Source organism: Schistocerca gregaria, chromosome 1, assembly GCF_023897955.1.
Source record: "Schistocerca gregaria isolate iqSchGreg1 chromosome 1, iqSchGreg1.2, whole genome shotgun sequence".
NCBI lineage: Eukaryota > Metazoa > Arthropoda > Insecta > Orthoptera > Acrididae > Schistocerca > Schistocerca gregaria.
In genome coordinates this window covers 948,303,586-948,447,764 of record NC_064920.1, presented here as the reverse complement: position 1 = coordinate 948,447,764, position 144,179 = coordinate 948,303,586, and the positions used below count along the sequence as shown (strand labels likewise).

Here is a 144,179-nt window from a genome sequence, read left to right as displayed (position 1 = left end):
CATGATGAAGAAATAAAAATGTTGAGGTTCGCCGATGACATTGTAATTCTGTCAGAGACAGCAAAGGACTTGGAAGAGCAGTTGAATGGAATGGACAGTGTCTTGAAAGGAGGATATAAGATGAACATCAACAAAAGCAAAATGAGGATAATGGAATGTAGTCGAATTAAGTCGGGTGATGCTGAGGGAATTAGATTAGGAAATGAGACACTTAAAGTAGTAAAGGAGTTTTGCTATTTGGAGAGCAAAATAACTGATGATGGTTGAAGTAGAGAGGATATAAAACGTAGACTGGCAATGGCAAGGGAAGCATTTCTGAAGAAGAGAAATTTGTTAACATCGAGTATTGATTTAAGTGTCAGGAAATCGTTTCTGAAAGTATTTGTATGGAGTGTAGCCATGAATGGAAGTGAAACATGGATGATAAATAGTTTGGACAAGAAGAGAATAGAAGCTTTTGAAATGTGGTGCTACATAAGAATGCTGAAGATTAGATGGGTAGATCATATAACTAATGAGGTGGTTTTGAATAGAATTGGGGAGAAGAGGAGTTTGTGATACAACTTGACAAGAAGAAGGGACTGGTTTGGTAGGACATGTTCTGAGGCATCAAGGGATCACAAATATAGCATTGGAGGGCAGTGTGGAGGGTAAAAATAGTAGAGGGAGACCAAGAGATGAATACACTAAGCAGATTCAGAAGGATGTAGGTTGCAGTAAGTACTGGGAGGTGAAGAAGCTTGCACGGGATAGAGGAGCATGGAGAGCTGCATCAAACTAGTCTCAGGACTGAAGACAACAACAACATTGATGGGCAGACTATTGGAAGTGAACCAATCTAGAGCTTCTTTAAATATAGTGGTTACAGAGTTCTCTACACTGCAGTCTGATAATTTCTCGATCATAATGGTTGTGTCATCTGCAAATAGGTGAAGTGTGGTTTTTGTGCCATACACCAGGGCAGATCATTGTCAAAGATTAGGAAAAATGAGGGACTAAGCACTGACCCCCGTGGTACTCAAATGTTAAAATGTGTGTGAAATCTTATGGGACTTAACTGCTAAGGTCATCAGTCCGTAAGTTTGCACACCAAGTAACCTAAATTATCCTAAGGACAAACACTCACACATCCATGCCCAAGTGAGGACTTGAATCTCCGCCAGGACCAGCCGCATAGTCCATGACTGCAGCGCCTAGACCACTCGGCTAATCCCACGCAGCCCTGTGGTACTCCATATTTCACTGTGCCCCAGTCAGAGCAGGTAGGTGCCGTTGCACAATTATTCAATGCTACCTCCTGCCTTCTACCATCTAGATATGGTCTGAGCCACATCCCAACTTTACCATATAAGCCATAGTCCTCAGCCTCTGTAAGCAGAATTTTGTGATCTACACAGTCAAATGTTTTAGACAAAAAATTCCAAAAAAATTACTTCTACCATTTAAAATTTTTATTACTCAAGAATCCAGTCTCTTTACCAGGTTCTTCAACATAAAATTTAATGGTTTCTGATCATTTCTTACCTCTAGATTTCTAACAAATACATAGTGCTTTCATCTTATTATACAGGGTGGTCTATTGATAAATATCTCATGAAATAAGCATCAAACAAAAAAACTACAAAGAACGAAACTCGTCTAGCTTGAAGGGGAAAACCAGATGGCGCTATGGTTGGCCCGCTAGATGGCATTGCCATAGGTCAAACAGATATCAACTGCATTTTTTTAAACAGGAACCCCCATTTTTTATTACTTATTCATGTAGTACGTAAAGAAATTTGAATGTTTTAGTTGGACCACTTTTTTCACTTTGTGATAGACGGTGCTGCAATAGTCACAAACGTATAAGTACGTGGTATCACGTAACATTCTGCCAGAGCAGATGGTATTTGCTTCGTGATACATTACCCGTGTTAAAATGGACCGTTTAGCAATTGCGGAAAAGGTCAATATCGTGTTGATGTGTGGCTATTGTTATCAAAATGCCCAGTGGGTGTGTCCTATGTATGCTGCTACGGTATCCTGGATGGCATCATCCAAGGGTCCGCACCGTTCACTGGATATTTAGGTTATTTAAGGAAACAGGAAGTGTTCAGCCACATGTGAAATGTCAACCATGACCTGCAACAAATGATGATGCCATAGTAGGTGTTTTAGCTGCTGTCACAACCAATCCGTACATCAGTAGCAGACAAATTGTGTGAGAATCGGAATCTCAGAAACGTCGGTGTTTGCTATATCAACATTGATTGTACCCGTACCATATTTCTATGCACCACGAATTGCATGGTGATGACTTTGAACATCATATGCAGTTCTGCTACTGGGCACAAGAGAAAATACAGGACGATGACAATTTTTTGCACATCTTCTATTTAGCAACGAAGCGTCATTCACCAACAGCAGTAACGTAAACCAGAAAATCCTCCTTGTATTTTATGCATACTTCTATCTGTTTCTATCACATCCCCTTTTTACCTGTAATCACTGTACCTCTTCAGTGTTAGCTAGTTATCTATTGCTTTATAAGAAAAGAATATTATGGTACTGCATCCCGCCATCCAAAAAACATATCAGGCTAATATATTTCCTGATATCCTTTGATCCTCCTGGTTACCAATGTGTGTGTGTGTGTGTGTGTGTGTGTGTGTGTGTGTGTGTGTGTGTGTGTGTGTGTGTGAGAGAGAGAGAGAGAGAGAGAGAGAGAGAGAGAGAGAGAGAGAGAGAGAGAGAGAGAGAGATCATTAATCTTAGGGTCCTTTATGCCATGTCATCTATTGTCTTTTGTTTACCACAAAGAAAACTTCTTGGTGATTATTTTTATTTTCATTGATTTATATGTACTTATTCTAAACAGATAACATTTAACATTAGTTATAATGATACCATATTAATGTAGATCAGGTAGTTACACTCTGGGCTGAAATCATTTCACCATTTCTACATTATATAATTCCTTTTCTTTACCATTTTCTGGATGTAGTAAGAAATATGCTTTAGAATGATGTTTTAGGATGTGGTATATAGGATGTGGTATACCATTTAATCAATATGGTTCCATGTATTTAGGAAAGAAATTTACTTGTCTCTCTTTACACATTAGAACTTAAATGATGATCACATATTAAAAACAAATCACCAATTTTGAATTCTGGTACCTGGGCAGTATTGTTCTGTTGCCGCATGTGTTGCTGCATATTATATTGTAGGTTATCTTCTACTTGTCTCTATAGTTCATCTACAGTTAATTCTTCCCTTTTGGACCAATTAAATATGTTTAACAATGGTTCTCCTATGAAAGGTTTATTCATTACTTTTGCATGTGATAATCCTTGTCATGTGTAGTAATTCATTTGTCCGTACATGAAATTCAGAAATTAATTGTGCCCAAGATGTATGTATAGTACATGAAATTCAGAAATTAATTGTGCCCAAGATGAATGTATACTAGAACAATATGCCCGCAAAGATGCAAAATCTCCTTCATTATTCAATCACAGATATTACTTGCAGGTGACATTTGGAAACAGCTATATGTTTTATTTGTTGCCAGGCTGAAAATTCTTTAAATGCCTGACTGATAAATTGTGGACTATTGTCATTCAACAATCTGCATGGTTTTCCCACATCTATGAAATACTCCTTCACACAGCGAATTACTGTTTCAGCACTTGCACATTTGATACAACAGAGCTTAAGATATTTGGACCAGCACTCTACTAGCACAAATATTTATGTTACTCCATCCACTTCTGCTGGAAGTTGACCGAAAAAAATCCACTGCAGAAGGTCATGAAGTCCCTTTAGGCGTTGTAGGATATTGTCTTACTTCACCTTTAGGCATACTTCACAGGTTCTTATTACTGGTAATACTTTTCTACTTAAATTCTTAAAACAATACAATTTGACCATATGCTTTATGCACTTCCATTCTCCAAAGTGTCCATATGCTTTGTGAATAAATATAATGAGGTCTAATTCTAGTTTGACAGGTATACATAGTTTCATTTGAACTTTACTCTCTTCATTTTCCATAATAACACATCTTTATGAATCATCAACTCTGACATTATACCATCTGAGGTTAAATCTTGTTTAGCTACAGACCACTTATCATTAAAATATGGTGTGTCGGCTACATTCTTCTTTATGCATATTGCTAAATTCCATACTTCACTTTAGTGTAACTTAATTTAAAAAAAAAAAAAAAAAAAACTGTACTTTAAGTTACTCCAGAAACTTCCATCCTTACCATACCATTCATTCCCAATGGAAGATGTGATAGGGCATCAGGAACCACATTTTGTGAACAATTTATGTAATTAATTTCAATCTGGTACTCTTGTAAGGATAACACCCACCATATCATGAGAAATGCTAGAGCTTGATAATCAGTATACACAACTACTTTGGTACCCCGTATCAAAGTCTGAAACTTTTGTGTGCTTCAGGTGATGGCTAATAACTTTCTCTGTTGCTGTATAATTCAACCCATGTTTGGTCAAAGCTCCACTGGCAAATGCTACTGTCACCTGTAGTATGATCCCATTCATCTTGAAACAGTTCACAAGCCTCTCCATATTCCAAAGGATCGGTACTAAACTTAAATGGTTAATTGGTACATGGATGTTTCAAAACAGATGCATTCACTAATGCTAATTTAATGTTGCTAAAAGCTTCTGACTCTGCATATCTTCAAACCCATTTTTACCTTTGCTTAAGAATCCTTAACAAACATGGGTCATTCATAGACTGCCCACGAATATAATGGTGGGAAAAACCCTACTAATCCAAGGAATGATTTTAATTGTATTACATTCTGGGGTTCTGAACAATCTTAGATTGCATGAATCCACTCTGGATAAGCTTGTATTCCATTTACCCCTACCAGATGTAAAAATTTTAACTCTCCTCTGCTGAAATGTGATTTATAAAACTTAATTGTAATGCCTTTTGTGTAAAATCTGTCCAAAATTGTTGTAAATAGAGTGCAATGCTCCTCCCAAGTTCTGGATACCAACCGTATTTATTCCACATATATGTTTAGAGCCTGTAAGAGTTCCTCTCCTACCACCATGTCTGAAGTTCTAATGAATACTGTTACTGGAATGTTCAGACCAAATGGCATAACCTTAAACTGATAGGACTTACCTTCATACAAAAAGGCTATAAACTGCATAGAAGCTTCATCAAGTTTTACCTGCAAGTACACCACAGTCAGGTCCACTGAACTAAAATATCTCTATTGTTTCGATTTTGTTAAAATTTCGTCAGTACTAACCATTCAGTGTCTTTCCGTTTCGTATGTTTCTTTAGTGTTCGAGTATTGAGCACTGAATGAACTCCTCCTGTAGCTTTACATACCACCACCAATAGATTATTTTAAACACTAAGGCTATGTTCCAAAATATTATTTTCAATCATTTTATCTCTCTCTTCTTGTACTGCTGGTCGTGTACTCAAGGGCACTGGATATGTTTTGCAAAAGAAGGATGCCTTGTTCTTTATCTTTTAACTACTGTGTAATCTCTCAGTATTCGTGGTTTATCTGAAAATACTTTTTCATATTGTATCAGTATCTTAAACAACTCTTCTTTCTGAGAATTAGTTAACAAATCTATTCATAAGCTTCCATTTGAATATGTCTGCAATACATCTTGGGAACTAGTCTGATTCTCTGAATTTATTGTTTTCAATGTGGCGATTAAACGTATCATAATTCTTCCTGCCCACCAAGTTCTGGTTCTTAAATGGTATTATATAGTTACCATTATCATATTTACATCTTAACTCTTTTGTGGGAAAGTCTAGTATTACTCTATATGCTAGAAGCAGTTAATATCAAGTAGCAATTGTATGTACAATTTGGTACGACTCAGAAGGTAAACTTTTGTTCCAGTAATGCCAACAACAACAACATTCTAGTCACTGCTAGTGTGGAATACATCGCTCTTTGTTTTGAAATCTCTAGCAAAGATCCAGATACAAGTGAAATTTCGCTGCCTGAATCTATGTAGACATTGGTCCTTAGTATGGATAGGGACTGCGATTGTTGTGTGCGGTTGTGAGCCGAGTTTGTGACACTTAACTCTCAGTTCCAGGCTCTGATGGCTTTAGTTACACAGCTTGAAGCTGCAGTGGATGGGCACCACTGTTGTCGGCCAGCTGTGGCGATCCAACAGACGTCCAGCAAATCCGAGTCCTCCGATCGGTCCTCACCGGTGGCCAGCCCAGTTACTTCTCACACCCATTCCCTGTGGTTAAGTGGGAGGTGGCATGGAAGGTGGTGAAAGACTTCCCAGAGGGCTGCACATAAGGCCTCCCCAGTTAATCAAACAGGCTCCAGGTTCTGACTGTGGCTAACACTGTCACACCAGATGCAGTCACCTGTCCTGTTTCAGAGGAAACCTCTCAACCTGTAAGGTCCAGGCAATCACAGAGTGTGGGATTATTGATAATTGGGAGCTCCAATGTTAGGTATCGTATGGGGCCACTTAGGTACATGGCCACCAAGAAGGGGAAGAAAGCCAATGTGCACTCCATGTGCATACCAGGTGGAGTCATTCCAGACATGGAACGGGTCCTTCCGGGTGTCATGAAGAGCACAGAGTGCAGCCAACTGGAGGTGGTAACTCACATCGGTACCAATAACATGTGTCACTTTGGATTAGAAGAGATTCTCTGTGGTTTCAAGCAGCTAACAGAAGAGGTAAAGGCTGCCAGTCGTGCTTGCAAGAGGAAAGCAGAGCTGACCATTAGCAGCATAGTTGACAAGACCAATTGTGGACCTCTGGTACAGAGCCAAGTGGAGGGTCCGAATCAGAGGCTCAGACAGTTCTGCGATCATGTAGGCTACAGATTCCTTGACTTACGCTATAGGGTGGTTGGGTTTCAGGTTCCGCTGAAAAGGTCAGGAGCCCACGACACACAGGAGGTGGCAAAGCAGGTAGCAGGGGCTGTGTGGCTTGGACTGGGTGGCTTTTGAGGTTAGAGGGTCATAGGAAAACACAAACAGGGCTTCAGCCACAGAGGGTGCAGGCCAAACTCAGGAATAATGTAGATAGAGGAATGATCGGCATAACAGTCGTAAACTGTCATAGATGTGTTGGGGAAGTACCAGAGCTCCAAGTGCTAATACAAAGCACTGATGCTCAAATTATTATATGCACTGAAAGCTGGCTAATGCTGGAGATAAGTTCAGACAAATTTTTTGTGAAGAACATAAAGGTGTTCCAAAAGGATAGGCTAAACACAGTTGATGGTGGTGTGTTTGTTGCTCTTAGAAGTAGTTTATCTTGTCGTGAAATTGAAGTACATAGTTCCTGTGAATTAGTACGAGCAGAAGTCATTCTTGGCAACCAGAATAAAACAATAATTGGATCCTTTTACTGACCTCCCAATTCGAATGATACAATTGCTGAAAGATTCAAAGAAAACTTGAGTTTCATTTCAAACACATACCCAACTCATAAAATTATAGTTGGTGGGAGTTTAATTTACGCTCAATATGTTGACAAAAATACATGTTTAAATCTAGAGGTATGCATAAAACATCATCCAAAATTGTTATAAATACATTCTCTGAAAATTATTACGAGCAGTTACTTCATGAGCCCACACAAATAGTAAACAATTGTGGAAACTCACTTGACCTCTTAACAACAAATAATCCTGAGTTAATAATGAGCATCAAAATGGGTACAGGGATTAGTGAACACAGGGTTGTCATAGCAAGTTTGAGTATTGTAACCCCCAAATCCTCCAAAAATGAACAAAAAATATACCTATTTTAAAAAGCAGATAGAAATTCACTTGACACCTTCCTGAGAGACAATCTCCATTCCTCCCAAATTAACAATGTAAATGTAGACCACATGTGGCTTGAATTCAAAGAAATAGTATTGACAGCAATTGAGAGATTTATACCAAATAAATTTAACACCCCATGGTAAACAAAACTGGTCAGAATACTGTTGCAGAAACAACAGAAAAAAACATGCCAAATTTAAAGTCACAAAATCTCCAAGATTGGCAATTTTTTACAGAAGCTTAAAATTTAGAGCAGACTTCAATGCAAGATGCTGATAATAGTTTCCACAATGAAACTTTGTCTCAAAAACTGGCAATAAATCTAAAGAGATTCTGGTTGTATGTGAAGTATAACAGCAAGACACAATCAATGCCGCCTCGCGTGATAGCAATGGAGACAGTATCAGAGAAAGTGCTGCCAAAGCAAAGTTACTAAACACAGCCTTCCAAAATTCCTTCACCAAAGATGACGAAGTAAATATTCCAGAATCAAGAACAGCTACAAACATGAGTAACATAGAACTAGATAGCTTTGGAGTACTGAAGTAACTTAATAAAACCTTCTCTTCTAGTCCAGACTGTATATCAATTAGGTTCCTTTCAGAGTATGCTGATGCAATAGCTCCATACTTAAAAATCATATACAACTGCGTGCTCAATGAAAGATCCACACCCAAAGACTGAAAAGTTGCACAGGTCACACCATTAAAGAAAGGTAGTAGAAGTAATCCACTAAATTACAGTCCCATATCATTAACGTTGATATGCATTAGGACTCTGGAGCAAATATTGTGTTTGAACATTACAAACTACCTAGAAGAGTTGGGTGTAAAGTCTGGCTGATATGCAAAACACCGTTTTTTCTACTTTCCACACATGTTTTAGCTGTGCCATCATCAGTAGGCTTCAGCTTTATTTAGTCTGTAATGTGAACATTTTTACTACTTGATTACAAAAATATGTGGATATTTAGTTCAAACAAATAATTCATTTCTTCCTGTTAATACCTTTACACTTGGTTTGCATGGTTTTTCAGGACCACTTGTCTATTACTTATTACAGTTTGCTTGTCATCTGCAACCAAACAATGTTGATGCAATATTTTGTTAGGTGTTAACCTGAATGTAATTTAGTTTTTCACAACATTTCGCACCTATATTCAATTTTACTTACTTTTATGTGTGTTCAGCCATTTTATTTTGTCTGTACTCATGTAGAATACTGCTGTGCAGTGTGGGATCCTTGCTAGATAGGACTGATGGAGTAAATTGAAAAAGTTCAAAGAAGGACAGCACTTTTTGTATTATTGCGAAATAAGGGAGAGAGTGTCACTGGAATGATACAGGATTTTGGATGGGCATCATTTTAAAAAAGGCATTTTTCATTGTGGAGGAATGTTCTCACGAAATTCCAATCACCAACTTTCTCCTTTGAATGCAAAAATATTTTGTTGGCGTCAACCTACATAGGGAGAAATGATCATGATAAAATAAGGGAAATCAGAGCTTGCACGAAAAGACACAGACGTTTGTTCTTTCTGCACTCTATACAAGAGTGGAATAATAGAGAATTGTGAAGATTGTTCAATGGACCCCGTGCCAGGCATTTAAATGTGATTTGCTGAGTATCCATGTAGATGTAGATGAATTTTATGATTATTTATGTCTTCTATTAATATGGGTTTACTATTCTCATTAGTCTCATTCTGCTCTTCTTCCTTTAATAACCATTCCTTCACAGGTTGTGTATGTGTAAATGCTATGAGCTTGCCAACATATGGGCTTGATCTTACATTGACACACTCCAAATCCCGGCCCCCTCTCCAGGACGTTCTCCACTTCCCACCTCTTCTGTTTATTCCTTTGTTAACAAATTTCTTGGGTTTATCATTTCTTGACCTACTGTTATGTCGTTTATTCTTGCCATTGACAGACCTTGTGATTTGACAAAAGTGTGCCTCTCTCCTTTTCTGGAATTTACTTACTAGCTAGTTATTCTAGTGTCCTTTTACCACATCACAAAGAAATAATGCTTTAAATTGTAATAACATCAGCTCACCCGCTGATGAAACAGCATGCTTGGGATGAACTGTGATAGCTTTGGGGCTGTGTTGTGTTGAACAACTGCGCCATGCTGCTGCTGGGCTGCCAATGATTACACAATGTCACATGACTGTCCAGCACTGTAAACAATGTGTGTTGTGGATCAGCAATGTGATGTGCATTGGCTCCTACAAAATTGCCAAAATTCTTCCACGCCCTTCAAATTTGTATTTTCTCCCACATGCAGAATATTGTAGCAGTGGTCCCAGTTATTGTAGTCAACCACACTATGTATTGTTCGCTTTTGCTTCCCCTCTGTAATGCAAGTGCCTTGTACTTATATTTTCTCACACATGCACAACATTGTAGCGGCGGAACATTTGCTTTTGTAAGTTTTCTTCCTTTTCTTACACAAACCTTGGCAGATATCTTCTTTTTCATATTTTAACAATTTCTTCAGTGGCACTGAATAACGAGTGTTCTTCTATAAGCCTTATTGTTCCATAACCATTTGCTGTTGTTTCCCCTGGCAACACATACTTCTTCAATATTTGTCTCTTTTTCTTGGCTTCACTCAGTCCTGGCTTTAATGGTTGTGTGCCTAGTGTTCACAGGGAGACATCAAACCTACCAGTTACATATGTCCTCCTGGAATAGCATAGGACTTTTGTAAATTCAAGTTGATTGCTACAAGAGTTGTTTGAAAAGTTCTCGGAATATCCGCGAGAGATCAGTACCAGCGCAACGAATTATTCGCTGTTGCCCGTAAACACATGCCACGTCTGTGCTCTCGGAAGAGAGCTGTGGTGGTGACGTGGCTCTGTTGTTGTTCCCACGTAGTGATTTGCGAAGATGGATGAAATCGAGATTCGAGCAGTGATTAAGTAATTTCTTAGACTTTCCTGGTGATTTTGTGACGTCGCCTTGAATCATATGGACTGCCGGTGGTCTGCATTTTTCTAACACAATATTTCGATGTCATACCTCCTTGTCTTCATCAGGTGCTTCACAGAAAGCACCTGATGAAGATGCCGAGGTACAATGTCGAAATATTGTGTTAGAAAAATGCAGACCACCGGCAGTTCAACGAGATGTCAGTTATTAAGTACTTAGTAAAGAAAGGTACGAAAGCAAAGGACATTCATGCCAATTTCCAGAATACACTGGGGGACTCTGCTCCTTCATATTCAACTGTTCCCAAGTGGACAGATGAATTTAAATTTGGTAAGGAGAGCTTAGATGATGATCTGTGGAATGGTCGGCCAAGATGTGTCACTAACCCAGAAATCATTGCAAAAGTGCACAAAATGGTTATGGAGGATCACCAATTTAAAGTGCATGAAATTGCACACGCTTGCCAGGTGTCATTTGAAAGGGTATATCACATTTTAACTGAAGAATTAGAAATGAAAAATTATATGCAATATGGGTGCCACGACTCTTGACACGTGTTCTCACACATCCGTCGCCATGGCAAAATTACACGAATTAAGGTACGGATTGTTGCCACACCCAACTTATTCGCCTGATATGGCTCTGTGAGACTTCCATCTCTTCCAAAAACTGAAAATTTTTCTTGGTGGACAAAGATTCACTTCAAACAAAGAATTGAGAGCTGGAGTTGACAACTATTTTGCAGACCTGGAGGAAACTCATGTTTGAGATGGGATCAAAGTACTGGAACATCATTGGACCAAGTGCATTAATCTACAAGGAGACTACATTGAAAAATAAAAAAGTTTCCGTGATGTAAGTAATTTTTTCTATTCTGTTCCAAGAACTTCCCAAATAGCCCTCGTAATATCTTATGGATACTATGGTTGTCTATAACTTTATCTTGTACAGCTGGTCTTGCTACTCAGTCCCAGCCAATAATCTTCTTCACCATGCTCAGATCATCTTCCCCACAGATTTCAGGAATTAGCAGGAAAAAAGAGCTCATTTCTCTCCTCAGATAATGTAAAGCATTCACAACCAGAGTTCCATCATTTCAACTACATACTGTCAAATTAACCATTAATACAAAGTACTTTACAATGAGCACCAGGCTCCCCCTGTCTGTATATAATAGAGTAAGTGAATTACATTTTACATAATGTTCATTGCTAATGCAGGCTCTTTGGTTATTCCTTGGCAGTCTATCATAACACCTTCCCTCAGCAGCTGCAAGAAATAACAGGTCCACCACAGCAATTGACGACTTCTGTTCATAACTAATGCCCATGGGAGGTGCAACTCCTGCATATATTCTTGGCTCTGCATAAACAGAAGTCTGGTGACTGTGTTTCGCTCCAGTCTAGTTCAGTTATATTAAAAGAATAGTTTTTCTCTCTACATTCATGTGAAGAGCGCACCATGGCATTTCATAACAAAATGTCATGTTCCACTACAATATTCTTGTGAACAAATTCTGCTTACCTATTGTATGAGCAAACACTGGAGACAGAACTCAACAAAGTTGTTAATTCAACAGGGACTTGGTGCAGACTGCCAAGTTTGAATGACATCTGACTAGTTACAGATGAGCATATGAACAAATTGTTATGTCAGAAACTGCACAATCATCTGAAAAATGACTATATTAGATTTTGTTATTTGGGGTGGGCTATACATATTGATAAAAATTTCTGTAAAATTTGGTGGTTTAGGAATTTAAAAAAGCTTACTGAATCATTTTATGCATCCATATAAGGAAACCCAACTTATGAGTACAAATGCCATATTGAAAAATGTGCAGAAATATTAATTAATGACTTAATCAATTAATGAAATATGTAATCATGTGCATAAAATTAAGGTTTACAAAAATATAATGGCAAAGGTTGGAATTTAAAAATCATATAGGCAAAATCTATAACAGAAACTGTAGCTACTTCTGAAACTGAATATTAATTATCTCATTAATTAGTTTCACAGAATCTGAAGTACATCATTTGAAAATTGAACTGCCAGTGTTTATAACTGGTGGTGTAACTACGCCCAGATATACTAATTAGCTCACAATTTTTTTTATTAATACATAATAAGCTAGGATTTTCAATTAAGCATAGCTTTTAGTTAAACTATTTCTCAGTAAAAATATGTGCAGCAGTAGAACCAGCACATCAAAATTATTACCCTGAATAATGAATCTACATGGGAAATAGTATAGTTAATGTTTTGAAATATTGAAATAACTCCCATATGTGTGCTACTTAGAAAATGTACAAGATTTGAGAAATAAGCAAAGGGATAAAGAAAAACAATAGGTATTAACAGGAGTTGAAGTAGTAAGAGATGGAATAGTTTCAACTTACTATGTCACAAATCTATGGCGTTAAAATGACAACTTCATAATTATATCAAATGGAGAATTCATTTGAGAAAACCATAGGATTATATGGAGACTAAATGGCTGGCCTTCAAGAGATAAAATGGTAACCACTTCTGACAGAACTAATAGTTCTGCGACATCGATAGTTCGTATACTTCATTCTGTATGGACTCAGTGTCAAGTATATATACGAGCTACGACATATATGGGAAAAGTTTTCTATATCCCGATTACCGATCCTGTTCCCCTAGTTCCAAGAGATGGGATAATTTCTGTTGTTTTATATGTGCTTATCAAAAGTACTTACTATTTTGTCTGCTGAAGGTAAGGACAAGCCAAGCAATCTAAAAGTTTAATAATCAAAAAACTGTAAACAGGGATGATACCCATTGAAAATCGCAGTGTGCTACATTGCCGTTTCACAATTTTCAATATCTTGCCTCAATAAATAACCCCAAATTTCTATGGGATTGGAGAAGAAAGTGTGTGTCCACAGACTGTAGGCTGGTAAAGTGATAAAAAACAAACTGTACACAACACTAATATGGCTTTGCTTCAAATGAAAATCAATCACACTGAATGTACTTAAGTAGAACTATTAGCATGTCATTGTGACACCAAAATTTGTTACAGGTTTTTCTCATCTTTCAAAAAAATATATCACCAAACATATCTTGCAAACAGTATTAAATCTTAATAATGATTGCTTGTAAATCAAAGTGTGGATCATAAAGGGCCATGAACCTCATTTGGTTTGGACATCCATTGATGTGGTATATATGTAACATTGAAGCATGCAAATACACAGCAGTTTTGCAGCACGAAAGCTAACTTCATAATTTTACGCAGCATACATGTTAAAGAAAAGTAAAACTGTCATTAACCAAAAGGTTGGTTTCACCCAAAGGTTGGTTTGATTCTTAGATAAAACACAATGAGGTATCTCAATGAGAATGAGCTCCTATATGCCACCGAGTATGTATTCCAAAAGCTTCAGTCATGCAAGACCCAACTCGATATTTTCACACATGTCAACCTGAAAGCCAAAAAACACCATCATAAAAATGCAATACTTACAGATTTCCAAAAATCGTTTGACTGTGTATCAAAAGAACATTATTAACAGAAGTATTATCATATGAAGTATGAAACAAACTTTGTGACTGGATTGAGGATTCCTTGATAAGGAGGAAAGAGTATGTTAACTTGGATGTATAGTCATCAAAAGATGAGGAAGTAGCAACAAGCATACCCTCAGAGAGATGTATAGAGACTCTTGCTGTTCATGTCGTATATTAATAATCCAGCAGGCAATATTAACAGTAACTTCAGATTTTCTACAGAAAATGCAGTTTTCTATAATCTTATACTATCTTAAACGCTCTATCTGAAACACTCTGCACTAATATTCATTCAGATTTGATAAGGTTTCAAAGTGATCCAAAGATTGGTAACTCGATTAATAGTGAGATTCTGGGTTTTCTGTTGAGTTATTGTTTCCAGTTTATATATTGATGACCGAGTCAGCCAACTTCTTCAGGTGCTGCAACATTTGCTGCTCTGTCTGCTTGCTGCCTGGACTCAAGTAGGCCATGAACTATTGTTGGTCTCACACTGTGTGAAACTTACAGCACCCAAAGAAGATGGTTGGGTTGGTTATTGAAATATTGTGCATAAAATGGAAATAACAAATCTACAGGATGCCAAGAAAAAAAATTACTCAGAAAGTTTCTAGAGCCAGTATTAAGTGTAGAATCTAGAAATACACTTGAGTCCCCCTATGGATAACACCTGTAGTGACTGAAAAGACAAGATTAGACTAACACTAGAGTGCGCAGAGGCATTTAAACAATCTTTACTTCCACTTTCCAGTAAAACAGGACCAGAAGAAAACTTAATATTTGTTAACAATGCCAAGTACTCTTTGACATGTTTTTAACAGTGGGTTTTAGATTATGTATATAGATATACATAGTGATTATAATTAAAGTTAAACTTTCAAAACACGGTGGAAATAACAACACTGGTCAGAATGACATCAAATTGCAACGGAGTATTATGGGAGAAGGGGGAAAACATATGGCAGAAGAAAAAAAATAGTGTGACAACTGATCAATAGAAGGTGCTCTATGGGTCATAATACATAAATGAAAATGCCTGGCAAGCACATGACCCATTGAAGCTGGTATAAACATGCCGGGTACATGGCTTTTCCTCCTTTCACGTCTGTGATGTTCGCCATGACTGTCTTAATGCATGATCATGCTCTGCTTGTAAAGCTGTATTATAAGAATGATGACTGTGCACATGTCACTCTGCAGGCATTCCGGACAGTGAAGGGTTTGAAAAATGTTTTGGTCTGATAACTGCCGTGGGTCTGGAGAAAATTTATTTGGAAATTCAAAAAGACAGGTTCTTTTGGTGTGCAACCTGACAAAGAGAGGAAATGAATTGATTGAACATCAATGGAAGCAGAGGCGGCAGGCAATGCAGGAGGAGACGAGTGGTGGTGTGCAAACGTGTAGCGCATGGAGAATTGCCCGAAAATTGGACATACCTGTGAGCATGGTGCATAAAATCTTATGAATCATCATCCTTTGCTATCCATTCAAAAGTACCCATGTGCATGAGTTGGTTCCTGTTGACCTGCCAGCACGAGAGACCTTTGCTTTAGAATTTCTTACTCACATGGAAGTGGACAATGATTGGCCATGGACGATTTTGTGGACAGAAGAAGCCCACTGCCATCTGACAGGATACATCAATACACAGAATTGTCAAATATGGGCAACAGAAATTCCACACACAAATCAACCAGTACCACTTCATCCTGAAAACATCTCTGTGTGGTGTGAGTTTACGGCATCATTTATCATAGGGTCATATTTTATCTAAAAGACAGGTGCTTCTGGTCCTGTTACCTGTACCATCACTGGTAAGAGCTATGAGTGTCTTTTGCACTACCACACCATTACAGCTCTCCAACAGTGTGGATGGATCATTTTTATGCAAGATGGTGCACCTCCGCACATTGCAAATCCAGTTAAGCAACTGCTGTAGCACTATTTCAGAAATGCTAGAATTATCAGCCACCATTTCCCAAAAGCCGATCACCTGATCTTAATCTGTATGACTTCTGGCTGGGGGGTTAACTGAAACATGTTGTGTTCAGTGTTCCGAATGCAAACTTAGCTGCAGTGAAGGCACACATCGTGCAACACCCTCTGAACGTGACCCCCGAAACATTTCAATCAGTTGTGGAACATATTCAAAAAATATCCAACTGTGTGTGAATTCCTAAGGGACCAAACTGCTGAGGTCATCAGTCCCTGGACTTACACACTACTTAAACTAACTTAATGCTAAGGACAATGCTGTGAGCCCAAAGGAGGACTTGAATCTTCAGCACGAGGGTTCGCACGATTAGTGACATGGCGCCCATAACTGTGCGACCACCCCGCGTGGCATGTGGAACATGGTGTTTCCCAGTTTCAACTTGTTGCAGAAAATTGTGGACAGCATACTGAACATGTTTTGCACCAGTCACATGAAAATTAATATCCGATTTGATTTTGATTGATGCTTGTTATGCAGTTTTTGGCCTGAGGACAGTTAAAAACCGATGTGATTGATTGAGATTTTCACTCTGCAGTGGAGTGTGCGCTGATATGAAACTTCCTGGCAGATTAAAACTGTGTGCCGGACCAAGACTTGAACTTGGGACCATTGCCTTTCGTGGGCAAACTCTACCAACTGAGCTACCCAGCTGAGCTGTGAGGACGGGATGTGAGTCGTGCTTGGGTAGCTCAGTTGGTAGAGCACTTGCCAGCGAAAGGCAAAGGTCCCGAGTTCGAGTCTCGGTCTGACACATAGTTTTAATCTGCCAGGAAGTTTCATATAAGCACACACTTCACTGCAGAGTGAACATCTCATTCTGGAAACATCCCCCAGGCTGTGGCTAAGCCATGTATCCGCAATATCCTTTCTTTCAGGAGTGCTAGTTCTGCAAGGTTCGCAGGAGAGCTTCTGTAAAGTTTGGAAGGTAGGAGACGAGGTACTGGCAGAAGTAAAGCTGTGAGGACAGGGCGTGAGTCGTGCTTGGGTAGCTCAGTTGGTAGAGCACTTGCCCGCGAAAGGCAAAGGTCCCAAGTTCGAGTCTCAGTCCGGCACACAGTTTTAATCTGCCAGGAAGTTTCGATGTGGTTGATACTTTTTATGTGGTTTTTGGCCTCAGGACAATTAAAAACTGATTTTTCCCATCCAATGTAATATGACTTTGCCATGGTAGATGGGCTTGTGCAACTAACAGTATCTTACCTGTATACCTATGCAGACTGAGTATTACAGTTTGTTTAATGTCAAACGTTCACTTTAGGCATTGTTGTATGATCCATTTGTCATTTGTAGTTGACCACTGTTAAATTGTGATGCTTACAGCACCATCTATTCCTATATTTTGTAAATATTTATTTTTCTTCTGCCATACATTTTCCCCCTTCTCCAATAATATGCTGTTGCAATTTGACATCATTCTGACCATAGGTGTTATTTGTACAGCAGTTTGAAACATTTAACTTCAATTATAATCACCCTGTAGATGGAGAACACTGCAGTGCTTTACTATAAGTCACATGCCCATGCCCTCATTATCCTGTGTACTGTCTTAGCTACTCAGGTACAGTTTCACAGTTTCCACTGTAACAAATCATTGCCAGCGGTGAAAGAAGTGCTAAGTGACAGAAAAGAGTCCCATACCTACATATTTGTCACACATTTCTCTTGACAGGACATCCCACAACTGTTATTCGTTATCAGAGTTAAAATCTGCTACAGTTGTAAAAATTATTTATTTCTAAAAGGGAAAGCACAAACTAGTTTCAGGACATATGTGCTATCTTCAGGTGCATCTTATAAAATAGAGTCCACAAAGGTTCCATAACTCAAGTTAAAATAGGATAAAATATGTTTAACTTATGTTGCATGCCATATACTACAGATGCATTATTTTAACATATTTTAATCACAGTTATGCATGCTTTGTGGACTCACATTTTAATATACATCTCAATATGGGACATATGTTCCAGAACTGGGTTGTGCTTTTCCTTTTTAAAAATAAATATTTTTTACAACTGTAACGGCTTTTAATATTAATGCAATTTTGTAATATGATGACATGGTTGGAGACCATGGCTGTTATTTGAAGACAAATGTTGACGGTGTTGGTACAGTAACCAGCCACAAATTTATTTTCAGTTCCTTTACTCAAAGGGTACTGTTATCGGTTTCGAATCATCTTCAGATGGTTTTCATGCTTCCATTAAATGTGGTGCATTTTTTGCAGATTAATTGCCCTAAAATATAAATAATACATAATTATAAGCATGCCACACAGATGGTTGTGTTACAGATTTTAATTGGATGTGACTTATGTGAATATTGACTATACAGGGTGTTACAAAAGGTACGGCCAAACTTTCAGGAAACATTCCTCACACACAGAGAAAGAAAATATGTTATGTGGACATGTGTCTGAAATGTTAGAGCTCATTTTATTACTTCTCTTCAAATCACATTAATCATGGAATGGAAACACACAGCAACAGAACATACCAACATGACTTCAAACACTTTGTTACAGGAAATGTTCAAAATGTCTTCTGTTAGTGAGGATACATGCATCCACCCTCCATCGCATGGAATCCCTGATGCGCTGATGCAGCCCTGGAGAATGGTGTATTGTATCACAGCCGTCCACAATATGAGCATGAAGCGTCTCTACATTTGGTACTGCCGTTGCGTAGACAAGAGCTTTCAAATGCCCCCATAAATGAAAGTCAAGAGGGCTGAGGTCAGGAGAGCGTGGAGGCCATGGAATTGGTCCACCTCTACCAATCCATCGGTCACCGAATCTGTTGTTGAGAAGCATACGAACACTTCGACTGAAATGTGCAGGAGCTCCATCGTGCATGAACCACATGTTGTGTCGTACTTGTAAAGGCACATGTTCTAGCAGCACAGGTAGAGTATCCCATATGAAATCATGAAAACGTGCTCTATTGAGAGTAGGTGGAAGAACATGGGGCCCAGTCAAGACATCACCAACAATGCCTGCCCAAACGTTCACAGAAAATCTGTGTTGATGATGTGATTGCACAATTGCGTGCAGATTCTCTTCAGCCCACAAATGTTGACTGTGAAAATTTACAATTTGATCATGTTGGAAATGAAGCCTCATCCATAAAGAGAACATTTGCACTGAAATTAGGATTGACACATTGTTGGATGAACCATTCAAAGAAGTGTACCCGTGGAGGCCAATCAGCTGCTGATAGTGCCTGCACACACTGTACATGGTACGTAAACAACTGGTTCTCCCGTAGCACTCTACAAACAGTGACATGGTCAACATTACCTTGTACAGCATCAAGTTCTCTGACACTGACATTAGGGTTATTGTCAACTGAATGAAGAATTGCCTCGTCCATTTCAGGTGTCCTCGTCGTTCTAGGTCTTCCCCAGTCGCGAGCCATAGGCTGGAATGTTCCATGCTCCCTAAGACGCCGATCAATTGCTTCGAACGTCTTCCTGTCAGGACAACTTCATTTTGGAATCTGTCTCGATACAAATGTACCGCGCCACGGCTATTGCCCCATGCTAATCCATACATCAAATGGGCATCTGCCAACTCTGCATTTGTAAACATTGCACTGACTGCAAAACCATGTTCGTGATGCACACTAACCTGTTGATGCTACGTACCAATGTGCTTGATGCTAGTACTGTAGAGCAATGAGTCGCATGTCAACACAAGCACCAAAGTCAACATTACCTTCCTTCAATTGGGCCAAATGGCGGTGAATTGAGGAAGTACAATACATACTGACGAAACTAAAATGAGCTCTAACATGGAAATTAAGCATTTCCGGACACATGTCCACATAACATCTTTTCTTCATATTTGTGTGAGGAATGTTTTCTGAAAGTTTGGGCGTACTTTTTTGTAACACCCTGTATATTTATAGTCTGACATAACAAATTATAGCATTTTACATCATTACATCACACACTGAGCCTTAGAGACACATAACTGGAAGTTAACCCATTAAGTGCCATGATCCCCATTTGGGGATTTGTTTTTGTAGTAGAAATTTTGTAGTTATAATAATGCTGGCAGTGATGCTACTATTTCCCATTGTTATCCAGACCTTTGTCAAGTGCCTGCATTGAAGTTTCATCAGTTGCTAAATGAGTGAGTTGTACACTTTTATTTCTGTGAAGAAGCTATGTGTTTCAGCATTAAAAGAGCTGCACATTTTCAAAACCATGTACGTCACATTATTATATAAATAACTTCCAATATCTATGTACGAGCATGTTCTGTAATGATCTGAGATGTTTATCAATCATTTATTTCAATGCCCTATTTCATTTCTGCATGACACCTGCCTAACCTTCAATCTCCGTTTGGGGCTTATGGCACTTTTCACGTAAAACTTTATTTAGCTTTTATTTGCTCCTCAAGTACAATGAGTCACTATGAAGCACTGTCTATGATGTGAAACTGAAGAAATTGTAAATGACCTGAACTTCATGGCTTCTTTTAGTGATGATGGTGATGTGAATGAGACCATTAACATTGTCGAGCTCCCTCCAGATAGCGTAGGTGAGATGTCAAACTGCGAATATATTGATGAAAATATATTTGAAAATACTGTCCATCTGATACGCCACGTTCCTTGGAAATTCATGCCAATGGAAAAAAGAAAAGGAACTTGCAAGCCAATGAAAGAATATGGTGAAAGCTATTATCACTTCTAACTGGATAACAGATGTTACTTGCTTTAAAACCTATCCTGAAACAGCAGAAATTGGACAGCGAAAATCCAATTTGGTAGCAGCATTAAAAGGAAAATCTTCTCTTGAGTGCTTCGAAGAATTTTTTGATGAACAGGTAGTGAACTTGATTGTCAGTGAAAGTTTCCGATATGCTACACAGAATAATAATCACAGCTATGAGTTATCCTATGGATACTTAAAATAAGTTCATAGGCATACTACTCTTCACTGGATACCACGCTCTTCCACAGGAAAAGCTATACTGGAATGAAGATGAGGACTCTGATATAAGGTGTGTACGACAGTGTATGAGATGCAACAGGTATCTGGAAATAAAGTGTCACCTTCATTTCAATGATAACACATATCTGAACAGAATCCCACCTGGTGAAAGGGATAAACTTTTTAAGAGTCATCCGTTGATGGATTTACTGAATATTAATTTCATGACATTTCAAGTTTTTTCTGACAGCCTGAGCATTGATGAGTAAATGGTATGATATTATGGACACCATTAACTAAAACAGTTTATTTGTGGGAAACAAGTGAGATTTGGATTCAAACAGTGGACCATGTGCTGTTCTCAAAGCAGTTTCTGTTACCACAAGTCGGTCTATGAAGGAAAATCGAAGGATACAAGTGATGTTTCAGTTCCGGGACTTGATGGATCAGTAGTGCTGAATATGATTTCTTTTCTGCAGACTCCTGAACTTCAAAAAATATGTTTTGATAACTTTTGCATGAGCTTCCGTTTGATAAAATGGTTCTCAGAAATGAGAGTATGGGCAACTGGAACTGCCTGTATGAAGTGAATAAATAACTGTCCAGTAGGATCTGAGAATAACATGATGAAGAAATGAAGAGGAGAATATGACTATAGATTTGACAAGAATATGGAGGTCATGGCAGTAATGTGGAAGGATAACAACTGTGTAAAGCTCTTGTCAAACCATGAGATAGTGTATCCAGTAAGTCAAGTAAAGAGATGGAGCAAAGCTGAGAACAAAAAAGTGCAAGTTCCACAGCCAAGAATGATTTCAGAATATAACAATCATATGGGAGGTGTCGACAAACTGTTCTGGAATGTGGAGAAATATCATGTGATAATTCGAAGTAAGAAATGGAACTTCCCATTGTTCACCAATGCATTAGATATAGCGTTAGTCAACACGCACATTATCTTCTGCCTCTCAAATGAAAGTATTCCACTGCTTCAATTCTGGAGGATGGTGGCAAGGGCCTATCTTGTTCAGTCATCAGCTGCTTCTGCTTCGAAAAGGGCAGGACGTCCATCATACCCAAAATCATCCCTTTCATGTGTTCCAATTGAACTCAAGACTTCTGGAAACAGACATAGGATTTAACATACAACACTGGGGAAGCAATGAAAATTGTAATGTGCAAGAAAAATGTGAGGAAACATTGTATGCAATGTGGGACTTCACATTGATTGTTTTGTTGTCTGGCACAAAAAATAAAAGAAAATGTCAAAAGAGAGTGGCATGTGCCATGATAACCATTTGAGGATCAATTAAAATAAATTATTTATTTCAAGGTTATTGTTTTTATATATATCATACCTATGTCAATTAGGCAACACAAAAATAAATGCAAATTGAAGAAAGAAAAAGGTACTTAATGAGTTAGTTAATCTCCCACAACACACTCACTTCTCAAATGAGTTATTTGCGCAACTCTAAGACCTTTTTGAAAATAATTCTTATCTTCATCAAATAGTTTCCCGCAGAAATTATTTGTTAAATTTCTATCCACTGAGAGGTATCTTGTCTGGTATATACAAGGGTGGTTTGATAACTCTGGTAAATTTCCATGAAAGAATGGAACATTTTTGTTGTGCCTTTGCAGTTGGTAAGTTTGATTATTCCAAGAATCGTATATGTACAGTGCACAGTTCATTGTTGGCAGCAATCTAAATTGGTCAGTGTGTCAGCTGGAACTGAAAATGGAAAAAACTGAGCTTTGAGCTGTTACCAAACAGTTTCATTTGAAGGTTTGGATTGTCGCACAAATCAAAATAGAACTGGATGAACTTCACACCGTTTACTTTTGCTTTCAAGACACAATACACAGCTATTGCAGATTTGGACTATAACTCGGTTTTAATATAAACTGTTTTACCATCTCTGATTTTAAATTGTTTGATTGTCCTTCACATTATAACAAGCTTTTTAACTGTAGTTACCCAACCTATTTGGTTATTTGTAGTCATTTACTTTTTAATTAATGAAGTTAAACATGGTTTGTCAAGCACCAACGATGAAGCACACTCCAGCTGTCCAACTGAGGTCACTACAATGGTGACCACTGACAAAATGTATGATATGGTAAGGAAAGACAACCGAATAAGAATTCGTAAGAGTGGTAAAACTGTAGACACCTCAACTGAGCGAGTGCATAATATCCTGCATGGAGAATTGCCTATGAAGAAACTGTGTATAAGGTGGATGGCATGCTTGTTCACAGTCAACCAAAAGTGCATCCCATATAACTTTTGAACACACTGTCTGGCAATGTTTAATCACAATCCGCAAGACTTTTTGCACCCATTTGTGACTATTGATGAAACCTCCATTCATTATTAGATGCCAGAGTCAAAATAATGAACAAAGGCTGGTGAAAGTGCACCAACGAAGGCAAAGACCATTCTTTTGGATGGTAAGGTGATGGTCACAGTTTTTTAGGGATTCCCAAGAAATAATCCTCACAGATTATTTGAAAAAAAGGCAAAACCATAACTGTACCATATTCTGCTTTGTTGTTGGACTGTTTGAAACTTGGGTTGATTGAAAAAAAGACTACGGCTGTCATGCAAAAGAAGTGCTCTTTCACAAGGATAATGCACCATCCCTAGCATCAGCAATAACTATGGTGAAAGTGCATGAACAAGGCTTTCAATCTGTTCCTCATCCACCCTTTTACCAGACATAGCACAAGGGACTACTTCTTGTTCCCTAACTTGAAACTTTGGCTTGCTGGGAAGAAATTTTTGTCAAATACGGAAGTGATAGTTGCAGTCAACAAGTATTTTGATGAGTTCAATAGAACCTATTTTTCCAATGGGATGAAACAGCTGGAGGATCACTGGACCAAGTGTGTATTCCTCAGATGAGATTGTCTTGAACTTACAAAACCAACCTTACATATTTAGTGAATATACACGGGGTATATGAAACCCAAATTCTTAGGCAGCTTTCTAATTTGCTTGAAAATAATGTGTTTCAAGTGTCAAAGATTTCACCTTGTGCCTGTTAGTTAGCAGACATTAATGTACTCAATATGATATATACTGAGCTTGGGGCATACTGAAAAGCAATGGGACTGTCCCTGGCACTCTTGCCTACAGAGTGCACTACAAACACACTTCTGCACCTATGCACCAGCTACTCAATCTTTCCTGGACCACTCATTGTAAAGTACTACAAAATTCTTTCTACTGCACCCAAGTTGCTTCCTACATACCGGTATGTGTTGCCAAAATTTATATGTCTTCTCCTTTTAATCCTACATTACTCTCTCTACAGCGTTTGTTTTCCCAAGATTCGTGATTTGTTTTTCAAACACGACCTTTCTGAAACTAGTAATCCACGGCTACTAGCCTATTCCAATGGAAACCAGGAACACCTGACTACACCTCTTGAGGCACAATGGTTAAGGCATTGATCATTAATGGGGCAACTGGGTCAAATTTTTATCTAGATTTAAGTTTTCGGTGGCTTCGTTATATCTTTTCGAGCGAGTATCAAGACTGTTTAGACAAGATATACTTTTTGCTTCATAAATCCGCAAGGTTACATACGCTTGCCTTGTACGTCTTTATCCATTGAAGAATGTGCAGTCTCAGGCAACATTCGTGTCGGCGAAATGTAATTTCTTTTCCTCCTTTCTATTCAGTAGATAATACATCACATCTTACTGTATCCAGAAAAAAAATTAATAAACTCTACAAGCCGCGAATGTGGCTGGATCAAACTCATTGCCTATGGAATAACTATACGTCTCTCCTACTGCTGATTTCCGAAAGAAAACGTCTAACAATAAGACAAGTACAGTTTCCCCCTTGATATCAAAATTTAAGAAATCGTGATAAGTGTGAAACGCGCAGTCACGTCAATCCTTCAATTTCTGAAAGTAATGGCGAACACTAACCCAATATCTCGTGACTTACAGGTCTGCTCGAGTCAGAAAAACTGTTCGAAACCTCAATCTTTTATTACAGATATTGTTGGTTCGGATCATTAAGCAAGTTTTTTTTGTTTTTTTTTTCCTGCGCAAGTAAAGAGCATTCCACATGTAATGTCTGCAACTCTGCAAAAATTGATTACCCTTTGTGATGACAAGGGAACTATTGGTTCCACTGCAGCTCTGTGATCCTTGCACGGAGAAACAAGTGAAGAACGAAATCTGACATCTGCTAGGTGTTGTGTTTACATCTGATATACTTTTTTTTTTAATTGTGCCTTGAAAAATGACATCTGATAGCCGAAGGCTGAACTTTTTATTTAAAGTTACGGGAAAACACCCTTCATGAGCTCCCTCTTCGTATTGTAAAACAAGACCCAATGGAATCTTCTGCGTTAAACGTGGTCAGTATATGAATGAAACTTAATATGGACAGAAATATCTTTTTAATAAATATGATACCCGAGGTTTCAGTTGTATCCAATGCTGTTCGCCTTCTTTGTGCTGCGTGACGACATTTGTTTTGAGTTCATAAGTTGCGATTATCATCAATCTCTAGATAACAGCTGTTTCTTAATTTGTATGGCGTAGTTGCGAAGCCGATGGGTATAATATTTATCTTCACAGATAATCATTGAAATGTCGTTAATGCCATTGGTGTTTGGTAAGCTAATTACTGAGGCTGTAGATAAAAATTTACTTACAATGGGAGTATGTCTTTATATCGCGGTGGTGATATTTATTTATCCTAATCTCATTAGGACCATCAGGCTCTTATTTGCATTTGACCAGGCTCTATGCAATCTCCCATATATTTTGCCCCTTTCAAGTACACAGTGCAAAGCTATAATGCTGTTGCTTGGATTTGATGTTCAAGTTGTATGCAGAGTGGTAGTGTCAATGTTACACCAAGTTTCTTTTGTATTTATTTATTTTGCATTCATAAAAACATGTAATTGATAAGATTTGCCAGATTTAATGTGCAGAATAAAGAAGGAAAATATACTGTCACATTTTACTGTCATAAATCAACAGTGTGTTCATACAAAAAGAAAACCTTAAAATATTCGTAGGGTATGAAAGAGTTAAGATATACAAAAAGTTATGGAATAATACAATGCATTTAGTAAGTAATTATGTGCCACTGTACAAGCCATGAGACATTATCATCATGTATTTATCACACTTGTAACTTTCACATAAACTGTTGCTGGAGAGACTACTTCAGCATCTGGTCTAAGGCTTGCATCATATTTTCATGGTAGCTAGGATTGAGTCAGCATCTCACCATTGTGTTATGAGTAATGTGATGTTGAACTCAGTGAAAGTGTGTGAATATGTATGTTCTGAGTGGAAAATTAGTAAAGACATACTAGATTAGATATACTTTTTGATCCATAGAAAGACTGTAGAACATGTCATAAGACAAGAACATGCACATAAAAACTTATTTAAACAAAAATAAAATTTTAACATATTTTTAAACCAGGCTAAAAGGCATAAAATAATTTCTCCTAGCCTCACAGAGATAGTGCTGAAAATTTGTGATTCTGAAATTTTGAAAGCTATGAAAATGCATGTAAGATTTATAACAAAAAAATGTAGGGTGCATGCAGTATGTAATAGGCTAACTAGTCATGATGAATTATTTATTGTGTCTGCCCCATGTTTTTTGTTATAAATCTTTCAAATACTTTCATAGCTATTAAAAATTCACAATCACAAATTTTCAGTACATCTCTACGGAGCTAGAAATCTGTATAGGGCTAGGAGAAATTGTATTACACTTTTTAGTCCAAAAAATTTATGCTATTGAATAATTATTTTATACATTTTAATCTGTTTTAAAAATGTGGTGTATTGATTTTTTTACTTAAACAATTATTTATATACATACTAGATTTTACATGTGCCTTTGCACGTGTATACGTATATCACATACATTGCACACATTTTTCCCTCTCTCTCACCCCCTCCCCCCTCTTCCCCCTCCCCTCCTCCCCCTCCCCCTCCTCCTCCTCCTCCTCCTCCTCCTCCTCCTCCTCCTCCTAAGTCCATCTTGCCTCTCTCCTCTCACTATCCATCCCTGCTTCCACCCCCCACCCCACCCCCAGTCAGTGATGCCCATCTGCTCACACACCAGTTTGAATGTATTCCAATGCTAGCTGTGTGACACACTGCTACTGCACGGCTACCATGATACCAGGTGTCACCAATCCTTTCACACCCCCCCCCCCCCCCCCCCCTACAGGTGCTAGGTGGATCAGGCAGATGAGAAGATGCCTACTTTATTGTCATTCAGTTCTGAGTCTTGTTTAAAATTTCAAGACTTTAGCTCATCATGATTGGTTTAAAATCAATTGCAAAATTTGTTTGAACATACAGACGAGAAAGCAACCTAATAAAAAGTGTCAAAAAAAAGAGCTATGCTAATGCCCCTTCTCCACATCCCAAGTGAAATCCTCCTCATGGATGTAGAAAAAGTTAAAACAAATGTTAATCATATTTTCATTTATGGGGCAGTAGTGAACATGTCACAGAGAGAGTAAATATTCAGTAAAGTGAAGGACACTTGATAATTCTTAAGCTATTGTAGCCATACATGACCAGTTTCAACATTAATTTACATTTATTACGTTACTACATTGATGTGCAGATATAGTTTATGCAACACTGATATTTATAACACATATTCAACATCAGTTGGTTCCACTAAGAAAATTTTCTTGGGAGTAGATGGAATTTGACCACCAATAAAGTCTCTTAAATTGGACTTCATTACTAGTTAAACTTTTTATTGGTCATGGCATACATGCTAATACCATTTTGGACCTCCTTTTGCCCAGTGTAGTGACCAATTCAATGTGGCATGGACTCAACGAGCTGATGGAAGCCCCTGCAGAAATACGGAGCCAGGCTTAGTCTATAGTCATCCATAACTGGGAAATTCTTGCCATTGCAGGGTTTTGTGCACAAACTAACCTCTCAATTATGTCTCATGAATGATTGACGGGATTCATGCCGAGCGATCTGTGCGGCCAAATTGTGGCCCAATGAAATGGTACACTGTCATCCATAATAATTCCATTGTTGTTTGGGAACATGGAAGTCCACAAATGATGGCAAATGGTCTCCAAGTAGCTGAACATAACCATTTCCAGTCAATGATTGGTTCAGTTGGATCAGAGGACCTTGATCCATTCCATTACACATAGCCCACATCATTATGGAGCCACATCCAGCTTGCACAATGCCCTGTTGACAATTTGGGTTCATAGCATCATTGGGTCTGCACCACTCACGAACCCTACCATCAGCTCTTACGAAGTGAAATTTGAACTCATCTGACCAGGCCATGGTTTTCCAGTCATGTAAGATCCAACAAACACAGCCACAAGCCCCGGAGAGGCTCTGCAGGCAATATCATGTGTTAGCAAAGGCAATCACATCGGTCGTCTGCTGCCATAGCCCATTAACACCAAATTTCACTGCACTGTCATAACAAATATGTTCGTCATACACCCCATATTGATATCTGGGGTTATTTCATATAGCATTGCTTGCCTGATAGCACTGACAACCCTATGCAAGTGCTGATGCTCTCGGTTGTTAAATGAAGGTGTCAGGCACTGCGTTGTCCGTGGTGATAGGTGATGCCTTAAATTTAGTATTATCGGCACACTTTAGACACTGTGGATCTTGGGAGTATTGAATTCCTTAACAATTTCCAAAATGGAATGTCCCATGTGCCTAGCTCCAACTACCTTTCCTTTTCAAAGTCTATTAATTCCTGTAGTGCAAAAAAGGTATTATTGATGCTGTACATTTTTCTGATACAAGCCTGTGCTATGCAACTTCCTAAGAAAATCGTTCTTGTTTTTCATTTCATAATTATGAGTGTGGGTTTTCAGTATTTTGATTTCCCAAGCGACTCTAGGAAGCAGACGTTTTCACAAATGTACATCGCTGGACGTGTCAAAATTTAAAGTTCCTTGAAAAGTACTCTATAAGATATGAATGTCTTTCATGATTCTTACAGCTTTCTTCTGAATCTTAACCCTTTCAGTCACTTTTTATCTTCAATGGGGAAGAAAAATGTTTTTCTTCATCACATGATTTATCTAAAACACCTAACTCGAAAAACTGATATTTTCATTAAGTTTTCTAAATATCATGTTGTCAGTTGACATATATTTGGAAAAGAAAGAAAGAAAGAAAAGCTATTAATGTAATGAAAATATTTTCACTCAATCACAGGCATACAGCACCCATGCCTTTACAACATAACTACCTTATCTTGTGCAGATCTTCAACTGACTCAAAACCACATTTATGAAAAAAGTATTTGAAATTACTGGTTAACTTGTTTGTTATTTACTTCATAGGCTATACACATGACAAATATTTTGATATATTATAATACCATTTTTCCCCCAGGCCCATCAGCAGCACCGTAAAGCTGACACACATCTCCGATACAAACGGTTTGATGAAGCTGTGCAGTGCCACCAAAATGCTGCATCAATGTTGAAAGAAGCAATGAAGCTTACTAGTGTAACGAGAGCTCTAGAATCACTACATTTACAGCATGATTATCATGTGAGACAGCAAGAAATAATAAGGTATACTTTTTGTATCACAGTTTTTAATATATATATTAAAAACAAAGATTCCAAGACTTACCAAGTGGGAAAGCACCGGTAGACAGGCACAATAAATAAAACACACACACAGAATTTCTAGCTTTCGCAACCGACGGTTGCTTCTTCAGGAAAGAGGGAAGGAGAGGGAAACACGAAAAGATGTGGGCCCCAAGGGAGAGGGCAAGGAGTCATCACAACCCCAGGAGCGGAAAGACCCACCCCAAGGGGTGGCCTCAACTGACATCTCTGCCCGAACTCTTCGCCTTTGCAAGTGTGTGTGTGTGTGTGTGTGTGTGTGTGTGTGTGTGTGTGTGTGCGTGTGTGTGTGTGTGCGCGCGCGCGTGCGTGTGTGTGTGTGTGCGCGCGCGCGCGCCTGTCCTTTTTTCCTCCCTGGGGTGGGTCTTTCCGCTCCCGGGGTTGGGGTGACTCCTTGCCCTCTCCCTTGGGGCCCACATCTTTTTGTCTTTCCATCTCCTTCCGTCTTTCCTGAAGAAGCAACCGTCGGTTGCGAAAGCTAGAAATTCTGTGTGTGTGTTTGTGTGTTATATTTATTGTGCCTGTCTACCGGCACTTTCCCGCTTGGTAAGTCTTGGAATCTTTGTTTTTAATATATTTTTCCCACGTGGAAGTTTCTTTCAAAGAAACTTCCACATGGGAAAAATATATTAAAAACAAAGATTCCAAGACTTACCAAGTGGGAAAACGCCGGCAGACAGGCACAAGAACAAAACACACAAACACGCACACAGAATTACTAGCTTTCGCAACCGATGGTTGCTTCTTCAGGAAGGAGAGGGAAAGACGAAAGGATGTGGGTTTTAAGGGAGAGGGTAAGGAGTCATTCCAATCCCAATATTATTGTTTATGGCACTGGTTATATATAAAAACAAATGAAGAGTCATCTTTATTACAGTAAAACACTAATCTATATCGGTTTTGCTTTACTTTGTTAATATTCTGGATCTTACTAAAGGAAATGAAACAAACAAACAAAAAATGTTGAATTTGATGCAGGGCAATAAGGTTTGATTTATGGGAGATTAAAATAACACAAGATTTGGCTGATACCGAATTTAAAAGTGTGATATGCAGTCCTTTCTTATTCCTAACCTCTTATGGTTTTGTGAAGGCTTGACTCAATTCATTTTAATGCAGGTTGAAGAAGGATCAGTTTGAAACATTTAAGAGAGCTCTTGAAAATAAGAAGAAGATGTCCTTTAAGTTTGTGAAAGATGAAAATCTTTCTTCTCTGCAACAAGAGGAGGGAAAGAATAATCTTCAATTAGCCATTTACAAGTGAGTAAAGGGAGCACAAGTTGAAATCTGCATGCTTAAGAAATTTTGTTTTAATAAAATTGTATTATTTTAGGTAGCTGGAAAACATTTATGCACTAACATACACAGAAGGTCCCGATTATTATCAGCGAATCTGGTGTATTTAAAATTTTTGGTTTATGTACATTTTCTAACATGTTATTACAAAATTCTTGAATATAGTGTCATAAAAACAACACCCATTAAAATGAAAAGTTGACAGATTACATTCCTACTGCAAAAATTATTCTCCAGTTTAAATGGCTTAATTTATTTTCAAGAGTAAAGCCTGTGTTATAGACTCGTAAATGAATATGATGTACAATCTATTTTTGTACCATCTTCACACTCTGGAATCTGCCGTATTTAAAGTCCATTTATATTATTCGGTTTCCAGTAGTACAACTGTAGATGCAAATTATTGATTTGTTGTTTGTGATTATATAATAGAACCATTTTGCAGACTAGTGAACTGACTATAACCAGAAGTAAAACTGTACTGATCTAATTTCAGCTGCATGGAGTAGTTGTTGTTGTTCTGTTTTGCCTAAACTATGTTCGTAGTGGAATTCATTATACATTTTGATCTCTGCTTCCAGTATTGGACGGGCAAAGAATTTTGTGTGTAACTTATTTGGGTGTTTTGATTGTCTCTGCTACAGTCAGATTAGGAATCATCATCTTCATATAGTGAATGTTAATTCATTATAATTCTGAATGATACAGGATTAATTTTTAACTGTTTAGTAATGCTCTGCCTTTTTGAAATCAAAACAAAAACTACTGTTTATTTAGAGTACATTTGTGGAGCTAATCATGCTGAGACATTTGAAAAGACTACAGATTTAATTGTTTTATATGTAAGTTATTGGGGTATTCAACGCTGCATATTAAAGCTTTATCATTACAGAACAATGGAAGAAGCAGACTCACTCTTGCAGTTGCTTGTACGTCATGGTGATGGAGGAAGTGATGCTGATGACTCACAAGAAACATGTGCACAGCCATTAGCTGCTGTCATAGAGGGCAGCAAACGACCTAAGGATGAACAAACAGTGATTGAGGAGCTTCGAACACTTAACAATCAATTGAGGGCCCTTGTAATGCAGCTCGTCACTCAACTAGATGCCAGTGTGCGTGAAACAGAGCGCCTGCAATCTGTGGTGAGCATATTGTTCCTCTGCTGAGTTTAGTGTGTGTAGCAGAAGAATCAATTACCAGTAAATGGGGTGAAGTGCCTAACTACTGCTAACTTATTAAAGATATTTGTAATCTCTTGTTATTTAGGTAAGTAATGACTGGCATGCCATGAAACAAGGACCAATACATTCTTCCAACTTCATTAATTACCAAGCTATGGGCATTGACTTCTTTGGTGTTTTCTTCGCCAGTGTGTGAAGCAAATTTAGTGATACAACTTTGTTGTATGTCTCACGAAAAGTCAGAGAGTAAAAATGCATTGAATGTGTGAATTTTTATGCTGTTGTTTTCCTTTCAATGATGCATCACCCACAAGTTGACAACACACTCGACAGAAACCAGTGCCTCATAGAGATCCAATATGTGATCTTTATGCCACTTCCATTATTAATGTACAATAAATGAAGAAAACTTGTGCTAGTACTAATAATGGAATTTACTATCTTACAGAAGTTGTTCATAATGGTACAGTGATGAACTGATGAATGAAGTAGTGTCAGTTGGGTTTAATTATTCATGCATTTTGTAAGCTATGCTGAACATCGTAGCTTTTGAAACAAACAAAATATTATATTCGTTTCTGATTTTACACTTTCCGACAGCCAAACTCCTTTGCAGAGAAATGAGCTTTGTTAAATAATTTTTTCTCATAATCTGCAAACGTAAGTTTTACAATGATAATGTGTATGAAGAAATTGATGAAATGTATGATGAGATAAAGGAAATTATTCAGGTAGTGAAGAGGGGCGAAAATTTAATAGTCATGGGTTACTGGAATTTGAGAGTAAGAAAAGGGAGACAAGGAAACATAGTAGGTGAATATGAGTTGGGGGTAAGAAATGAAAGAGAAAGCCATTTGGTAGAATTTTGCACAGAGCACAAATTAAACATAGCTAACACTTTGTTCAAGAATCATAAAAGAAGGTTGTATACATGGAAGAATCCTGGAGATACTAAAAGGTATCAGGTAGATTATATAATGGTAAGACAGAGCTTTAGGAACCAGGTTTTAAATTGTAAGACATTTCCAGGGACAGATGTGGACTCTGAACACAATCTATTGGTTATGAACTGTAGAAACTGCAAAAAGGTGGCAATTCAAGGAGATAGGACCTGGATAAACTGAAAGAACCAGAGGTTGCACAGAGTTTCAGGGAGAGCATAAGGGAACAATTGACAGGAATGGAGGAAAGAAATGCAGTAGAAGAAGAATGGGTAGCTCTTTAAGGGTGAAGTAGTGAAGGCAGCAGAGGACCAAGTAGGTAAAAAGATGAGGGCTAGTAGAAATCCTTGGGTAACAGAAGAAATATTGAATTTAATTGACAAAAGGAGAAAATATAAAAATGCAGTAAATGAAGCAGGTAAAAAGGAATACAAATGTCTCAAAAATGAGATCGACAGGAAGTGCAAAATGGCTAAGCAGGGATGGCTAGAGAACAAATGTAAGGATGTAGAGGCTTATCTCACTAGGGGTAAGATAGATACTGCATACAGGAAAATTAAAGAGACCTTTGGAGAAAAGAGAACCACTTGAATGAATATCAAGAGCTCAGATGGAAACCCAGTTCTGGGCAAAGAAGGGAAAGCAGAAAGTTGGAAGGAGTATATAGAGGGTCTATACATAGCGATGTTCTTGAGGACAATATTATGGAAATGGAAGAGGAGGTAGATGAAGATGAAATGGGAGATATGATACTGCACGAAGAGTTTGACAGAGCACTGAAAGACCTAAGTCGAAACAAGGCCCCAGGAGTATACAACATTCCATTAGAACTACTGACAGCCTTAGGAGAGCCAGTCCTGACAAAACTCTACCATCTGGTGAGCAAGTATGAGGTAGGCGAAATTCCCTCAGACTTCAAGAAGAATATAGTAATTCCAATCCCAAAGTAAGCAGGTAATTACAGATGTGAAAATTACTGAACTATCAGTTTAATAAGTCACAGCTGCAAAATACTAACGCGAATTCTTTACAGACGAATGGAAAAACTGGTACAAGCCGACCTCGGGGAAGATCAGTTTGGATTCCCTAGAAATGTTGCAACATGTGAGGCAATACTGACCCTACGCCCTATTTTAGAAGAAAGATTAAGGAAAGGTAAACCTACGTTTCTAGCATTTGTAGACTTAGAGAAAGCTTTTGACAACGTTGACTGGAATACTCTCTTTCAAATTCTAAGGCTGCAGGGGTAAAATACAGGGAGCGAATGGCTATTTACAATTTGTACAGAAATCAGATGACAGTTATGAGAGTCGAGGGACATGAAAGGGAAGCAATGGTTGGGAAGGGAGTGAGACAGGGTTGTAGCCTCTCCCCGATACAATTCAATCTGTATATTAAGCAAGCAGTAAAGGAAACAAAAGAAAAGTTCGGAGTAGGTATTAAAACCCATGGAGATGAAATAAAAACTTTGAGGTTCGCTGATGACATTGTAATTCTGTCAGAGACAGCAAAGGACTTCGAAGAGCAGTTGAACGGAATGGACAGTGTCTTGAAAGGGGTATAAGATGAACATCAACAAAAGCAAGACGAAGATAATGGAATGTAGTTGAATTAAGTCGGTGATGCTGAGGGAATTAGATTAGGACATGAGACACTTAAAGTAGTAAAGGAGTTTTGGTAATTGGGGAGCAAAATAACTGATGATGGTCGAAGTAGAGAGGATATAAAATGTAGACTCGCAATGGCAAGGAAAGCATTTCTGAAGAAGAGAAATTTGTTAACATCGAGTATTAATTAGTGTCAGGAAGTCGTTTCTGAAAGTATATGTATGGAGTGTAGCCATGTATGGAAGTGAAACATGGACGATAAATAGTTTAGACAAGAAGAGAATAGAAGCTTTTGAAATTTGGTGCTACAGAAGAATGTTGAAGATTGGATGGTTAGATCACATAACTAATGAGGAGATATTGAATAGAATTGGGGAGAAGAGTTTGTGGCACAACTTGACAAGGAGAAAGGACTGGTTGGTAGGACATGTTCTGAGGCATCAAGGGATCACAAATTTAGCATTGGAGGGCAGCGTGGAGGGTAAAAATCGTAGAGGGAGACAAAGAGATGAATACACTAAGCAGATTCAGAAGGATGTAGGTTGCAGTAAGTACAGGGAGATGAAGCTTGCACAGGGTAAGGTAGCATGGTGAGCTGCATCAAACCAGTCTCAGGACTGAAGACCACATCAACAACAAAAAATATGTATGTGAAAGAGCAGCTCGTCAGTAGTCCAGGAGTATTTTTAAATTTTGGAGGTGCCATTGTGATTTCTCATGTGTATTTCGTGATTGTATTAACATTATGTATTAGTAAAAAAAAAAGGGGGGGCACAAGGATGTTCTTATCAGCTTCTTATTCAAAGTCACACAGTATGATGCATGAGACACGGTGCCCTGTCCAGTGTTAAAGCAAAATTTTGAAATACATGTTTCATTGCTCTTTAATTCTGTTACTTGTTTACTCCAGGTGCAGAGATTGGAAGCTGAAGCAGCTGCTCGTGAAAATGCTCCGCCTGGAACAGGTATAATCAGTGAAAATAATGGTACCTCAGACTGCCATCACACAGTGACTGCAGGATCTGCAGGTGGAAGTTCTCCTTTTGTGTTCTCTCCCTGTGGAGACCTGGAGGGTGATGCGAATTCCTCACCCCGTGAGCTGCCTGTTCTTGCACCTTTAGAAATGCCAGAATTTGACTTCTCTGTCTTCAGTAAGAGAGCTTCTTCAGATAGTACACTTTGACAACTTCAGTATATTGCTTTCATGAGCATTATATAATAGCTACAAGGTTGTGAAAAGTTTCTTAAGATATTATGAAATAAGTATGTATGCGATAAAGAGACAGATGTATAAATTCTAGAAAAGTTGTATGTAAAGGTGCCAATATTGTAAATAACAAAGTTGTGTGTATTTGCTACTACTTATATCACCATCATGTATTTGATACATGAAGACATTGTGTGACGAACTTTGACATTGTCACCTAATGTTATATCTCAGGAATTACACTGTTATTGCTGCAGTTTTGTGTGAGCTGCTTGTTGATAGTAGCACACCTTAATTATGTTTGATTTTTCAAGTGTAATTTGTAACACTTGTGAACTTGACTTGACCGGGAGGAAATTCAGTGCTTTATGTTTAGTGTTTTTCCACAAACCTGGTTCATTGAATACAATTTTGTAATATTTCTATATAATTTCAAAATCCCAGATTAAATATTTTTTGTTATTGAATACTCTAAAAAATATTTTTCTCATTTATATATTGCGTTAAGGTAAAAAAAATTCCAAATTCTTTGATGATTTTTTTCTGTTTTTATACGGGTAAGATTCTGGGCAGTTGATACCAATTAAATATTATACATTGGACATTTCCTTAACAAAGTAGTTGTATTCTACATGAGCATGCAAGTGTGTGTGTGTGGTGTGTGGAGAGAGAGAGAGAGAGAGAATATCTGTTGTGTGAGGTAATACATAGAAAAGAAATGAGTTTTAATGAATGACAAATTCAGCAGCACATCACTGATTGCTATGTTATTTGTGTCACTGTTGATAACAATATACATCAGCAGTACATATGCCATGCATCATGCAACAAGGCAAACTGAAGTATGCCCCAGTATTCAGATAAGTGAAGCAATATCATGCAGTACATGTTTGACAATACTTCTTAGACACTAGTCTGCTACTATTTAATCACACTGTGATATATGTGAATCCACTTCTTACCTAAATAAACTTCTAGCAACTTACATTCCAATACTTAATTTTTTTGAAAAATTCTAACTTATTGCACCCTTTCCACACCAATATTTTTTGTTGCTAACATACGTTCTCACACGCACACGCACATGCACATGCACATGCACATGCACATGCAAGCGCACACACACACACACACACACACACACACACACACACACACACACACACACACACACACATTTACCTACCCCCTCTCCATTGCCAAATTGACAATTCCTTGATGCCACAGGATGTCCTAGCAAAAGATTCCTTCTTTCCTTCACATGCCATAAATTACTTTTGTCCTGATATCACTTCAGTACCTCGTCATTAATTAAGCATTCCTCTTTACTAATGCGTTTCAGAAATATCTATTCTCTTCTTCTTGTCCATATTTCACATCCGTAGAGGCTACACTTAGGAAAATACTTCCTAACATTTAAATATATATTTGATATAAACTATCTTCTCTTTTTTTAGAAATTCTTCTCTTCCTGTTATCAGTCTGCATTTTATATTCTCTTAGATTCCTTCAGCTGTCATTTTGCTGTTCAAATAATGAAAATTCATTTACTTTTGTTAATGTCCATCTTTCAACCTCCTTTCAAGGCACTATCAACTCCAGTCAACAGATTAAAAGTACTTTGCGCCTTTTCCACAGTTATAATACCATCATGAAGCCTGCCTCCCTCCCCCCCCCCCCCCCCCCCCGCCCCTCCTCCTCTCTCTCTCTCTCTCTCTCTCTCTCTCTCTCTCTTATTGTTATTATTAATATCTTCTCCCTGAAATTTTAATTCCCTCACCAAATTTCTCCTTTATTTCCATTACTGATTGATCCCAGTTGGTCCCTTACCTAGCTTGCATTTACTGCAAATATCTCGCTCAGCACAAAGTCCCAAGCGACGGGAAAAAGGTGGAGGTGACTCCAGTATATAAGAAGGGTAAAAGAATGGACCCATAGAATCACAGACAAATATCCCTGACTTCTGTTTGCTGCAGAATCCTTGAACATATTGCCAATTTGAATATAATAAAATTTCTTAAGACTGAGAAGCTTAGATCCTCAAATCAGCATGGTTTTAGAAGGCATTGCTCACGTGAAACTCAGCTTGCACTTTCCTCACATGATATCCTGCAAACTACGGATGAAGGGCTACAGGCAGATTCCATATTTCTAGATTTCCAGAAAGTATCTGACAAGGTGCCCCATTTGCAGGCTGTTAATGAAGGTACAAGCCTATGGAGTAAGTTCACAGATATGTTAGTGACTCAAAGTCTTCTTAAGTAATAGAACGCAGCATGTTGCCCTCAACAGCGCGTGTTCATAGGAGACAAGAGTATCGTCAGGAGTGCCCCAGGGAAGTGTGATAGGACTGGCTGTTGTTCTCTACATACATAAATGATTTGGCGAACAGGGTGGGTAGCAATCTGCGGTTGTTTGCTGATGATGCCGTGGTGTATGGTAAGGTGTCGAAGTTGAATGACTGTAGGAAGATACAAGACCAACTTGGACAAAATTTCCAGTTGGTGTGATGAACTGCAGCTAGCCCAAAATGTGGAAAAACGTAAGTTAATGCAGATGAGGAGGAGGAATAAACCCGTAGTGTTTGGATAAGTATTATTAGTGTACGTTTGACACAGTCAAGTCATTTAAATATCTGGGCATAACTTTGCAAAGCAAAAAGAGATGGAACAAGCATGTAAGAACTGTGGTAGGGTAGGCAAATGGTCAACTTCAGTTCAGTGGGAGAATTTTAGGAGATAGTATAAAGGAGACTGCTTGTGAGGGGAGACCCAAAAGTAACAGGAATTGGGCTGTTGTGGGGAGGGAGAGTGTGCCAGGTGTCCGTTACAGTCACGCCATCTGAGTCAGTGTGGAAGTTGTGTCGCTGTGAGTGCATCGGTTTGCCCATAAGTGGTTTGTTTTGTGTTTTTTTGTGGAAATGTGACGGCAGATTGTTGAGAGCAACGCGCAACTGTGAAATTTTGTTTCCTGTTGGGCAAATCGGCCGTGGAAACTGCTGTAATGCTTAAGACTGCTTATGGGGATGCTGCCCTAAGTAAAACCAGAGTCTGTGAGTGTTTTTCACATTTTTAAAATGGAGAAATATCAGTTGAAGACCAACCCCATTCTGGACATCTTTCATGTGACAAGAACGTTGACAAAATCAATGGCCTCATTGATGAATACCGTCACAGAACCTTTCACCAACACTGAGTGATATTGTAGGGTTCAATACAGAGGATTTTTATCCAAAGATTTGCACACGAGAAGGGTTGCAGCCAAATTTGTCCCTCACCTTCTCGCAGACAAGCAATGGGAGTGTTGACTTCAAGCCTATTTTGAGCTTCCAACACTGCTCAAAGAAGACCTTGAATTTTTTTCATAGGTTATAAGTGGTGATGAACCATGGTGCTCTGGACACAACCCTGAATTAAAGCAGCAATCAATCCAGTGGAAGACAAGCGGCTCTCCTCATCCCAAAAAAGCTTGCCAAGTGAAGTCAAACATCAAAACAATAGTAATTTGTTCTCTTCAATTGCAAAGGTGTTGTGCATGCAGAGTTCATTCCGCTGGGTCAAACTGCCAATCAGGAGCTCAACTTAAAGGTTTTGAAAAGACTGACGGAGAGTGTCCAAAAGAAAAGGGCTGATCTTTGGCCCACATAAAACTGGTTCTTCTATCATGAGAATGTGCCGGCCCACACTGCCCTCTCCATAAAGCAGCTTTTGATAAAAAATAAAAAAGGCATGACACCGATCGTCCACCTGTCCCCTCCCAACTCACTGAATCTAGCCATCCCCCCCCCCCCCCCTGCTGCCAGACTCAAAAGGGACATGAAAGGATAAAAGGAAATTGTTATGCCATTGTGAAGAAGGTAAAACAAAATCACCGGAAGGCATAAGCAACAGTCCAATAAGTGAACTTAAAAACTGTTTTGAACAATGGAGGGATCATCTGAAGAAGTGTGTTGTGATCAATGAAGAATACTTTGAAGGTGATCCATTTTTTTTCCTAGATTTGTCACCAGTAGGTTCAAACAACATGTAAGTGTTACAGAGATGCTTCGGGAAGTCGAATGGGAATCCATGGAGGGAAGGCAACTTTCTTTTCAAGAAACAGTGTTGTGAAAATTTATAGAACCGGCATTTGAAGCTGAGTGCTGAACTACTCTACTGCCACCAACATACATAGCATGTAAGCAAAATGCAACTAGTCATAGTACAGTGTACCCTCTGCCACACACCATACGGTGGCTTGCAGAGTGTCTGTGTAGATGTAGATGTAGGTGTACTTACTGAAAATCAGTGGAGACTGGCTACAACTTTGCCTGTCTCCTTTCTCCGCTACTGCTTGCACTTTCATTCGCTATATTTCAGAGTATTTTCCACTCATGAACCATGGACCTTGCCGTTGGTGGGGAGGCTTGCGTGCCTCAACGATACAGATAGCCATACCATAGGTGCAACCACAACGGAGGGGTATCTGTTGAGAGGCCAGACAAACGTGTGGTTCCTGAAGAGGGGCAGCAGCGTTTTCAGTAGTTGCAGGGGCAACAGTCTGGATGATTGACTGATCTGGCCCTGTAACACTAACCAAAGCTGCCTTGCTGTTGTGGTACTGCGAACAAGCTGAAAGCAAGGGTAAACTACAGCCGTAATTTTACCCGAGGGCATGCAGTTTTACAGTATGATTAAAAGATGATGGCGTCCTCTTGGGTAAAATATTTCGAAGGTAAAAGAGTCCCCCATTCGGGTCTCAAGAGGATGTCATTATCAGGAGAAAAAAAAAACTGGTGTCCTAGGTCGGAGCATGGAATGTCAGATCCCTTAATCGGGCAGGTAGGTTAGAAACTTTAAAAAGGGAAATGGATAGGTTAAAGTTAGATATAGTGGGAATTAGTGAAGTTCAGTGGCAGGAAGAACAAGACTTTTGTCAGGTGAACACAGGGTTACAAATACAAAATCAAATAGGGGTAATTCAGAAGTAGGTTTAATACTGAATAAAAAATAGGATTGCAAGTAAGCTACTACAAATGGCATAGTAAACGCATTATTGTGGCCAAGATAGACACAAAACCCAAACCTACTAAACTAGTACAAGTTTATATGCCAACTACGGTAGCTCTGCAGATGATGATGAAATGTATGATGAGATAAAAGAAATTATTCAGGTGGTGAAGGGAGACGAAAATTTAATAGTCATGGGTGACTGGAATTCAACAGTACGAAAAGGAAGAGAAGGAAACGTAGTAGGTGAATATGGATTGGGGGTAAGAAATGGAAGAGGAAACTGCCTGCTAGAATTTTGCACAGAGCATAACTTAACAATAGCTAACACTTGGTTCAAGAATCATGAAAGTAGGTTGTATACATGGAAGAATACTGGAGATACTGAAAGGTTTCAGATAGATTATATAATAGTAAGACAGATTTAGGAACTAGATTTTAAATTAGACATTTCCAGAGGCAGATGTGGACTCTGACCACAATCTACTGGTTATGAACTGTAGATTAAAACTGAAGAAACTGCAAAAAGGTGGGAATTTAAGGAGATGGGACCTGGATAAACTGAAAGAACCAGGGGTTGTATAGAGTTTCAGGGAGAGCATAAGGGAACAATTGACACGAATGGGGGAAAGAAATACAGTAGAAGAAGAATGAGTAGCTTTGAGGTATGAAATAGTGAAGGCAGCAGAGGATCAAGTAAGTAAAAAGACGAGAGCTAGTAGAAATCATTGGGTAACAGAAGAGATCCTGAAATTAATTAATGAAAGGAGAAAATACAAAAATGCAGTTAAGTGAAGCAAGCAAAAAGGAATACAAACATCTCAAAAAAGAGATCGACAGGAAGTGCAAAATGGCTAAGCAGGGATGGCTAGAGAACAAATGTAAGGATGTAGAGGCTTACCTCACTAGGGGTAAGATAGATACTGCCTACAGGAAAATTAAAGAGACCTTTGGAGAAAAGAGAACCACTTGAATGAATATCAAGAGCTCAGATGGAAACCCAGTTCTGGGCAAAGAAGGGAAAGCAGAAAGTTGGAAGGAGTATATAGAGGGTCTATACATAGCGATGTTCTTGAGGACAATATTATGGAAATGGAAGAGGAGGTAGATGAAGATGAAATGGGAGATATGATACTGCATGAAGAGTTTGACAGAGCACTGAAAGACCTAAGTCGAAACAAGGCCCCAGGAATATACAACATTCCATTAGAACTACTGACAGCCTTAGGAGAGCCAGTCCTGACAAAACTCTAACATCTGGTGAGCAAGTATGAGACAGGCGAAATTCCCTCAGACTTCAAGAAGAATATAGTAATTCCAATCCCAAAGTAAGCAGGTAATTACAGATGTGAAAATTACTGAACCATCAGCTTAATAAGTCAAAGCTGCAAAATACTAACGTGAATTCTTTACAGACGAATGGAAAAACTGGTAGAAGCCGACCACAGGGAAGATCAGTTTGGATTCCCTAGAAATGTTGGAACACACAAGGCAATACTGACCCTACGACTTAGTTTAGAACAAAGATTAAGGAAAGGTAAACCTACGTTTCTAGCATTTGTAGACTTAGAGAAAGCTTTTGACAACGTTGACTGGAATACTCTCTTTCAAATTCTGAAGGCAGCAGGGATAAAATACAGGGAGCGAATGGCTATTTACAATTTGTACAGAAATCAGATGACAGTTATAAGAGTCGAGGGACATGAAAGGGAAGCAATGGTTGGGAAGGGAGTGAGACAGGGTTGTAGCCTCTCCCCGATGCAATACAATCTGTATATTAAGCAAGCAGTAAAGGAAACAAAAGAAAAGTTCGGAGTAGGTATTAAAACCCATGGAGAAGAAATAAAAACTTTGAGGTTCGCTGATGACATTGTAATTCTGTCAGAGACAGCAAAGGACTTCGAAGAGCAGTTGAACGGAATGGACAGTGTCTTGAAAGGGGTATAAGATGAACATCAACAAAAGCAAGACGAAGATAATGGAATTTAGTTGAATTAAGTCGGTGATGCTGAGGGAATTAGATTAGGAAATGAGACACTTAAAGTAGTAAAGGAGTTTTGGTAATTGGGGAGCAAAATAACTGATGATGATCGAAGTAGAGAGGATATAAAATGTAGACTCGCAATGGCAAGGAAAGCATTTCTGAAGAAGAGAAATTTGTTAACATCGAGTATTAATTAGTGTCAGGAAGTCGTTTCTGAAAGTATATGTATGGAGTGTAGCCATGTATGGAAGTGAAACATGGACGATAAATAGTTTAGACAAGAATAGAATAGAAGCTTTTGAAATTTGGTGCTACAGAAGAATGTTGAAGATTAGATGGGTAGATCACATAACTAATGATGAGGTATTGAATAGAATTGGGGAGAAGAGGAGTGTGTGGCACAACTTGACTAGAAAAATGGATCGGTTGGTAGGACATGTTCTGAGGCATCAAGGGATCACCAATTTAGTACTGGAGGGCAACGTGGAGGGTAAAACTCGTAGAGGGATACCAAGAGATGAATACACTTAGCAGATTCAGAAGGATGTAGGCTGCAGTAGATACTGGGAGATGAAGAAGCTTGCACAGGATAGGGTAGCATGGAGAACTGCATCAAACCAGTCTCAAGACTGAAGACAACAACAACATTTTCCACTCAGCACTGTTAAAAACTTCTTTAAATCTACAAGTAGTATAAACATAGGGTCATCTTTCTTCAAACAGTCTTCTGTAGTAGGAACTTCCGATGCTGAATGTAACAGCAACACCAAACATAGTGGGAAGAGGTAGAAGGCACCGTATTAAGACCCGTGCGACTTTCCAAGTGATTTATTGTTTCCAACTACAGTGCCGCATTCCCCTTGGTCTGTGTCACTGGGTCCCGCAATGCTGAGGACAACACTTTGCTGTCCGCAGAATGGCAGAATGGTGCAGAATGGCTGCCTCAGCGATCTGTGCACACACTGCTGTGTGTCGACCTTGTACGGCCGCGGAGTTGCATCGGTGTCAGGATGTGCTGGCAGCCGACTCAGCGGCCTATGTCCTTGTTGCCTCAGCTCCGCTTGCTGGGAAGCCACAAGGTGGCCCAGTGGCGTGCTTCCTTGCCGGCGTGGCTAAGATCACGGCGACAACAAGTGCCCGCGATCTGGCAGCTGAATCTGCAGAATGGCTGCAGATTTGATAGTTTAATGATGTTGCAAGGAGCAGGGAAAAGAATGTCATTGCACATATACCCACTCTAATACGTGGAGCGTAAACGTATCAACTTAAGCAAAGCTTCCACTATCAGCGTTAACAAAATTCCTTTCTGTTGTTACTTTAGTTGTAACTGTTTTCCATCACTAAACAGTTACTGGCTGGCTACAGACCCCGCACCAGCTTCAGAGGGTTACACCAGTGACCCACTGTGGACTGGAAAGCTGGTGCCCCATCTGCTGTTTTGTGTAGCCGGCAGTGTGACACACCCCGTTGTGCACGAGAGCTGCCACACTTGAATGCTTTGTTAGTGAACTGGCACCTATTTATATGTGGCAGTGCACCTCTGTTTTGCTAAACGCACTGCTCCACGTCACATACTCCTAATACTTAGGTTGGCCAGAGGGCCCCCTCTTCCTGTGACTTGCGCCACGCGAACTACTGCGTGCAATTTTTCCAGTGGTTCTACGCCCCTTTGGCCTCTATTTTACTTTGCAACTGCTGGTCAGCGTAATTTATTGTAAACGGTCCTGCACCAGTCTGTAACCAGAAATATTGCACCAAAACTGACTTATCCTGTCCCAAACCGTAGTGCCGCTACACTTCTTAGGTAAGTAATACGATGAGTATTGCCTCACATTTTCCCACATTTCTCCAGAACTCAAACTGACTTCCCCGACGTCAGCTTCTAACAAGTTTTTCATTCCTAAGTAAGTAATTAGTGTCAATATTTTGCAGCCATTACTTTTTTAACTGATAGTTCTGTAACATTCACATCTGTCAGTACTTGGCTTCTTTGAGATTAGAATTCTTACATTCTTCTTGAAGTTGGGGGGTATTTTGCCTGTCTCATATATCCTGCATTTCTGGCTGAATGCATCTCCCAGGGATCATAGGGGATGCCTTCTACCTCAATGTCTTTGTTTCAGCTTAAATCTTTCAATGCTGTATCGAATTGCACTGGTAATATAGCATCCACCCACTCATCTTCATCTACTTCCTCTTCCCTCCCTTTAATACTGTCTTCAAGTTTGTTTCCTTTCTATAGCTTTTCTATATATTCCTACCATCTTTCAGAGTTCTCTTCTTTAGTTAGTACTGGCTTATCACCCGAGTTCTTGACATACATACAGTTGCTTTTCTTTTTTCTCCAAAGATTTTTCAAGTCCTGGTAAATGTAACATCTTACCTTTCTCCCAATCATGTATATTTCTACAACACTGCATTTGTTGTCTATCCATTTCCACTTGTCCAACTATGTACCTCAGTGGACAGCATGCCAGGGGTTCAATTGCTGGTACTGCCAGGGAATTTTCCTGGGTGGATGACTGGAATGTGGTGTACTCAACTTCATGTGCCCAGTTGAGGAGCAGTGGATGACACAGCGATCAGTCAGTCCTGATTGGCGGCCAGAATGTGGTGCTTTCCTTGCTTTTGCATTCTTGCTTGACCATTTTGCTGTTTCTGTCAGTCCCTTTTTTTTAAATGTCTGTATTTCATTTTGTCTGCTTTGCTTTTATATTTGTTCATTTTATCATTGAAATTCTGTCATAAACCGGCTCTGCTGAAACTTATGCACACCTGAATGAATTACCACTGTCAAGCTATGGATGAAGAAAGAGGTAACGACCCAGTGGTGGAACGCATTGTGAAGCACGACATGCTCAATTTCAGTAACTGCTTCACAACCTGTGCAATCTGGATTCTTCCCTTCCAACACCAGATTCTCTGAACTACACTTGCAACACTTCCTTTGTTTCTGTAATCCTTCTGGCCTCAGTCCATGCTAAACTCCTGTTCAACACTCACCTCTATCTTAATCCCTGCAGTCTCCCCTTCCTCGATCCTGTGATCTCCTCCCATTCTATTCTTCCACATCATCCTCATTGTGCACTGCACAAACTCAGTGCCAGTGCCATGTTGCATTGCTATCCCTTGAAACAACTGCTTCACTCCACTCCACTTCACTTCACTCCACTCCACTCCACTTCACTTCATCCACCCTGCCCTAACTACATAAGTAATTCCTGTTATCTCATCATATATTGTTTCAATCTCTTCATCTGCCGACTTGGTTGGCATATAAATCTGTGCTACTGTGGCGGGTGTTGGTTATAGTTATGTATCTATCTTGGCTACGATACGGTGTTCGTAGTAGGTTACCTGCATTCCTATTTCCTTTTTCATTGTTGGAGCTATTCCTGTATTACCCCATTTGATTTTGTGTTTTTACCCCTGTGCTCACCTGGACACAAATACTATTCTTCATGGCCTCACACCTCACAAATTTCCATGGTATCTAATTCTATCCTATTCATCCATTTAAGTGAAAGTAATATTTCACTCTTGGTTTTCTTGATAACAACATCCTCCTGAGTAGGCTTCCACCTCAGATGTCTGAATGAGGGATTGTTTTACATCTGGGATAGTTTAGCTAAGAGGATGTCATCATCATTAAACCAGTACAGTTGAGCTGCATGCCCTTGTGAAATAGAAGGGGACTTCAAAAAGCAAGTTACACATTGTTATAGCAGGCCAAGTAACTTGTATAGAATGCTCCACAATGCAATTACAGGACACTGTTTTTCAGCATAGTCACCAAGTCTGTAGAAAACAACCAGAACATCCTACATGACTTATTTGTTCTCTTGAATGAGATGAAATGCATATTCCAAATAATCCAAGAAAAGTGTTTTTAACGTTTCAGTAACAGTATAAGTTTTTTCGTCCATTGTTTACAAGCATATAATTCACAAGCACGTTTACAAACATGTGCTTGTGAATGTGCCTCTTGAATGAAGTGATATGCTTGAAAACAATGAAGGAAAAAACTTATGCTGGTACTAAAATGTTAAAAACGTTTAAAACACTTTTCTTGGATTATGTGGAATATGTATTTCATCTCATAACTTGATGTGTCGATGATGTTCCATTGATGGTGTGAGTGAATGCCAGCATTTTAGCTACACAGAAGCAGCTTTTGATGCGATGGATGTGACGGTGACGTTCTGTAAAGTGTGAATAGCCCACAGAGGCTATTTCATAGTTCGTGGTAGATTGTCATAGAATGCCAAAATTTAGTTTAAAGCAGCTAGCAATGATTACTGTTGCACTTGATGAAGAACAGGAACAGCAAACAAAAACAGTCTGTGTTATAAAATAATAAAACGAGTCTGTGAAGGAGTGTTCCACACACTCTATAAGGAGCTGGAAGAGGAGTAGTCATCATTCTATAAATATTCCAGAATGTCTAAACAAGAGGTTTCTTACCTGTTAAGCAAGATACGAAGAGAAATTCAAGATTTGGGTGTCCAATATCACCATGGAGGAAGCTGATGGCCTGCTTGAGGTTTGTCTACATGCGCCGTTTTGCTGAACTAAACAAAACAAATATGAAGGTGCTACTTGTTGGCAGCAATAGGAAAATATCACATGACTCCATCAATGGCCCATTGAAACATCCAAAAAACATCCTTCCCGAGAAACCTTGATGTGACGTGATGTGTCAAAGACGTTCTGTTGACGGTGTGTGAGAATGCCACCATTTGAACTACAGGCAGAGAAGAATCTTTTGATGTGACGAAGTTCCGTCAAGTGTGAATCCACTTTCACTCTCCATGTTTTCATCGGGCTAGGAAGGTGCTGGCTGATGGCTCTGAGCACTATGGGACTTAACTTCTAAGAACTACTTAAACCTAACTAACCTAAGGACATCACACGCATCCATGCCTGAGGCAGAATTCGAACCTGCGACTGCAGCGGTCGCGCGATTCCAGACTGTAGCGCCTAGAACAGCTCAGCCATTCCGGCCGGCCTAGGAAGGTACTGTATTTTTGCTCTAGACTGTAAATAGTGCAATAATCATTGTTCAAACCACAATTCACAGAAGCATCACAGTTAATATTTTTGCAAACAAAACTGACACTTGGCCCGATGGCTGATGGGAGATGCCTTTAGGTTCGCTCCCATCAGCCACTGTGCCGAGTGTCAACATTGTCTGAGCATGTAGTACTTCCTCTTTCTTCTAATGTTTCCACATTTTCTAATGAAATGTTGACACCATTCAAACTAATGTCCAAGCAAGTAGCTAATAAGTAACACATATATAGGTCTTCAGGAGGAGTAGGTGATTTCGATTGCATGCCAACTTCTTCAGATTTTGTCTTTGCAAGGTCGAAAACATTGACTGGATACCCACACACACACACTCACACACTCACACACACACTATGTATGTCTGTGTGGATACCACATTACTGTGAAACTCTGGAACCTGCATAAAGACATGCTATTAGCAAGTATGTACAAAGAAAGTTAATTCAGTTTTCTCTACATTGTCAACACTTAGCGACACCACAAAGGCAACTGCTAATTAGTATGGATATTAAATGGGTTGCAAATTCGAGCGAATAATAACTGAACAACTGGGCCAGGGAAGCTAAAATCTTCTTTACAAATTATGATCACATTGTGCCATGTTGTGTGTTTACCAATGTACCATTAATCAAGGGTAAGTGTGTTTCATATTACACATGTGCTGTCTGCTGCAGGTACAGTAGGGGTGCACATTTCTTCAGCCACCTGGTAAACTAAGAACTTGGCAATTCACATCATTTAAAAAAAAAAATGCTTTTAGTGTGGCTTAGCAGCTAAAAAAAAGATTGTGTTTCTTTCAGTGCATTCTTCCTGTATAAAAATTTCAGGACAGGTTTCAACATTTTGGATTGAACCATTCCCCTGAAAGGCAGGACTTGAATACCAGACCAGTATTCACCTATTCAGATTTGGGACTTTTTTTGCAGAGTTAAACAAGGAAAGATTTTATGACCTTGCCAAACCCTCTGTACTGATCACAAAATTCTACTGTACAACCCAGTCTTATTTCGGTAATTTCATCCCTCTGGCGTGGAAGGAGTGTACCTTCATAACAAGATGTATGGGGCCTCAACAACAGAATGTGTCACAGGCCTGAAACAAACTGTAGACTGGGGGTTCATGATGTGGGGTTCTAGTACTGGGATCAGTACTACATATTAAGGGACAAGAGGTTCACAGTTAACAGCCTAAGTTTTAATCTCACCAACCCTCACTAAGCGATTCCAGACAAGCAAAAGTTACTGGGATAGATAGGAATCTGCTCACCAAATGGTGGTAGGATGCAAAAACACACAAGCTTTCACAGCCAGTGGCTCCTCCTCCTGGCAGAAGAGTTGAAAGAAAAGTACTGGTGAGGTTTTTGAAATTGAATGAGTTACATAGACTTATTGGCTGGGATCCTAACAGACAAGTCTCCCCTTATGTGAGATTTTCTGTAAATCGTCCAATTTACTGAACCTTGCTAGTCATTTTTCTTACATCCCTCTTCCTTTCCCTTCAGTGCTTCTGCCAGAAAGAGGAGTCACTGGCTCCCAAAGCTTGCATGTTTATTCATATTTTATGTGTTGTGTCCTGCCACTGCTTTCTGAGTGTATTTTTTATCCACTCAATTAAACTTTCAAATTTTGATGATTTTCATTGATACAAAAGTAGATATTAAAGTACATACACTACATTAAACATTCTGTGTGGCAGTCCAGTTGGAAGACAAGTTAAAATGGAGTTAACACACAGATAAACTAATCCCGAAGTGCAGTTCAGCATGTTTTGCACTTAGAAGTAACTAACTGTGTTGACTTAAAGACAAGAGTGTTGGCATATTTTTATTCCCCATTGCCCTGTGAAATTATCTTCTGGAGCTGTGTGCCTAAAGTAAATACAGTAAACTGTTTATTCAGTACAAGTGAGCAATAACAATATTGTGCAAAGCAGATAACAGTACATCTTGCAGGACCCATTTTAATAATCTTAGAATTCTTGTACTCACTTTCCAATATATTTACTCCTTGAAAACTTTTGTTCTTGATAAAAAAATTAGCCTCGGCTGAACTGTAATCTATGTACTTGCAATACAAGCTGCAAAAATAATTTTTAAGTGGACATAGCTGCTCTTTTACAGTTCATAGTGAAGCCATTTATTCTGGCACAAATATATTGAAAAGCCCCCATCCAACATAAAGAAATAAATAGAGAATCCCTATCAGATCAAAAAGAAATTTTAAACTTAACAAATAAGCCACCCCTTTCACAAATTATCTTCATATGTAGGTTCAAGGATTGAAAAGTTGTGATAACTACATGGCAAGTAGCAGTTTTTGTAAAGCTGTATGACAAGTTAAAAGTAATGTAACGAGGTTTGGTAGGTAACTGTTGTCTGTAAAAAGGTCAGTAAAATCAAGTTAATATCAAGGGGGTAAACCGGAGCATTTAGTATTAACTATGGAGAAAGGTGGAGGGGTAAAATATGGGGAGAAAAAGGCTATTTACAATTTGTACAGAAACCAAATGGCAGTCATAAGAGTCGAGGGACATGAAAGGGAAGTAGTGGTTGGGAAGGGAGTGAGACAGGGTGTATTGAGCAAGCAGTAAAGGAAACAAAAGAATAATTCAGAGTAGGTACTAAAATCCATGGAGTAGAAATAAAAACTTTGAGGTTCGCCGATGAGATCGTAATTCTGTCGCCCTAACCGCCGTCTGCTTCACATCTGCTGTGCAGCGACCTACCTTAATTTAAGTATTAACTGTATTTTTCTTACTTGTCACTTCTTCTGCTGCGTGTTTTTGCTTTTAGGAAGCTTTAATAGTCGAGTGCTATTAAGTGTTCCATAGATCTCGTGTTTGTTTTGAATACAGTCAGAGTGTCCCTTTAGTCAGCCATAGTGCTAGTAGTGCTAGTGTTTGTTTTGAATACAGTCCAGAGACAGGTAGTGCTATTTTCCTTGTTTTCTACAAGAAGTGGTTAGCAATCACAGTTTAGTCAATAATCAACCGCCTTTAGTGAATTAGCAGTCTAGTTAAAAGTTGATTAACACTCTATAGTACATTGATTTCTTAGGATGGATAGGATGTGTGGCTGCTGTGTACGGACGCAGGAGGAGCTGGCCACTCTTCGGGAACAGCTGAGCGTGTTGATGGCCGCGGTCAGCCGTCTTCAGGCTGCTGCCTCTGAGTGTAGCGGCAGTGGGGAGTCTGGTGCGTCGCAAGGTACACCCCAGGTGTTACATGCTTCACCCACTGTCCCTGCTGTCGAGACATCTTCGCGGGTACCGGGTACAGTTGGGCCACCCTCTCCCCAAGGGGAGTGGCGGGTTCAGCGGCGTTCGCGGCGCACGAGGCGGAGGGTCAATGTGGAGGCTGGCCGTGTGGCATCGCCCGCTCTGCCTGTGAGTGGACATGTGGCCGCTCCTTCAGCAAGGTCCAAGCAGGCACACGGGGGGAGGGGTTTATTAGTTATTGGGAGCTCCAACGTTAGGCGGGTGATGGAGCCCCTTAGGGAAATAGCGGAAAGGTCGGGGAAGAAGGCCAGTGTTCACTGTGTCTGCTTGCCGGGGGGTCTCATCCGAGATGTGGAGGAGGCCCTACCGGCGGCGATAGAGAGCACTGGGTGCACCCGACTGCAAATTGTTGCTCATGTCGGCACCAATGACTCCTGCCGTCTGGGTTCAGAGGTCATCCTCAGTTCGTACAGGCAGTTGGCGGAGTTGGTGAAGGCAGAAAGCCTCGCTCGCGGGGTGGAATCAGAGCTAACTATTTGTAGTATCGTTCCCAGAATCGATCGCGGTCCTCTGGTTTGGAGCCGAGTGGAAGGCTTAAACCAGAGGCTCAGACGATTCTGCGGAGAGCTGGGGTGCAAATTTCTCGACCTCCGCTATCGGGTGGAGAAATGTAGGGTCCCCCTGAATAGGTCAGGCGTGCACTACACGCCGGAAGCGGCTACGAGGGTAGCGGAGTACGTGTTGAGTGCACATGGGGTTTTTTTAGGTTAGAGAATTCCCTCCCTAGGCCCGACAAGACGCCTCTTGAGACGCGGCAAGGCAGGAGTAGGCAAAATGCAACAAGGAATAACAATATTAATGTGCTAATAGTAAACTGCAGGAGCGTCTATAGAAAGGTCCCAGAACTGCTCTCATTAATAAACTGTCACAACGCCCATATAGTACTAGGAACAGAAAGTTGGCTGAAACCAGACGTAAACAGTAATGAAATCCTAAACTTGGATTGGAATGTATACCGCAGAGATAGGCTGGACAGTGAAGGGGGAGGCGTGTTTATAGCAATAAGAAGTGCAATAGTATCGAAGGAAATTGACTTAGATTCGAATTGTGAAATGATTTGGGTGAAGGTCACGGTTAGAGCAGGCTCACACATGGTAATTGGATGTCTCTATAGGCCCCCGGGCTCAGCAGCTGTTGTGGCTCAGCACCTGAAGAATAATTTGGAAAATATTTCGAGTAGATTTCCCCACCATGTTATAGTTTTGGGTGGAGATTTTAATTTGCCGGATATAGACTGGGAGACTCAAACGTTCATAACGGGTGGCAGGGACAAAGAATCCAGTGAAATATTTTTAAGTGCTTTATCTGAAAACTACCTTGAGCAGTTAAACAGAACCGACTCGTGGCGATAACATATTAGACCTTCTGGTGACAAACAGACCCGAACTATTTGAATCAGTTAATGCAGAACAGGGAATCAGCGATCATAAAGCGGTTACTGCATTGATGATTTCAGCCGTAAATAGAAATATTAAAAAAGGTAGGAAGATTTTTCTGTTTAGCAAAAGTGACAAAAAGCAGATTTCAGAGTACCTGATTCTCAACACAAAAGTTTTGTCTCAAGTACAGATAGTGTTGAGGATCAGTGGACAAAGTTCAAAACCATGGTACAATATGCGTTAGATGAGTATGTGCCAAGCAAGATCGTAAGAGATGGGAAAGAGCCACCGTGGTACAACAACCGAGTTAGAAAACTGCTGCGGAAGCAAAGGGAACTTCACAGCAAACATAAACATAGCCAAAGCCTTGCAGACAAACAAAAAATACGTGAAGCGAAATGCAGTGTGAGGAGGGCTATGCGAGAGGCTTTCAATGAATTCGAAAGTAAAGTTCTATGTACTGACTTGGCAGAAAATCCTAAGAAATTTTGGTCCTATGTCAAAGCGGTAGGTGGATCAAAACAAAATGTCCAGACACTCTGTGACCAAAATGGTACTGGAACAGAGGATGACAGACTAAAGGCCGAATTACTAAATGTCGGCTTCCAAAGCTGTTTCACAGAGGAAGACTGCACTGTGCTTCCTTCTCTAGATTGTCGCACAGTTGACAAAATGGTAGATATCGAAGTAGACGACAGAGGAATAGAGAAACAATTAAAATTGCTCAAAAGAGGAAAGGCTGCTGGTCCTGATGGAATACTAGTTCGATTTTACACAGAGTACGCGAAGGAACTTGCTCCCCTTCTTGCAGCGTCCCCGTTTTCAAGAAGGGACGTCGAACAGATGTGCAGAACTATAGACCTATATCTGTAACGTCGATCAGTTGTAGAATTTTGGAACACGTATTATGTTCGAGTATAATGTCTTTTCTGGAGACTAGAAATCTACTCTGTAGGAATCAGCATGGGTTTCGAAAAAGACAGTCGTGTGAAACCCAGCTCGCGCTATTCGTCCACGAGACTCAGAGGGCCTTAGACACGGGTTCACAGGTAGATGCCGTGTTTCTTGACTTCCGCAAGGCGTTTGACACAGTTCCCCACAGTCGTTTAATGAACAAAGTAAGAGCATACGGACTATCAGATAAATCGTGTGATTGGATTGAGGAGTTCCTAGATAACAGAACGCAGCATGTCATTCTCAATGGAGAGAAGTCTTCCGAAGTAAGAGTGATTTCAGGTGTGCCGCAGGGGAGTGTCATAGGACCGTTGCTATTCACAATATACATAAATGACCTGGTGGATGACATCGGAAGTTCACTGAGGCTTTTTGCAGATGATGCTGTGGTGTATCGAGAGGTTGCAACAATGGAAAATTGTACTGAAATGCAGGAGGATCTGCAGCGAATTGACGCATGGTGCACGGAATGGCAATTGAATCTCAATGTCGACAAGTGTAATGTGATGCGAATACATAAAAAGATAGGTCCCTTATCATTTAGCTACAAAATAGCAGGTCAGCAACTGGAAGCAGTTAATTCCATAAATTATCTGGGAATACTCATTAGGAGTGATTTAAAATGGAATGATCATATAAAGTTGATCGTCGGTAAAGCAGATGCCAGACTGAGATTCATTGGAAGAATCCTAAGGAAATGCAATCCGACAACAAAGGAAGTAGGTTACAGTACGCTTGTTCGCCCAATGCTTGAATACTGCTCAGCAGTGTGGGATCCGCACCAGGTAGGGTTGATAGAAGAGAGAGAGAAGATCCAACGGAGAGCAGCGCGCTTCGTTACAGGATCATTTAGTAACTCCAGTGGAAGACTCTGCAGGAGAGACGCTCAGTAGCTCGGTACGGGCTTTTGTTAAAGTTTCGAGAACATACCTTCACCGAAGAGTCAAGCAGTAAATTGCTCCCTCCTACGTATATCTCGTGAAGAGACCATGAGGATAAAATCAGAGAGATTAGAGCCCACACAGAAGCATACCGACAATCCTTCTTTCCACGTACAATACGAGACTGGAATAGAAGGGAGAACCCAGGGTACCCTCCGCCACACACCGTCAGGTGGCTTGCGGAGTATGGATGTAGATGTAGATGTAGAAAGGACTTGGAAGAGCAGTTGAACGGAATCGACAATGTCTTGAGAGGAGGATATAAGATGAACACCAACAAAAGCAAAACGAGGATAATGGAATGTAATCCAGTTAACTTGGGTGATGCTGAGGGAATCAGATTAGGAAATGAGACATGTGAAGTAGTAAAGGAGGTTTGCTATTTGGGGAGCAAAATAACTGATGATGGTCGAAATAGAGAGGATATAAAATGTAGACTGGCAATGGCAAGGAAAGCGTTTCTGAAATAGAAAAATTTGTTAACATCGAGTATAGATTTAAGCATCAGGAAGATGTTTCTGAAAGTATTTGTATGGAGTGTAGCCATGTATGGAAGTGAAACGCGGACGGTAAATAGTTTGGACAAGAAGAGAATAGAAGCTTTTGAAATGTGGTGCTACAGAAGAATGCTGAAGATTAGAAGGGTAGATGACATAACTAATCAGGAGGTATTGGATAGAACTGGGGAGAAGAGGAGTTTGTGGCACAACTTGACTAGAAGAAGGGATCGATTGGTAGGACATGTCCTGAGGCATCAAGGGATCATCAGTTTAGTATTGGAGGGCAGCGTGGAGCGTAAAAATCATAGATGGAGACCAAGAGATGAATACATTAAGCAGATTCAGAAGGATGTAGGCTGCAGTACGTACTGGGAGATGAAGCAGCTTGCACAGGCTAGAGTAGCATGGAGAGCTGCATCAAACCAGTCTCAGGGCTGAAGACTACTACAACAACAACGGAGAAAGAATTTTTACTTTTCTTAAATGTGTCAGGAGAATAATGCTGTGTCCATGTTATTTTCATTAACCTTCACAATACCAATTTGGGGGGGGGGGGGGTTACTTTATCCCCAACTCTTTTTAAAATTTTGTAAAAGATATTTATAGTGTTTAATGAAGTCTTCCTCCAGATTATATGATTGTTTTACATTTTTTATTTTAGCTTAATTGGAAAATCTGAGTTTAAGGGAGGTGGTTATAATGTCTCCCCTCCTTGGTAGTAGATGCAACTTCCCACAATGGTCGTCTTACTCCATTACCTGACCTTAGAACACGTGGACATTATATTTCTCTGGGTTGACAGCAACAATGGTCTCAACGATGATTCATTTCCCTTTGGCTCTTTATTGTTTCGTGTTCAGTGGCACTTAGTCCAGTGTAGATACAATTGTAATTGAAAATGTATCGACACTCCTCACTGACAGAGAAATAGCACAGATTTTGGAAGAATCTACAGATTCTCACATTGAATTAGATGAAACTGATGCAGTGAGTGAACATGAAGAGGGACGTGTTGTGCGCGAGGATGTGGATAGAGATGGAGTACCTACAGACACTGAAGATGAACTCTGGACGCCTGAAACAAATGACGATGCAGCTTGCGAGGTTAGTGACAAGTATATTACAAGCACTGGAAAATTTACAGCTCCAAACCTCCTCACATTAGAAGATGAGTAGCATAAAACATAGTGACAGAAAGAGAAGACAAGAGACGAAGGTAAAGTAGGAACAATAAGAGAATCATTTGAAAAGTTTTTGTCTCCAGTAATTGTCAATATCATGAAGCATACCAATGAAGAAGCATTGAGGGAGAAAAGACCCAAGACAGACAGACTTGAACTCACGGCATATATAGGGCTACTTATTATTATGAGGAAAGAAAACGACGGTAAGCCAACTGTTACAGATTTATGGTCCAACACTTCAGGAAGATTTGTTTATACTGCTACCATGAGCTTAACATAATTCCAGCAGCTTACTGAAACATTAAGATTTGATGACAGAGAGTCATGAAACGATTGCAGGAAATGTGATAAGTTTGTTGCAATACGATAAGGTTTTGATAAAATGAATGAATTACTGCTAAAATATTATTCTGTTGGGATACAAACTGTTACTGATGAAATGTTGTCATTGTTCTGTGGCAGATGTCAATTCAAGGTCTTCATGAGGGATAAACCTAGTACATATGGTATACTTATATGCATGCTTGTTGTTGTTGTTGCTGTGGTTGTGGTCTTCAGTCCAGAGGCTGGTTTGTTGCAGCTCTCCATGCCACGCTATCCCGTGCAAGCCTCTTCATCTCCCGGTACCTACTGCAACCTACATCCTTCTGAATCTGCTTAGTGTATTCATCTCTTGGTCTCCCTCTACGATTTTTACCCTCCACGCCCTTCAATACTAACAGTGTCTACACATGACAAAGAAAAAAAACCTCCCAGAATCTCCCGGGTGAAAATACACTTTTTCCATGCTAAGTGACAGTATACTTACCCTCAAAACTGTAAAATTTGTTAATCATTTAAAACATTATGGTTTTATACAGCGGCTTAGAATTTCCCAGCACATTAGAAGATGGAACACAGGGGAAAAAAAACATATTTAGACTGTTCTTTGCTGTGCAGCAACATGTACGCTGCATATTTTCATATTACAAAGGTATAAATTTGGATTCCACCAAACACTGCATGTTACTTTCCGAAGCATTGAAACCGAGATTTCAGTGCGCTTTTGTAAGCCAGTCATAGTTCATGTCACGTGATCTCGCCAGCCGATAACAGCAGATATTCAGAGCATAGGACACTTGAGTAGTCAACCAATAGCAACGTCACTTAAGTAGCGCAAAAACACACGAATAGGAAAAGTTAATAAGTTAAATTAATATACATAGTGTTGTTACAAGAAAACCAAAGGTTTCATATATAACATTTGTCTCTAAGATTAATAAGCTACAAGAGAAAATAAGCTTTCACATATAATGTTGATCTATTTTGCGCGTTTTACACTTTAAGATACATGTGCCAGTAAAATGTTTAATACCGACATTAAGCTCTGATCTTCTGGGATCGAAATTCTTCTGAATGCCTTGTCATCAGAGAGTTGATTTTTTAATGAGAGTCAAACGCTCTGTGATTTAAGAAATTCATCATACATTCTCGCACATAGTTAATCTTGTGTAAAAGGAAATTTACTTCGAAAGTAATGCTTTTCAAACCATAATTCGTAATATTTTCCTGCAATCTGTTCGAAATAGGTTCCTTCCAGGAGTTGCCAGAGAGCGCCAGCTTGTGCAGCTATGATGATGGAGGAAACCCTTATGTGTAGAACACTAAAAGATCTTAAATTACATCATAAAACAAACAAGACATCAGAGGATACTCCAAGAGTGTTGTCATTCCGTGACCCCTACTAAAATGAATAATTCACCTTAAAGTGCACATTCGTATATCCACATTCCCAATGAAGTAGACCTCGACTTGATATTAAGCTTTTTAGTATGGTCTTCGGGATGTACATTTTCTTGAAGTACCAGTGCTGTATTATCTCATGTTTGGTTCTTTATTATGCCATGAAATGCAGCGAACTGCTGACACTAGCCACTAGTGTGGAATTAAACACTTCGTTTCAAATAAATTGGCTGCTTTAGCAAAAGAGATAAATAAAAGCTGAATTTCTTTAGCAAGGCGACAAAAATAACTTCATCGTTTTACAAGGCAATTATACTTGACTTTCAGAAAGTTGTAAATAAAATAAATCTGAAACTAATAACATATCTTAGCCCTCTGTCATTATGTGAATGTATTTTAATTCACTTGATATCTCCCAGCCACAGGAATAACTTCTTTTTCATTTGACGTGAGAGCAGTAAATGAAGAGGAAACAGCAAAATCACTAAATGTAGACACGGATCACATGGAGTCATGACAGATCAAATGGCGAGGAAATATTCAACTAAGAGGGTTACAAGAAGGTGGCCGATGTGTTTTCTATACTCTTGGGGACCGCAGTGGTATAATTATACACTATTTTATACATTATTTTTGTTGAAGTTTCCGGGCCGGAATTAAAAAAAAAAACATAATAAGTGATGACTTTTTCTTCAAGAATTGGGACTACAGCTCATGAAACCATGCATTGAAGAAAGGGCTACAAATATTCCAGGACTGCCAAAGCTTGTAGTTTCAAGTATGTAAGGTATTCTCTGGTGGAAAATCAAGCAGAACTTTGGTGCAAAGGAAGCTCATGGAGGTAAACATAGATGTCATTTGTTTATTAGTGAAAGCCGTTCAAAGTAGAAAAGTATAACAAAGTGATAAAACAACAATAATCTGAAATAGTTGTAAGAGATACATATGTGGTAAACACAGAAGAAAAACTTGTTGTACATTCCAACTGTGAAGTGGGTTCCGAAGAAAGTGGTGAATAAGTCTTCTCACAAAACTATGTTATGTACCTAAGCTATTTGTATATTACCTCAAGTTTTTGCAATATTTTTTAATTATAGTAAAGTGTACTTCAATAGCAATATAACAACTTTTAATACTAATTTTTCTCAAGATAATTAGACTTAGTAAATTGCATTTTTGAAAACAGTTTTAAAAGAAATATTCGGGTTCTAGAAGCTGATTATGCATCAACTGATCTTTCAAAAGTATGTTATTAATGTAATATAAGAACAATTAATGAATTTTATTAACATTTTAAATTTTTTTATGGTGGTCACAAGGGGTGGGTTGGCCGGGGGGGGGGGACGACCCCCTCAGTTTCTAGGTGTGCTGCGCGCTGATGATGACCACAGCTGTTAAGGCAGAACAGCTGCAGCTGGGCAACCTGTGGGGACCAAGTCCCACCTCAGTTGTATAAGTCAAGCTGGTAATCTCTTACAATATTTTAATTTGGTATGGCCAAGAGGATAATTTCCCAATTTGTGGAGGTAAGCACTTTCAATACTCTCCTCAAACCAGGAAAGGACTGAACGTATCCCAGTAGTTACCAGAGTGTCAGCTTAACGAACTGTGCAGGAAAAACATGGGAGTGTATGGTCAACTGTCATCTGCTTTGACTATTACAGACCAGGCAGCTCTATACACACTCTCATTTCAGAGGTGGCTGTCCAGTTATCTTGCTAGCGGTGGCTATCCAGCAGGCCTTCCTACTTAAAACAGCATTGTATGGGGATATTTTTTTACATCAGTAAGGTGTATGGCACAATAAACTGCTTGGAGGTACAATATTCTTCATCAGCTTCACCAATGGGACTTCCACAACCAGCTCCTCATATTCATTCCATCCTCCTTATCAAAACTGTGTTTCAGGTATCAAATTGGTGACTTGCTGTCAGATAGTTTTGAGCAGGAGAATGTTGTTTCCCAAGGAAGTGTTGTACGTGTCTCCCTTTAGCTGATTGGTCAGCATGTCTGACTGCCATGTAAGTGGGTCCAAGTCCGATTTCTGGCTGGGTCGGAGATTTTCTCTGCTTGGGGACTGGATCTTGTGTTGCCCTCATCATCGACACACAAGTTACTCAACTGAAAAGACTTGCAGCTCGGTGGCCGAACTCCCCTGGGTGAGGACTCCTGGTCATCATGCCATATGATTATTTCATTTTTTAATTTTTTTCTTTACCATAGCCACTGGCAGTATAACACCTACTGTAGGGAATCCTGTGCAATACTCCTTATTTATGGATGTTTTCACAGCGTGTCTGCACGTCCAGCACGAACGCTGGTCCAACTGAGGCGCCAGGTGGAAATGGCATGGCAAGCCGTTCCACAGGACTACATCCAGCATCTCTACGATCGTCTTAATGGGAGAACAGCAGCCTGCATTGCTGCGAAAGGTGGATATACACTGTACTAGTGCCGACATTGTGCATGCTCTTTTGCCTGTGTCTATGTGCCTGTGGTTCTGTCAGTGTGATCATGTGATGTATCTGACCCCAGGAATGTGTCAATAAAGTTTCCCCTTCCTGGGACAATGAATTCACGGTGTTCTTATTTTAATTTCCAGGAGGGTATATTTCAAGACTCAATGACATTTCTGGGCCTTTTTTTCCCATACTATCATGGTAACCACACCTAAGGACCTGTAGTCAAGGATCCAAAGAGCACTGAATGTCTTGAAGTGGTGTAGCCACAGACCTTGGAAAGCAGATAGGACACGACTGCTCTGTTTTTATAGGGCTTTCATTTTTTCATGGCAACAATGAATCCACAGTAAACAAATCAGAGAGACCTTCTTACTTGAATATCACTGACACTATCTGCCTTAGGGGCTCGTACTTGCCACAGGAGCTTACACAACCAACCCCACACCTAGATTCTGTGACGAGGCTGGGGAACCAGAACCACCTCTCACTACACTGTGCATCAAGCTTAAAAGATCCTCACTGCTCCCAACTCACCAACATGCCATATTGTTGCTTGTCCAACTGTGGGAACACCTTTTCCCAATTGTCCCAGGAAATCTTGTGTCATTAAAACAACACACGGTCAAGCACCACCAGTCAGCACACTAACATCGCGAAGTTCTGAGTGCATCTAAAGCTAAATTATATATTCATGGAAGAACACTGGAAAAAACAGTAAAATGGTGAGTCTAATCAGTATTTACCACAGTTAATAACAATATCAGTAATGTTATTAAAGCTTGAATATTGTTTGTAACAGGAGTTATTCATGACTATGCACTTTGACAGACAAATGACATGCCATATAAAGGAAAATGGGCATAGAAGCAGCCATGTGACATTCTGCAATATCAAAAGAGGAATTTGTTATAAGCACGGACATTGCACTGCAGTGGTTGTGTACCAAAGCAGAAAGTCTGATAAAATTACACAAAAAGATTGGCCTCTGCATAAACAGTTTATATTATTGTCCTTCATTTATAAGTATTAGTAAGAAATATTAGTAAGAAACTCTGGTAATGCAAAGTTGTGAATGAGTCATTTGACTAAGTCAGTAATGCAGGGCATGAAGATTTAAGCTGTGAACTTTATTATGTTCCAGCAGTTTTGATTCATAGTGTAAAACAGTTATCCAAAAGACATAATTTCAGTTACATAGAAAATTAATCTGTGTAATATTAGAATGCAAATGAAATGTAAAAATATATCTTCATTGTTTAATGCCATTTATGTTAAATTTTTTAGATAATTCCTAATGGTGGTTGAATAGTTAAAGCCCTAACATTACCCAAGTAGTGGTCACATGACCAAGTAGAGAAGGCAGATCAGGTTTAATCACGTATCGTCAGTGACCTTGGCTGGGGTAAGAACTGTGCAGCGTAAGAGCTGCTAGTGTTAGCTCGTGATAATGTGGTAGGCAGTTTGAACTTTTTTAGGAAAAGCAGTTTGCAACTATAGATATGCATTTTATTTTTGTGAGTTAATATTATCAACTGTATTGATATTCATATGAGACACTGTTATTCAACAGACTTTGTAAACTAGATCAACATGAGAAATTAACCCACACCATCAAGTTAAAGTACTATACCATTCCACTGTGCAAGTAACACATTGCCAGTAAAGGAACTAATTGTTTTCTTGCACCGCTATACTAAAATCATGTTTAATTAAAATTATTTTCTGTATGGCCATCAATCAAGGGAACATTTTTGTTGACTATAATAAAACTAAAGCCGAGTCAAACCTCTGTCAGGATACATCATCGTCTACATGGACCATTCCCAGTTTCTCATTTGGTGTTTCATATTTGTGCTTTAAACTGTTCATTGGCTTTTCAAAAGACTGGATTATTGTTACTGAATTTTGTGTAGCACACAATCTAATGGCACGCAATCAGCCCTTACACCAGTAGTCAAGCCACTAAATGTATTAAATGGTTGTGTGCTTGTCCACTGTTGGTCATACCAGAGGCATCACTATTGGTTGGTATAATCAAGGAGAAATTAGTTACAGGCTTGATACAGTGTGAGTGGGGGTCCATCTGGGATAGAACCATCATTTTCATTTCCTTCTATGATATATTTTCAGATCAGGTGTCCAGTAAAACTTTAGGCCTTTGAACTGTCACTGTGAGGGCTCCGAGCTATAAGCAGTGCATTAGCAACAGTAGTTTTGGCAATGCAATCATAATGCATAGGTGAACATCTGATACAGCAATAGGCTATGGTATAGTTGATTTCATACATTGGACACAGATTACATGCCACCTTGTTTTGTGCCACAGTCTTTGCTTCACAAATTCAGGCTGCTGTATGTTCACATGGTCACCATCATCACACTGCTGCCTGATCCATGCTGATGTCTGCACACACTACAGCATCTCTGATAATGCCACCTGAACCATTTTGTCCCCATGCAACCAATTCCATGTCACCACTAATACTGTAGCATTTCTACACCACAGCATCCCATGTCCCACATCTCCCTACTGCCCCCACTGAGCCACATCATTTTTGCACCGTAACTGTAGCATCTCCTCACTGTAGACCGTGATCCCTGACACCGTCTTCCACAGTGTATCTCACCACAGTAGTAAGGAATAGATTTAAGCTAAGTAACAGCATCAATTGCTTATTTCTTGCTGGAGTTTTCCAGTTGTCAGCCATGGCCAAAGAAACTGAAAAATTGGCAAGTCTTTGTGAGTCAGAAGTTGGGACTGGTACGAATAGACCTGGGATACAGACGAGAAAAATAGACTGAGTGCCAGGAAGTCAACTTACTGAATTTTCTGACACATTGAGTAAGAAATTAGAGAAGATGATTCCACGATAGAAAATGTAGATTCAGAGATGGAGAGTATAAAATCTGAGGTAGCTGGAGAGAGAGATTTTGATAGGGACTACAGAATCTGAATTGGAATGAAATATTCGTAACAGACATGAAAGTGGGATGGATTGAAATTTGGGGAATTAAAAGTAGAGCTTGGGGATAAAATAAAAACATTGACAAATCTGGTCAGTTGTAATTGAGATTTACGGGTACTGAGAATAAAATTGAAAGCAATGTTAAATTGGTAGATGGAGCAAGTAAGGAGGTTAAGGAAGTAGAGAAGAATTGACTGACAAAATTGAATCTGTGCAAAGTTATCTTGTGGGGCAGATTCAGGCACAAGAACAAAAGTGGAAATTATATGAAAATCAAACAGATGCAGATTTAAAATCAATTAAAGTAGAAATTTTTGAGGGTAACATAAGGATTAGAAATAGTACTGAGAAACTAGAAGAGGAAGTAAGTATTTTGAAGAAAAATGAAAGTAGTGTAGCAGCTGGATAAGAAGTGGAATATTAAGGTTACCTATGGGAGAAGAATTTCGTACTACATCTTTCAGTGGAATTCCTCGCTGCATGCAGAGACAATTTTGTAGCTGGCACACCTGAGATGCCAAATAAAGTAAATTTTGTAGAAAGGCAGTTGGAAGCAGCAGCAGCTGAAACCTGACCAATCAACATGCCGAGTGATTTGTAGATTTCAAGACATTTGAAACAGTGTTCCTAAATAAGTACAAGCACAGCAATTAGGTTACAAACTGAGGCTGTCTGGTTCTTTACAATGGGAACTAATTCATATCCCTACTGATTCTAAAAAGGAATTTCTTAACTTTATTGAAAATATGGATGGGCTCCATGTTACAGAGCAAAATGGTGGAAACTAGTATAGGGGAAATTACATTAATTTCAATGGAAACTAAGGCAATAGATGGACGAATGAGAAAAATGGATCTAGTAATCAAGAAAAGTATTGGAGGAATAGATGCTAAGGACAGAATAGAAATTTTGAGGGGAAGAAGGAGAAATTTGGAGGAACAGAGGGATATAATAGATAAGGGGTTAGGCAGGAGGGGCCACCAAATAGCAGTTTCCAGAACAGACAATCTGAAAACTGAGGCCTCAATCAGGGTTCACTGGGAGGCTAATGAAAATGCAATGAGGACCAAGCAGGGATATAATACAACAAGAAATGAGTATCACAGAATGCAGAAATGGGTATGTGTCACATAGGTACTATTTTAGGAAGTGCAAGATTTTGGGGTGGATGTAAGACATTCACCAATTGGAATAAAAGAGAACAATATAATCAATGGAATAAAACCAGATTTAACGATGATCACTCTAGTTTTCACATTGAAAAAACATTTGCTAGAAATGAATGGGCTCAGCTAATACACACTGTAAACAATGCAGGTTTATGCTCAACTAAAATTATTGAAGTACCTGAAGCACAACCATTAATCCATCAGACGGAAAAGCAAAAATGGATACTGCCTCAAAGGACAAAAGTTTTGTTTGATAATAAAAGTTGTGCAATTAATAAATATGAACCTATTTCAAGGGGAGCAGACAGGTGTTATAATAATATTTGTAGCAATGATGGCATAAATGATGAAATATTACTTGATGTCCAGGTGCCAATGGATAGCTTTCATATGGTGATGAATTGATTAATTGAGTTAGGTTAAGTGGGAGTTAGGGACATATTGCTGTTGGGAATTGTCCTGAGGAGCAAATTGGAACATATATTGGATTGAATTATGAGTACATGATTCTGAATGAGGATATTAATTGCAGTTGGTTTGGAAAAGAGGAGAATAAATGTAACGTTAATGAGAGGATATCTCATTCTAAGATTCATAATTTTTTGCTACTAGAGGAATGGGACAAATTGAAGTTCAAGGCTGCCTAGGATTAAGTGGGGAATGTGAATGTATTTGATAAATTATTTAAAGGAGACACTGAAATACGCAGCCCAGTGGAGTACAACAGACTCATCCTGCTGCCCTTTAAATCATGCATGTATCCTGTGAGCTGAGTGACAAGTTGCATTGTCCTGCTGGTAGGTGCCATCGTGCTGAGGAAAAACAAACTGCATGCAGGGGTGGACATGGTCCCAAAGGACATGTGCATACTTGTGTGGATCCATTGAGCCTTCCACAATGATGAGATCACTCAGGGAATACTTTCTGCCTTGGACCTTTTTGATGATTGTTGCAGAGTTTGCCTACAGATGTTTCACACAGTAACATGCCAACAGTCATCTGTCCTATGGAGGGAAGATAAATAGATGCTAGACTCAGATCAACTGAAAGAATACTAAGGAAGTGTAATTTGAACATGAATGGAGTATCTTAAAATCCTAGTTTGCTTTATTCTTGAGTACTATTAATGAGTCCAGGAGCCTTCCTGAGTTTAAAAGAAAAGATAAAAAAATTATTCAAAGTGCAGAGTCACAATCCATCATTGTTTTAGTTTGTCTGTGAGAGTACATAACAGAAATGCTCGATGATTTATAGTGGCAGAAGTTACAAGACATAGTGCATTACAATTATACTCAATCACAAAATTCTGAATGCTCATATTCAAACAATTCTTCCTCTAAAATATATCTAGTGTAAAGATTGTACTCACTTTTAGATGTCTATGGGCTCATACAGAAATATGCTGACCATCGTTTCACTGTACTTCCCATGAATTGAACAGAAGGGAGGGGAAAATGATACCAGTATACTTTGTATCCTCCACCACAGGCCTGTTCAGGAGGTGGTCAGGTGAGCAAGTGCGTTCGTGTTCGCTTGCCCCCAAATAGTGAGCACTCGCCAAAAATGTGGCTGCCAGACAGCATTAAGTAGCACAGGGGAAGTGCAAACTGTCCGTCATCTTCAGAGGAATGACAATATGTTAAGTTTGACATAGTTTTCAACACAAGCATATATATTTCATGGTGGCAAAACTGAAGTGAAATGTAGTTCCCTTAAGGGAAGGTCAGTGGCACATGCCTAGCTACAGTCAGAACTTTCAGAACTGCAGTGGGAACGGGAGTTGAGTGATAAGTTTCAGAATAAAATGTCTAGTAACCTCATGTAAAAAATTTCTTCAAGATGATTTTCCACAAATCCACAAGTCTTCAGCGAGCATTATTTAACATGCAAAAAAATGGTCACAAAACACATGTTGACTTCAATTTAAACTTCATCTGAAAAAGACATTACATAAGGCTGCAACAATCATAACAAATATCATGTCTTGTACTTAGCTGCCCCATATTCTTTGCCTCACCAATTAAAAGAAATGTAAGTTTCCTCTCATTGCCGTTGATCACCAATGCAACTGTTTCAGGAAATACATTTGCCACAAAAGACATTAATTAGCCACTGTGAGGTGATACAATACATCTCCACAGAACTATTAGCAGCCGTAGAATAGACTCATTGACAATAGTTTCTCGTGCTGAGCTGCCTTGTTCTGAATCCTCCTCCCCTCCCCTTCCCTTCCATTCCACTGCTCACTGTGAGTTGGCCATTTGTTCACTGCTAAGATGTCAGTGACAGCCATCTCGCAAGAGCAGATCAGTGAACAAGCCTGCTTCAACACACACTACACAGTAGTTTGAGTACAGAGGTAGTTGAGACCATTTAACCCAGTTGTAAGTAAACAAAATGACCAGTTTCGATAAAGGAGATTGCTTATAGAACTACAGTACATGGAATCAAAAGAGTACTAACGACTGATAACAAATAACTACTAACAAATTTTAAATGAGTGCTCCATTGCGTTTTTCAAAAATCTTAAACAACTGCATGGCTTTCTGTGTATAAAACTATGAATAATTCCCATAGAAATTATTAAGATAAGATTAGACTAATAACTCATATGTCAATTATTACTCACATTATTACCTTACTTCAGCTGCGATTGTAATGTGAGGAGAGACCTGTATAAAATGCAACAGAAATTATCCTCCATGACTTCACAGTAATTCACAGAATATAGACAGAATTGCGTAACATTTGATTTATGAGTTAAATTTTTTGCTGTTAACAAGATAACTCTTGTTTCTTCCGCATGGTATCGCTGACTCAGGATCTCTCGATTAGAATGCCCTTGCCACGATCAACAAAGCCCTCTAAATGGTTTGGTAAGCCATTTGCTTTCATAAAAAACAAAAACTGTCCAGTACAGAAAGGCAAGAAGGTGCCATTATTTGTGTGTCCAGCTATGAATGTCATTCCTAAAACCATTTATTCCTCTGGTTCATTTACAATAAGGATAATGCCACAATTTTAATCTGAAGCTAAGAGTAAAGTGCAGATGACTATTTCTGCTAACTTGACAATAGCTCCAAGTGACCTGAGCACTGATAACTAAGAACCATAGTTGTGAATGTTTATATGATCACCCTTCCCACAGTGTGGTTAAGGGTCAATGCACAAACACTTAGCTCATGAACACACAACTTTTACAAACTTGGTGCTTGGATAAAAGTAGAAAATAAACCCTAATCAATAAATGTACAGGTGTACAATACAGAGGTATAAAACTGACAACTACAAAACTGTACTACTTGCAGAAAGACATATAGTTTACAGAGAAATATTTTGCATCTCAAATACATGCAGAGACTGACTTATTACTGACTATTTACATTAAACTATAAACAAATTATTCAATACTAGTGAACCCAGAAATGCTTCACGATTTGCTTCTCTCTCTCTTTCTCATTGTGATTATTGATTACAGGATAGTGGCTTCAATGACAGTACTTCGCTCAGTTATCATCTACAAATGTATATGATTACAAATTTTCGAACAATTTACATTCTGTAGTAGTATTCTAATCAAATACGATATGCCATGAATACAACTTTCCTGTATTCTGTTAAAACCAACTTTGAGAAAGAAAACAAAACAGCACACTTTGTGTGTAGAATCTTGTTTAATGGCTTAAATGCCCTGCTACCGTAGTTGAAACTGACATTGGGAAAGAGATGGTGGTGGTGGTGGTGGTTAGTGTTTAATGTCCCGTCGACAACGAGGCCATTAGAGACGAAGCGCAAGCTCGGGTTAGGGAAGGATTGGGAAGGAAATCGGCTGTGCCCTTTCGAAGGAACCATCCCGGCATTTGCCTGAAACGATTTAGGGAAATCACGGAAAACCTAAATCAGGATGGCCGGAGACGGGACTGAGCCGTCGTCCTCCCGAATGCGAGTCCAGTGTGCTAACCACTGCGCCACCTCGCTCGGTGGGAAAAAGAGAATTACACATTTTCACAGCACATAATTTTCTTTCACACAGCTGGTTTTAACAGTAAACCTGTATACTGTGGCTTGTTTGAGTATTTTATAAAATCTGAAGTAAATCGGCCAAGAGCTTTTCAGGAGGTTTGCTAACAGTGGTTCCATTTTATATTACATTACATTTACTTTCAACAGATGGTGCCCCAGTAGCTACAGAAAGACATACACTTATTCGAATGCAACATTGAGTCAAAATTTCACGGGAATCAGTGAAGAACTTTCAAAGATATGAGAGTATGAAAAATAAAGATTTAAATTTTTATTTACATAGACATCAGCCATACAGTACTTCAAGCAACACAGCCATTTACCTAGGTATGTTGCAGCACCTGTTGTGCTGATACGACTACTTTCTCAGGTCCACTTTTATAGATCTTGTCTCCAATTATGCATAAAATAAGACCTTAAACTGAATCACGTAAGGGTCTCTCCCCTTGAAAGACATCAGACTGGTCCTCCAGTGAAGTAATGTTTGGAACTTAAGACTCCACAAATACTTATCACTCACTACTGTGCCGAAACTACTAGATGGGTGGCAAGCAACTGTTTATAATTATGATATTGCAGTGCCTCTGTTGTTCAAATGTACAATGGAAAGTTCCGTCATACATACATACATGCATGCATGGCTGAAGGAACAGGAACTGTGACGATTATGGCTGTTATAAAATCCATGAAATGTATCTGCATTTGTGAATATAGACAACCATCAGCTGTATAATGGAATGACGACAATGAAAAATCCATGCCCGATCAGGACTCGAACCCAGATTTTCCGTTTATTGTGAGTGGTCGCCTTAACATTAGGCTATCAGAGCATGACTTATGGCCACTCCCAAACCATCAACCACGTGTCTGCAACCTGCAACAGTACATTCATGATGTATGTTTCTGTACAGGAGAAACTTTGCATCATACATCTGAACACAGGTACTGCAATACTGTATCTATCTACTGACATGGGCAAGCAATTTTCAATTAAAATGTCTGCCCTGCACAGTAATAAACATAATGAATGTACGGGTGCAAGTTGTAGGCACATGGTTGATGACATGGAAGTTTGGGTCAGGCGATGAGTCATGCCCAGATAGCCTAATGGATGGACAACTGCTGGAAATAAGTGGGAAATCCAGAGTCAGTTCTTAGTCCAGAACGGATTTCCATTGTTGTCATTAGATTACACAGTTGGTGGTTGTCTATATTTGCAAACGAGAATGCATTTCATGTATTTATAATCAGGCTAGTGCCGTACAGCTTAGTCAGTTTCATAAGTAAACTGTGGTGCAAAACAGTCTCATTTCACAGAGACAATATACTTACTCACTTGTTGTGCAACTTCAGTAACATTCTCTTTTATGAGATCTTCACTTGCATGTATATTAACATCTCTCTTACTTTTATGATATATCATCCTCTAGTTTCTGAATGACAATCAACACTGTACAAGGTTGAATTTTTCTTTTTCTGCATTATAATTGTTTGCCTGTAAATGATTTATTACTAGCAAAATCAATCTCTCTCTCTGTATCATGTAGCTCTTTACATATGTGAACATTTATACTTTAGTTGGCACCCTAATGATCATTGTCACTCAATTTAACCTTTCCAATCCATTTTTTTTCTAATCAATGCATTCTTACCAACCTTTATTTATTTTATCTTGTTAAGGATGTAATACATTGCAGGTTATTACTCTAGTGTTTCAAATGAAACTAAAATGCAATACGATGTCACTTGACACCTTTATTATCTTTTACAGTAATTTTTGAAACTATGTTAGTGTTTGTCTATAAATTTCTTCTGTATGGTACTTCTTAAAACATTATCCCAGGTGAACGCTACACCTCCTCTTGCATTTCCCAGATTAGAAAATTCTCTCTCTTCTTCCTACTTTCTTCTTGTGTTTAATGCAAACCATGCAATCCTTTCACAATTTTTTCCCCCTTCATTTTGTATCACTAACAACTACATCTTCTCATGTAGTATCTCCTCCTCGTCAGATAATGGTGGTCCTCCTCTTTTCTTTGAATTTGTATTTCCAACACAGCCAACTAGAATTGTTTTGCACATTCATTTTTGTCTATTAATAAGAAAATATAACTGTTCACTACAGCAACTTCAATCAGTCAGAATAATTCTTTTTCCACCACTTTTACGGCCACCTAAAACCATAGCAACCACAGTAAAGGTCAGCCCTGTTCACTCCTCCCATAAATTATAATTCTGTGTACTCCAAAATAACAGTGAGTTTTGGAACTGTGCATGCTCTCTCTTCCTATAATAGTGATCAATTGGGTTTGAGAACCAAAAAGTGTACTCAGAATAGTCATTAGCCTACGGCCATGGAATGGCCGATAGGCACAATAGCTGTGCCAAATGAATCACTATTTGGGTTGGAAAACAAATCAAGATGAATTACACTTTCCATAGCTTTCTTTCGATAAAATGGAATGTGAGGAGGAAGAACCATTTTCTAAATCACACAGACAGAAATCTTATAAACCCCACTTCATAGGCTTATTTGGATAATAGCATTTTAACTGAATTCTTCCTTATTCTTCCATTGAATCCTACTGTGCTCTCATTTCCAGCTACACTTCATTTTGATGCAAAGTTCTTTGCATTTATTGTCAATATACTCACTAAAGTTCTTCACCTTGCTCCCTCTCATACGTTGACACCCCTGAGCTGCGACAGGTGGAATTAAATGTGACACCCAAAATACTTGCCAAAAAAAGCAAGATTAGAAGAAACATATTTGACGAACGCGGTTCATTCTAGCTAGTCTTCTGTACAATTGTCAACTAATTTAAATTCAAGGCCATGTTCAGTATTGCTCCAAGAAAACCCTTCAATTCTTCTAATGAAATGTCCCTCCACGGGTGCCAAGTTTAGTATTTTGTAATTTGAGTGATTTCCTGTATCTTTTTTTAGCGTAACAGTATTGTGAACAGGAAAGTCCCACTGTCCAGAGACAGAGGAGCATTCCCCTCACAAATCAGAATCATTCAGGGCTGGATTACATTCTCCACCATGGCCTCGGCTACCTCTTGCCGTACCCTGAAATGAGAAATGTCCTACCCACTATCCTTCCCACCCCTCCTAAAGTGGTATTCTGCCATCCACTGAACCTACACAATATGCTCATCCATACCTACCAAACCCTGCTCCCAACCCCTTACCTCATGGCTCGTTCCACTGTCATAGACCTAGATGCAAGACCTGCCCTATACATCCTCCCACCACCACCTACTCCAGTCCAGTCACAAATATCTCCTATCCCATGAAAGGGAGGGCTACCTGTGAAACCAGACATGTGATCTACAAGCTAAGCTGCAATCACTGTGCTGCATTCTATGTGGGCATGACAACCAACAAGCTGTCTGCCCCCATGAACGGCCAATGATAAACTGTGGCCATGAAAGAAGTGGACCACCCAGTTGCTGAGCACGCTGCCAAACATGACATCATTTCAATGACTGCTTCACAGCCTGTTTCATGGATCATTCCCACCAACACCAGTTTTTCTGAATTGCACAGGGTGGAACTTTCCCTGCAATATTTCCTACATTCCCATAACCCTCTTGGCCTCAACCTTCATTAGTCATTGTCCTCTCCCATCCAGCCCCTTCTATGTTCCCATTCCAGCACTACAGAGCCCTCATTCCACTATCGCACCCAGTCTTTTCACTTCTCTCCTTTTCCACTATCTTCCCCCTCGCCAGCCCCCCCTCCTGACCTCACCGCTGCCCTCCGTCTAAGCTGCCGACTGCACATAGCTGCCCTACCCTACCTGCGCACTCCCCAACCGTACTTCGCTGACCGCCAACCCTACCCTACTATCCCTCCCCCTCCTCGGCCTCCTCCTCAGCCCCACCCAGTCGCCACCTCCATCATGCACTGGAGCTGCTGCTCACAATGTGGCCCCAGTTGCCTGAGACTGCAGTCGTGTGTGTGAGTGTGTTTGTGTGAGTTTGTCATCTAATTTTGATGAAGGCCTTACTGGCCAAAAGCTATATTTGTGACAATCTTTTTGTTGTGCCTATCTATGACTCAGCATCTCTGCTATATGGTGAGTGGCAACTTTCCTTTTCACCACATTGTTACATTCCATCCTGGATTTTCCTAGATTTCATTTTTTTTTTTTTTTTTTTTTTTTTTTTTTTTGTGTACATATTTGTGGCATTCACAGTTTCACTAATAAGATTGTCAGTAAAGACAAGTTGGAAATTTTGAACTTCGGATTTTGGTTGAACACCATGAGGAATGGTGAAATCTTGTTGTGCGGCAGAAAAAGGTAACTTTTCATAAGAGTGCCATTGCCATCACGATAAACTTTCCAGGTATTTGCTACAGGTACAGGCTATCTCTTCAGCGCTGTCCACTATATCAGCAGATACTGATTCACTAGAACTTATATCACTGCACACAGTAGAAGTTTCTTCCCAGTCACTTTCATCACTAAATTCTCCTTCATCCTAAGGTCTTTGAAAAGCCAACTAGCAATATCACCACACTGTCTACTGACCATTATTGTACTATAAACACGCAAATACAACACGCTTTGAGTTGTCAGATCTTCATACTAAGTGCTGCCATGAGCCTAGCGAATTCCAGCAATGGAGTGTACAGAAAGCTCAATAATGGAAACGTGTCATATATCGAACGACAGCAGAGCCGTAGCAGAAAATCATGATGTTGGACGCAGTCCAATAGTGGTTCGTAAAGGGTTTAATAGGATTAACAAATAGTTGTACATTGTTCATCATTTATGGTGCACGTTCAAATAGCTCACAATTTCACTTTCCAGTTCTGTATTTTGAGAGTTGCATATCAGTCCACAGTTACAAAATGGCTCTGAGCACTATGGGACTTAAAATCTGAGGTCATCAGTACCCTAGAACTTAGTACTACTTAAACCTAATCAATCTAAGAACATCACACACATCTATGCCCGAGGCAGGATTCCAACCTGCGACCGTAGCAGTCGCGTGGTTCCAGACTGAAGCACCTAGAACCTCTCTGCCACCGTTGCCAGCAGTCCACAGTTACATTATAGTGCTACCTTTCGAAATGCATCCCCTTCTCTGCCCACTTCAAAATTTTGTGTAATGGGAATTTTACTTCCTTTATAGCTTTTGTTTAACTCGTCATAATGTATAATGCTAAAATCAAATTACTTACCTCACAAGTAGGCAGTTGAACTAGCCAGTACTCACACATAAAAATAGACTAAATTCCTACTATTCAGAACCACAGACTACTTCTTTTAGACAGAAAAGATAAAATACAGGAGATGTCAGAGCTGTGAGGGTAGGTTACTCAGACTCCCTGTCAATAAAGATTGATTTAGTCCCAAGATGGAAGGAAGCACAAAGATGATGCAAAAAGCATCTCAAGGAGTAAGAATTACCAAACTTCTTTTCAGAGATGACAGAAAGTGGAGAGGAGCTACATGGGTGTACAGGAAAAGAAAGATAAATAAAACAAAAAGTTAATAAACAATTATAACAAATTAAAAGTACGCCAATGGGAAAAGTTTAGTAAACTCACTTAATTTATGCCCCATAACTTAGAACAGATTCTCTGATGGTGCATTCGTGGACTGGATTCAAGGTGAAAAACTCTTATCCTTATTACCACAGGTTAATTTCTTTTCCAAACTGAAATTTATCTGGGGCTTCCCCAAAACATAAATCTCCATTTTACCTGTTGAGTTTTACCTCAAATGTATGCCTCCAACCTTTAGTCTACAACAAACAATGATACCTATTATTTTGATACCTGCCGTCTCTACCACAGTGAAAGCTCCCTCCCCTGCAGCTCTGGCATCTGTACGCACCTACACGAAATTGTTAAACACGATACCAGACTCTGACAGACCATCTTCCCCTGCAACTACTCCTACTGGCCTTGTGCAAAAACTAATCTCAGACAGTCTTCACTCTCCCACCTTCTCTCAACTCTTGAGAACGAAGTTCCTTTCCAATCACGTAAGTATCCCCACTCCCCCCAGCCCCAGCCTCACCCCCACCCAGCCTTTCGACATCCGGAACCACCCATCCCTTCGATATCTCATGAAAGTACTCCACCACTGATGCAATGTATATTATCAATGGCAATCCCATTCATGAAATTACATGTGTCATACACCAGTCAACGTGTTTTATATGCAGATTTCTTTGTAGAAATTACAGGAACCATGAATCGACACTGGGAAGCAACCTACATAGTACCCAGTTACTGAGCACATACTATAGCATTAAATAAGAGACTTTAGTGCCTGTTACACCGAACTGATAATTGAATCCTCACATCCAATGCCGTGTTCCTCTTATATTCTGCAAGTTACCCTCTCATCCCATTAACTTCCCAAACTCACTATGTTTGCCACCTCCCACTCTTTCCTTACTCTGTTGTGTTTGTGCATTTTATTTATTTAACTTTCTTCTCTTAAGTTCTTACCTTTTGTTCTACTGATTATATTTTGTTTTATTCCCACCATTTGCTGTCTGTTCTACTACATCTATCCTTACTTCTGTCTCCATCAATCATCTGTGACCTAAAACTGGCACACTACTTACTGATGCAATACTTTCTCTCTCTTTTATCTTGGCCCACTTCCTCCAAACACAAGATGAGTCAAACTGTCCCCTCTCCCTATTTCCTTGTCATGAACTGTAGCCTGTTCTGAAAGTTAAAGAGTCTGCATTTTTGTGGATATTGTGCTCTGATGACACACTGTCCAATCCATCTGTGCTTTTTCAGAAATTAATAAATTCCTTATTGGATTTTTTTATTTTTAAACAGTAATTACTGCAAGCAAGCTGGTCCTTTGTCTGCAATGCCACATGACATGTGCAGATTTCATACGTAACTCCTACATTATTGTTTGTTAGGAACATGATGTACAAACATAAGCAGTTACGTATGGAAATGGAAGGGAGTGTTATGCAACTGTACAACTGAAAGCTCACTGGATGACATGAGAGACACTTATTTACATTCCTACTGCTTAAGGAAGAAAGGAACAAGGGTATTCTGCTAAGATTAATACTAATTAAAATTTTAATGAAGTTCATTCACAAAAGAATAAAAGATGTTTATTTTTCTCCTGAAATTAACAAAAACTGTAATCAGTCATTTCTGCGTGGTCTATATTTTTGTCTTATACAATCATTGAGACCCTCACGGTTGCGAGCAAGCTCAATTGCTAAAAACTGTATCCGGGGTGCAAGGATACTGTTTTGTTCATTGTACTCTCCTGTGTGATCAAGTCGTAAGAGTGTCCCAAAACTGTAGTCTTCCACAACATTCTTGAACCGCTCACAAAAAGGACGCCATTTCTGTTAGACAGATAAATCAATGTTAGCTGCACAAAAATCATACTGTTTAGTAGTAGTAGTAGTAGTAGTAGTAGTAGGAGGAGGAGGAGGAGGAGGAGCATCATAACTATCAATTTTGTATGACTGTTGGCTTTTGAGCAAATGCATCTGAATTTCTTAACTGTGATAGTTTTTGTACAAGTTTGTGCATATCTTTGTGCACTTCTGGAACCAATTAGTGCAACTCTTTCCCACCATGTATTGTACAATATGTACAACATGATCCAAGATTGTCAAAATTGTAACTACAAGTATAGTGTAATTTGACAACACAACTAAATTAGTCTTCATAACTAAATTAATGTTCATTTAACATAAAAATTAGTATTGTAAATAAAATAGAAAGAAACTTCCACATGGGAAAAATATATTAAAAACAAAGATTCCAAGACTTACCAAGCGGGAAAGCGCCGGTAGACAGGCACAATAAAATAACACACAAATACACACACAAAATTTCTAGCTTTCGCAACCAACGGTTGATTCTTCAGGAAAGAGGGAAGGAGAGGGAAAGACGAAAGGATGTGGGTTTTAAGGGAGAGGGTAAGGAGTCATTCCAATCCCGGAAGCGGAAAGACTTACCTTAGGGGGAAAAAAGGATAGGTATATACTCGCGCACACACACATATCCATCCATACATATACAGACACAAGCAGACATCTTTAAAGGCCTTTAAATATGTCTGCTTGTGTCTGTATATGTATGAATGTGTGTGTGTGCGCGCGCGTGTGTGTGTGTGTGTGTGTGTGTGTGTGTGTGTGTGTGTGTGTGTGTGTGTGTGTGTGTGTGTGTGAGAGAGAGAGAGAGAGAGAGAGAGTATATACCTATCCTTTTTCCCCCTAAGGTAAGTCTTTCCGCTCCCGGGATTGGAATGACTCCTTACCCTCTCCCTTAAAACCCACATCCTTTCGTCTTTCCCTCTCCTTCCCTCTTTCCTGAAGAAGCAACCGTTGGTTGCGAAAGCTAGAAATTTGTGTGTGTGTGTGTGTGTGTGTGTGTGTGTGTGTGTGTGTGTTATTTTATTGTGCCTGTCTACTGGTGCTTTCCCGCTTGGTAAGTCTTGGAATCTTTGTTTTTAATATAAAAATTAGTATTCTTCATAAAGCTATTATTTTCCATATTTTCAATTTTATATGAAATTGTAATTACATTTGGAACTTTTGTTATTACTATTTTTGTAATTTATTCTGAAAATGTATAAAAAAAAGTATCACTCATACGTGTAATCCTTTGGAAGTAAACTTGATATTCTGTAAGAGTGCTGTACTGCAAGTGTTTGTATACCTTTGTCCCCCTTGGAGTTGTTCAATGCATGTGTTAAGGAGAAGTCATATCTGTTCTGTATTGTACAGGGAGTGATGTTGTATTTTGACAGACTGGTCTGAATATTGAGACTGAACTTTTAACAAGACCTCAAAAGAATAAAAATTGTTTGTTGAAGTTAAAATACCTACAAACACTCATTTCAAAGTACATATTTTTAAACTAAAACTTTACCTCCAGCACACACAGAATTTATATCACTGGACACTTACAGTAAAGACAACGTCGAAATAAAATGGATGGAAACAGTAAGTTAACTAAAAAAAACATCATCATCTTATTATTTTTTTAAGTCATTTTAAATTCAACCTGTGTCCAAACTCTGTTGCCAGTAAGGTATTAATTACGCAAGCATGTACGCAAAGTTTGTAATAATGGAATCATGTATTGTAGTTTTGAGTGTATGGGTTTGAACTATATTTACACTCATTTTATGGAAAGGAAAAATATGAAATATTTTGATGTATTTATGAGAGTAAATCAAATAGAAATGTGAAGCAGATATACAACTAACAATACTACGGAACTGGCACATAAATTTTAAAAGTCCCCATTGTCAAACTTTGGCTCACCACCAAACACACAGTCCCAACGAAATTTTTTGCTGTAGGTTACACGTGGTCTCTGTTCTCATTCCACCTTTTTAACATAGTAATCTATATTACTAAATGACTCAAACAGTTACCCAGTCACTAGGTCCCAGCTGCAGGTTGCCTATCAAAGGGTTCCACGGCCAATAAAAATTTGATTTTTGGCATTCCACAAAACTGTTTACCAAATCTAAAAATTTAAAATGCTATCATAATCTACTAATTAAGAGGTATAATCTTCCATTAAATGTTTGACACAATAACTCAAATATTAAAGACAGAAACTGTATATATGTCTTGAGGCAGCATAAATCCCAGTACACGGATTATACACACCATATTCACCAAGTATTTGAGGAGAGCACTTAGTGATTCCCAACAACCTCCACACACAATTTCAAACCTTTCTGAAACCTTTGCTATCTTCCACCAAATAATGAAAGGAAATATTTCACAGATCAACTCATCTGTACAGTAATCAGAGAGTTGAAATTGTTTTGAACATAGGAGTTTGATTTTTTAAATAATTCAATGGGGGGTGGGGGTGTTACTGGCTAGACAATATTTCTGGACCAAAGTAAATTTTTTTCAGCTTCAACAAAGACCAGTTTTAGGGCCAGTTTTATAAGGGTATACTGTGAGGTTCACATGGTGTATAACATCAAGGATTGATACAGCCATGCATTAGCCAAAAATGTATACAAATATATCAGCAGCAATTTGGAAACCAGGGCTAGTCAATACCCCAGGTTTAGTTTCACAAATAACTAGGGACATAAACTTTCAGATATCAGATTTGCTGCAGCCAGCAAATTCTGCAGTCAAGGGGCATAGATGTTCTGAGATTGAGTGGAAATTGTATCGGTCGTAACTCCATTTACATTAAGGAAAGTACAGGAGAAGTTTATGAAAGCTAATATGAATACTTTCTTTCTGATGAAAATAGATACCCCATTCTGCTTCTGAACTCTATGTTGTTAAGCATCAACTGAATTAGTGGTAGATGTTAATACTGGAGCACAACAACACTAGAAATTATTATATGAATGCATGCTGTCTGTTCTTTGAATATATCCAAAAGAACAGACACCATGTATTCATATAATCGATTCATCTTGGCGGACAATGAATCCACAGCCTTCAGTGAGGATGCACTTCTATATTTAGCCATGGAGGACATGGCCAGGGACTGCAGATAGTTGCTGTTAGGAGGAATGTGAGTCAGCTGGGGCGTGTGCCAAGACAATCCGCACATTTGTGATAAGCGCTGTGTCTGGCTTTCACAAATGTTAACACAACTGCCTAGTAAGTCCCAGCCCAGGATGCTTTTTCACTTGTCGCCACTGATTCCACAGAAAGTTCCTTCCATTTCCATTTCTTTTTTCCCCTTCACCTTCAGTTTGCATAATTAGACAATAAACTACATAAAAGAAGCAGTAAGTCATTATTAATGCTGCAGTTACAGTGTCCCATGAGATAAGATGTTAAAAATTTGACAACATATTACCTCACAAAGCCGATTTAGAAAGTAAGTACCGTTTAAATGTATCTCCCGCAAATCTGACTGCATGATGGTCAATCATCCGCAGTTACACCATTCAACTCGAGAACAAAGTAGCTTAGCTTCTTTTTCCATTTTGTCAAGATCTGAATCCATTATTTGTTAATAACCACATTTAAGAAAATTGATTGGCCCACCAGCTGTGAATTAAGGGCCATAATCAAGTTCGTGAATTCTACAAATGTTCAACCTCATGAAATTTATTGTCAGATAAGTGAAAATTAACATAGAGAAAATGATTAGTGAAAATATGTTGCAGAAGTGAGTTAGAATGTTTAAGGAAGGACAGTAAATTTTCCACGATGACAAGCACAATGGATGGCTGTTGATCACAGAAGAAATAGTGCCTTGCATCAACGAACAACTACTTCCATTAGAGAAGTAAAGATTTCTTATTAGTCAATCCATTTTCAAAATATCTCATGATTTTTATTACAAGAAACTGTGACTGAACATTTGCACTACAAAAAACTGTGTGCATGATGGTACCAAAATTACAGACATTCAAAAATGGAAACATATGGGAGCAGCCTTGGATTTATTGCAGCATTATGTGACAGAACAGAATTATTTTTTGAAATGGACTGTCACAGACAACATGATATTGATTCAGAATGAGATTTTCACTCTGCAGTGGAGTGTACGCTGATATGAAACTTCCTGGCAGATTAAAACTGTGTGCCCGACCGAGACACGAACTCGGGACCTTTGCCTTTCACGAGCAAGTGCTCTACCATCTGAGCTACCGAAGCACGACTCACGCCCGGTACTCACAGCTTTACTTCTGACTGTATCTCGTCTCCTACCTTCCAAACTTTACAGAAGCTCTCCTGCGAAACTTGCAGAACTAGCAGTCCTGAAAGAAAGGATATTGCGGCAACATGGCTTAGCCACAGCCTGGGGGATGTTTCCAGAATGAGATTTTCACTCTGCAGCGGAGTGTGCGCTGATATGAGTCGTGCTTCGGTAGAGTCTTGGACTCTTTGTTTTTAATATATTCTTCCCATGTGGAAGTTTGTTTCAAATAAAATAGAAAGAAACTTCCACATGGGAAAAATATATTAAAAACAAAGATTCCGAGACTTACCAAGTGGGAAAGCGCCGGTAGACAGGCACAATAAAATAAAATAACACACACACACACACACACACACACACACACACACACACACACACACACACACACTCTCGAAATTCTGTGTGTGTTTTATTCATTGTGCCTATCTACCGGCGCTACCCACGAGGAACAATATTTAAGTGGCAGGTCCAGGGAACCTATTCTGCATTTCTTGGCCAGTCTGCTGATCTATTCAGTAGGTAAGCACACCTAGAGGCCTGGTTATCAAAAGAGAGCCCCCATGTTATTCTGTAAGCATTTTGGAAGTGATGCAGTCCTTTTTTCCCCTTAAGGTAAGTCTTTCCGCTCCCGGGTTTGGAATGACTCCTTACCCTCTCCCTTAAACACATCCTTTCGTCTTTCCCTCTCTCTCCTTCCCTCTTTCCTGAAGAAGCAACTGTTGGATGCGAAAGCTTGAATTTTGTGTCTATGTTTCTGTTTACCCTCTCCCTTAAGACCCACATCCTTTCGTCTTTCCCTCTGCTTCCCTCTTTCCTGAAGAAGCAACCGTTGGTTGCGAAAGCTAGAAATTTTGTGTGTGTGTTTGTGTGTTATTTTATTGTGTCTGTCTACCGGCACTTTCCCACTTGGTAAAGTCTTGGAATCTTTGTTTTTAATATATTTTTCCAAGATTCCAAGACTTACCAAGCGGGAAAGCGCCGGTAGATAAGCACAATAAATAAAACACACAAACACACACACAGAATTTCTAGCTTTCGCAACTGAAGGTTGCTTCTTCAGGAAAGAGGGAAGGAGAGGGAAAGACGAAAGGATGTGGGTTTTAAGGGAGAGGGTAAGGAGTTATTCCAATCCCGGGAGTGGAAAGACTTACCTTAGGGGGGAAAAAAGGACAGGTGTACATTTGCACACACACACATATCCATCCGCACATACACAGACACAAGCAGACATTTGTAAAGGCAAAGAGTTCGGGCAGAGATGTCAGTCGAGGCGGAAGTACAGAGGCAAAGAAGTTGTTGAAAGACAGGTGACGTATGAGCGGCGGCAACTTGAAATTAGCGGAGGTTGAGGCCTGGCGGATATCTAGAAGAGAGGATATACTGAAGGGCGAGTTCTCATCTCCGGAGCTCGGATTCGTTGGTGTTGGTGGGAAGTATCCAGATAACCTGGACGGTGTAACACTGTGCCAAGATGTGCTGGCCGTGCACCAAGGCATGTTTAGCCACAGGGTGATCATCATTACCAACAAACACTGTCTGTCTGTGTCCATTCATGCGAATGGACAGTTTGTTGCTGGTCATTCCCACATAGAAAGTGTCACAGTGTAGGCAGGTCAGTTGGTAAATCACGTGGGTGCTTTCACACGTGGCTCTTCCTTTGATCGTGTACACCTTCCGGGTTACAGGACTGGAGTAGGTGGTGGTGGTGGGAGGGTGCATAGGACAGGTTTTAGACCGGGGGCGGTTACAAGGGTAGGAGCCAGAGGGTAGGGAAGGTGGTTTGGGGATTTCATAGGGATGAACCAAGAGGTTACGAAGGTTAGGTGGACGGCGGAAAGACACTCTTGGTGGAGTGGGGAGGATTTCATGAAGGATGGATCTCATTTCCGGGATTGGAATGACTCCTTACCCTCTCCCTTAAAACCCACATCCTTTCGTCTTTCCCTCTCCTTCCCTCTTTCCTGAAGAAGCAACCGTCGGTTGCGAAATCTAGAAATTCTGTGTGTGTGTGTTTTATTTATTGTGCCTATCTACCGGCACTTTCCCGCTTGGTAAGACTTGGAATCTTTGTTTTTAATATATTTTTCCCATGTGGAAGTTTCATGCAGCTACTGAATTTTGTTTAAGTGTATGACATGCAGCTGATTAATCAAAATGTTTCATTTATGGTGGTACAGTCTAAAAATATTATGGCAGGGATCTTTCATCTCTGTCTACTCTTGTTAAGGATTTTACCGCAGATAAATACTTGGGACAAGCAAGAGTGTAAAGAAGACTGCCGCTAGTTTCATTCACAGAAATTCAAGTTGTGCTCTTAGATTCCTGTAAAACCACACACTCGTAAACCATTACATATTCAGAAAAAATGATGAATTATTTGCAAAAAGAAAAAATATATAAATGCCACTGCCAGTTGTTTCATGCACAGCAGTTTATCTGCAACAATTTCATCTTTCATTTTTTAAATGTACGGAAGTAACAAAATTGAAACTGAGAAAGCACACTCTTACACTTAAATAACAAAAAATATTGTAGAAAATACTTAACTTCAAGAATAACAAAGTCTCAGAATGTGTTACAAACATGAAGAGGAAAAAAAGTTTGCTCCCAGCGGGATGCAAACTAACGACCTTTTGCATGAGGGTCTCTTGCCTTATTCACTTCGGCGTGAGAATCACTTCTCATCATGCACTCTGTTTCTGCAGTGTTTAAATAGAGGGATGCAGGCTGACTTCGTTTAAGAACAATGTGAGCGTAAGCCATTAATGCATGACATTTTGGAAGGTTTCCACTATCTGGCTTCAAAAAATTCTGTTCCATAGTTACTTAAAAGTTGTAAATGCATTTCAACAATTAATAACTAAACCACTTGCAGGAAAAAGTATGCAAAGTCACAAGTAATTTCAGCAAATACTCCTGTAATATACATAAACAGAGCTCATGTTTTAAAATTTAATGATTTTAAACTCTTAAATACATGAAAATAACAGGTATTTTGGTTTGATTTGTTTTGCTTTAGGGCACGAAAAACAACTGGGGTCACAGGGGTCCAAACAGGTACTTTGTGAGAATATTGACTTTGTGTGTTATAATCATCCACAATAACAATACAAGCCATATATCTAACAAAGGAACAAAGTCTAGAATGAGATTTTAACTCTGCAGCGGAGTGTGTGCTGATATGAAACTTCCTGGCAGATTAAAACTGTGTGCCCGACTGAGACTCGAACTCGGGACTGGCAGAAGTAAAGCTGTGAGTACCGGACGTGAGTCGTGCTTCGGTAGCTCAGTTGGTAGAGCACTTGCCCGCAAAAGGCAAAGGTCCCGAGTTCGAGTCTCGGTCGGGCACACAGTTTTAATCTGCCAGGAAGTTTCGAACAAAGTCTACTTTGAATTCACTTTCCATTGAGATGCTTCCTCGTGATTCTTCAGTAAAACAAAACAATCATTAAATCTGGAACTAAAACCACTCAATATTTTTAAAATGAGTTGTAGTTGCAAATGAATCACACTAAACCAAATGAGTGACAATACTGAAAACTAACCACCTCTTGGTACAGTTGTAAAGAAATTGGTGTGCAGCTCTATCGGTAACAGGTCACCGAAGCTTACAGAATAGGGCCCAGGTGGTGGCATACACTGCGTAGCATTAACTGAAAGGAATGTCAGAGCTTTGAAAGATAATTATGCAGCATTGGAAGCACCAATGCAGAAATTTGGACTGGAAGTGCATATAAGCAACACAATGTATATGATAATTAGAGAACATGGTGGGGATAGAGGAGAGACTTCAATCAACAAAAATGGGAAAGAATATTAAAGAGTGGAAGAGTTTAGATGTCTAGTTTTGATCCCCCAGAAGAAGATAATAGGGCAGCCGTAGAAATTCAGGAAATAACAAGTGTAAACTGTTGCTATTATTCCTTGTAGAATATATGTAAGTCCACAAATGTTAGTAGGAATATAAAAATCAAAATATGTTTAACTATATTAAGACATACAGAAATTTGTGGATTGGAAGACAAGGTAATGACTATAAAGGAAGAAGACTGGTTATTGAGATAGGGGATTTTCAGAAAAATGTTGGGGCAGTGAGAGAGGAAGAAAATTAGAAAACAAGGAAAAATGCAGAACTATGAACACTTTTTTGACATTGAATATTGTAATGAAAATCAAAAATCAAGTTAGGTAAAACAACATTGGCTGATCATCTACAGAGAATGTCAGAAACTCTGAGTATTAAGAAAATGTTTATAGCAATGCCTGAATGGAAAAGAGGAGATGCAGAAAAAAATAGCTTTAAGACATGGAAGAGGACCTCAAAGCAATGGGAGTCCGGAATTGAGAAGGATAGCAATGGCAGACAAGAATGGAGGCAGGTAATAAAAGAGGTCAAGGTTCTACAAGGACTGTAGCACTGACCAGTAAATAAACCATGATTAAGTTATAGTTTTACACTTTTAGGAAGTCATAAATACACTAGGAAACCTCTGTTATTTATCTGAAGTACCACACCATATCACATGTAGCTAATTTCACATTCACCTTGCCACCTAGCAGACTGAAGAACCACAACTGATGGAGGAAAGGTAACACGGATATAAGCTATTGGAGACATGAGGTCATTGGATAGCAACAGAATTTCATAAAAAGAACTGATACAGAAGCATAGTGGGAAAGTGTCTTACATGTCATCACAGCCCCCAAGTATGCTATTTTATGGGATTACAAATGAAAGATCATGAGGTGGATGAAAGTTTATAATACAGCCTGGTGCATCTTTCAAGACTTATTTTAAGGTTAACTGATGACTAATTTAGTTGCAGTAAAGGCAGGTGGTAAAGAGATTCATCACAGGAATTCTAATAAAGTGCAATTCACATATAAAGGAGACCTCTTATGGCGCACATGTTCAACGAGTTCTCGAAAATTCTTTGACACTCTAAATTTGAAATTACAGTTTTACAAAATGTTGCAAAATTTGGCATTTTTCCCATTCCTGTAAATCTGAGACTATCAGTTTACTAATGTTGGTAAATGATAGTTATTAAATGCTGAAATTGGATTTTAACTATCTTCTTAACTTTGAGAATTGCATGTAATCTTAAAATAACAGTTGATATATTACACAAAGAACTAGATATCTAGATGTGACATTATCACACTAGATTACAATATCAGCTTTACTCACTAACATTAACCTTCCTAACAATTTCACAAAACATATCTAAAAAAAGGGGGGGGGGGGGGCAGCACGTCTTCGGGAGATCTTCAATTCAGTGTGTTACTTAAGAGACATTTTAATAACATGCAACCACAAATATGAAAAACACCAGAAGTGGCACTGTTGCCAACACACAAATCAAGACAGCGTCTGATGCATTGCAACTCAACCTAGTCCCTGGCCTATGCCAGAGGTCAAACTGTTTCCACAAACTTCATTCATGAAATAGCAACAATAATATTCAACAGATATTAAAACAAATACTATCAGTGCTCTGTTTAGCTGCCGGAAACACATTTGCATGATATCACGTGTCCTGTGCTATGATGGCTGAGGAAAGCAAATGGAGTGGCTGGAATGCTGACTTGCATGTTAGGAAAGCTAACATCTCATATTTGATGACTTTCATATTTATACTTGTGGACAACAAAAATACACAGTTCAATTGATGCTCTACGGTCAAGATCTCTCCAATCTGTGTCATACTTGGCATAAGTTGTTGTGCAAAAATACCAGGAAATCTGAAGAAAACGAAACACTGAAACATACTGGGTTGCACCTTAAAATTAGGTTAAGAACTCTTATGAAACAGAAGCATGTATTAAGTCTGTATTCACAGCTCTATGTTCTTGTTTTCAACCAAAGAAGTGATAATGAAATCTGTTAGTGATAATGAAATCTGTTAATGTCTATATGACAAAGAATCTATTGTGTGTACTTAGAAAGGCAGGTCCAAGCTGTGTAAGATGATATGAGTGGGTACAATCCGCCCCTCATAATTTAAAGGAAAACCAACTTTCCTTGCCAGCAGGTTATGTAGACAGAGGCAGATGTCTGGTGGTATGCTGAAGGCAGTTTCTTTCATTTTCAAATTTAGATCCCAGACACCTGTTTTCACACCATAGTAAGGTATTCAGGCTCAGTGGCATAAGTAGTCTCAGAAGAGCTTTCTTTTATTTTTTATTTTTTGTGGGGGAGGCAGTGTTACAATAGTGTGCAGTTGTATTTTTTCTAACTGATTTCATTTAATGAATCAAAAAATGTTTCCTTTTCAATAATGTAAATAAGTGTGATATTTGAAGTCAGTTAACGTAACATAACCGGTAAGCATATTTTCATCTGCAACATAACACTGAAAAATATTATGAGAAGGAGAGTTGCTATTCACCACACAGTGAAGATGCTGAGTCGCACATAGGTACAACAAAAAGACTCTCACAATTAAAGCTTTTGGCCATTAAGGCCTTCGTCAACAATAAGACACACATACACGTGCGCGCGCCCACACACACACACACACACACACACACACACACACACACACACACACACACACAACTACAGTCTCAAGCAACTGAAATCACAGTTTCGGCAACTTTCCTTCTAATAATATTGTTACACCCATCCTGGATTTTCTATTGTTTGATAATACTGAAAAGCAATGAAATAAGACAAATGTAGGAACATATAGTACCCACAAATTAACTATCAGAAATGAATACCACAACTGGAAAAACATAATGGCAAAAAATAACATCAAAGTTGATGTAGCAGTGACTAGCACGTTGAAATCACAAATGGGAATTAAAAACATTGTAGAAGCCTACCTTCAAATGAACTATGGTATAAGATGCAGAAAGTCTATCTCTTAGCAAAATTAGAAATTTCCTTTGCTTGTACTACTCAACAGATGGATTATAACTCTATGCACTATGGAGAAATGTCACACAAATAACCACTGGAACATAATTTCACAGGGTGCTGGTTATCTTGAAAGATGCAGAATGAACATGTGGCATCGATAGGTCACATCGACCACGTAAAGCATGGTCTTTGAACTCTAACTGCTCTGACAAGCTGCCATGTTAATGTTGCAGTCAGCCTTTGTACCTCGTACAGTGTACAGGTGTATCTTTCTTTGTGTTGAAATATATGTACGTACAGACATTTATGGGAACAGTTTGTTGTGTATACAGTTATCCGTATTCCCGTTTCCCATATTGCTAACCCCGAAGTTTCTACGCCTTCCACTACTTCCGCACTGGCTGTGTGGAATCAACTGGTTTTATGTTCGACGCCATGGCTGCCTCACCCAACATTTTATATGAGGATTTGGAGGCTCAGCTACTACTACCAGGCTACTCCAATCCCCTGCCAATGGTTGTTTTGCCACTAATGGACAGTGATTTGCAATCTCCAATGAAATTAACCTCAAACTTTGCAGCTCTACAACAGCCGAATGTTACGCCGTTACCTCAAACAATGGACTCAGGTTTCATGTCACCGGACTGTGCACGTCAACATGTGAATGGTTAAGTTGACGATTTCCAGAATTGTGTAACGATCGATCGCTCGTGTAGTGTTCAAAGGGACACAAATTCACACGTGTGCTTTGATCCTCTACATGCCGCAATGTCGGTTGCAGTAGTGCCGTGTGCAACACCGCCATTTGTGCAAAACGCACATGTGGTCAACTGCTATCAAGCCATGCCAGTTTTGCCTTCCTCACAATTTAATAACGGACATTTTTATACATCAAGTTTGCCAGGCTCAACCGCAGATCTGTGCTACCACACTCCTTCAAGTCTATCGGATCTCACCTTCGCATTGCAGATCAACTGTATGCACTATTGCGACAAAAACAACCAGCACACCTCTCACCGCTGGTTGGCACTACGCTGCCATCTGCGGGCAGAGGCAGGGCTCGTTCCGCCTCCACACCATGTACACCACCAGGCAGTACTCCTTCGCTCTCTCCTCTTTCCGAGCACTCAAGAATCGCACATGCACCATACGTCCCGGTTTACATTTCAGAACAGATCAACGAGGACAAATCTCCTCCACAGAAACAATCACCACCACTGCCACATCCGGCTCATCCATACTGTTGGTACCACAAGAGTTTCAGGGATGAGGCCAAGAACCCTTGCCAGCACCCAAATACTGACCACAGGATCTAAATGATGCCGAGTCCTGCGGGAAACTTCACAGGCATTCTCAAACAGTGGATTCCATCCACTTGTCCTCTCGGCCGAGCGGTCATTTATCCGTAACCGACATTTCGTTGAGGCTTGTTTACCTAGTCCACACAGGGGATGACTTGCCCATCATACCTACATCATTGGCTCCTCCCGTTTCTTCACTGACAAAGTTGCTTCTACACACTGTCAACGAATCAACATTACGAACTGTCGGCTCTGCTAAAGTTATGGTGCATCTATCTGCTTCTCTACATTTCCCGTAGACTTTTTACATCGCCGACGTTGATGCACCATTTCTCGGTATGGATTTCTTGTCCCATTACAAACTCTCCCCGAACATAGTCCAAGGTTCAGTGCTACACCATCCTTCTAACACTCTGATACCATGCTCAGGCACTTATGCTCATCGATCCGTTTCCGCCGCGCCATGCGATTTGGTTCGTGAGTGCTTCACACCAGCAGACAAAATTGTGAACTGTGTCACTAATTTACAGTCAGAGTACGATGCAGCAGCAAAACTCCATCGGCAAAATGACGAGTTGAAACAATGCATTGCTCACACTTTTGACGAGCTCACTGTGGCTTGTACCTCACTTCTGCAACTGCAATCCACAGTTCCTTCACCTGTTCGACCTTCATCAGCAGGCACCAGCATGGATTCTCATCAGGTTAGTTCAAAAACATTCACTGCAAGTGACGATTCACGTTCAATGATCTCTGCACCCACCACATGCCCGTTACGTGCAGTGCCATGTGTTTCAAACAGTGCTTCTAATAACAATTGTATGCACGATCGAACATGCCCACCGCGCAATCAGCCGCCCCATGTGTTGGTAAACATTCTCCCTTTCTCATGCGCGAACCATATGATTCAGCAGCCATCGCCGTTCCCTGCAAAACTTCAACGCCTGTCTCGCCTGCACCAGTTACTCAAGGTAAAGCTAACAACAGACAGTCGCTGTGCACCCAGATCCACTACGTGCTGCACATGCAGCCAACCTCTCCAAACAAGCGCATGCTGCGCTCTTGTAATACGCATGTGACTTTCATGCTGCCTTTACCCACCCGCGCTAATGGTTACACCTCATAGCGCCCCACTCATCCCAAAACTTCACGTCCAGACATTACTCAGCCTCGTGTGCAGTTCTCAGTCTCTTCCGTCACTGACTGAATGGAATACAAGATAATTACCACTACCGGCCCTCCTATTAGGAGCACGGTTAGATGCCTCAAGCCCATTAAGTTGCGCATGGCCTGCCAGCAAGTTAACGACCTTCTGCAGGCAGGCATTCTACAGCCATCGGACAGCAATTGGTCTTCACCCATTCACCTCGTCACTGAACACAATGGTTTGTTTTGAATCTGTGGTGATTACAGATGCTTACACGCTCGTACCATCACATGCTGAACCTACCCAGTGCTGAACATAAACGATGTCACCCATATGTTGTCAGATGCCACAATCTTCAGTGTTATTGACTGTAAACGTGCATATCACCAGATTCCTGTAGCGCTGGAAGACATTCCAAAGACTGCTATCATCACTCCGCTTGGTTTGTTCCAATACAACTTCATGCCATTCGGCTTAAACAGTGCGGCACAAATGTGGAAACGTTTCATTGATACAATCTTATGACAGTTCGAGTTCTGCTTTGCATACCTGGATGACATCCTCATTTTCAGCAAGTCGACTGAGGACCACTAAGATCATTTATTCCAGGTCAACAAAGATAAATTACAAATGCACCAGTCTTCTGTGACATTTTTGGGTTACACCATCTCCACAGACGGAATAAAGCCTCCCAAATTCTATGTGCAGGCTATCATGTCATTGCCAACCCCACCTACGCACAAAGAGCTCCAACGTTTCCTGGGTACCATAAATTACTACCACCGACAACTACCTTTTGCCACCACCGTGCACGCCCCGCTGACAGACTCGACTGTCCGGCAAAGAGACTTTGGGCCTTAAACCAGTCTGTTGGACTGAACCTATGCTAGAGGCCTTCAGGGCTCTAAAGAAAGTGTTAGCTCACACCATAATACTTGCCCACCCCGATCCATCTGCCAAGTTGTTCATCACTACGGACACCAGCGACATCGCGGTTGGGGCAGTACTACAGCAATGCAAAGACGACACGGTTTCAACCCCTCACTTCTTCTCTAAATAACTGTCTACAGCACAGAAGAAATATTCCACTTATGACAGAGAACTTCTGGCAGTCTATGAAGCCGTCAAACACTTTTGCCCTGACATCTAGGGCCTTGAAAGATGCAGAATGGACATGTGGCATTGATAGTCACATCAACCATGTAAAACATGATCTTTGAACTAACTGCTCGGGCAAACCGCCATGTTTACATTCCAGTCAGCTTTTGTATCTTGTACAGTGTACACATGTATCTTTCTTTGTGCTGAAATATATGTATGTATAGACATTTATGGGAACAGTTTGTTGTGTATACAGTTATCCATATTCCTGTTTCCCATACTGGTAACCCCGAAGTTTCTACGTCTTCCGCAACTTCCACACTGTTCCCATAGACATATATAGCACAGTTGTTCCCTTTCTGTAAAGTAGGAAGTGTTGGCCATTTAACAATGTATGTTTACCATGAAGGAAACACCAAGGAAATTTCTGATGAAGTTTGAAGCTTTTTGTTGCACTACATTCAACAAAACATTAAGAGGAAGATGCGCAGTATCTAATATTGTTTAGTGACATGACCTGGACAAAATACGAATCGTACACTAGTTTGTTTTCTACTCAATATGGTTGATAACAAAAATATTTAAAACTATAACCCATTATTTGCCTATATGCAGACACTCCTTTCTACCCTATGACATGGACTTTACGGCCGTTAAATGACTCGTCAGGAGGAGTGAAAGAACATATACAATGGAAGAATATTGTGGGCTCATGAAAAAGAGCAGTGTATCTGGACATTTCTCCATCAAAGTACGATATTCTAGCTTTCAGCAAATGGTGGCCCAGGAAGTGTAAAGTGTAAAAAGATGTGTGTATCAGATGACACAGAAGGAAGTAATATTCCTAAGCAAAATAAAATTACTTTTCAATTATCCAAGTTGAAACATACCGAATATAAATCAGATATGAAATGGGAGAATGTTGCTTATAAGTATATTGACAGACTAAACAAGCCCACATATCCTCTTAAATGCTACAATATCCTACAAAGTCTACTTCATGAAAAGTTTGGAGAAAGCATACATCATTGGTAGTGTTCCAATACTGAACAAGTGAAGGAGCTGCAAAAATCTGCAAAACATATTCATGCCGGATACAGAGCAGTTTGTGTGTGACACTTCAAACTGCCCACAATATACATAGAAGAAGAGTCAATGAATGGAAAGAAAAGCTGCCTGTTATTGTTCTATTCTCATACTTTTTTGAAGATTCTTATCAGTTCCCAATTTTGTGTTATCTAAAATACTAATAAAGTTTTTCTGGCAGTTTTCTGTTCATTTCTTATTTCATTACACTTTTTAAAATTCCTATGATTGTAGAAGTCATACTTTGTGAAACGGGCATATGTACAATATATGAAATGTACAGCAATTGCCTTTTATGTCACATTATCAAACTAGTTTTCCTTTCAGTACTGTGACAAAACTTTTACTGAAAAAGCTGCAGGAAAGTTTCATGTGCAGACTTTGTATTCCAAATTCACTGTGAAGTTTTTTGTGGCTCCTAAACATTTTCACTTTCGTTAGACGTGTCCTTTCTTCACCTTGTAGTTCGAATGAAAGTAATACAAGAAGATGACCATTATATGTATAATGGCCTCAAACAATGTTGCAAAAAAAAAAAAAAAATGAAGCACATGTTTGCTTCGGAGCTCTGCAGATTTTTTTTTAGAAGAGAACAAATCAAGAAATACTGCCACTGCTGTAGCGACTCAGAAATGATTTGATTTATAGCTTGTGCTTCAATAAAGAAATCACAAATATTAAAACAAACTGTTCTGAGAATGCAAAATTTGCTATAATGGATGTAAGTACACTGCATCATAATCCATGCACCCAGCAAGGAATGCACATGAACTATGTAGGGGAGAAGTTTGTGTGTGATCGTGTCGACATAGTAATTAAAGACAGACTTGAATGGAATAAAACTATGCATGAAAATAGTGGTCTGAATAACATGATTGTAAATCATATTTTAAGGTGACAGTCAGTGACTCTATAGGTAATAAGTTTCTTGTGCTTAAGCTGGATGCTGAAAGCAACACTAAGTGTCAATAAAAAGTAAAAATAAAACTTGCTTTAATGCAAATGAACACTTGCTGTACTATGAACAATGTTTTAATTTTAAAATATTTTTGAAATGCTGAAAATGTTTACAACTGTATGTGAGTAGCCTAGATCCAAAAGCTGCTAACTGCATGATAAGTGAAACTGTGATAATCACGAAAAACCCATCCCATTCAAATTACTAAAGTTAAAGACTTCACTTCTTTTTTAAAGTAAGTAAAAAAACTAATTAATAACTCAGTATTAACAGCTGAAATCTGTGATTATGTTTTATACATTAAAACCTTAATTGAAATATTGAGTTGGTTTCTGCATCCAATTACAAAACACACATTCAGTTGCAAAACCAGCTACTCAGTGATACATTAGGAATAACAGAACAGAATTTAATCATCATGAATATAAACAGAATACATTTTATTTTGAACAGAAGTCTGAAAATTCTACAAAATTTGCATATAAAAATACGAAATTTCGACATCACAATTATTTCAGAAAATACAATGAGTTCCAAATTGCATCTTAGTAAAACGTCAACAAAATTTTTAAAAATGAAAAAAATTGGTGGAATGTTGCATCTTGGTTAAAACAGCAACAAAAAGTTCTGGAAAATGAAACTGGCTAAAAATTGCTTTTAAGTGACATCACCCTCAACAACACCATCCATCAGCTAAACATCGCTTCCAGCTACCTCCTTGTTCTGCGGGTTGGCAGCAGCAGGAGCAACTCTAGGAGTGCCTTCCTGCTCATCCAACACCTCAGTGTAGAATATGAGTTTGTTACTGGTCACCCAGTCTTCATCAAAGTGGAGCTCCAAAAGCTTTACGACGTCTCCACCAAATTTGGCTTATGGAAGTTCTACACCTGTTGTGATTGATGTTGGGCTGTTTCCTTTGCTGAACTGTATTCCCCTCTTCAGAATGCTCCTCCACTCTCCAGCTTCAAAATTGTAGAAGCACTCTCCAGAAACTGAACAAGTCATCTTGTTTTTTACTTGTTATGACCACAATTTTGTTGGTTTTTTGAATCTGGAAAGTTACCAGTAACTTTCACTGAGTTTTCTGCATATTCCTTCAAATATTGGAACAGGACATTCGTTTTGTCCTAGGCATACTACTGTTGCAAATTTCTCAATGTGCTGCATGTATAAAGACAGGTTTTCAATTATGCTCAACTTGCAAAGTTTTCGATGTTACTGAAAACTCAGTCAGGTGGTATGAATGAGTGGCTCACTACTGGGAACCACAGTTCAATTTCTTCTACACTGCTAGGAGCTTCAAGAAAAGACCAGTGGCATAGCATGCAGATCATCGTCCTATTTGCATTATTACCCCTACATCCACCAGAAACCAACTGAAGTTTTTTCGCTCCATCAACATTTAGATGAGGTAATCTGTGGTGAACCATCAATGCTTGTTGGTTTGATCCTTTGGCATAGCCATGTTCCAGCCAAATGTGTGAAAGGGCGTGTGTGTGTGTGTGTGTGTGTGTGTGTGTGTGTGTGTGTGTGTGTGTGTGTGTGTGCTTTCTTGGGGGCCTGCAAGGAGCCTTGACAGATTGTGAAGTTGTAAAAGCACGTTTGACAGAAATAATACACTGCTTGGTAAAGCACCTTTGGTGGTACTAGTTTCTTCTGACAGTCATACCCGGGAATTATTTCAGCATCATTATTTTCTTTCAGCTTCGTGTAAGGCACCTCAGCTCTCATTGTGTAGACTTTGAGATTGGTTTGCAGGATCTCCTTTTTGGAACTTCGCTTTTCCACTTCAGTAGGAATTTACAGTGATGAGCATATTAAGCAAGTATCGACAAATGGGGCACCAAAGCCTTTGCAAAAAATGCTCCTGTAGTAACCGTACTTAACAGAGTTTTTAGGGTTCTCTTCACAATACGAGGTCCACATCTTTGTTATTGTCAGTTCACTACTTAAACAGACTCTGTGGGTGTTGGTCCCTCGTGAGCATAGACATTGTAAGGGGTTCAGCTTATTAACATGATTTTTAAAACTGTAGGAAAAGACAGACTACTACTTACCATGAAGACATATCATGTTGAAGACAGGCTCAATTACAAGACACTTACATAAAACTTTTGGCCACAGCCTTCATCAGTAAAGACATACACTCACCATTCACACAAACAAGTACACACACCTCACAGACACACGACTGCCAACTCCAACATCTCAGGCCAGATGCAGGCAGCAATCTGGAGGGGGCATATTTCTGTGAATCTTTGTGTATTTTTGCGCATCTTATGCATCTTTTTGCTCATCCAGCTCCTCTCAACAACCATCAACACTTATTTTGCCCATTTCTGTGACATTCCAGTTTCCTTTACAATATTCCAGCCACAGTGGACCCTTACTTCATCTTTCTGTACCAGTTTGATAAAATATCACTCTCCCTGGCTAAAATCTAGTCCCACATCCTGTTTCTCAAATGCTGCTTAAACAATGGAATCTCTCCCCCCTCCCTCTCCTCTGGATCCCATCCATCCTTCCACAATGACCTACACCTTTTCAGATTCCACCAATCCCTGGCCTTCACAAACTTAATACTGCAAAAACACGTCACCATGTCACAGGCATCCAAGAAGCACCTCTGCTCCCTCTGTTAAGGTACTACTGTCTTCCAGTCCCTACTCCATACAACACATCACTGAAATTGAATCCTTCACTCTCCAGCACCTGCAGGAGCTTTCCAGACACCACCTCCACAAGTTATCCAATCTGCTGACATCCTACTGCCACCTTGGGGCACCACTATCCAACCCCTTCGTACCAACAATTTTCCTCTTTGTCCACCTCTCAAGGCAGCTAAAACCTGCCTAACTGATATTTTCAGCTTTCCACATACCCCACAACTCTCTACAAACTCTCCACCACATCCAGAGCCAAAACATTCCTGTCACACTGTTGTTAATCTTTCCACCAATACTCTCAGCTCCACAGAAGTTTCAGTCCTATCCAAAGGCCTCACTTTTAGCCCTATACTCAAATTTAACCACACTGGATGTATCGAAGACCTACTCTTCTTCCCCAGATCCCTGGAATGTAAGCACTCCTTTGCCACCAGTCACTCCATCCAAAATCATCCACTCATGATCCTCCCCCCCCCCCCTCCTCCTCCCACCTATCCACCCACTGGTCACCTTCCTGGAATTCTTTACCTCTTACTTAGCCTCACCATCCATCCTATTTCCCTTCCTCAGAACACCAACCTTTCAGTAGAAGAAGAAACAGTCATACATAACTTCAAAACAAATCCTGATCGTAATCATCCTATCTGCAAACAAAGGTTCCAACACTGTTACGAATCACAGTGACTACCTGGCGGAAGGCTTCTGTCAATTATCGACCCCTCCACCTATAAAGTCCGCCAGACTGATCCCAGTCCAAAAGTCCAACACAAACTCCAGTCCCTACTTAAAGACTTAGGCCCTCCCTGGGACACGCCCCTGAATCCATTTCCCCCCTTAACCCTACGACATCCCACACATCCACCTTCTACATGTTCCCCCAAATCCAGAAACCCAACAATCCTGGACATCCCATTGTGGCTGGTTAGTCCCCCCCCCCCCCCCCCCGAAAGAATTTCAGCTCTCCTTGACCAATATCTCCAACAAATTGCCCATAACCAAGTCTACCACGTCAAAGCCATCACTCACTTCCTTAACCAACTCTCCAACATCCCTACCCCTTTGCCTCCTGGATCCGTACTCGACACTGTTGACGTCACCTCCCTAAACACAAACATCCTTCATGCCCATGGTCTTACCTCTATTGAACATTACCTTTCCCCACTTCCTTCAGACTCCAAACCCACTACTCATGCCTCATACACCTTACTAACTTTATCCTAACCCACAACTACTTCTCATTTGAAGGGAAGGTATATACACAAATCTGCGGCACAGGCATGGGCATCTACTGGCTCCCTTTTATGCCAATCTCTCCAATCTCTTTATTGGCCATCTATAGGAGACATTCCTAGCCTCCCAAAACACCAAAAGTTTGGTTCGTGTTCACTGATACTATCTTGATGATCTGGACTTGGGGGCAAGACACCCCATGTTTATTCCTTCACAATCTCTTAACAACTTCAGTCCCATTTGCTTGACATGGTGCTCCTCAACACAGTGTGCCACCTTCCTAGATATTGACCTCCTCTCTGATGGTTCCAACTGCACCTCTGTCCATATTAAACCCACCAACCAAAAACAGGATGTGGATTTTGACAGCTGTCATCCCTTTCACACCGAAAAATCCCTCCCATAGAGTCTGGTCAGTCGGGGATGGTGTATCTGCAATGAAAAGAACTCCCTTGCTCAGTATACTGGGGCGCCTTACCTATGTCTTCATGGACAGGTACTATCCTCCCAGACCTAGTCCGCAAACTGATCTCCCCCATGCCATTTCCCTTCACACAGTGAATCCTCCCCCCCTCCCCTCCCCCAAGAATCAGCCACAAAGAAGTGTCCCCTTCATCACCCACTACCATTCCAGAATGGAACAACTGAACCATGTCCTTCATCCAGAGCCTTGATTTCCTATTTTCATGCCCTGAAATGAAGGGCATCCTACTGAGATACTTTCCACCCCTCCTAAAGCAGTCTCCCATTGCCCACACAACCTACAAAACATCCTAGTCCATCCCGGTGCCACTCCCAATCCCAACCCCTTGCCACAAGAATCGTATCTCCATGGAACACCCATGTGCAAAACCAATCCACTCACCCAGCTCTTCCTATTCCAGTCCTGTCACTGGTCTATCCTACCTCATCATGGGCCAGCATCCAGCTATGCCACAATCACTGCACAGCTTTTTATGACTGCCAACCAGCAGTCCACTATCAAACAGTGGCCAAAAGCAAAGTAGATGACCCCATGGCACAACATGCAGCTGAACATAACACACTATTTTAATGGCTTGTTTTGTTAATTGCAGTAGAAAATTCTAGATCCTTGTACTCTCTTCCTGTAGAGAGGAATTTTAACTCTACCATCAACTGCTCCTGTGGAGAAATTGCTTTCCTGATAGAAGTATTTTTTGGTTCAAAAAATAGTTGTGTGTTTCTCCAAATTCGCCTCAAAGTACAGTGAAATCCCGCCTTTACACTTTACAAGGAACTAACAAAATAATAATAATAATAATAATAATAATAATAATAATAATAATAATAATAATAAAAAATAAAACAGTGTAAAATGTGGGAAATAATGTTTTAAGCTGTAAAAGTTACATATAGGATACCCCTTGCATTTTCACATTTTATGTATGATATATGCACATAACAGGCATCAAAAGACTTGTCACGGACCCTGCTATTCCTCTCCCCTCCCTGCCCCACTCCAGACTGCTGCCTTCCTTCAACATAACAGCTGCCTATATGTGTATGTGCCTATCTGCAACTCAAGGTGTCATCTTCATGGTGAGAAGCAATCTGTCCTTTTCCTAATATTATAAGTATTCCAACCTGGAGTTTCCATTATGTGATAGCGGCATTGTGTTAGTTAAAGTATTCCAGAGGTAAAACAGTCCCCCATTCATAACTCCAGGTGGACACCCAATTCTATACCAAGTATGCCATGAAACAGCATCCAGCATAGAGAAATAAAAGATCTGAACAATTCAAAATGATAAGAAATAGACAATACTTTTTTTAAACTGTTTACCTCCTTTCCTTGTGCACTTTTTAATTCATCCTCTACCAGCATATCCACTTTCATATCTGGAAACTCCTCACGGAAAATTTTGTAAATCATGTCATCATGGGGTGTCAGTCTCAAAAGCTTTGGATCTACTGAACATAAAATCTGAAAAGTAAAATTGTTGAAAGATTAACATTGTGTAGCATTAATGCTTGTACGTGTAACAACTTTTATCATTCCTGTTCAAGTTAAATCAGATATTCTTAACATAATTTAGGAGAACAAATACCACAGGAGAAAGTAACATTACTCTTTGAACAGTAAGTGACTACAACTAACAAGCTACAGATGTCTTTAACACTACAAGTACGAATTATTTTATAGAAAAATTATTTCATCTGCAAATTCATTAGGTGACCTTGTTCTAGGAACATGAACTGTTAACTGTATCACCTCAGAACAATAATTAGTAAGAATATATTGTGGAGATGTCTGAGTTGAGAGGAAGAGTAAGTTGAATGAAATATTTCCTAAATCTAAACTGATTTTAAAGTTTTATTCTAATTTCAGTAAAGAGGCAAACATTCTACACATTTAGTGCTCATTTAAGACAAAGGGAATTGTAAACAATAGAAGAGAATCAGTTAATAGTAGTACTAAAAATACAAACATATTGCAATCCACTTTCATACAAGAAGGTTTTAAGAAATAATTACCTTAATCAATAACATAAATTAGCAACAACTGAAACTGGAGATACTTTTCCCAAACAAGATACTGTTGCTGTGACATTCCTCAAGATTTTTTGTGCATGCAAATGTCTGGCTGCAGAAGATTTGATAAGCATCTACACCCCCAGGTATGGTAAGGCTAAACACTGTACCTACTGCACACTTCCAAACATATGGAAGACAGAAAGCTCATTTTTCTTCTAAAAAAAGACGTGTGTAAATTGAAACTAGAAAACAAAGTTAAATATAAATTCACAAGTAGTGAATATTTTAATAAAGAAACACGAAGAAATAATACTGTTTCAAAACACTTCAAATTCCTCTAGCCTGTCATTGTGAAATTAAAATAATGATTATTTCTTTCCGAAGTATGCAAGTTCATTTTCAATTCAAAACTTTTCACACAAATCTTTAAGACTTGGTCTCACTTAAGTGCTGCACTTGGCTGTTTGAGAAATTTGTATTGGTTGTAGGTTACTTTCTGATAAAGTATACATTTGCTTGTCAAAGTTTTGCCATGGTAAACTTTCAGGTTTCCAAGAAATGAACCTGGTAAAGAATTTCACAATCTGGTGGTTTGAGGTGGTCACTTGGCCACACTAAGACAGTTTCGGAAGCACTTTTGAGTTGGTGACTGACTGAAGGTAAGCTTCCTGGAAGCTAATGAGAAAAGAAATCTACAAATTTAGTTTAAGCATGCACAGACAAGTGGCAGTAGCACCGAGAAAAATTTTCTCAGTCTTCCAGCCACATCAAGTGGTTAAAATGCCATAAGCTTTACACCAAGTATCCCTTGGCCATTGTCAAGAGGAATGACTGCTCGAACACCCTTATCTGCCAGCCGTGACATCACGGAGCCCATGGTATCACTATATATCAGCATATGTTGACGGTATTCAATGTGGCCACTTCAGTCCTGCAATCACTAGATTCTGGAATGCAGGCCACTGCTTCTATTAAGAAAGTTTTCAATGATTTTTATTTCAATGGCTTCTTTAATTCCTGAAATTTTTAGTGAGAGCCATGACAGAGAGGTCATCAAATTTCACCTGGTGACAGTTTTCTACAGGATGCTCAGCTAAAGCAGATTTTTTTGAAGTATTGTAGACAATAAAACATCCTCTTTCCTGCATTGCTCTACAGTGCACACTGTTTGACATAACACTGCCCACAAACTCAGGGTATTCTGTACATCCTGAGAACTGCCAGGCTTCTGACAAAGGTCTGAAGATAGATTTAATTTTGTGTCCTTTCTGCACACTGCTTATCTAACATGGAGCCAAAGAACACCAGTAGAAATACAAACTTATTTTACTGTTCCTCATCAGTGGTTTTACTGCAACTCTTGTTTGAGATCACTTCATTTATCAAGCGATGACTGTACCATTTGTGTCTGAATTGCCTCAACATGCAGCAAATTACTGGGGCCTGATGGTATTATTGCAAAATGTACCAATGTTTATATAACACTGTGATCCTGTTCGAGGCAATGTCTGATGGCAGGTAGGTACAGATAAGTATACACTGGTTTTCTGTATATGCTGTGGACAAAGCATCCATTGCATTTGCGATAGATGAGGACATCAAGGAAGGCCAAAGTGTAATCATCTACTCTTTCCATAATGAAATGGTTGTTCCAGGCACTATCAACATAATGAAACAAACAACTAGTCTTTAATGGGGCCACGTCTCAGGCAATATCCTCTAACTTCTCCAGGAAGAAGTTTGGGATCGTGGCCAGCAATGGGCTTCTCATTGTAACATCATTGATCTGATCATAATACTGGCCACTGTACAAAAAATAAGATCTGAAAGTGTTTTCAAATAACTCAAAACATATTGATGTCTGATAGGCACATTCATGAACACAAAACCACATCAAAACTTACATGTCACCCTCAATAAATCAAAGACAGTTTTTCAACTTGTGAACTCAGCTCAGTTCTAAAAAGACTGTGCAAAGTAACCCATATGTGAAGAGGGGTCTTGCCAAGTACTTTGCCAGTTTGTATGTTAGTAAACCAATGGTGGATAGAATGAGTCATAAGGGCATCCAGTTCTCTGGATCTTCTGTAGAACAAGAACAGTACGTGGTATTCGTGCCTGTGGGAGAATATTCTTTACCGCACTTTCTTCCACCGATGAACGCTTATCAAGCTCAGTGGTCATGTTTATTGTTCTCAGGGTTGGGTCATTAGTTTATGGTAAGCATCTTCATACAATACATCTTCATATTAATAGCATGAATACAATATATTAATGTTTCACAATAATATTTATTAGTTCATCACAAACCGGCTTTCAGCTTCTTAGGCCATCATCAGATAACATGTTGAACAGATAGTCCACACAACTTAAGAGAGCTGTCGACAAGAATTGTAACCAAGCCTAATGGAAAAATGACTGTCTTTATGCCTCTCTATGAGGCCTAATTTCTTGTGTCTTACCTATATGGTCCTTATGCGCAATGCATGTTGGCACCAGTAGAATTGTTGGGCAGTTAGCTTAAGCTGATTTTCTAAATTTTCTCAATAGTGTTCCTCGAAAACAACATCAGCTTCCCTCCAGGGACTCCTATATCAGCTCCTGAATCGCCTCTCCAACACTCACGTATTCTTCGAATCTACTGGTAAGAAATTTAACAGCCTGTCTCTGAATTGCTTTGATGTCTCCCTTTAATCTGACCTGGTACAGATAAACACTTTAGCAGTACTCAAGAAAAGATCACACATGCCACCTACAAGCGACCTCCATTCCGAAATTCACCCAATAAACTGCACTCGACCATTTGCCTTCCCTTCCAAAGTCCTCACCTGCTTGTTCCATTTCACATAACTTTGCAATGTTATGCTCAAATATTTATAAACGACGTGATTGTGTCAAGCAGGACACTACTAATTCTGTATTCGAACATTATGGGTTTGTTTTTCCTACACATCAGCATTAATTTACATTTTTATAGATTTAGAGTTAGCTGTCAATCATTGTATCAACTAAAAATTTTGTCTGGTTCTTCTTGTATTCTCCCACAATAACTCACCTTCAACAATGCACTGCGCACCACAGCATCATTAGCAAACAACTGCTGCCCACCCTGTCCACCAAATCATTTATGTATACAGAAAACAGCGGCAGTCATATCACATTCCCTGGGGCACTCCTGATGATACCCTGGTCTCTGATCAACACTCGCCATTGAGGGCAACGTATTGGATTCTAGAAGTTAATTAGTCTTCAATCCAGCCATGTATCTGTGGACCTATTCCACATGTTCATACCTTCATTAAACACCTTGCAATGGAGCACTGTGTCAAACACTGTCCTGAAATCTAGAAATAGATGGAATCTGCTTGCTGTCATTCTTCCATAGTTTGCAGTATATCACAAGAGAAAAGGGCAAGCTGAGTTTCACGTGAATGAGGCTTTCTAGAACATTGCTGATTTGCGGACATAAGCTTCTTGGTCTCGAGAAAATTTACTATATTCAAACTGAGAATACGTTTGAGGATTCTGTAGCAAACAAAAGTTGGGGATATAGATCTGTAATTTTTCATGTCCATTCTTTTACAATTCTTATATATTTCTCATAGACATCTCTTAACCTGTTGTGCTCAATGAAAACAACTTGACAGTACATTTCCTCCCTTATGAAGTTTGTTGTCAACAGTCACAGTTTAAAGACAAAAATGGTAAAATTAATTAAAAAAATATTAGTTGGGGAAATGATTTACACCACCCATCATTCAGTCTTAGTAAGGCACAGACGAAGGTACTCAGCTATAAAAACTTTGGCCACCTACTATGTAATGGAAACCTCCAAAATGAACTGAAATCATATCTCTTGACAACTCCTACTCCACAGAGGAATTTCTGAATGTGTAGTAGTATAGTGTGTGTGTGTGTGTGTGTGTGTGTGTGTGTGTGTGTGTGTGTGAGAGAGAGAGAGAGAGAGAGAGAGAGAGAGAGAGAATGAATTTTAAGAGTGATTCATGAATCACTGTATGCATGGGGGGAAACCTTAAGATATCATGCTTTCTTTTAATTAATTACGAAGTTATTTTAGGTGAACTGAAATATGACTAATATTTTGTCTAGATCTGTTCACAAAAAGAAAACCAGAATTTGTAGGATGTACATCAAGTATCAAGTTACATGAAAATACTTTCTATACATTATGAAATTACAGACTGATAAAATCCCTTTGAAGTGGCATTCACTGATGGCCCACCTGAGAACCAGAATGACGCTAATTCAGATGTCTGAAGTATAACTCTTTTACTACAATCAACAGTACTAATGAATACCTGCCAAAGATATGGAAGTCTTATTCCAGCAATACTTTTATTGTTGATTCACTGATGAATCTAGTGACTAGTTTTTCGGTGAATCCCATGAAGCTGTCATGCTAAAGTGGAAAGAGGCTGTAACTTTTTTGGCTATGGAAGTTACTATGTAGAAAGAATGCATTAAGTGAAGCATGACGCAAGAAATGGAATGAGATACAGATAAAATTTCATTCACTAATTCATTCTTTCATATATATTTCAGATTTTACTGGCAATTATTGAGTAAACCTAAATGGTAAACTGTCACAACTATACTATATTCTTTAACAAATTTAGTGTTACGTAATGCAGAGGTCTCTGTGTAGCTTTGGCTCATGCCAACAATGGACACTGAATGAGATGTTTTAGGCTGAGCAAAGTAGTTGAGTTTCAAGAGTGAAGTAAGTGCACCCGGATAGATCATCTGGATGGTGTGGTTGTTAGGTAAGAGGCAGTATGTGTAACAGCTCAGCTGCTTGCTGTTTATTCAATTATTTCGTGAACTGAGTCTCTGTGAGCAATGCAGGGAGGAGTGGGTAAATAGGAAGCTTCTTTTGATACGTGGTTGTAATTTATGTAAAGTATTTTGAGGACAAAAATTTCAAGTGTTACACACTGTTACATTGTAGTTGAACATTTACTATATAATTTATTAGCACTCTATGGCTTTGTTTGCTATGTGATTCGATAATTAAAAGCTGCTAGCATCTTTGATTGGCTCTGTTTATTTGATAGTGTAGAGAATCTTAGCCCACTACTCACTTGAGTGTTTCATACAGCTTAACATCAACAAACACGAATCTACAACCAGAGTCCTGTTTCTGAACAGGGATATTTACAAAAGACACAGGTGGGTGGACAATTAGAAACTGTGTGTTCTGAATTCAGGCAGCAGAGGACAACTAAGCCCCTGATGCTTTACATTCGAAGTACAAATGTGGACAGGAACATGTAATCTTTACTAATACACAGGGCGTTTGTTGTACAGAACACTGATTGTTGTTACAGTTTGGCTGCAAAATCAAACTGACTAATCCAAACAGGTGTCTGGTCATATTATTTTACAGCTTTATGGTCAAAGTGAAAAGGTTAAGCAAATAGCAAGTTATCAACAGTGAGCAGGTTCCACAAAATGAACATGTCTATTACAGTTTTAAGTGTCTGACATTTGGATGTGTCCTGCAAAATGTTCAATGTTGTCTATGGGAAATTTCACACCACCTCAGTGCTATACTGTGGTAATGAACAGTAAATCTTTGCAATGGAAATCTACCTCCATCATATTATTTCAAAAACACAGAATCCTAGTCCAATTAAAACAATTTCTTAGTTGACACTTCACACCTTCATGATTACCTAATCAGCACTTGCGAAATGCTTGTTAAAAATACCTACCACTGCCAACATGCTTTAGCAAGTGTCAGTTTACTTGCAGTTGTTAACTAGTGCAGTCTACAAGTGTAAACCCTTATAGGCAATGCTGGCACCCTATTTTAACCACTGCCAGCTTCAGTGGGGAAAACTTAATTTTGCCCATATTGGCAGCCAGCCCCCTGTTGTCCTATTGGTAACTGTATTGTGGCCAGCAGCCAATGCATACACAAGTCATGATGCATGGCACAAATTTACTTTTCATGTAGACTTTGGTCTCTTGTCGAGATTCAGAATGGAGTTACACACACTGGTAATACAATATTCTACAAACTAGTGTCCAACAAAAAGCCAGAAATTGGGACTACCTACCAGTCCAAAAGAAACCCATTCTACAAATTATTTGAACATCTAGATTCACAGATTTAAAATTTCTGTAAGCTACATGGCAAGTAAAGGTGATTGTTATACAATTGTGTGACAAGTAATAATGTCATCGTCAGCATTATCATCTTCAGACCCATGATTAGTTTGAAGCAGCTCTCGATGCTACTCTATCCTCTGCAAGCCTCTTCGCCATTTAAAAATTACTGCACCCTACATACATTCAAACGTGCTTACTGTACTCATAACTTACTCTCCCTCTACTATATTTACTTACCACACTTCCCCTCAATACTAAACTGAAGAGTCCTCAATGTCTCAGAATGTGCCCTACCCACCGACCCAATCTTTCAGTCAAAAGTTCTGACTCACTTGAAACAGAAGAACATTACTGAGCTTCTAAAACAACTAAGTTCACCTACTTTTGCACTTCCTACAATTGCTCATCTTAGAAAAAAATAAATCAACATTCTGACATAGTTCACATGTTTTCACTCAATGTCTTACGGAGTAATTTTCTGGGGTAACTCATCACTTAGAAACAAAATGTTGATTGCACAAAATTGGGCAGTTATTAATGTGTGTTGACTCACAGCTGTCATGTAGATACCTCTCCGAGGAGGTAAGCTATTTAATTATACCACAATAAATACATTTGCTAATGATCACAAATAAACCATCACAATTTGAGAAGAATAATGATGTCCATAACTACAGCAGCAGAGGAAAAAAAGTAATGTTTAGTGTCCATTGTTAAAGCTGTAAGTGACTATAAAATGCATGACAGGCAACAAAGGAAGTTTTAAATATAACAAAATCATTTCTCCTGGACAATTATTTCACTCCTCTGCCTCACCCCTTATGGGTGAGGCACAGGGGCCAACCACAACTAATTCTTTAGCCTGGTTGCACAAGATGGGCTAAAAAATTATAGTTCAATTAACACCAATCACACATACATACCCTGGAAACTGACTCACTCAACATAATTTAGATAAAATAACTGTTCAAACGAAATATGGAACACACAATCGACTAACCAATCAAGTCCTTTGCTGTGTCTGACATGTTGTTGTGGTCTTCAGTCCTGAGACTGGTTTGTTGCAGCTCTCCATGCTACTCTATCCTATGCAAGTTGCTTCATCTCCCAGTACATACTGCAGACTACATCCTTCTGAATCTGCTTAGTGTATTCATCTCTTGGTATGTCTCTATGATTTTTACCCTCAACGCAGCCCTACAATACTAAATTGGTGATCCCTTTATGCCTCAGAACATGTCCTACCAACCGATCCCTTCTTCTAGTCAAGTTGTGCCACAAACTCCTCTTCTCCCCAATTCTATTCAATACCTCCTCATTAATTATGTGATCTACCCATCTAACCTTCAGCATTCTTCTGTAGCACCACATTTCGAAAGCTACTATTCTCTTCTCGTCTAAACTATTTATCATCCATGTTTCACTTCCATACATGGCTACACTCCATACAAATACTTTCAAAAACTACTTCCTGACACTTAATCTATACTTGATGTTAACAAATTTCTCTTCTTCAGAAATGCTTTCCTTGCCATTGCCAGTCTACATTTTATATCCTCTCTACTTCGACCATCGTCAGTTATTTTGCTCCCCAAATAGCAAAACTCCTTTACTAATTTAAGTCTCATTTCCTAATCTACTTCCCTCAGCATCACACAACTTAATTTGACTACATTCCACTCAGACAGAGCCCCACTTGCCTGGGTAAGCCCAATACAACAGGGGAGTGGCAGGTTCCCCAGAGGTCGCCCACTAGCAACTGTTCTACCTCAACAGCCATGCGTCTCCTCGGCGCGCAGCACACCTTGAGATTGAGGTTTTTTTTTTTTATATATATAGAGGTTCATACCATCCTCACAACCCAGGCAGTTAAGCCAAGGTCCACAGGCTCTGTACCATACAACGTTCCACTGTCGCGCCTCATGGTGGTCATTGAAGCACGGTCAGAGCTTATGGTATTGAGGACTTGTGGCACTTCCCAGTCCCCAGCTCAGGCCCCCCGGGGTCGCCAAGCCCGTACCCAGCAACGAAATGCTGAACCCCCTGAGGGGTTTAATCTACAGTTCATAACCAACAGATGGTGGTCAGAGTCCACATCTGCCCCTGGAAATGTCTTACAATTTAAAACCTGGTACCTAAATCTCTGTCTTACCAATATAGAATCTATCTGATACCTTCTAGTATCTCCAGGCTTCTTCCATGTATACAGCCTTCTTTTATGACTCGTGAACCAAGTGTTAGCTATGATTAAGTTATGCTCTATGCAAAATTCTACCAGGCAGCTTCCTCTTTCATTTCTTGCTCCAAATCCATATTCACCTACTACGTTTCCTTCTCTTTCTTTTCCTACTATTGAATTCCAGTCACCCATGACCATAAAATTTCCATATCCCTTCACTATCTGAATAATTTCTTTTATCTCATCATACATTTCATCAATTTCTTCGTCATCTGCAGAGCTAGTTGGCATATAAACTTGTACTACTGTAATAGCCATGGGCTTCGTGTCTATCTTGACCACAATAAGGCATTCACTATGCTGTTTGTAGTAGCTTACCCGCACTCCTATTGTTTTATTCATTATAAACCTACTCCCTCATTACCCCCATTTGCTTTTGTATTTATAACCCTGTGTCTGATATAAGTACAATGTAATCTGCAAACCTAAGTTGTCCTCCAAATTTTACTTTGCTTCATTTACTACTTGCTTAATGTACAAACTAAATAACAGGGATAGACTAAACCCAGTCTCACATCCCTTCTGAGCCACTGATTTCACACCCACCAATATTTATAACTGCTGGAACCCTGTACAAGTTCTATATAACCTTTTGCTCCTTGTATTTTGTGCCAGTACCCTCAGAATTCCAAAGAGTGTATTCCAGTCAACATTGCAAAAGCTTCGTCTGAGTCTATCAATAGTATAAACATAGGTTTGCCTTTCCTTCACCTGACTTCTAAGATATGTTGTAGAGTCCTCCCGTGTTCCCACATTTCTCTGGAACCCAAACAAATCTTCCCCGAGGTCAGCTTTAACCAAATTTTCCAATTTTCTGAAAATAATTCACATCAGCATTTTGCACTCATGATTGTTAATTCAACAATATTCACACCTGACAGCACCTGCATCCTTTGGAATTGGAATTATTACATTCTTCCAGCAGGTATTTGTCACACACATCTTGCACACCAGGCAGAACAGTTTTGTCATGGCTAGCTCTCTCAAGGGTATCAGTAGTTCTGAGGGAATGTCATCTACCCCAGGGGCCTTTTTTCCACTTTGGCCTTTCTGCGCTATCAAAATACCTCACTGTATCACATATATCTCATCTCATTTCCTTTCTCTTCCGTTTCTATAATACTGCCTTCACTTTCATTCCCCTCATACAGCTCCTGATATATCCCTTCCACATTTCCCTTCTTCGCTTAGTACTGGTTTTCCATCCTAGTTCTTGATGTTCATTCAGTTGCTTCTCTTTTCTCCAAAGGCCTCTCTGATTTTCCTATGGGTGGTATTAATCTTTCCCCCAATTATACATGCTTCTATAGCCTTACTTTTATCCTTTATGCATATTATGCTTAGCCATTTTGCACTTCTTATCATCATTTTTTAGGTCTGCATTTACTTTTGCCTGCTTCATTTGCTGCAATTTTATATATTTGCTTTTCATCAATTAAATTCAGTAGTTCCTGTGTTCTGAGGATTTATACTAGGCTTTGTTTTACAACCTTTTTGAGTTGCCTTCACTATTTCATCTCTCAATACTACCCATTCATCTTATTTTTTATTTCTTTTCCTGTTTCAGTCAACCATTGCCTAACACTCCCTTTGAAACTCTCAACAATGTCTGGTTCTTTCAACTTATCAAGGTCCCATCTCCTTAATTTCCTACCATTTTGCAATTTATTCAGTTTTAATATACAGTTCATAATCAACAAATTACGGTCAGACTCCATATCTGCCACTGGAAATTTCTTGCAGTTTAAAATCTGGTTCTGAAACCTCTCACTACGGTATAATCAGTGCCTACAGCTCTCCTTCACTTACATTTACATAACATTCCTATACGATTCTTATAAGTGTTTTTTTTTTTTTTTTTTTTTTTTTTTTCCTCCACGGGGCACAAAAACAACTGAGAACATAAGCACCAATGTCGTAACCTTAGAACACTAATAAGAAAAAGAGATTAAAAGCGACTATATGTTAAGCCCAATTGACAGAAGGAAAGAACTGAAAGAGCAAGGACTTCCTCTTGGAGAAAGTCTACAAAGTACGCCTTAGAGAGAGCAGAAGTCCCAAACCAAACACTGAATGTCCTTCATCATATTGCTATGTTGGTAAAGTAAAATTCAATCGACAGCCCGCACATCATTCACTAAAACAGCCTTCAACTCAAATGGCAAACATTCACTAGTACATAAGTGGTTAAAAAACGGGGGGGGGGGGGGGGGGGGCATTCTGTCAGGAAATGATAATGAGCACAAAGTGCTGGGGGACCACCACTTAACACATAGTGATGGCTAACAAGCCAGTGCCCAATACACAACACAGCTAAAATGGTCTCCTCATGGTGAGAGGACAGAGAGGCAGTCGGCCAAGCCAGTGGGAGATGTTTAATTCCCCAGAGCTTGTCCCTTGAAGTGAAGACCAGTGGTGATGCCACATTCCGACAGATGGAAACATGGAGATTATCTGAAGGAAGGAAGAGCTAGCAGACCATGGTAGGAGAACTGCAGCCCTGGCAGCAGTGTCAGCAGCCTCGTTTCCCATCGGACTGATGTGACCCAAGACCCACATGAACATCACAGTGGCTCCCTCAACAGTGAGCAAGCGAAAGCTTTCTTGGATCTGTTGCACTAAGGGATAGATTTGTACAGCACACAGAGGCTCTGAAGGGCACAGAGAATCAGAGCACATGATAAAATTAAAAAGCCTGTGCTGCCAGATGTACTGAATGGCCTGATAGAGGGTGAAGAGCTCTGCTGTAAATACTGAGCAGTATTCTGGAAGCCAATATCGAAAATGGTTGGTGCCAATGGTGATGGCACACCCAACACCACGATCTCTCTTAAGGCCATCGGTGCAAATGAAGATTCTGTCGCTAAGTTGTTTGCGAAGGTCAAAAAATTTACAGTGATAGTTTGAATCAGTTTGAATCCGGAGTATTTTCTGTGGGAAGTGAATGAACTCCAAGATGAACACAGGCCAGTGCATGAAGCCAAGGCAGTGAAGGGTTCCATAACCACTGGGAACGTGACAGGGAGTGTGAAGTTAAGCTGCTGGAGCAGTAACCAAAAGTGAACTCTTTGAGGTAACAGAGAAGGATGCACCCCATAGTGGCAGACAAGTAAGTCATTCAAAAAGAGGGCATAGAATGGGTGGCTGGGCATGGCAGACAAACAGCAAGCTTATCTGCTGAGGAAAAATTCACACTGATATAACACAGGTTTGAAACTCCCTGGCAGATTAAAACTGTGTGCCCGACCGAGACTCGAACTCGGGACCTTTGCCTTTCGCGGGCAAGTACTCTACCATCTGAGCTACCGAAGCACGACTCACACCCGGTACTCACAGCTTTACTTCTGCCAGTATCTCGTCTCTCGGAGAAATTGATGGTCTCTCACTCCTTTGATCGTCACGAATTTTGGTCCGTATACCACTGTATACAAGTAAATATTAAGCTAATAACAGTACATAAACAGTAGATATACAGGGTGAGTCACTAACTATTGCCACCAAGAATAACTCCGAAAGTACGATAGGAGCTGAAAAGTTTGTGGGACAAAAGCTGCATGGGCCAACGTTGGCCATAATGTGACATTGGCTTTTTGTTGCTAGGTGAGGTCGCTTCAGAGATATGAAGGTCAACTTTGTTTTTTTAAATGGGATGCTATAGTTCGGTAATTATTTTCTGATAGCGGCTATCAAGACAAATCCAATGATGTAACACTAAGGTCTTGGAAGGTCAACGAAGGTCACGAAGGTGGCATGAACATCCATTTAGAGAAGGTGTTCAAAGCGATACCCATTGGTATCAATGCAGTGCTGCAATCTTATCATGGATTGAGTGGTATTCCTTATCGCATTGGCACTTATCGAAGCACATGCCCTGACAATTCTGCCTCGCTTATCTCCAGGTGTAGTTGGAGCATCTTTATGTCTTTTACAAATCCCCACAAGAAAAAATCCAGAGGCATCGAGTCTGATGAACGAGCTGGCCATGACATCTCCTCCACGCCCAATCCAATGATTTGGGAATTGTCTCTGCAACTCAGTTCTAGCCATCAGCGAAAAATGTGCCAGACATCCATTGTGTTGATACCACATTCTGTTCCTTCCTCCTAAAGGTATTTCTTCCAATAACAGACCTAATGTTTCTTGCAGGAATGTGGTGTACTTCGTACCATTAAGATTTCCTTCAATGAAATAGGGGCCTCTAATTCTGATCACCAGAATCAGACACCTTACATTCACTGACTATGGTTTTTGGTGTTCAACTTGCCACAACCAACATGGATATTCAGTTGCCCAATAATGCATGTTATGCAAATTAACATTTCCATGGTTCGTGAATGTAGCCCCATCAGTAAATACAATCAAATTAATAAATGTGTCATCCCTCTGAAGCTGAATTTGAGCCCATCAGCAGAACTCAATGCATCACATACAATCATTACTAGTTAATTCTTGGTGGAGACTGATATGGCAAGGATGATATTTAGGGTGATTCAGGACACGAACAACACTACTCTGGCTCATGCCAGATTCCCTTGCGATTTGACGCGAACTAATACAAGGACCTCGAATCACAGTGGCAAGAGTACCAATTTCTGTTTCCTCATTAGTAACTTTCCTTTGCCGGATACGTTTCTGATGTGTTAAAGATCCAGTTGTTCTCAACTTATCGCACACATATTTAAATGTACAAAGTGTAGGGTGAGAATGTTGAAAATATCTTTCAGCATTTAAGTCTCTAGCTCTCACTGCATTTCACTGGCATTCTCCGTAAGTGAGAAACATATCAACTTGTTCTTCAAAGGAGTATGTCATTCACATTTGCTTGATTCGACAATATTAGTCTTACCAATCATATTAGTGTCTTATTGCAGAACTGTCGAACGGTGTTTACATGTCAATGGCACGTTAGATGGATACGCCATATTCGGCGAATATTTACTATTTGCACAATATATGAGGGAGAATTGTCAGAGCAAGTGCTACGATAAGAGCCGAAGTGATAAGGAATACCACTCAATCCATAAGAAGATTGCAGCACTGCATTGATACCAGTGGTTATCACTTTGAACACCTCTTCTGTAATGGACGTTCATGCCACCTTCTCAGACTTCGCTGACCTTCAAAGACCTTACTGTTACTCATCATTGGATTTGTCTCGACAGCTGCAATTAGAAAATAATTTACGCGAAAGAACTTGCTCCACTTCTAGCGGTAATTTATCATAGATCTCTTGAGCAACGAAAGGCACCTAATGACTGGAAAAAAGCACAGGTCATTCCTTTTTTAAGAAAGGTCGTAAGATCCACACAATTATAGGCCTATATCTAACACATAATTATGAAACACGTTTTATGCTCAAGACCTATGACTTTTTGGAAAATAAACATATCCTCCATAAAAATCAACATGGATTCCAGAAACAGAGATTAAGCGGAACTCAGCTCGCTCTGTTCCTCGATGAGATGCACAGCACAGTGGACAATGACGCTGAGGTTGATGCCTTCCTTGATTTCAGTAAGGTATTTGACACTGTCCTGCTTTGCCGTTTAGTGAAAAGAAAACAAGCTTACAGAGTATAGAGTATTAGAGCAGACCTGCAATTAGATTCAAGGCTTTCTTGCAGGTAGGACTTAACACGTCGCTCTTAATAGAACAAAATCAACAGATGTAAAGGTAATATCTGGAGTACCACAGGGAAGTGTGATAGGACTGTTTGCTATTTACAAAGTATATAAATCATATAGTAGAAAGCTTTGGATGCTCTTTAAGGCTATTCGCAGAACAACCTGCAGAGAATTGTTGAATGGTGCAGGCTCTGGTAGGTGACCCTGAACGTGAACGTGAATAAATATAACATAGTGCGCATTCCTAAGAAAAGAAATCCACAACTGTACAGCTTCACTATTGACGACAAACAGCTGGAGACAGCGTCTGCCGTAAAATATCTATGCGTAACTATCAACAACGACTGTAAGTGGAATGACCACATAAAACAGATAATGCGACAAGCAGACACCAGACTCAGACTCATCGGAAGAATCTTAAGGAGATGTAGCTCATCCACAAAAGAAGTGGCTGATAAGGTACTTGTTCACCCGATTCTCGAGTATTTTTCCATCTATCTGGGATCCCCATCAGGTAGGACTGATAGAGGAGAAAGAGAAGATCCAACGAAGAGTGGCGCATTTCTTCAACGGAATCATTTAGCTGGGGAGAGAGCTTTACAGAGATGCTAAACAAACTCCACTGGCAGATGTTACAAGAGAGGTGTTGTACATCACAGTGAGATTTACTATTAAAATTGCAGGACAGTACTTTTCAGGAGGAGTCGGACACCACGTAGTTCCCCCACATACATCTCGCATATTGACCATGAGGAGAAAATTCCACAAATTAGAGCCAATACAAAGGCTGACCAACAATAATTCTTTCCACACACTAACTGCGAGTGGAACAGGGTTGGCGGGATCAGAAAGTGGTACTGAAGTACCCTCCGCCACATCCCATTAGGTGGCTTATTGAGTCTGGTGTAGATGATAGAGAGGCAGCATAATTCCTACTCCTGCCAATAAAACCACGAAACAATAGTCCTAGCTTTCGGGAACTATACTATTCTTCTTCAGGTGGGGAAGAGGGACTGGTTGGGGCAGTGTGGTGGGAAGGGGGGGAGGGGGATGGAGAGGGCAGGTGGAGGTCATTCGGACTCTAGATTGAGAGCGACTCTTCTGTTTTAAGAAATCTTTCTTCCTCATCTAGTGCCACTTGTGGATACAGTCATTGTGAAATCCAAGCAATTTTAACATTTCCATCAAGTCATGTGGAATATAAAATACATTTTATACCTGAAGATTGGTTTGAACAACACAAAGATTTTCCTACTGGTGGTGGTACACCTTAACCCTTCTGACTAATCAAGCTCATTACAAGAGGACTTATGGTTAATATGGAATCCAAACCACAGTGCTATTTGATTTTTTTTTCACAGCAATTCAAAAGGTAAGGAAACAACATGTGTCAAAAAATACCCAGGACAGATAGAGCTTTTGGAATGATACTTACTGCTCACTGAGTCACACCTATGACAGCAATTTACAAATCTCAAAGTGGAACAGTATACATCACTGTAATGTTAACAGTGAATTAGGGTAGACAGAGCTTTATTACACTTTAGAGTTTCTTGCTGACACCTGTTACCCTCTTCACATTGTTCTGTACAGCACTGTAGAGTCCCTGCAAGATTTTATCCTGTGTTGCTCATTCAAACCTAATCTTGTAAAACTACCAAGTTATATCATTGGTACATTGCTTTCCTTGCCACTGTAGATGCCTGGTAACTGAGAATGAAAAGATCCATTGCTCTCCTAGTCGCTTAAATGTTTATCTGTTGTTTAGGTGTAAATGGAACTCAAATATCTCATTACATGATACTTTGACAGCACAGCTAATGTTGAATATGCAACACTAATATGCAGCATTGGATGTTGATAAATTTTTTTCTCATAATGATTAAATAATATGGCACTTAGTATCATTAAAATGTTAATGCTTGATCACTTACATTGAAATATACTTCTGCATGTTCATAGGCCTTAACAGCCCACATTGCCTCCACTGATGCCTGTAACAAATGTTTTGGAACTGATTACGAGCTGCTTTCTGTACATAAAATAACTGACAAGAACTTACTTAACTAATGCAATAAAAAATTCCATACACAGCAGTGATCGCAGCAACGGTTCCTCCAAAACAGCTCATTAAATGCACCAAGATTTTAGAGTTAGCTGTACTGGATTTAGTTACTGTATATATTATCAGGAGTATTTTTAATATAAACCATTCAAAAATAAGTTCATAAAGTCATTAAATTTCCACACACTCATCAGACATTGTAATTCTTTGCAGAGAAATGTCTTTGATTATCATCTTGTAACAAACAAGGATCTCGGACCATATTATGAACTTTAACAGAATGAAGTATGGTATCTCAAACAGAATAACTACTTCCATGCCAACCGGCACTGATAATGCAAACAATGATTATGCAAAATCCAACACTCACTTTGTCACATGACATTCTGAAAGCTATCAATGAAGCCAATCAGGTGGGTGCAGTATTTCTTGACTTACAAAAAATACTATGAAATGTGTGACAAAAGATGACTTCTTAGTAGGGAGGACACATGCCAGCTTAGATGAAGAGCCACTGACAGATGTCTAAGTGACTTCTTCCATGCCCCAGATAAGTGAATTGAGACCCTTGCTGTCAATGCTGAATGATAATGACCTGGTAGTCAATATTAACAGTGACATTCAGCCTTTTTGCAGATAATGAAGTTATTGGTAATGAATGCTATGTGAAAGCAAATTAGCAGAAATATTCAGTTCATTAAACTAAACACAGAATCAATCAGGATCAGTCAATTCATATACACAACTGGATATAACAATTTGTAGGGATATGAAATGAAATTTCACACACACTCATTCAAAATGTAAAGTATGCGGAAACTTTGATTCACTGGTTTGGGAAAATGCAATCAGGCTAGAAAGGTGATTGGTTAAGAAACACTCGTGCAACACTGCTCAAGTGTGTGACTTACATGAAATATGTCTAGCAAGGGACATTAAACATAAAATAAGGACCAACACAAAAGATGGGATCTTTGTTTGAGCTGAGGGAAAGTTGAGATGTTGAACAACATGAACTGGCAGGTACTTTAAGATAGACTTCAACCATCCTGAGAAAGCCTACTAAGTAAGTTTAAAGAAAGCTGGAAATTTACTCTGACACTTTATGTATCGCTCACACAAGAAACACAAAGACATGATTGCATTAATTACAGCACACAATGAGGCATTTATGCAGTCACACTTCCTATGCTTCAAATGCAAAAGTGACAGAAGATACTTATTTGTGGTACAATGGGAAGTACTGTCTGCCATGTACTTCACAGTGGTTAGCTGAGTATGGATGTGGGTGCAGAAAGAGCCATTCTCCAGTTACTAGCATTAAGTAATTTGATAGTGTTGAGATTAACCTTTGCTGACTCGAATTTTTTTCTGGAGGAAGGAAAATTTGTATTTATGTGGTAAGGCTCTTAGGTGACTTTTTTAAATGATCGTATATGCAAGATTATAATATCGTTTATATGCAAGATTTCCCCCCCCCCCCCCCCCCCCCATGACCCGTGGACCTTGCCGTTGGTGGGGGAGGCTTTCGAGCCTCAGAGATACAGATAGCCGTACCCGTAGGTACAACCACAACAGAGGGGTATCTGTTGAGAGGCCAGACAAACGTGTGGTTCCTGAAGAGGGGCAGCAGCCTTTTCAATAGTTGCAGGGGCAACAGTCTGGATGATTGACTGATCTGGCCTTGTAACACTAACCAAAATGGCCTTGCTGTGCTAGTACTGCGAACAGCTGAAAGCAAGGGGAAACTACAGCCATAATTTTTCCCAAGGACATGCAGCTCTACTGCATGGTTAAATGATGACGGTGTCCTCTTGGGTAAAATATTCCAGAGGTAAAATAGTCCCCCATTCGGGTCTCCGGGAGGGGACTACTCAAGAGGATGTCGTTATCAGGAGAAAGAAAACTGGCATTCTACGGATCGGAGCATGGAATGTCAGATCCCTTAATCAGGCAGGTAGGTTAGAAAATTTAAAAACGGAAATGGATAGGTTAAAGTTAGATATAGTGGAAATTAGTGAAGTTCGGTGTCAGGGGGAACAAGACTTCTGGTCAGGTGAATACAGCATTACAAATACAAAATCAAATAGGGGTAATGCAGGAGTAGGTTTAATAATGAATAAAAAAATAGGAGTGCGGGTAAGCTACTACAAACAGCATAGTGAGGGCATTATTGTGGCCAAGATAGACACGAAGCCCATGCCTACTAAAGTAGAACACATTTATATGCCAACTAGCTCTGCAGACGACAAAGAAATTGAAGAAATGTATGATGACATAAAAGAAATTATTCAGATAGTGAAGGGAGACGAAAATTTAATAACCATGGGTGACTGGAATTCGAGTGTAGAAACAGGGAGAGAAGGAAACATAGTAGGTGAATATGGATTGGGGCTAGGAAATGACAGAGGAAGCCGCCTGGTAGAATTCTGCACAGAGCACAACTTAATCATAGCTAACACTTGGTTCAAGAATCATTAAAGAAGGTTGTATACATGGAAGAACCCTGGAGATACTAAAAGGTATCAGATAGATTATATAATTGTAAGACAGAGATTTAGGAACCAGGTTTTAAATTGTAAGACATTTCCAAGGGCAGATGTGGACTCTGACCACATTCTATTGGTTATGAACTGTAGATTAAAACTGAAGAAACTGCAAAAAAGGTGGGAATTTAAGGAGATAGGACCTGGATAAACTGAAAGAACCAGTGGTTGTACAGAGTTTCAGGGAGAGCATAAGGGAACAATTGACAGGAATGGGGGAAAGAAATACAGTAGAAGAAGAATGGGTAGCTTTGAGGGATGAAGTAGTGAAAGCAGCAGAGGATCAAGTAGGTAAAAAGACAAGGGCTAGTAGAAATCCTTGGGTAACAGAATAAAGATTGAATTTAATTGATGAAAGGAGAAAATATAAAAATGCAGTGAATGAAGCAGGCAAAAAGGAATACAAACGTCTCAAAAATGACAGACAGGAAATGCAAAATGGCTATGCAGGGATGGCTAGAGAACAAATGTAAGGATGTAGAGGCTTATCTCACTAGGGGTAAGATAGATACTGCCTACAGGAAAATTAAAGAGACCTTTGGAGGAAAGAGAACCAGTTGTATGAACTCTACCATCTACCATCTGGTGAGCAAGATGTACGAGACAGGCGAAATACCCTCAGACTTCAAGAATAATATAATAATTCCAATCCCAAAGAAAGCAGGTGTTGACAGATGTGAAAATTACTGAACCATCAGTTTAATAAGCCACAGCTGCAAAATACTAACACGAATTCTTTACAGACGAATGGAAAAACTGGTAGAAGCCGACCTCAGGGAAGATCAGTTTGGATTCCGCAGAAATGTTGGATCACGTGAAGCAATACTAACCCTACAACTTATCTTAGAAAATAGATTAACGAAAGGCAAACCTACATTTCTAGCATCTGTAGACTTAGAGAAAGCTTTTGACAATGTTGACTGGAATACTCTCTTTCAAATTCTAAGGGTGGCAGGGGTAAAATACAGGGAGCGAAAGGCTATTTACAATTTGTACAGAAACCAGATGGCAGTTATAAGAGTCGAGGGACATGAAAGAGAAGCAGTTGTTGGGAAGGGAGTAAGACAGGGTTGTAGGCTCTCACCGATGTTATTCAATCTGTAAATTGAGCAAGCAGTAAAGGAAACAAAAGAAAAATTCAGAGTAGGTATTAAAACCCATGGAGAAGAAATAAAAACTTTGAGGTTCGCCGATGACATCTTAATTCTGTCAGAGACAGCAAAGGACTTGGAAGAGCAGTTGAATGGAATGGACAGTGTCTTGAAAGGAGGATATAAGATGAACTTCAACAAAAGAAAAACGAGGATAATGGAATGTAGTCGAATTAAGTCGGGTGATGCTGAGGGAATTGCATTAGGAAATGAGCCACTTAAAGTAGTAAAGGAGTTTTGCTATTTGGGGAGCAAAATAACTGATGATGGTCAAAGTAGAGAGGATATAAAGTGTTGACTGGCAATGGCAAGGAAAGCGTTTCTGAAGAAGAGAAATTTGTTAACATCGAGTATAGATTTAAGTGTCAGGAAGTCATTTCTGAAAGTATTTGTATGGAGTGTAGCCATGTATGGAAGTGAAACATGGATGATAAATAGTTTGGACAAGAAGAGAATAGAAGCTTTCGAAATGTGGTGCTACAGCAGAATGCTGAAGATTAGGTGGGTAGATCACATAACTAATGAGGAAGTACTGAACAGGATTGGGGAGAAGAGAAGTCTGTGGCACAACTTGACAAGAAGAAGGTATCGGTTGGTAGGACATGTTCTGAGGCATCAAGGGATCACCAATTTAGTATTGGAGGGCAGTGTGGAGGGTAGAAATCATAGAGGGAGACCAAGAGATGAATACACTAAGCAGATTCAGAAGGATTTAGGTTGCAGTAGGTACTGGGAGATGAAGCTTGCACAGGATAGAGTAGCATGGAGAGCTGCATCAAACCAGTCTCAGGACTGAAGACCACAACAACAACATGCAATATTTATCTAAAAATATATACCCATTTCCAAAACTAACTTTGTGCACTTGGCTTCATTTTATGGACTAAAAATTAATTACTAATTATAATTACAAAATATTCTCTATTGTAATAAATAGTAAAATGATATTTCAATGATTACCATGCAAAATAACAACAACAATATTCAGTTGAACAGTGGGATTAGTGAACCAACCAAATGTGTGTATTCTGGTGGTCACGACCTACTGTGCACTGTTACAAGCTGCTGCACTACACTGATTTGCCTGATATTTTCATAGTGATGCTCACCAGTTGGCGGCACTTTTGCATGATGAAAATGTTGAACATTCACAAATGTGTACCTCAGGTTTCCATTGGGAAAAAATACTTCTGTTGCAACTAAGACAAAGTAAAAGTTAATGTACACAATTGTAGCCAGAGAGATTGAAAGGGTTAATTTCATGTTTCCAAGACACCTTGTGAGAAAAGCAAAACAATCACTGTAGAGGTCAATGACCACAAACATCAATCGTCAACTAGATACATGTAGGGCTACATATCACTCTGTCAGAGAATATGTTACATCACAATGTGCTATTAATTTGGCAACTGTAGTGCCTAGACCATTTTAAGATCCAAATCTGTGAGAAGGTACAATGGAATACTGGATTAGCTGCACGAAGCTGGTGAGCACAGTGTGTTGTCATTAGGGCTATGGCAGTAACGGTGCTGAATTACTCCAAGCGGGCTATGCTCGCTCTGTGTAACATGCCAGCAAAGCTATTATGCGTGGCACAGGCAAGGGGATTTCGCCATCAACAAGGTTTTAGTGGTGTTACCAAGTAAATGATAAGAGGCGGAGAAGTGGCATAACAAGTGCGCTACTATGTGGAATAAATAGTGTTGATTTTGTAGCTGAATCAATTGCAGCCCAGTATTCTACCAGGATGAAGGAGCTATGTCAGATGAGGTGACAGCATGGAGTCGCCAGCAGAAGCCACGGGTTAGAGCCTCCACAGCAATACCAGCTGTTTGCACTAGGTCCACCCACCAGACTTGGTGCCATATCACAGTGGGCCTTCCCAGTTCACTCTAGCAGCAGCCGGACTCCTGCCCAGGGGCAGCAGGTTGCAACTGGACACAGCAGCTGCCTTTCTACAATGCGGTGGGTGCACCTATTGACTGTATGTTTTGGTCACCTGTGTGCAGTCATTCGTCATAGAATTGGTTACCCTTGCAAGATTTCTGCCACATGTTGCCAATGCTGGTACTGTGGCTCATGCAACAAGGATGCATGCCAGGCACCGAGTGCAGGTGTCACCAAAGCAGGGCACGAGCACATGTTGCAGCCAAATGGCGAGTCACTAGCAGCCCACTGGTCTGCTAGCAGTCCTCTTTCCAAGGGGCAGGGAAATTGTCACTTCCCCGTATCAATGAAATGCTGATGTATAAATAGAAAATATATTACTAATTTTGACAGATGCTCCTCTTTCGACTTTTATTGGCCTGCCATCCAGACTCAACTCTCAGACACTCGACATACTGACAACGCGGCCACTCTACAACCCCCGGGGTTGGCCACAAATCATCATCAGAAGTGGTGACATCATTTTCAGTGGGCAGTATGGGTGTGTCATCCATGCAGTGTGATGTCTAGACCACAACCTGCTGTGTCGACATAGTGGGTCAGTGGAAAAACTGTTAGTTACTCTTGGTGTGTGCAACAGACTTGGTAGTCTAGGAGAATAAGTCGCCGTAACTTGAGAGTTACTTTGTTTAGGCCAGAGTATTTGGCTGATGTGTCAGTTTTTGGGCAACAGCAATGACCATTATTTGGAGCATTTTAGATGATCGCAGTGTAATCTGCTTGGGGATTATGCACCATGTGCTGAATCAGTGTAGTACCTTGTTTTATGTGCCACCATTTTGTTCTTGCTGGAAAGCACTATATGTAATCTAGATGGATGATGATCAGGCACAATAATATGTTGTTTGTTCTTCAGTTTGGTAATTAATGATTGGTTAATGAAGTAGCACAATGAAGAGCAAGCAGATGATATGGACTTAAGGAAAAACCTTGCAGTGAAGAATGAGGAAATCACATTACTCTGAGCATGAAACCTTGTAACATTTATATCAGCCACTAGCATAATTAGCCACTGAAAGGTAGTCTGAGGAGTTGATGTTTGTGGAGAGCCCAACAATGTGGGTGGGCATTGATGATTGTAGCAGGAAGCCAAATTATATCTGGCAGGAGAAGTAAAAGCCTTTGTAAGATGAATGGAAGCTCAGAGGAAAACAGATGTTTGAGCACTAAAAACAGGGGCTTCTGCACAGATTCAGAAGCAGATTAGTTCGAGATTCTCTCAGGAAAGGTTTGTTTTGTTTTGTTTTACGGTGCAAAAACAATTAGGATCGTGTGCACCTTTGTCAAAACTGTAGAACATAAAGACAGAGAGGAGTTAAAAACAACTACATCTCAATCCCTGTCGATGGAAGAGAACACAACTAAAAACATGGACATGGAAAATGGTCAGTTAAACACGCTATTGAGAAACGGATGTCCAGAACTAAAAATTTAAGGGCTTTCACCATTTTGCTATGACAGATAAAGAATAAAACGTGGTTGACAGCCCATGCGTTGCTCGCTAAAACAGATGATAACGCAAAAGGCAAATACAAACGAGAATGTAAGCAGTTAAAAAAGGGCACTTCATCAGGAAATTGTAGACCATCAGAAGTTGAGCGCAACGTACACAAAGTGGTGGGGGAGCATCACTTAAACGGTGATGGCTAAAAAGACAATGATCAATGCGCAACCTAGTTAAAGTGATCTCCTCATGGTGAGAGAGCTGGGAGGAGGTCGTCCAAGCCACCGGGAAAGAGTTAATCAGGGAAGGGAGGATCAGTGATGATGCCAAAGTGATACCACCTGCTGACAGACAGCAACACACGGCTTTGGAGGGAATGCAACAACTAGTGGGCTGAGGTATGAGGGCTGCAGCCTCGGCAGCAGCATCAGTGGCCTCATCTCCTGTCAGAGCAATGTGACCAGGAACTGACACTGGGAATGGTTGAGTGCTATCGAAAGGGGGCAAGGGGAAGACAAGAGGATCCTGTTGACAGAGTAAGGAAACTGAACATACATACATACATACATACGAGCTGGATTGAGTAAACAAGTAAATGGAATTTTGCAGCAGGACACCAAGCATAGGGAACTCAAGCAAAGGCTTGTTACTGGATATGTCAAGGGTGTGCACACGAGTACTTAGGACCTCCATTCAGCTCTCAGATTATGATGGAATGTGAATAGATATATGTGTCAAGGGGTGTGGCATATTCTCTGTGAATGAGATGTGGGTGTACAAAGCACATGCAGCAACAATGCTGTCAAGATTATACAGTGAGGAAGGAAGCAAACATTAAATACTAGAGCGAACCTGAAGACCACTGGAAGCCATTCCTGTTGAGATTAGATGCAACAGGTACACATGCAGAGGTATAATGAGCAACAGTGTGTAAGGGAGAGGAAGTGTAAGTTTTTGTTGGATCCAGGGGCATATGTGTCAGCAACCAGTAAAGACCTAGTGGGTCACAGGTGCACAAAATTCCAACAGAACATGAGCATCAGTGTACTGCAAACCACACAGAAATCCTTAATATTTACATTTCTGAAGTAGTTTATCAACCAGCAGTTGGTTATGAGATAACAGAAGAGAATAATAGTCCATGGGGGGAAGGAGGATCACTGATTGGTCGATTCGGGAGAGGGAACCAAACAGCGAGGTCATCGGTCCCACTGTTTTCGGGACAGGTGGGGAAGGAAGTCTGCCTTGCCTTTTCAAAGGAACCGTCCTGGCAAAAGGCCCCGAGGTTTGAGTACCCAACATAATTGGAAACTAACCATCATCTCTGGCAGTTTACAAAGTACATACGTTAGGCTAATCGGGTGGTAGCTGCCGAGAAATGACATGTTCTTCCCGGGCTTAAGAACGGGGACAACAACACTGCCTTGCCAGGAGAGTAACTGTGAGCCAAATGCAGTTAAAGACCCTGAGCAGATATTGCCTCTGGGTAACATCCAAATGTTGAATCATCTGGCTGTGGATGGAATCCAGGTCTGGGGCTGTGTCATGTGGAGAAGTAAGAGCCTGCAAGAATTCCCATTTAGTGAAGGGTTCATTACAGGGTTCAGCTTGGTGGAGGCTGAAACAGATGGAGATCTGTTCAACTTGGCATTTCTGCTGGAGAAAGACAGCAGGATAGGAAGAAGACACAGATGCCATCACAAAGTGTGGCGTGAGGTGTACTGCTAGGACCAATAGATCAGTACACAGTGCACTTCAGAGGTTATGACCCTAGACAGTTGACTGTCACTAGCGGCCCAGGTGGCTATAGAGCTTGGACCAAACCTGCAATGAAGAAGCATACATCAAATGGCTCTGAGCACTATGGGACTTAACATCTGTGGTCATCAGTCCCCTAGAACTTAGAACTACTTAAACCTAACTAACCTAAGGACAACACACACATCCATGCCCGAGGCAGGATTCGAACCTGTGACCGTAGCGGTCACGCGGTTCCAGACTGAAGCACCTAGAACTGCACGGCCACACCAGCTGGCAAGCATACATGCCCAGGGAAGAAATGTAGTGGTCCCAGCATTCCTTTTTTTGCTCACCATCATAAGGCAACGAGTCTTAGAATGGAGACACTCAACATATTCTATGCCTATTTCTATGTCATCAGTGTTTGCTAAAGTTATTGAAAAAGACTGTGTATGTAAGGATAATTGATCACTTTATATCACAGAATTTGCTATCATATGTCCAATTCGGCTTTAGAAGTGGTTTAACAACTGAAAATGCTATATCCTCTTTTCTCTGTGAGGTACTGGACGGATTAAACAAAAGGTTTCGAATGCTAGGCATACTATTTTTTTTATTTTTATTTAACTAAGATGTGTGTTTGTGTTGATTCCAAAATATTGCTCCAGAAGTTGGACCATTATGGAATACAGAGTAGCTCACAATTGGTTCACCTCTTAATTTAACAACAGGCAGCAAAAGGTCATTATTCACAGTGATAAAAATAGCTGTGGGGTCCTTTGTGAAGGATTGGTCAAATTGGAAGGGGGGGAGGGGGGGGGGGGGTTGCCCCAGCAGGGATCAGTGTTGAGGCCACTCCTGTTCCTTATTTATATAAATGAAACGCCCTCTAGTATTATAGGTAATTCTAAAATATTTATGTTTGCTGATGGCACGAGCTTGGTAGTAAAGGAAGTTGGGTGCAACATTGGCTCTGTTTCAAACAATGCAGTTCATGACATAAGTTCTTGGCTTGCAGAAAATAAATTAACACAAAATCACAAAAGACGCAATTCAACAAAATCCGATGTTTTAATTTAGCAGAATCGTCATATGATTAGTGAAACTGAACAATTCAAACTTCTAGGTGTTTGGATAGGTAGTAAACAGCCATGGGAAGCCCACATTCAGGATCTTGTTCAAAAACTTAATGCTGCCACTTTTACTATTCGAACAATATCTGATGTAACGATCGTTCTACACGAAAATTAGTCTACTTTTCTTATTTTCATTTGCTTAGGTCGTATGGTATTATATTCTGGGGTAACTCTCCCCATTCTCAAAGCATATTTTTGGCTCATAAACAGGCAGTTCGGCCAATAAGTTGTGCAAGTTTGCGAACCTCTTGTCGAACCCAGTTCACTAATACTCAGCTTACCATGTACCTACATGTTTAGTTTGACGTTGATACTACATCCGAATATTTTATGATCTGAAGATGTCAGTAGCTAAAACAGGTCATAGTGAACTGTAAAAAATCATGTAATCAAGGTGGACCTGTAAAATAAAGTGCAAAAAATTGGAATCTGCCATAAAGCCTTTACGTCACACTGAAGAACTGCTGGTACTAATGCCTCCAAAGAATGTGACAATGAGTGAAGACAAATAGAGTGATAAAACCACAGGAGGTGGCAACTGTGAATCAAATGGGTTACACTTTTTGTCCAAAGGGGATCTCCATAATTTTGTTTGTAACTTCAATTCGTCAGAGCAACAGCTTAAGCTTTTGGCTTCTTGATTGCAAGGAAAGAACCACCTCCGAGTGTTGATCATAACCACCACTCTGTTTTTCTGAGTATTTCCCCAGGGAAAACAATTTGGTTTCTCATAACGATAGAGAGTCTGCTATGGAGAGACTCAGCCGTAACTTAAGTCTACAGGAAAGGAGCCTGATCATCGATTCCAAAACAGTTGGCCTGAATGCAGTAATTCTCCACAATGGGAACAAATTTCGCTGTGTTCCAACTGCTCATGCAGTTTATCTGAAGAGGCATATGAGAACTTTAAACTGCTAGTCTCACTTACCCAGCATGAGAAATGTAAACGTTTACATGTGGAGATCTCAAGAAATTCCAATTATTCTAGGTGTGCAGCTTGCACATACAAAAAACTGCAAATTTCTGTGAGAGTTGGACAGCAGAGTTACTAAAAAAAACTCCATTAGAGAGAAATATGCCTTGTTCAGACTCACCTATTCTCTGGGCAGCAGAATGTGGTGCACACATATATTTTTGATCCCAAAAATGTGTATCCACATTAAACTGGGTCTCATTGAAACCTATGTGAAAGCCGTGGACTAAATTTCACATAGATTCATGAGAGAAGTCTCCAATGATCAGTGAATCATAAATAAAGAAGGAATGTTACCAGGATCACAATATAGAGAATTAAAGTCTGATGAACATTTTCTTGATTTGTTGAGTAATGTTGCAAGAATGAAATGGCTGTCTTTCACAAGTGTCTGCAAGAACTTTTAAGGAAACCATGGGGCAGCGAACTACCATGATATTGTACAATAACTACTGAGATCATACTGCCTTAAGGGGTGTAAAATGTCACTTAAACTAAATTTTGTGAATAATCAATTGGGCTCCTGTTAGGATAAACTAGGCACATGGAGAACAGTTCCACCAGGCTATTTCTAAAATGGAAAAACCTTATCAAGGCAAATGGGTACAGTCATGCTGCCTGACTACTTGTGATCCTTATGAAAAGTATTGCAGGAAATCACGAATGAAATATTTTAGGTATGAATCTTTACTCTTACAGTACTCATTCATTTTTTCCACTATCTTTGTGTACTACAGTTTTTTTTTAAGTGTTTAGTGGGAGTGCCATTTTGCTAGATATATATAATACACAAGCTGCCCTAAGCATTTACAAAAACCATTAATACAAACTAAGATTCGTATATAAATTCTGAAATTGAAATTAAATTGAGGTTAGGGGGCACATTAATTTCCAAAAACATTAAACTAAAAAAAGATTCGTTGACCAGTTTCTACACCTACACTTCCCAAGTTGCCTTGTGTTTGTGTTCATAGGAACTTTGAGTAACACTGTCACTTTCTCCCCTTTCACGTTCTAGTTATGAAAGGTTCACAGTAAGGAAGACTGCAGGTAAAACTGTGTGGGCTTGAATCTCTCTAATTTTATCTTCGTTGTCTTTTTATAAGATATACATATGAGGAATTAATATATTCAGCGACTCTTCTAGGAATATATGCTCTTGGAATTTTAACAGTAAACTACACATAATGCTTAATGGATCTCTTTCAGCACCAGCCACTGGAGTTGAGAGATCATCCCCACGATGTTTATGTGCTTCCTAAGTGAACTTGTAATGAAATGTGCTGCTCTTCGTAAGTCAACACCAACCAGTGAAAGCTGTGGTGCTTGTGACAACAGCAAATTTTTCTCCATCATCAGCAGCAGTAATAATGGCACCAGCAACAGCATAAATTTTGGCAACTAGGTACTTTGCACTATTTTATTACCTCTGTTTTTGAAGTTTTTGATGGCAAAAAAGCAACTGTTGTGAGTTTCTGATAGCCTAACATCTTCAGGCTATTAGCACAGAGCTTTTAAGTAGAAAACTATTCCCAGTGATTTAAAAAGAGCATCCATCAAAAAGCGCCGGCAGACAGGCACAATGAACAAAACACACAAACACACACACAGAATTACCTTCTGTGTGCGTTTTGTTCATTGTGCCTGTCTGCCGGGGCTTTCCCGCTTGGTAAGTCTTGGAATCTTTGTTTTTAATAAAGAAAACGCAGCAGAACTGATGCACAGGAACTATCGTCTCCAGCCAGTTCTACTGTGAACATCAATCCAGAATAAAGTTGAAGTTTAGATAAATAACTAAAGCAAAAAGGATGACTGTAACAATCAGGTTGTATTCCAAAATGTGTAGAGGAAATTATGATGCAAGAGTCTGAGGTACCAGTTTTAAAGTGTATTATGTAACAACTGGATTACTTAAATTGCTTTATGGTGCACAAAAATGACTGCCTGGACCAATATTTTTTAATGAGCTGTCAGGGAGGTGAGGTGAATAAAAGCTTATTTTAAGAAATAAAAATAAATACATAAGAAATACTAACAACAGTTTTTGCAACACTGATCTCTAGTCTTTAGGTTGAGGATTAGTAATTTTCCTGGTTTTAGTAGGAACATCATAATGCCCTAATATTGATTTGTAATAAAATTTTACTTATTAGACTTTTTTATCAGAGAACATTGTACAACCTACCTGGTGTTGGACATTTTCTTGTCAACCACAAACAATAGCACTCCTGGTTAGTAGGATTGAAAAAGTTTCTATATTCATATTTTCTTCCCAAAAAGAACACACATACTCTGAATGTGGTTAGATGATACGAAATGAAAGCAGCCCACCATTACCTACATTGTGCCATCGAAAAGGGTTGTAAGTACTTAATGTCCCAACTCAGTAGTTACAAATGCTAATTTTCCACTGCCCGAGTTACCTTTCTATAGTAACTAACATGGAAGGGGAGAGACCAACAACACTATCCATGACCTCCTACTTAATATGGCCAGTTTTCTGGATTCACATGTTGAAACACAGAAATAGGTGATATTTCCTTCAAATGATCTGTGTTTTAGTCTACCGACTGTGACCACTGACACTAATTTGTCAATTTTTTTACCAACACTAAAAAGCATATTCATTTTCTGACTGGATTCAGCTGCAATTTCTTTGTTTTTCTTATTTTACTTTCTTTCTTGTATGCACTTAATCCAGTTGCTTCCAAAAAAACTGACTGAAATGGCTTTGCTGTTAACTTCAAAAAGCACTTCTGTGTGCAAGATTCATCTATAAGACAGTGGGCCATACATTGTACCTTGCCCCATTCATGTAGAATATCTGACTTATCTGGGACAAGTCTCCCTTCTGCATGTTGGCCTTGCAACACAGCACTCCCACTTTTATCCTTCACCAGACAGGGTAAGAGATCTCACTGCCAGAGGCATGCTCTGCTCTTGGGGCATATTTCCAGTTCTGCCATTCATTTTTCCTTATGTGCTTCTGATAGGCAAGCACAACGACCTGCATTCTCCGAATGAAGCTTTTCTTGGATTGGAGGTGTCTTATCAATGAGCTGTGATCTGTGCATTCAAGGTTGGCTTCCAATTTCATCCTCTCACCACTGACACCATGTCCTGTTGGGTGTGAAGAGGAGGAGGGGGGGGGGGGTGAAATGTCAATGTGCGAATAGAAATTCTGTACTAGTTCTTGCTTCTTATCCCATCGCAATCCACACTGACTCACTCAATGCAGTGTCTGCCTTCTTTGCATTTGGAGATGTGCTACACACAGGTACTGTTCCTGGTATATCTTGGCTTTGGTGTTTATGTAGCTCTGTTTACATATTATTGTGAGATCCAAGTTCTAACCTAGATATTTAAGCTGTGAGCAGTGCTAGAGACTTTTACCTCATTAGCTTCTCACCATAGTGTTATTGGAGTGGAAAATGCTGACTGCATCTTGCTGAGGTTTGATTTCAGACAGTTGGCATCTTAATAGACAAGAGGGGTATTAAGGTTTAGTGTCAACATCAAGGTTATTAAAGAGAGCATAAGCTTGGATTGGAGACAGAAGCTGGTCGAGCTCTTTTGAAGAGACCAAACCATGATTAAGTGATTTATGGGAACCACAGAAAATCTAAATTTGGATCGATGGACAGAGATTTGAGCTGTTGTCATGCTAAATGTGAGTCCAATGACTTAAAGAGCACACACTTTCACTTTGTATCTTAATACTGTGTGTGTGTTTTCAATAATTGTGTCAGTTTCTCTTCTACTTCTGAGGCACTCTTAACCTTAGGTTGCTATTACTGTATTGTTGGGGTAAATGAATTGCCTGGTGGAATTTGATGCCGACTTTTCCATTACAGACATGTTGTACAGTATCTGTGTAAGGATGCTTCCTTTTGTGCTAAGTCATTCTTCTGATTCCTCTACCCATCTGCTCTCCCATAGAGACTGACTATACGGGATCTCCTACTGTTGAGAATGGTTCCAACCAATTATATCAGACAGTTCCCACACATCACATCATTGGCCTATAATCAGCTGCTTTTGATGGTCAACAGTTTCACATGAAGCTGTCAGGTTGATGACCCATTAAAGTAATCTTTTTGCTTAAATCCATCCTTAACATGTAGTCAGTATAACAGCTGGCCAGTTGTTACCACCATCGTCAAATCTGCAAGCAATTTGAAGTAAATCAGGGGGTCAAAATTAACCGTGTTTAGAGTGCTGACTTGAAGAGCTATTTCAATAAACTACAAACAGTATCACAGTACACTTCCAGTAGTAGTGTGAAGATGAAAGACAGATGGTAGTGCATATTCATTCCATAAAGAACACCATTGAATCACTGTGTAGTGCGACAACCTGGACAATGTATACTTCTGTAAACACTTAAGCTTTCTCAGTGAACGAAAAAGTATTTCCCATTGGCCTTTACTTGTTAGATGATTTTGTAACTGCCTTATATCATTCAACACAGCACTATAAAATTGTGTTACACCAATTATTGAAGCTCAAAGTAACAGTAGTAAAACTAAAGCCTACTGTGGGTCTAAGAGCTCAAAGCAGTTGTTACAATGATTCACTTCCCCAATTAAAAAGCTCTAGCTATTGACTGATTAAAAAAACTTGTTTTTGATTTTAAAAACTTATCTCTGACATGGAGTGTATTTGTTCAATAACATGCTAGTAAGCATATGCACTGATCTGAGAAATGCACTATCTTCGTATTCTCCCACGTGAGTAACAGTACAACTCGAATTATTGGTAATTCTGTGTTTGCCAAGTCAGTAATTGTTTTCTCTGATAGTTATTTAGGGAGTTCAACTTCTCTCGGAAAAAAAACTGAAACAATCTGCATAATGTAGTGTGTAGTTTCCTGACCCCTTTCATGCCACCTCAGCAGTTCTCAACCAAAGTAACACCTGTCTATGTTACAGATCAGTACATCACCACAACCTAAAATCCAAAACATAAAGAAACAACAATTTTACAACTGTATCACCCCTTGCGGTAACCGAATGATGCACATCAGGTACCTAACGAACACACATCACAAAAATTGTACAGTTCAAATCTTCTTCTGAAGGAACCATGGCATGTACTTTCGAATTCAGAGACGTTGCTACACCCTGGTCATGCTTCTATTGGTTGCTGTTACGGAACACAGCAATGTAGCCCACGTTGCTGCAAAGTTTCCATGTATATACAGTTGAAGTGGGAATTGTTACAGAGAACAACCTGACATCTAGCACAGGGGTCAGGTCTATTAATTATGCAAACAAAGGCCTTATAATTATTCAGTATTACAAACATTCATCTGATAAGTCCCACTGAACCTAGCCTTGAAATCCTGGGCAAATTTCACAAATGACCGTCAACGAACCGTATATTTTAGCAGCACGTTTCAACACATTTAGTATCTTATGGCTGCAGGTGCGGTCGACAGCTTTATCACACGGGTGTACTTCACACAACAGTGATCTGCATCATCTTAATGTAGTTTAATGACAAAAAGTAATTTTTTTTTTCGACAAACTCTCCAACAAAAAAAATGAAGCATTATAAACCCGTGTCGTGTTGTCATACATACTGCAGACGACAAATATTTTCGAAATATCTTACATCGTTCTCAAATTCTTCCGCTGGACGCGATAATATTCCAGCTCCCTTTAGCAGTTCATCAGCTCCCTAAAACAAAATAAATGAGAAATTATCATCTTCAAGAATATGGTAAGGAATGAAATAAACAAATTCTTTCAATACACAATTATATATTACACACCACGTTCCCTGACACTTTTGCCATTGCTCCTCATTTATATTGCCGCTTCCATTAACCACTGTGTGACAATACTTCAGCGTCTCGTCCAGCTGAATTTCTTTGCATGCCGAACTGACACTAAAAACAACACACAATTCCTTACCAAAGAGGTAGAATCTCTATATCTTTGGTATTACAGTGGGTTCTGGTAATTTTCCCTTTTTGCAGATAAAATTAAATAAGCACAAAATATCAGAATATTAAAAGAACCAGGAATTCGATAAATATTTAACATTCTTGCTTTGTGGAATCATTGTAATAACGAATACTGCCATGCTACTACATTGTAGACTATGTTACTGTTTTTGTTTGCTTATCGGTTGTAAATGGTCCACAACATAGTATGGGGAAAAAAACTTGTTTTTGTTTTTTATTTGACCCGTGGATCGCTGTGTTAGTCAGGACCGCTGGGAGACAGGACTGGGTCTGGGGCAAGATGTGTGTTCGGACCTTATCTCTAAATATAACAAACCAATTTTATTGTTATTTCAAAGAAGTCTGGCACCATTAGAGCGTAACGCAGTTCGGGGAATATTGGATATACGAAATAAACACTTACTGGGACGAAATACAGAATAAATATATTTTTTTACTAAACGCTGAACATAAATGCAAAAGGCCCGTACATGACAGTGACCTGGAGATCCATGTATTGTAGTAATGGCTGCTGAGAGCCAGGACTGTGCTCCGTGAAAGATGTGTAATGGGGCCGTATCTCTTGACACACTGGCCCAGTTTTACTGTTATTTTAGAGAAGGTCTGGGATTGTTTGGACATAACAAAATCCAGGGAATATTGGATATACATACAAAATACTCATTTGGACGAACCATAGAATAAATATAATTCCTTATTAAACATGAAACAGATAATCAAAAACGCAAACAGTTCATACACGTAAGTGCATGGTACCAATATGTTCCAAAAGCCTCAAGTCTCAATGCCATTTGTCAGGGGGCCACATTTCGGGTTATATTGACCTCAAAGAAAAGAGATCAACTGTTTTGCATATCAATCGGCCTAGCGACCATTTCGACAACTATCGGAAGAACTGCTATCCTACAGTGGAGGGTCAAAGTTTAGATTAGATTAGACTCAGTTTTCATTCCATAGTCCCAAAAATGACATAAGTCAGAAAGTATAAAATAAAAGGTAAAACAGTTGAATTAATGCTCACTATCCTGATCACCTTCCCCATGAACCATGGACCTTGCCATTGGTGGGGAGGCTTCCGTGCCTCAGTGATGCAAATGGCCGTACCGTAGGTGCAACCACAACGGAGAGGTATCTGTTAAGAGGCCAGACAAACGTGTGGTTCCTGAAGAGGGGCAGCAGCCTTTTCAGTAGTTGCAGGAGCAACAGTCTGTATGATTGACTGACCTGGCCTTGTAACTTTAACCAAAACGGCCTTGCTGTGTTGGTACTGCGAACGGCTGAAAGCAAGGGGAAACTACGGCCGTAGTTTATCCCGAGGGCATGCAGCTTTACTGTATGGATAAATGTTGATGTCGTCCCCTTGGGAAAAATATTCTGGAGGTAAAATAGTCCCCCATTCGGATTGCCAGGTGGGGACTACTCAAGAGGACGTCGTTATCAGGAAAAAGAGAACTGGCATTCTATGGATCGGAGCGCGGAATGTCAGATCACTTAACGGGGCAGGTAATTAGAAAACTTAAAAAGGGAAATGCATAGGTTAAAGTTAGATATAGTGGGAATTAGTGAAGTTCGGTGGCAGGAGGAACAAGACTTCTGGTCAGGTGAATACAGCATTACAAATACAAAATCAAATAGGGGTAATGCAGGAGTAGGTTTAATAATGAATAAAAAAAGAGAGAAGGAAACGTAGTAGATGAATATGGATTGGGGCTAGGAAATGACAGAGGAAGCCGCCTGGTAGAATTTTGCACAGAGCACAACTTAATCATAGCTAACACTTGGTTCAAGAATCATTAAAGAAGGTTGTATACATGGAAGAACCCTGGAGATACTAAAAGGTATCAGATAGATTATATAATGGTAAGACAGAGATTTAGGAACCAGGTTTTAAATTGTAAGACATTTCCAAGGGCAGATGTGGACTCTGACCACAATCTATTGGTTATGAACTGTAGATTAAAACTGAAGAAACTGCAAAAATGTGGGAATTAAAGGAGATGGGACCTGGATAAACTGACTAAACCAGAGGTTGTACAGAGTTTCAGGGAGAGCATAAGGGAACAATGGACAGGAATGGGGGAAAGAACTACAGTACAAGAAGAATGGGTAGCTTTGAGGGATGAAGTAGTGAAGGCAGCAGATGATCAAGTTGGTACAAAGATGAGGGTTAGTAGAACTCCTTGGGTAACAGAAGAAATATTGAACTTAATTGATGAAAGGACAAAATATAAAAATGCAGTAAATGAAGCAGGCATAAAGGAATACAGACGTCTCAAAAATGATATCGACAGGAAGTGCAAAATGGCTACGCAGGGATGGCTAGAGGACAAATGTAAGGATGTAGAGGCTTATCTCACTAGGGGTAAGATAGATACTGCCTACAGGAAGATTAAAAAGACCTTTGGAGAAAAGAGAACCACTTGTATGAATATCAAGAGCTCAGACGGAAACCCAGTTCTAAGCAAAGAAGGGAAAGCAGAAAGGCGGAAGGAGTATATAGAGGCTCTCTACAAGGGCGATGTACTTGAGGACAATATTATGGAAATGGAAGAGGGTGTAGATGAAGATGAAATGGGAGATACAATACTGCGTGAAGAGTTTGACAGAGCACTGAAAGACCTGTGTCGAAACAAGGCCCCGAGAGTAGACAACATTCCATTAGAACTACTGATGGCCTTGGGAGAGCCAGTCCTGACAAAACTCTACCATCTGGTGAGCAAGATGTATGAGACAGACGAAATACCCACAGACTTCAAGAAGAATATAATAATTCCAATCCCAAAGAAAGCAGGTGTTGACAGATGTGAAAATTACCAAACTATCCGTTTAATAAGTCACAGCTGCAAAATACTAACGCGAATTCTCTACAGACGAATGGAAAAACTGGTAGAAGCCAATCTTGGGGAAGATCAGTTCGGATTCCGTACAAATTTTGGAACACGTGAGGCAATACTGACCTTACGACTTATCTTAGAAGAAACATTAAGGAAAGGCAAACTTATGATTCTAGCATTTGTAGACTTAGAGAAAGCTTTTGACAATGTTGACTGGAATACTCTCTTTCAGATTCTAAAGATGGGGGGGGGGGGGGTAAAATACAGGGAGCGAAAGGCTATTTACAATTTGTACAGAAACCAGATGGCAGTTATAAGAGTCGAGGGGCATGAAAGGGAAGCAGTGGTTGGGAAGGGAGTGAGACAGGGTTGTAGCCTCTCCCAGATGGTATTCAATCTGTACATTGAGCAAGCAGTAAAGGGAACTAAAGAAAAATTTGGAGTAGGTATTAAAGTCCATGGAGAAGAAATAAAAACTTTGAGGTTCACCGATGACATTGTGATTCTGTCAGACACAGCAAAGGACTTGAAAGAGCAGTTGAACCGAATGGACAGTGTCTTGAAAGGAGGATATAAGATGAACATCAACAAAAGCAAAACGAGGATAATGGAATGTAGTCGAATTAAGTCGGGCGATGCTGAGGGAATTAGATTAGAAAATGAGACACTTAAAGTAGTAAAGGAGTTTTGCTATTTGGGGAGCAAAATAACTGATGATGGTCAAAGTAGAGAGGATATAAAATGTAGACTGGCAATGGCAAGGAAAGTGTTTCTGAAGAAGAGAAATTTGTTAACATCGAGTATAGATTTAAGTGTCAGGAAGCTGTTTCTGAAAGTATTTGTATGGAGTGTAGCCATGTATGGAAGTGAAACATGGACGATAAATAATTTTGACAAGAAGATAATAGAAGCTTTCGAAATTGAATTGAATTTTATTTGATCCTGTACATTGTGTACAGTAAATGTACGTGTAATATAGGACATGTCAAAGTGTTAACATTCCTTATCACTTATTTTTCTACACCTTTAGCTTACGTTTTGACATTACTGATAATGAGTAACAATATATACAAATTTAATGGCATAAGTATTCTGCAATGCTGTAAAACTCTTTTTCAATGAGATAGTCTTTAAGTCTATTTGGAAAGTCATTGTGAAGTACACTATCTTTCAGGGTTTTGGGCAGACTTCTTAGTAGTCTGATACCAAAGTACTGGGGTCCTTTTTCTAGCATTGCCAGTCGGTGGGGTATGCACCGTACTTCATTCTTCTTTCTTGTATTGTGGGTGTGTACACTAGCATTTGTAATCCAGTCCTCACTACCTTTTGTGATGTACATTATTGTTTTATATATATACAACGATGAAAAAGTTAAGATATTTAAATTCTTGAAACAGTTTCTGCATGTTTCAGAGGTCTTTCTTCTTAAAATGGTCCTAATTGCTTTTTTTGTAATGTTAACACTCGTTTTGTCTCTTGTTTGTTTGAGTTTCCACACACAGTCTCTCCATACTGTAAGTATGGTTCGAAAAGTCCATGATACACTGTACACAGAAGGTTCTTGTCTGAATACTGTGATTGCTGCATCATTAAGAATATGACAGAGCTCAGTTTCTTACAGACATTATTAATATGTTTTTTCCATTTCAGTTCATTATCCACAAGAATACCTAAGAATGTAGCAGATTCTACTTCTTCCAGCCTTGTTCCATCAACCTCTAAATCCATGTCTACAGCCTTTTCCTTGTTTTTAAACACTGCATACACAGTCTTTTTTAGATTTATAACCATTTTATTTTCCAACAGCCATTGAGCTGTGACATTTGCAGATATGTATGCTCTTCTCTCAAGCTGTTCCATATTTTAGTCACTATTTAGTATTGTCATGTCATCAGCATACAATATTTTCTTTTCTTCCTCCTCAACACCTATATCATTAACAAATACATTAAATGACATTGGCCCCATTACCGAACCCTGTGGCACTCCATATTTGATGGATTTGGTTTCTGACTAGTACGAGTTTCCTAATGATACATGCTGCTTGCGGTTGCACAAGTATGATTTTATCCATTCACCTGGTTGCCCCCAAATGCCATAGTTGCTTAATTTTTGTATTAGCGTTTCATGGCCAATGGTGTCAAATGCTTTTGAAAGATCCAGAAACATTGCAGAGACAACCTTTTTGTCATCCAAGGACTGTAAAATGTATTCCGTTAGACTGACAATTGCTTGTTCTATAGATTTACCCTTTCTGAAACCATCTTGTGAGGGCATGAGAATGTTATGTTTGTCCAAATAGTTAACTAATCTGGTATACATAAGCATTTCTAGGATTTTTGAGAAACCTGATATCAGTGAAACTGGTCTGTAGTTGTTGGGATCATCCCTACACCCTTTCTTGTACACTGGTACTACCTTCGTTATCTTCAGTTTTTCTGGAAAAATTGCATCTCTGAAAGAACAGTTTGCTATGTTCTTCAGTGGTGTTATTATCTCCTCACATACCAGCTTTATTACATGACTTGATATTTCATCATCACCAGCTGATTTCTTGGACTTCAGTTTCTGTATACACTCCTGGAAATGGAAAAAAGAACACATTGACACTGGTGTGTCAGACCCACCATACTTGCTCCGGACAGTGCGAGAGGGCAGTACAAGCAATGATCACACGCACGGCACAGCGGACACACCAGGAATCGCGGTGTTGGCTGTCGAATGGCGCTAGCTGCGCAGCATTTCTGCACCGCTGCCGTCAGTGTCAGTGCCATGGCATACGGAGCTCCATCACAGTCTTTAACACTGGTAGCATGCCGCGACAGCGTGGACGTGAACCGTATGTGCAGTTGACGGACTTTGAGCGAGGGCGTATAGTGGGCATGGGGAGGCCGGATGGGCGTACCGCCGAATTGCTCAACACGTGGGGCGTGAGGTCTCCACAGTACATCGATGTTGTCGCCAGTGGTCGGCGGAAGGTGCACGTGCCCGTCGACCTGGGACCGGACCGCAGCGACGCACGGGTGCACGCCAAGACCGTAGGATCCTACGCAGTGCCGTAGGGGACCACACCGCCACTTCCCAGCAAATTAGGGACACTGTTGCTCCTGGGGTATCGGCGAGGACCATTCGCAACCGTCTCCATGAAGCTGGGCTACGGTCCCGCACACCGTTAGGCCGTCTTCCGCTCATGCCCCAACATCGTGCAGCCCGCCTCCAGTAGTGTCTCGACAGGCGTGAATGGAGGGACGAATGGAGACGCGTCTTCTTCAGCGATGAGAGTCGCTTCTGCCTTGGTGGCAATGATGGTCATATGCATGTTTGGCGCCGTGCAGGTGAGAGCCACAATCAGGACTGCATATGACTGAGGCACACAGGGCCAACACCCGGCATCATGGTGTGGGGAGCGATCTCCTACACTGGCCGTACACCTCTGGTGATCGTCGAGGGGACACTGAATAGTGCACGGTACATCCAAACCATCATCGAACCCATCGTTCTACCATTCCTAGACCGGCAAGGGAACTTGCTGTTCCAACAGGACAATGCACGTCCGCATGTATCCCTTGCCACCCAACGTGCTCTAGAAGGTGTAAGTCAACAACCCTGGCCAGCAAGATCTCCGGATCTGTCCCCCATTGAGCATGTTTGGGACTGGATGAAGCGTCGTCTCACACGGTCTGCACGTTCAGCACGAACGCTGGTCCAACTGAGGCGCCAGGTGGAAATGGCAGGGCAAGCCATTCCGCAGGACTACATCCAGCATCTCTACGATTGTCTCCATGGGAGAATAGCAGCCTGCATTGCTGCGAAAGGTGAATATACACTGTACTAGTGCCGACATTGTGCATGCTCTGTTGCCTGTGTCTATGTGCCTGTGGTTCTGTCAGTGTGATCATGTGATGTATCTGACCCCAGGAATGTGTCAATAAAGTTTTCCCTTCCTGGGACAATGAATTCACGGTGTTCTTATTTCAATTTCCAGGAGTGTAGTTTTCCGTAATTCATCTTCTGTGACTGGTCTTAAGAACATAGTACTGCATGATCTTTTTGGTACCTTAATATCCTTCTGTTTTTGACTATTTCTTTCCAATTTTAGGTTTTCTACTACACTGATATAGTTATTATTCAGTGTGTTTGCTATTTCCATACCATCTGTGACCACTGTGTTGTCTATTTTAATTGACCTGATACCTTCTTCTTTGTTTGACCCATCTTTTTCCTTTCTTTCAGCACTGATTGCATTCCCAGTTTCCTTTGCCTTGTTTTTTGAGTTTGCTATAGTGGTGTCAATTGCTCTTGGTTTTGTTTCTTTTATTGTTTTTCTATACTTCTTTTTTAACATTTTATAGTTTTCAGCTCCGTCCATCCATCTCACGTCCTGAAGCTTCCTTCGCTGTTCTAGTATTTCACTGGTAATCCACTGTGTTTGATCTTGCTGTCTTTCTTGTCTCTTTACTTTTGGAAATGCTACATTAAAATGGTACTTAATTGTTGAAATAAATGCATCATATTTTTCATTTACACTCTGGGCCTGTAGGGTTTCACTCCAGATTTCCTTACTTAACATTTTTCTAAAGATGTTGATATTTTGTTCACTGATGATCCTAATTTCTTTGGTTGTTTGTTTTGGTTCTGATACTGAGTCATTGCTTCTGCAAAAGCTGATTAGTTGTCCATGATGATCAGATATTTCTGTCTGAACTACATGTGACTCATAGTTACACATATTAGTAATTATGTTGTCAATAATTGTCTCACTTTGTGAAGTCACTCTTGTTGGTGCAGTTATTGTCACTTTCATGTTATGCTGTATTAACAGTTCTTCAAACTACTGTCTTATTTTTGTGTCTTTTCCCATGTCAATGTCGAAGTCTATACATATAATAAGATTTCTCTTCATGTTCATTCTCAATAAACTAGCAATTTTTTTTTAGAAAGATGCTAATATTGCCACATGGTGACCTCTACACACAAAACACTCTAAAATCCTCTGCCACTATACCAGTAACTTCAAAGTCTTTTTCTCTAGCTATGGGAAATGTAGCAGCTTCACTGTTTACATTCTTTGATAGAGTACCTGTTTTAATATATATACAAACGCCACCACTCTTATATTTAGATCTGCAGAAGTAACTAGCCAGTTTTTATTCCTTTATTGCCACATTATGTATTTTAATTTCAGTTAGTCCATGTTCACTTATGCATAATATGTCTGGTCTTACTCCACTCAGGAGTACTTCTGCTTCTAATTTTTTGTTACCAAAGTATTGAATATTTTGATGAAGTACTTTTATGTAATTTTTCTTTTGTTGGTTTACATGTTGTGAGCTGTATTCACAACATGTGCTACAGAAGAATGGTGAAGATTAGGTGGTTGGATCACATAACTAATGATGAAGTATTGAATAGAATTGGGGAGAAGAGGAGTATGTGGCACAACTTGACAAAAAGAAGGGACTTGTAGGTATGACATGTTCTGAGGCATCAAGGGATCACAAAGTTAGCATTGGAGGGCAGCGTGGAGGGTAAAAATCATAGAGGGAGACCAAGAGATGAATACACTAAGCAGATTCAGAAGGATGTGGGTTGCAGTAAGTACTGCAAGATGAAGAAGCTTGCACAGGATGGGGTAGCATGGAGAGCTGCATCAAACAAGTCTGAGGACTGAAGACCACAACATCAACAACAACAGCACCCTGATCATTTGTCAGGAGATTCACAAAATAGGTGATAGGTTACAATGAAGTGGAACTGCTAATATATGTAGAATTAATATCAAAATGAAACATAGCTATGCACTTTTAATAAATATATCACACACAAAATACCTAATCTTGACTGTTGTGGCCAAGTGATGTCAAAACCGAAATCTAGCAGACACGTTTCTCTAAGCTCGGTAACAGTCCCTGTTAAGATATTCACCTACAGACTACAAGCATTTGCCAATCAAAAATTCTTTCAGACCCTGTTTAAATAAGGATTTATCTTAAACCAAGTTTTAATGGTTGCTGGAAATTTATTGAAAATGTCTTGGACCCCTTCGTGGACCAAGGTAAGTGATTTTAGCTCTTTATGTAGATTGTTCTTATTAGTAGTGTTGATACTATGTATTGAGCTATTGGTTGGAAATAGAGTTATATTACTAAATTTCATTAAGAAATAAATATACTGAGAAGCAGGGGTTAGAATACAAAGTTCCTTGAACAGGTTTCTGCTTGGCATTCTTGAATTTAAACAAATGAGTCTTATTTTGGATGCTAAGAACTTTTGCTCATTTTGACGTGTTATCCCAGAATATGATCCCAAATGGTATAATACAACAAGAGTAAGCAAAGTATGCAATTTTTTCTTATTTATATCTCCTACATCTAACATCATTCCCACTGCAAATACATACTTGTTTAGCTGCTTCAACAGTTTTGCGGTCTGCTCTTTCCAACTGAATTTATTGTTGAGTTGCAATCCCAGAAATTTTTAACACTGTCCACCTCTTTCATTTGTATGTCAACATGTTAAAAACATTCTGGAAGGAAATCTTCTACTGGTTCTGAACTGCATGTAATGGGCCTTTTCAAAGTTTAATGTCAGCGAATTAGTTTTAACCATTTATTAATGTCAGTGAAAATTTGGTTAGCAGTAATTTCCGAATCTATACTTGACTAGCTACTTATTGCAATGTTTGTATCATTTACAAACAAAACAAACTTAGCGTCTGGCAATGTAACAGACTAGAGATCATTGTGTACACAAGGAAAAAGAAACGGACCGAGAATGGAACCTTGAGAAACGCCACATATAATTAATTTCCAGTCAGATGAAGACTGATTGCTTGCTTCACAGTTACTTCGAAGTGACACTCTTTGTTTCCTGTTAGTTAGATAAGACTCAAACCATTTTGCAACACTGCCAATGGTACAATAATATTCTAATTTACTTAAGAGAATGCTTGGGGTTCACACATTCAAAGACTTTTGACAGGTCACAGAAAATGCCAGTAGCCTCTAATTTGTTATCTAATGAGTTAAATACACTCTCACTCTATGTGTAAATAGCTTTCTCTATATCAGAACCCTTAAGATACACAAACTGTGAAATATTTGCAGTCAAATGCTCTATGGGATGTTTGAACACAACATTTTCAAATATTTTTGAAAAAGCCAGCAAAAGTGAAGTTTGTTGATAATTTAATGGTATCTCCTTAACCCTGTTCTTGTAAACAGGCTTAACTTCAGCATATTTTAGCCAGTCTGGAAAATTTCCGCTGATAAGAGAGCGATAACACTAATAACTTAAGAAAGAACTCAGCCCAAATGAGTAATCTTTGATTAACAATGTTCATATGTTATCATAACCACTGGAATATTTACATTTTAAGAATTTTATGATGAATGCTCATTTTTTGGGAGACATGAGTGCCATTTCCATTTTACTGAAGTTATTTATAAAGACTGGTTTCAGTTACTCCATTGTACTGTTTACTGAACCTGATAACCCTAAGCAGTCAGTAACAGAAAACATTACTTCTTTGTGGTTTGCAACACTACATGCACTTGTTACCAATGTCTCATTTATTTTTAGAGCTATCTGTTCCTCTTCCTTTATGGCCCAATTAGTATCTTCACTATATCCCATACAGTTTTTATTTTGTTGCCTGATGTAATTATTATTTTCTCATAAGAAAACCACTCAAATTTCTAGTTACTTGCTTCAATTTTTTGCGGTGTTCTTTGTAATCCATTACAATGCTAACATCAGAGCTGTCCATAGATACTACATAGAGACTGTATGTACTAGATTTCTGTTTGATTTGTCTTACAATTAGGGGAAAGCATTTTTCGAAGGAGGAAGTAACACTATTAATGAATGCTTTGTATTTTCAGTCAGAAGTAATCTAAACATCTACCCACTTCATGTCTTTGAGCAATCTCCTAAATTACTCAATTTTTGACTGAGTTATTACTCTCCTGTACTCATATTGAATAGGTCTTTTATCCTGACAAATTTCAGCATGTAACACTAGATGCTCCACGTCATGATCAGATAGCCCATTTGTAAATGGTTTTGTGAGAGGACTTTCTTTCCTAGACTTGTCTACAAAGATCCTATGAATAGCAGCCTCAGAGCATTTACATACGCTAGTTGCAAAATTCACTATGGGAATGACAGTGTTACTGGTTGGCAGCATGGGGTGGCCGTGCAGTGTGAAGCACCTTGTCACAGTCTGTGCGGCTTCCCATGTTAGAGTTTCGAGTCCTCCTCAGGCTTGAGTGTGTGTGTTGCCCATAGTGTAGGTTCGTTTAAGTTAGATTAAGTAGTGTGTAGGCTTAGGGGCCAATGACCTCAGTATTTTGGCCCCATAAGACCTTACCACAAATGTTACTGATTGCAATAATTGTTCACTGACAGAGCTTTTCAATAAATCCACATTAAAATCACCAACAACAATTACTTCCTTGTTTTTTACTGTGAGATGGGACAACAGACAATTTTTTATGAAGCGATTGAAGTTGCATAAAGGTGCTCTGTAAATTACTTGCTATTATAAAGGACTTATTGTGAAATACTACTTCTGCTGCACAAGCTTCTAAGTACTGCCCTCAACAAAATTTATTAATATCAGTATTCTTGAATTCAAAACAGTTTTTGACAAATAGCTAACCTGAATCCTGTAGCATTTAACGTATCTATACCAGTGGTCACATAATTTTCAGAGAGACATTGTATCAACTGGTTTGCTCAACTCTAATTCTTCATCACAAATAACCAATTCATTAAGCTTTTCCCTTAGCCATCACATATTCTGATGTAATAAGGATAACTGATTTTGTGCATTGGCCGAATTACGAGTGGATGAACCTAATTCTCCCGTTAGTTTTTTTAATGTCTCCAATTTCAATCAGAGGCTGTCTGCATTAATGGTGTATATTAAAATTTGCTTTCTGGATGCCTGTTTTATCAATGTGAATGCCATTTTCAGCCTGTCTCTCAACATCTTTTGTTTCTGCCCTCCCAACACAAAAAATTGCTGTTCTGTAACTTGTATCCATTGGTACTTTACAACTTGTGATTGTGACCCACATTAAGTGTTTTGCTATTAGCCCTGACAGTTTCCCC

At 39.5% G+C, this 144,179-nt stretch overlaps 2 protein-coding genes, 1 long non-coding RNA gene and 1 other non-coding gene across 6 annotated transcripts; 2 read left to right on the top strand and 2 right to left on the bottom strand.

Moving 5' to 3' along the window:
- Window positions 1-12,721: 12,721 nt before the first annotated feature.
- On the bottom strand, window positions 12,722-25,430 carry LOC126276081 (uncharacterized). Its single transcript, XR_007550602.1, has 2 exons — window positions 25,347-25,430; window positions 12,722-14,200 (listed from the first exon to the last, which is right to left on the bottom strand). It is a non-coding gene; the product is annotated as an uncharacterized LOC126276081 (long non-coding RNA).
- On the top strand, window positions 25,154-37,102 carry LOC126276044 (nuclear receptor-binding factor 2-like). 3 transcript variants are annotated; one of them, XM_049977246.1, is made up of 5 exons: window positions 25,154-25,607; window positions 29,641-29,825; window positions 31,002-31,142; window positions 32,071-32,323; window positions 35,821-37,102. In XM_049977246.1, the coding sequence occupies exons 1-5, from the start codon at window positions 25,584-25,586 to the stop codon at window positions 36,091-36,093; spliced, it is 876 nt and encodes a 291-aa protein (XP_049833203.1). In that variant the 5' UTR covers window positions 25,154-25,583; the 3' UTR covers window positions 36,094-37,102. The 3 variants fall into 3 exon arrangements, with proteins under 3 accessions (XP_049833203.1, XP_049833205.1, XP_049833204.1); XM_049977248.1 differs by lacking the exon at window positions 35,821-37,102 and adding an exon at window positions 32,448-32,633 and having other exon boundaries at window positions 25,420-25,607; XM_049977247.1 differs by lacking the exon at window positions 25,154-25,607 and adding an exon at window positions 25,694-25,867.
- Window positions 37,103-75,823: 38,721 nt separating this feature from the next.
- LOC126276028 (protein PBDC1) lies at window positions 75,824-132,177 on the bottom strand. Its single transcript, XM_049977245.1, has 5 exons — window positions 132,034-132,177; window positions 131,874-131,939; window positions 115,190-115,249; window positions 98,566-98,706; window positions 75,824-76,092 (listed from the first exon to the last, which is right to left on the bottom strand). Exons 1-5 carry the CDS (start codon window positions 132,055-132,057, stop codon window positions 75,883-75,885), a joined length of 501 nt encoding a protein of 166 aa, XP_049833202.1. The 5' UTR covers window positions 132,058-132,177; the 3' UTR covers window positions 75,824-75,882.
- On the top strand, window positions 83,679-83,753 carry Trnal-caa (transfer RNA leucine (anticodon CAA)). The gene has a single exon. It is a non-coding gene; the product is annotated as a tRNA-Leu (tRNA).
- Window positions 132,178-144,179: the final 12,002 nt, after the last annotated feature.

Bases quoted from the DNA above. Each gene is read 5' to 3' on its own strand.
- LOC126276044 (XM_049977246.1), top strand. From the start codon at position 25,584: ATGGAATCTTCTGCGTTAAACGTG. The intron at 25,608-29,640 runs GTCAGTATATGA...TTTTTCCCCCAG, and splicing joins AATCTTCTGCGTTAAACGTG to GCCCATCAGCAGCACCGTAA. The intron at 29,826-31,001 runs GTATACTTTTTG...ATTTTAATGCAG, and splicing joins AGACAGCAAGAAATAATAAG to GTTGAAGAAGGATCAGTTTG.
- LOC126276028 (XM_049977245.1), bottom strand. From the start codon at position 132,057: ATGGCAAAAGTGTCAGGGAACGTG. The intron at 115,250-131,873 runs GTAAGATATTTC...CATTTGTTACAG, and splicing joins CGGAAGAATTTGAGAACGAT to GCATCAGTGGAGGCAATGTG. The intron at 98,707-115,189 runs GTAAGTGATCAA...TTTACTTTTCAG, and splicing joins ATGCAGAAGTATATTTCAAT to ATTTTATGTTCAGTAGATCC.